Source organism: Anomaloglossus baeobatrachus (assembly GCF_048569485.1).
Source record: "Anomaloglossus baeobatrachus isolate aAnoBae1 chromosome 5 unlocalized genomic scaffold, aAnoBae1.hap1 SUPER_5_unloc_13, whole genome shotgun sequence".
NCBI classification, from domain to species: domain Eukaryota; kingdom Metazoa; phylum Chordata; class Amphibia; order Anura; family Aromobatidae; genus Anomaloglossus; species Anomaloglossus baeobatrachus.
This window is the reverse complement of record NW_027441788.1, coordinates 910,802-1,054,300: the sequence shown is the minus strand read 5'-3', so window position 1 is coordinate 1,054,300 and position 143,499 is coordinate 910,802. Positions and strand designations below refer to the sequence as shown.

General features: G+C 45.8%; 3 protein-coding genes across 4 annotated transcripts; 1 reads left to right on the top strand and 2 right to left on the bottom strand.

The window, feature by feature from the left end:
* Nucleotides 1–31,042: 31,042 nt before the first annotated feature.
* Nucleotides 31,043–36,054, top strand: LOC142258838 (uncharacterized). 2 transcript variants are annotated; one of them, XM_075331423.1, is made up of 5 exons: nt 31,043–31,176; nt 31,306–31,485; nt 31,567–31,690; nt 31,774–31,887; nt 34,691–36,054. In XM_075331423.1, the coding sequence occupies exons 1-5, from the start codon at nt 31,099–31,101 to the stop codon at nt 35,977–35,979; spliced, it is 1,785 nt and encodes a 594-aa protein (XP_075187538.1). In that variant the 5' UTR covers nt 31,043–31,098; the 3' UTR covers nt 35,980–36,054. The 2 variants fall into 2 exon arrangements, with proteins under 2 accessions (XP_075187538.1, XP_075187537.1); XM_075331422.1 differs by having other exon boundaries at nt 34,688–36,054.
* A 34,645-nt stretch (nt 36,055–70,699) lies between these two features.
* LOC142258834 (uncharacterized) lies at nt 70,700–136,429 on the bottom strand. Its single transcript, XM_075331417.1, has 3 exons — nt 136,183–136,429; nt 131,964–133,056; nt 70,700–72,032 (listed from the first exon to the last, which is right to left on the bottom strand). The coding sequence occupies exons 1-3, from the start codon at nt 136,427–136,429 to the stop codon at nt 71,021–71,023; spliced, it is 2,352 nt and encodes a 783-aa protein (XP_075187532.1). The 3' UTR covers nt 70,700–71,020.
* On the bottom strand, nt 87,324–88,122 carry LOC142258828 (gastrula zinc finger protein XlCGF66.1-like). Its single transcript, XM_075331412.1, has 4 exons — nt 88,043–88,122; nt 87,734–87,913; nt 87,529–87,652; nt 87,324–87,445 (listed from the first exon to the last, which is right to left on the bottom strand). Exons 1-4 carry the CDS (start codon nt 88,118–88,120, stop codon nt 87,324–87,326), a joined length of 504 nt encoding a protein of 167 aa, XP_075187527.1. The 5' UTR covers nt 88,121–88,122.
* Nucleotides 136,430–143,499: the final 7,070 nt, after the last annotated feature.

Genomic DNA, 143,499 nt, shown 5'->3' with positions numbered 1-143,499 from the left:
GGAGGTAGGTGCAGGGTATTATATATCTAGTGTGCGGCTCTGCAGGTGGAGGTAGGTGCAGGGTATTATATATCTAGTGTGCGGCTCTGCAGGTGGAGGTAGGTGCAGGGTATTATATATCTAGTGTGCGGCTCTGCAGGTGGAGGTAGGTGCAGGGTATTATATATCTAGTGTGCGGCTCTGCAGGTGGAGGTAGGTGCAGGGTATTATATATCTAGTGTGCGGCTCTGCAGGTGGAGGTAGGTGCAGGGTATTATATATCTAGTGTGCGGCTCTGCAGGTGGAGGTAGGTGCAGGGTATTATATATCTAGTGTGCGGCTCTGCAGGTGGAGGTAGGTGCAGGGTATTATATATCTAGTGTGCGGCTCTGCAGGTGGAGGTAGGTGCAGGGTATTATATATCTAGTGTGCGGCTCTGCAGGTGGAGGTAGGTGCAGGGTATTATATATCTAGTGTGCGGCTCTGCAGGTGGAGGTAGGTGCAGGGTATTATATATCTAGTGTGCGGCTCTGCAGGTGGAGGTAGGTGCAGGGTATTATATATCTAGTGTGCGGCTCTGCAGGTGGAGGTAGGTGCAGGGTATTATATATCTAGTGTGCGGCTCTGCAGGTGGAGGTAGGTGCAGGGTATTATATATCTAGTGTGCGGCTCTGCAGGTGGAGGTAGGTGCAGGGTATTTATATATCTAGTGTGCGGCTCTGCAGGTGGAGGTAGGTGCAGGGTATTATATATCTAGTGTGCGGCTCTGCAGGTGGAGGTAGGTGCAGGGTATTATATATCTAGTGTGCGGCTCTGCAGGTGGAGGTAGGTGCAGGGTATTATATATCTAGTGTGCGGCTCTGCAGGTGGAGGTAGGTGCAGGGTATTATATATCTAGTGTGCGGCTCTGCAGGTGGAGGTAGGTGCAGGGTATTATATATCTAGTGTGCGGCTCTGCAGGTGGAGGTAGGTGCAGGGTATTATATATCTAGTGTGCGGCTCTGCAGGTGGAGGTAGGTGCAGGGTATTATATATCTAGTGTGCGGCTCTGCAGGTGGAGGTAGGTGCAGGGTATTATATATCTAGTGTGCGGCTCTGCAGGTGGAGGTAGGTGCAGGGTATTATATATCTAGTGTGCGGCTCTGCAGGTGGAGGTAGGTGCAGGGTATTATATATCTAGTGTGCGGCTCTGCAGGTGGAGGTAGGTGCAGGGTATTATATATCTAGTGTGCGGCTCTGCAGGTGGAGGTAGGTGCAGGGTATTATATATCTAGTGTGCGGCTCTGCAGGTGGAGGTAGGTGCAGGGTATTATATATCTAGTGTGCGGCTCTGCAGGTGGAGGTAGGTGCAGGGTATTATATATCTAGTGTGCGGCTCTGCAGGTGGAGGTAGGTGCAGGGTATTATATATCTAGTGTGCGGCTCTGCAGGTGGAGGTAGGTGCAGGGTATTATATATCTAGTGTGCGGCTCTGCAGGTGGAGGTAGGTGCAGGGTATTATATATCTAGTGTGCGGCTCTGCAGGTGGAGGTAGGTGCAGGGTATTATATATCTAGTGTGCGGCTCTGCAGGTGGAGGTAGGTGCAGGGTATTATATATCTAGTGTGCGGCTCTGCAGGTGGAGGTAGGTGCAGGGTATTATATATCTAGTGTGCGGCTCTGCAGGTGGAGGTAGGTGCAGGTTATTATATATCTAGTGTGCGGCTCTGCAGGTGGAGGTAGGTGCAGGGTATTATATATCTAGTGTGCGGCTCTGCAGGTGGAGGTAGGTGCAGGGTATTATATATCTAGTGTGCGGCTCTGCAGGAGGAGGTAGGTGCAGGGTATTATATATCTAGTGTGCGGCTCTGCAGGTGGAGGTAGGTGCAGGGTATTATATATCTAGTGTGCGGCTCTGCAGGTGGAGGTAGGTGCAGGGTATTATATATCTAGTGTGCGGCTCTGCAGGTGGAGGTAGGTGCAGGGTATTATATATCTAGTGTGCGGCTCTGCAGGAGGAGGTAGGTGCAGGGTATTATATATCTAGTGTGCGGCTCTGCAGGTGGAGGTAGGTGCAGGGTATTATATATCTAGTGTGCGGCTCTGCAGGTGGAGGTAGGTGCAGGGTATTATATATCTAGTGTGCGGCTCTGCAGGAGGAGGTAGGTGCAGGGTATTATATATCTAGTGTGCGGCTCTGCAGGTGGAGGTAGGTGCAGGGTATTATATATCTAGTGTGCGGCTCTGCAGGAGGAGGTAGGTGCAGGGTATTATATATCTAGTGTGCGGCTCTGCAGGTGGAGGTAGGTGCAGGGTATTATATATCTAGTGTGCGGCTCTGCAGGAGGAGGTAGGTGCAGGGTATTATATATCTAGTGTGCGGCTCTGCAGGTGGAGGTAGGTGCAGGGTATTATATATCTAGTGTGCGGCTCTGCAGGTGGAGGTAGGTGCAGGGTATTATATATCTAGTGTGCGGCTCTGCAGGTGGAGGTAGGTGCAGGGTATTATATATCTAGTGTGCGGCTCTGCAGGAGGAGGTAGGTGCAGGGTATTATATATCTAGTGTGCGGCTCTGCAGGTGGAGGTAGGTGCAGGGTATTATATATCTAGTGTGCGGCTCTGCAGGTGGAGGTAGGTGCAGGGTATTATATATCTAGTGTGCGGCTCTGCAGGAGGAGGTAGGTGCAGGTTATTATATATCTAGTGTGCGGCTCTGCAGGTGGAGGTAGGTGCAGGGTATTATATATCTAGTGTGCGGCTCTGCAGGTGGAGGTAGGTGCAGGGTATTATATATCTAGTGTGCGGCTCTGCAGGTGGAGGTAGGTGCAGGCTATTATATATCTAGTGTGCGGCTCTGCAGGTGGAGGTAGGTGCAGGGTATTATATATCTAGTGTGCGGCTCTGCAGGTGGAGGTAGGTGCAGGGTATTATATATCTAGTGTGCGGCTCTGCAGGTGGAGGTAGGTGCAGGGTATTATATATCTAGTGTGTGGCTCTGCAGGTGGAGGTAGGTGCAGGGTATTATATATCTAGTGTGCGGCTCTGCAGGTGGAGGTAGGTGCAGGTTATTATATATCTAGTGTGCGGCTCTGCAGGTGGAGGTGTGTGCAGGGTATTATATATCTAGTGTGCGGCTCTGCAGGTGGAGGTAGGTGCAGGGTATTATATATCTAGTGTGCGGCTCTGCAGGAGGAGGTAGGTGCAGGGTATTATATATCTAGTGTGCGGCTCTGCAGGTGGAGGTAGGTGCAGGGTATTATATATCTAGTGTGCGGCTCTGCAGGTGGAGGTAGGTGCAGGTTATTATATATCTAGTGTGCGGCTCTGCAGGTGGAGGTAGGTGCAGGGTATTATATATCTAGTGTGCGGCTCTGCAGGTGGAGGTAGGTGCAGGGTATTATATATCTAGTGTGCGGCTCTGCAGGTGGAGGTAGGTGCAGGGTATTATATATCTAGTGTGCGGCTCTGCAGGTGGAGGTAGGTGCAGGGTATTATATATCTAGTGTGCGGCTCTGCAGGAGGAGGTAGGTGCAGGGTATTATATATCTGGTGTGCGGCTCTGCAGGTGGAGGTAGGTGCAGGGTATTATATATCTAGTGTGCGGCTCTGCAGGTGGAGGTAGGTGCAGGGTATTATATATCTAGTGTGCGGCTCTGCAGGTGGAGGTGGGTGCAGGGTATTATATATCTAGTGTGCGGCTCTGCAGGTGGAGGTGGGTGCAGGGTATTATATATCTAGTGTGCGGCTCTGCAGGTGGAGGTAGGTTATAAAATAAAAAGGACACACAGGAAGAAGAGTTGCATTTTCGTCACAGTATATATGATAATAAGAGTAAAATCCCTTATATAGTGCAACCAATGACTACATATCCATACTGGACAAATCGTATAATAATACATGGAGAAGGAGAGAAAAGACACGATCAACCGTCCATAAGGTGAAAAAGAATTCTTTATTGACCAGTGCTGAGTGGACACACAGATAAAATATTTAAAACACCAAACAAGAACCAACCGGCAGAAACAGGTCACAGTATATACCAAACGCCAGACCTTGGAAAAGCATTAGATACCAGATGGTAATTATACATCGGCATACGTGTAGATATATGAAACACGTAGACACATATATATCTCACACCTCATATATATCACAAATGTAACTTTATAACACTAGCCCATATTGGGAACAATAGTAACATCAAAAAAGTCAAGCAGACATGGAGTGCTTGATCATATATATAACGTGGGTGCAGTGCTACAATATTAGCCAATGTTGCAATTGTTACTGCCTTCCAAAGTCTGGCACAAGTCACGTGATTAAGATTATAGTGATGCACGCCACTATATGCTGAGGGCCAACACTTGTGTATTATATCTTCATCACTACATAGAAGAGTACAAGGGGGATGATGGCATACATCCCATAGAAATAACTGGCTCAAATGGGCCCATCATATGTAATAAAGGTAGTGATAAACGGTATATACACACACTTGTATAAGCCCAAAACGTTTTGTAGTGATGAAGATATAATACACAAGTGTTGGCCCTCAGCATATAGTGGCGTGCATCACTATAATCTTAATCACGTGACTTGTGCCAGACTTTGGAAGGCAGTAACAATTGCAACATTGGCTAATATTGTAGCACTGCACCCACGTTATATATATGATCAAGCACTCCATGTCTGCTTGACTTTTTTGATGTTACTATTGTTCCCAATATGGGCTAGTGTTATAAAGTTACATTTGTTATATATATGAGGTGTGAGATATATATGTGTCTACGTGTTTCATATATCTACACGTATGCCGATGTATAATTACCATCTGGTATCTAATGCTTTTCCAAGGTCTGGCGTTTGGTATATACTGTGACCTGTTTCTGCCGGTTGGTTCTTGTTTGGTGTTTTAAATATTTTATCTGTGTGTCCACTCAGCACTGGTCAATAAAGAATTCTTTTTCACCTTATGGACGGTTGATCGTGTCTTTTCTCTCCTTCTCCAGGTGGAGGTAGGTGCAGGGTCTCTATTATTTTCCTCTCCTTCATTATGATGCTGAAGTTGGTTTCTTATTCGTCAGTTTCTTATTTGGCAATTTAGTTTTTTTCAGTTTTTTATGCATTTATCAACAAAAATAACACATCACAATAATACAATACAATGCACTGAGGTGCCCTAATATAAATACACTCAAAATCAGCTTCGAAAATTATAAAACTGGCAAGAAAATGGGCATCAAAGTGGGCACTAAAGCATACCTCCCAACCTTTCAAGAAAGGAAAGAGGGACAAAGTATGCGTAACACGTTGTATAAATTCTGTTTCTTTTTGTTTCTGTCTGCACCAAGCTACACAATAACAATCTTCTCTGTTTTTTTCCATTTTTTCTGCCTTTTCTCCATTATTTAATGCGTTTTTGGTTCAGATGTGAATCTGTGTTTTTAAGTGTTTTTATTGTAGAGAAGCTTTTTTCTGCATTTTTTAAGCTCCACATAGAAACCTCCAGAGAACCCCCCCCACCCCACCCCGAAAACCGCAGAATTCAGCGGCGTCTTTTCATGGAACCACATACACTTTACTTGGACAATTAAACACAGCAGAATAAATGTGCAAAGAAACAGCAGAAAAAAATGCAGCATTTACACTACATGTGAATATGGACTAATTGTCCAAGCAAAGTGGATGAGACGTCCTGAAATCTCCGCCCCCGGTGCGTGGAAAGACGCCGCGGAACGGTGCGGATTTGGTGTTTCTTTCTTTATAAGCTTCAGGATTCACATCAGCAACAAACATGTATCAAATAAGGGGGACAATGCATAAAAAACACCGCAAACACGCAATAATCAGAGAACATTGTTATTGCACTCGTGGCGCAGACACCTGCAGAAAAAATGCCGCATTTACGCTATGTGTGAACACGGCCTCAGTGATCCATTCTTCTTACATTTTTTATGGGTTTTAATAAAGAAAAATAATAAATTGCGCCTTTTTTTTCCCGCCATTTACCGATCCCCATAAATAATCCTGATCACTGTGTTGTTCAGGTCATTACGATTACAGGGACACCAAATATGTCCATGTTATTTGCTGATTTGTGATGTTTATTTTATAAAAAAGTGCAATAAAATTACATTATTCTATTTTTTATTTATTATTTTTGGTAACTTTATTAGAAGAAAAAAAATCCTCTTTTCCTCTCCCTCTAGAATACAGGACATAGAGATGCTGCTCTGTACAATGGAGCTGTGTCCTGTGTAATCTGCTGTGTAAGAGGCTGCATTGTAGGTTCATTTATGTGCAATCCTCCCTCTGACATCATCAATCCTAGTGGCTCAACAGCTAGAGCAGCTAGGAAAGCCAGGAGGTTGCTGGTTTGAATCCAAGGTGGTGAAGATAAAAAAAAAAAAATTGTATTTGTATTTTTTTCCTCATTTCTTTAAAGTAGTTTTATGGGAACAAACGAATCTGACTCTTTCACCAACATTGAGATACAGTATTTATCTATCTATCTATCTCTATCCCTCTATCTATGATTCTATCTCTATCTATCTATTATCTGTCGTGTATCTATATATCCCTCTATCATCCATCCATCCCACTATCATCCATCCCTCCCTCTATCCCTCCATTCATCCCTCCATTCATCCCTCTATCCCTCCCTCTATCCCTCCATTCATCCATCCCTCCCTCTATCCCTCCATTCATCCCTCTATCATCCATCCATCCCTCCCTCTATCCCTCCCTCTATCCCTCCATTCATCCCTCTATCATCCATCCCTCCCTCTATCCCTCCATTCATCCCTCCATTCATCCCTCTATCAGCCATCCATCCCTCCCTCTATCCCTCCATTCATCCATCCCTCCATCCATCTTTGCAGCTGAATAATCTGCTTCTGGTGTCTCACCTGCAGTATATAGGTCAAGATCACAAAATCTTCCTATTGGTTTCAATAGAGGCAGTAGCTCACTGGTAAAGCTGCTGCCTTTGAAACAATGACTCACAGTTTCACGAGTTTGAGTCCCCGCCGCCCCGAAAATCCAGAGCCGATGATAATTTAATTTATTCACTTCACTGAGGGGAGGAGCCGGGACATCAGCTGTGAGCCGCGGGAGTGCGGGACAGCCCTGATAAATCGTGCAAGTCCCGCAGAATCCGGGACGGTTGGGAGGTATGCTAAAGTATGTTACTGAAAGGATTAAATGGCTTTGGGCCACTGATCTCACACCACAATTGCATACCTAGTGATGCCTCTAATCAAACTCAAGTGACTCCAGCCTGGCCCAAAGGGGTTCTGGGCATCAAAGTGGGCACACAGCCAATTTTCACAGATTTGAATAAGTAGCTGGTGTTTTTGAGGGGTTAAATGGCCTTGGGCCACTGATCTCACACCACATTTACATACCTAGTGATGCCCCACATCAAATTCAGATCACTCCAGCCTGGCCCAAACAGGTTCTGGGCTTCAGAACTGGCATCAAAGTGTGCAAAACCCCAGTTTTCACAGATTTGAATAAGTAACTGGTGTTTTTGAGGGGTTAAATGGCTTTGGGCCACTGATCTCACACCACATTTACATACCTAGTGATGCCACACATCAAATTCAGATCACTCCAGCCTGGCCCAAACAGGTTCTGGGCATCAGAGCTGGCTTGGCTGGTTTGGGCCAGGCTGGAGTGATCTGAGTTTGATGTGTGGCATCACTAGGTATGTAAATGTGGTGTGAGATCAGTGGCCCAAAGCCATTTAACCCCTCAAAAACACTAGTTACTTATTCAAATCTGTGAAAACTGGCAATTTGCCCACTTTGATGCCAGTTCTGATGCCCAGAACCTGTTTGGGCCAGGCTACAGTGATCTGAATTTGATGTGTAGCATCACTAGGTATGTAAATGTGGTGTGAGATCAGTGGCCCAAAGCCATTTAACCCCTCAAAAACACTAGTTACTTATTCAAATCTGTGAAAACTGGCCATTTGCCCACTTTGATGCCAGTTCTGATGCCCAGAACCTGTTTGGGCCAGGCTACAGTGATCTGAATTTGATGTGTAGCATCACTAGGTATGTAAATGTGGTGTGATATCAGTGGCCCAAAGCCATTTAACCCCTCAAAAACACCAGTTACTTATTCAAATCTGGGAAAACTGAGGCTTTGCCCAATTTGATGCCAGTTCTGATGCCCAGAACCTGTTTGGGCCAGGCTGGAGGGATCTGCATGTGATGTGTGTCATCACTAGGTATGTAAATGTGGTGTGAGATCAGTGGCCCAAACCCATTTAACCCCTCAAAAACACCAGTTACTTATTCAAATCTGTGAAAATTGGCTGTGTGCCCACTTTGATGCCAGTTTTGATGCCCAGAACCCCTTTGGGCCAGGCTGGAGTGACTTGAGTTTGATTAGAGGCATCACTAGATAGGCAATTTTGGTGTTCGATCAGTGGTCCAAAGCCATTTAACCCTTTCACTAACATACTTTGGTGCCCACTTTGATGCCCATTTTTTTGCCAGTTTTATAATTTTCGCAGCTGGTTTTGAGTGTATTTATATTAGGGCACCTCAGTGCATTGTATTTTATTATTGTGATGTGTTATTTTTGTTGTTAAACATCTAAAAAACTGAAAAAACTAAATTGCCGAATAAGAAACTGACGAATAAGAAACCAACTCCAGCCCCGAATAAGAAACTGGACGAATAAGAAACCAACTTCAGCATCGTTCCTTCATTTTCCTGTCGTTGTCTTTATTGTTTCTTTGCTTTTAACACGAGGCTGAAGTCGGTTTCTTATTCAGGTTTTTACGAGCGGCTGCTGATAAGTCTTCGGCTTTATCCAGAAAGAAATGAGATAGGATGATGAAACTTTCCATTTCTTCCACATACGCTCCACTGATGACAACCCACTTCTTACATCAGTATTCCAAGTTCTGTAAGCCTAGCAAAATGAAGGATTTCGGTTGTGCCTCAAACCAGGCATCCGAAGCAGCCATAGCATAAGAAATGGTGTGAAATTTGGTGCCTTGAGGTGTTTCTTCAGATTTGGAAACAGAGGATAGTCGGAGGGAGATAGATCTGGTGAATAAGGTTGGTGGTCACCATCTGGAAGCCCGGCTCTGCCAGTTTTGCCGTGGTCGCTTGTTCAGTGTGAGCGGAGGCGTTGTCTTGCAGGAACAAGATTCCTTTGGATAGTTTGCCACGCCTTTTGGCCTTCAGAGCTGCCTTCAATTGGTCCAAAAGTTCAACGTAATACCTTGGATTGATGGTGGAACCCTTTTTGAAGGTAGTCCACTAGCAGCACGCCCTCCTTATCCCAGAACACAGATGCCATCATCTTAGTGGCTGATTTTTGCACCTTGAACTTCTTTGGACGAGGAGAACCACTGTGCCTCCACTCTTTTGACTGCTCCTTGTTTTCAGGGTCATACAAATAAATCCAGTTCTCATCCATAGTGACCAGTGGATCCAGGAAGTTGTTATCAGTCTGGAAACGCTGACAAATGGACCGGGAGTTTTCACTCGCATGCTTCTCTGATCTGTTGTCAGACATTTGGAGACCCACTTTGCAGATCGCTTCCTCATGTCCAAATGTTCATGGATAATGACACAAACACATTCACGGGAATTCCCCATGATGTCTGCTATTGCTTTAGCTGAAATTCGTGGATTCTCAAGTATGAGGTTGTGCACAGCATCAATGATCTCAGAACAACAACCACTCTCGGTCATCCAGGACAATCCTCATCATTGGTGCTAAAGTGGCCCGTTTTACATTTGGCAACTGTAGTGTTAACATTTTAGTCGCCATCAGGAATCCATATTGGAAGTCTGTCCTTAAGAAACCCTTTAAGGCCTAAAACACACTTCCGCAAAAAAAACGTCCGTGTGACACGGTCCGTTTTTCGGTCCGTGTTCCGTTTTTTTGGGGCGTTTCTCCGGTATGTATGGCATCCGTGTGATGGCGTATGCGAGCCGTATGTACATGTAAAATATCCGTGTTTGTGTGTAAAATGCCCGTGTATGTGTACGTGGAATGTCCGTGAGGAATGTCCGTTTCTGTGTTGCACAATGTCGTTGATGCATGTCGGCTGACAGCAGACAGAGTTGCGCGATGAGAATGAACTCGGGTGAACTTCACCCGACTTCATTGTCATGCCGCGGCTCTGTCTGTGTGCCGCGTACTGATTAGCGGTCACCTGTGAAGGATTCACCAGTGACCGCTAATCCCCCGAGTGACTGAAGTTAGCAGCCCTCTCTCATACTTACTGCTCCCCGATCACCAGCGCTGCGAGGAACAGCTGTGCAGAGAATACGCGCCAACAATTACTTTGATTAATGAGCGGCCAGCATATTCAATCTCGTATTCCCTGCTTTCCCCACCCACCGGCGCCTATGATTGGTTGCAGTCACACGCCCCCCACGCTGAGTGACAGCTGTCTCACTGCACCCAATCACAGCAGCCGGTGGGCGTGTCTATAGTGTGCAGTAAAATAAATAAATAATTAAAAAAACTGGCGTGCGGTCCCCCCCAATTTTAATACCAGCCAGATAAAGCCATACGGCTGAAGGCTGGTATTCTCAGGATGGGGAGCCCCACGTTATGGGGAGCCCCCCAGCCTAACAATATCAGTCAGCAGCCGCCCAGAATTGCCGCATACATTAGATGCGACAGTTCTGGGACTGTACCCGGCTCTTCCCGATTTGCCCTTGTGCATTGGCAAATCGGGGTAATAAGGAGTTATTGGCAGTCCATAGCTGCCACTAAATCCTAGATTAATCGGGGGCGTGGCCTGAGCAGCATGTGAGGAAGACTTGTGTAGACAGAGCTCCTGCAAAAAACTCCTGTATAATCCTGTCCAGCTGGGGTTAAAGTTTGTTTTACTGCTTTCCTGGAGTGGTGACCTCTCCTAGACTGAGGGGGCTTCAAAGACCTGAGTGATATGACCAGAACTCGGGCTGATAAGAAGCGCGGGACACAGGCCACACTCATGGACGCTGGAGCTTCATGTGGTGGCAGGGCGTCTGATGCAATAGCTCGCCTCAGCAAGTTTGCACGAGATCAGCCTGAGATACCTGGAGCTGTTAAGCAGTGTGACCCCAGCGTGCAGGAGCTACAGATCCCAGGACAAGAACTGATGGAGGAGGAAGAGCAGCAGGGAGCTGTGAGTATGTTGGCTGCTGCCAGTAATGTGGAGAAGGGGGACAACCTTAGAGCTGCAGATGAAAACACAGATCCTGGGAGCGCAGAGCCCACCCTCAGTGATGTGCTTGCAGCAGTAAACACCTGCAACAATATGCTAGCCACTTTGAACATACAGATGGGAGGAATTAAAATGGACATTTCATCTATCAGGCACGAGTTGCAGGGGGTCAATGTACGGGTGGGGGCCCTGGAAGACCGGGTCAGTGCCACAGAGGATAAGCTTCCCCCTCTGACTCGGGACCTTGGCAGAGCAATCCACAATATCTCATTGCTTAGGGCTAAGGTGGACGATCTAGAAAACAGATCCCGCAGAAGCAATCTCCGACTGGTCGGGGTCCCAGAAAAGGCAGAAGGCAATAATCCAGTAGCTTTTTTTGAAATGTGGCTCCCCAAGACTTTGGGTATGGATCTGTTTTCTCCTTTCTTCACTATTGAGCGGGCACATAGGGTCCCCACTAGACCCCCACCACCAGGGGCACCCCCTCGTCCTATCCTCCTCAAGCTACTGCACTTCAGGGACAGGGACACTGCGCTCCGCAGAGCTCGGGAGATTAAGGATCTGGCTATTGACGGCCATAAGGTCTCACTGTACCCGGATTTTTCCACTGAAATCCAGCAGAGGAGAGCGCAATTTATTGATGTCAAAAAACGCCTGAGGCAGCTGCAGATCTCTTACTCAATGCTATACCCTACCAGGCTGCGAGTGGTGGCGGATGGTGGGACAAAGTTTTTTGACACTCCAAAGGATGCAGCCGCATGGCTCGATACCAATGAAAAAGGACTGCGCAGAAATCACCGCTGAGGATTATTGCGGATTCCTTGCTGTTGGACTTGCTGAGGTGACCTTGCTATGTTTCCCGGCTGGAACACTTATGGACGGTTGGCAGGAGCCACCCAGATAGGTTACTATGCAGTTGATGACTGTTCAGGAATTTAAACCGTTATGTGCTCTTACGGTTATGTTTAGCCCCACTTCCCTCTGTTTGAGAGGAATGTCCTGGTTTACTGTGTATGTTTTTATGTTGTTTGACCTTTTTGTTTTATGCACCTGTTTGGTCTATGCTCATCTATGGGAACTGCTGCAGATGGGTCCGGGGGTCCCCGCTTGCTGCCCCCTGCTGTTACATATGTGCACTCACCCTTATGGCGAAGGAGGTTAATATAGTGGCCTGGAATGTGCGAGGATTGGGTGAAGCCACTAAAAGATGTGCAGTTTTTCTGTTTCTACAGCAGCTTAAGCCAGACATAATATTCTTATCAGAAACGCACTTGGTGAAGGAGCGGCTCCACTTGCTCCACAAAAAATGGATAGCCCATGAGTACCACTCTGTATATACCACACATTCCAGGGGGGTGAGTGTCCTGATACACAGGACAGTGCCGTTTGAGTGTCTTAAAGCTTCTGTGGATCAGGAGGGTAGATTTGTATGTCTTTACTGTGTCCTTCATAATGTGCGCTGTGTTCTAGTTGCAATTTATATTCCGCCGCCATACACAGGGGAACCATTGAAACGTATCCTCAATTTTGTTGCTTCCCTCCCTGAGGTCCCCACCCTATTAGTAGGAGACTATAATAATTACTTGCACCCGTATTGGGATAAGTTACATACAGGGAATATCTCAGTGGGGGCGGCAGCTACATCCCTTGCCAGACTGATGGAGGAGGTGGGATATGTAGATATTTGGCGTATTAGAAACCCGCAGGTCCGGCAGTATTCATGCTATTCTAGTTCTCATCATTCACTGTCCCGGATTGACCTGGCCATTGGAAATGCTCAGCTGCTGCCTTGTGTAGCTTCAGTCACGTACCTGGCCAGGGGGGTGTCTGACCACTCCCCACTACAGGTCCGTCTAAGGCTTGGGGACCCAGACCGGCTGGCGGGGATACCTTGGCGGCTCAACCCTTTTTGGATACAACTGATAGGGGGCACTCTGACTGACACTATACGGGAATATTTTGTGACAAATGACGGTACGGCATCTAAACATATAGTGTGGGACGCAATGAAGGCGTATGTTCGTGGGACATATATTAGGGAAATTTGTACCCGAAAGGCGAAAACAAGAGAGCGCACTAAGTATCTGATGGACACTTTAGGTGATGCAGAACGACTTCTTATATCTAACCCTACAGATGATGCCAAGCGGGACTTAGAGAGGGCACAGAGAGCTCTGAGAGACCATATGACTTCCTTGGCCACTAACAAACGCTTTTTCCTTAAGCAGCGGTACTTTACAGAGGGGGAGAGTGTGGGACATCTCTTGGCTACAATTGCTAGGGCGCAGGAGGGATTGACCTATATCACCAAATTGAAACTTGACACTGGAGAGGAGGTGAGGGACAGCGGGAGGATTGTGGAGGTCATGCAACAGTATTACACCCAATTATACTCCTCTAAATCGCATTATGGGGATGAGGAACTGCGGGACTTTGTGGAGGAGATCACTCTCCCCAGTCTGTCAGATAGTGAGAGAGAATCCCTGAATAGAGATATAGACCTGGAGGAGCTGGAGGAGGCGCTCGGTCAAATCCAAAATGAAAAGGCCCCAGGTGCGGACGGACTCCCGGGTGAATTCTACAAATTATATACCCATCTGCTGCTGCCAAGACTCTTGGATGTGTTCAGAGATGCTGAGGAGAAGGGATCCCTCCCTGCATCCATGAGGGAGGCTATTATTGTTCTGATTTTAAAACCCGGGAAAGATCCGACCGCGCCTGACTCCTATCGCCCAATCTCGCTGCTTACATTAGATATTAAATTAATTGCTAAAATTCTAGCTAACAGATTGTCCCGGGTGATCACGTCAGTGATCCACGAGGATCAGACTGGATTCATCCCCAATAAATCTACTTCCATTAATTTGCGACGTTTATTCCTGGGGATACAGCTAAGTTCTGAGGGGAGAAACAAGGAGAGAGCAGTCCTGTCATTAGATGCAGCCAAAGCCTTTGACAGTATTGAATGGAATTTCCTATGGGTAGTTTTGGAGAAATTGGGTCTTGGCTCCAGATTTATTGGCTGGGTCAAATTGTTATATGCCTCTCCGCGGGCCAGGATTCGAGTTAATCGTTGTACCTCCTCGTCTTTTAATTTGGCCAGGGGCACGAGACAGGGCTGTCCTCTCTCTCCATTACTATTTGCAGCGGCAATTGAGCCATTGGCGGCTATGCTTCGTGCATCCGCTGGCGTAAAGGGGTTTGAGATAGGCGGTCTGGAGCATAAGGTTTCCCTCTATGCGGACGATTTGTTGCTGTATCTCAGGGAGGTGGGGACATCGGTGGGCCCAGCAATAAATATTATTATAGAATTTGGTAGGCGCTCGGGACTCCTAATAAACTGGAAGAAATCGGCCCTGCTCCCTATAGATCCACTCCCATCTAATTTTAGTACTCTGGGGCTGCCAATTCCGACGGTGGATAAATTTAAATACCTGGGGATTGTGGTTAGTGCCCGACCGCGTGATTACTACTCTCAAAATCTGGAACCAGTGTTGGCTCAGTTTAGGAACAAGATAGATGTCTGGTGTCGACTCCCACTGTCCCTTATTGGCCGTGCTAATCTACTAAAAATGGTACTGATGCCCAAACTTCTGTATCTTCTCCACAACGCCCCAATATGGATCCACTGGAAATTTTTCCGTAAAATCAACACTTTGTTTCGGGAACTCTTGTGGCAAAAGCAGCAGGCTAGAATCCGCCTTGAGACCCTGCAGAGAGGGAAGGAGGATGGGGGTCTGGCAGTCCCCAACCCGTGGGTTTATTATGTTGCGGCACAGATGCAGCACTTCAGGGGGTGGGGAAAGGATGAGGCATATGACGCTGGGGGCAAATTGGTGAGGGGCCTTGCAGAATGGGGACACCCAGTGGCTTTTTTGGATGCAGGATACTCACCCAGAGGAGGAACATTATATCCAACATTATCATTGATGTACAAGGTGTGGGATAGAGGGAAGCAGTTGCTGGGAATATCAGGAATGACTGAGTACTGGCCCTTATGGCATAATCGTGGACTGGCGGAGCTGCAGAGACTCCCGGGTTGGAGAATGTGGGTGAGCAGGGGGGTGCATCAGGTGTCTCAGATTCTTCAGAATAATATACTTAAAAGATTTGACCAGCTTCAAGCTGAGTTTGGGATACCGCACAGTTCCTTTTACCAATACCTGCAGCTCCGTCATGCCTATGAGACACAGACACGTCGTATGGACATTAGGATAGAGCGGAATCACACTCTTACTGAATTGTTGACATCTGATCGCTCCTATGGTATTATTTCTAGGTTGTATACAGTGATGCTATCTAGACACCTCGACAAATTCCCTTTGCAGGCTAGAGAGAAGTGGGAGAGGGACCTAGGCCCTATGACAGAGGAACAGTGGGGTGAGGTCCTGTCTCAGACTCCAAGCCTTGCTGTATCTGAAGGCCAACGACTGTCACAGCTATTCCTGTTACATAGAGTATATAGGACACCTAGTCTATTGCATAAGATGGGAGTTAGGATGGATGATCTGTGTCCTAGGTGCGGACAGGAAGGTGCGAATCTGATGCATATGATGTGGTCCTGTGGGAACATTGAAGATTACTGGAGGGCAGTACTAGATTTGGTTAGACAAGTTTTCAATATCCGTCTACAGCCAAGACCTATTATATGTATCCTGGGTCTACTGGAGGGGGGGGTGGACTTGAGTTCGCCGGTAATGGTCGGTATTACACGTCTCTTGTACCAGGCTAGGAAACTGTTGGCCTACCACTGGTTGGACCCAGCGCCTCCGGTCATCGGGGATTTTAGGGAAAGAGTAAACGCTATACTTCGACTGGAGAGAGGAGTATACCTTAAAAGAAATGCATTGAAAAAGTTCTATAAGATCTGGGGGGCATGGTTGGATACCCCAGGCCTTCCCTCCTCGGCGTTACTGCAGGACAGTGCGAGCGACCAGGTCCTTCTCCTTCTGACCGGTTAACAAATTTCCTCAAATAGGGTGATATGCGTACTGCTGGAATGTGTGTGTATGTATATGTGTGTGCATGTATATGTGTGTGCATGTATATGTGTGTGCATGTATATGTGTGTGCGTGCGTGTATGTATATGTGTATATATATATATATATATATATATATATATATATATAATGTCATAATGATGCTGGGTAAGCTATACTATGGAGAATATATTGGGAAATAATATGCACTTTGAGACCCATATTGAAATGAGACGTGGACTGCGGGTGCATTGTTTATTATGTTATTTGTGTGGTTTTTCTTATTGACTAAAGGTTTTTTCCCTTTCTGTGATATTTCTATGGAGGGAATTATTTTATGTGTTGTATAATTTTGATGTTAAATAAAAATGAACCTGATTTAAAAAAAAAAATCCTAGATTAATCATGTCAGGCGTCTCCCCGAGATACCTTCCATGATTAATCTGTAAATTACAGTAAATAAACACACACACACACACACCCGAAAAAAACCCTTTATTAGAAAAAAACCCACAAACATATACCCTGGTTCACTTTAATAAGCCCGAAAAAGCCCTCCATGTCCGGCGTACTCCAGGATGGTCCAGTGTCGCTTCCAGCTCTGCTGCATGGAGGTGACCTGAGCTGCTGAAGACACAGCCGCTCCTGTCACCTCCACGCAGCTAATGAAGGCAATAGCGCGATCAGCTGAGCTGTCACTGAGGTTACTCGCGGCCAACGCTGAATACAGGTGATCGCGCTATTGCCTTCATTTGCTGCGTGCAGCTGACAGGAGCGGCGGTGTCTGCTGCAGCTCCTGTCACCTCCATGCAGCAGAGCTGGAAGCGACGTTGGAGGTCCGTGGATTACGCCGGGCATGGAGGGCTTTTTTGGGCTGAATAAAGTGGTGAACCAGGGTATATGTTTGTGGGTTTTTTTATTTCTAATAAAGGATTTTTTCGGGTGTGTGTGTTTATTTACTGTAATTTACAGATTAATCATGGAAGGTTTCTCGGGGAGACGCCTGACATGATTAATCTAGGACTTATTGGCAGCTATGGGCTGCCAATAACTCCTTATTACCCCCATTTGCCAACGCACCAGGGCAAATCGGGAAGAGCCGGGTACAGTCCCAGAACTGTCGCATCTAATGTATGCGGCAATTCTGGGCGGCTGCTGACTGATATTGTTAGGCTGGGGGGCTCCCCATAACGTGGGGCCCCCATCCTGAGAATACCAGCCTTTAGCCGTATGGCTTTATCTGGCTGGTATTAAAATGGGGGGGAACCGCACGCCGGTTTTTTAATTTATTTATTTATTTTACTGCACAGTATAGACACGCTCACCGGCTGCTGTGATTGGGTGCAGTGAGACAGCTGTCACTCGGCGTGGGGGGCGTGTCTGACTGCAACCAATCATAGACGCTGGTGGGTGGGGAAAGCAGGGAATACGAGATTGATTAATGAGCGGCCGGCATATTCAAAGTAATTGTTGCCGCGTATTCTCTGCACAGCTGTTCCTCGCCGCGCTAGTGATCGGGGAGCGGTATGATCCGGGGGAAGAAAAAACCGAGCGCCAATGTAAGTATGACTGAGAACATCATGAAAAAGGTAAGTATACTGAATTTAATTTAAAAAAAAATAAAAATAAGATCGCTAGTGTAAAAATGCACACGCACGAAACGTGCTGAACACGGACCTACTCTGTGTGCGGTACGTGCAGGCACGGACACGTAGACTAAAGCGGGTCCGTGCCTGCGTGCTGCCTGCCAAAAACGGACATGTTGTCCGTGTACAAAAGCGCACACACGTACTTACCTCACGGACACACGTTCCGTGCGATTTTACGTGTGTGTGCCATCTACCATTGATTAACATGGGTCTCCGTGTGTACGTGTCTCCGGTACGTGCAAATACGTACCGCACACGTACAAATTACACGGATGTGTGTTGCGGGTCTAAGATATTAGACTGCAACAGTTATACAGTATTATTAATATACAGTTATGCAGTAGTTTCTATTAGCTTGTTTTTTTCTGTAATTTTCCCAGACACCTGGAATTATAGTTTTAGTGAGAAAATACCTGTTTATAGCATCACTCAGTAACACAGTTTTCTTATCAATGTTTACTGAGAATGTGCGTGTTTATAGTATGGTAAAACATCTAAAACAAGGAGCCTTTGGCATGTCTCATCCGGTGACGTATTTGTCCGGTGTAAGTTGACATTTGAAGAGTTGGCCACTCAGAAGAGGGATACTTTATTGGACAAATGGAACCTATTAGAGTTTGTGTAACATTTAGTTACGCAAGCAATTTGTTTTCAAGTGAGATATAGACTGGTGAAGATTACAGCAAAGTCGGAAGCCTGTTTACCTGTGGAGGGGACGCCCATTACACCACAGTGTGGATCCCAGGAGTTTCCCTGTCTTCGCTGCTTTGCTTCTCACAGTTGATGTTTCTGGGCAGATGATGCGTGTAGTTTTTTTTTTATGTAGTGTGCAATGTAAGTACTTTACCTTTGTGATTTATATTATGCAAGAGTGTACGCAATATCACACTATTTCCTTTTTTCTGTAATCATTTAATCATTACAAAATGAATCGCCTTCTTTACAGCTGTATCCAATCCCTTTAAATACGTGGTAAAACAGCAACCCAGTTCTTAACTGTGGAATACGAAGGGCATTGATCCCCCAATGTCTGCGACATATCACCATGAATATCCTTCGCTGACTTTCCTTGCAGAAACAAGAATTTTATCCCTGCTCTGCTCTCAGTTGCTGTGAATATCGCATTAGACTCCGCCATTGTTTTCCCACCTGCGTAGAACACTGTTGCCATAAGCAACAAACACAAAATTTTGAAATCATATATTAGACACATAAGGATTTCATTTGATGTAACATTCGTTACCATAGAAACAAAAAAAGATCAAAAAGCCAAAACCTTATCAGCAGCCCCTCATAGTTTTTTTTTTTTACAGGTTTTTATCAACAAAGTGACGCGAACTTTAAAAACACCAGTTACTTGTGTAAATCTGGGTGAATTGCCTATTTGCCCTCTTTGGTGTCAGTTCTGATGCCCAGAACCCATTTGGGCCCGGCTGGAGTGACCAGACTTTGATATGAGACATCACTATATAATGTTGGGGTGAAATCAGTCCCCCAAAGTCATGTAAGGCTCTATGCGCACGCTGCAGGTTTTTCTGCACACAAACTGCAACCAAAACTGCCCCTTGTCCCAGAGAGACTGGAAATGTAATAAAACGCTTGTAATGATGCTGCGATTCTGCTGCGTTTTTGCTGCATTTTTGTTAATGTTTTTTAAACGAGTAATAAAATATGATAGGACTAGGATAATTGATAGAAAGAATGGATAGAAAAATTAGAACATATATAATAGATTGAAAGAAATAACAGAATAGCTCGATAAAGGGATAGCTCGCTTAAACAGCTGTTGTTTTTTTTTAAATTTTGTGGGGGTAAAAAAATGAAGTGGGGTCCCCCCATTTTTCATATCCAGCACAGGAACAGCAGCAGCTGTGGGCTGCACCCTTAGCTGTTTGCTGTACCTTGGCTGGTTATGAAAAATAGAGAGGATCCTACACGTTTTTTAAACTATTTGATTTATTAAAAAAAAAAAAAAAATATGACGTGGAGCCCCCCCCCTCCAGTTTTCTCAAACCAGCCAAGGTACAGAAGACAACTGAGGGCTGATATTATTAGGGTGGGAAGGACCATCGTTATTTGGCCCTTTCCATCCTAACAATAACAGACCACAGCCGCCCCAGAAGTGGCGCATCCATAAGATGCTCCAATTCTTGTGCTGGACCCGGCTCTTCCGTTGCCCTGGTGCAGTGGCAATCAGGGTAATCAGGAGTTAATAGCAGCCCACAGGTGGCACTGAGCCCTAGATTAGAGATAGCAGGTGTCTGAGACACACTCATCAGTAATCTGTAAGTCAAAGTAAATAAACACAAACACCCAAAAAATCTTTTATTTGAAATAAAAGAAAAAAAAGCCCCCCTGTTTAAAAAAAAAAAAAAAAAAAAAATTAGATCCAAATAAGAAACCATCCTAAGCCCCAAATAAGAAACTGGACCAATATGAAACCAACTTCAGCATCAAGTTTTTTTATTGCTGATGTCGAGTGATACTGGTGGGAAAATAAGGGAAATGTCTGTTATTACCACATATATACCCTGCCCCCCGCAGTGACTGACAGCCGCTCAGCATTAGAACCTGCTGTCAGTCAGTGCTGAGAGCGCGTATAAAACCACTGATCACTGTATACTGAGCAATGACTAAAACCTTATCGGGGCCATCCCTATGACTGAAAGCCGGACACTGTCATATTATATGTCTATGACCACATGTAAATATTTCTTTGCTATTTAGTAACACTTATTATTATTTGGTATATATGGCTGATTTTTACCTGGTCGGGGCTAATGACAGTGATTTGGATTGACAGTGTCATTTTCCTTTATTTCACACATTGGGGGGCGGGGGGGTTAGTTTCGTATTTAAGTACTTTTATTTTCCTCTTCCTTCCCTTGTAACTGGGGCTGATATAACGACTCAGCAGTGACCAGATGACCTCTGTGTGTGGGGGAGAAATCATAAACAGCTCTTTCTACACTGTTTCTTTGAAACCCTGAAAATAAGCCCTAGTAGGATTTTTAGGGCTTTTTGACTAGACTAAAAATATAGCCCTACTCCAAAAATAAGCCCTAGTTGCGGTTTGTCTCTGCTTTATGTAGAGATGGACAGATTTCCTCTCCGTTGCTACATGTTTGTGTATAGATGTACTGCTATGTAATGACATTGTAGAACATCACTGCAGAGTAGGAGTCAGATGGCCCGAACGTGTAAAGTCTACAAGCTCTGAAACCAGTTTAGAATATCTAAACTTTTTTATTTACATAATTTTTCTAGTTTAGGAGTGAAATATAATGTGGGCACATTTTGTAATTTGGATAATTTTCACTATTTTGCTGCCTTCATACAAGAAATGGGTTGTAAATTGTGTGCGTCACAGATCCGTACGCCATGTGTGGGCTACTCTTCTTCCGTTAGAAACAAAAAAACATTGAATCCTTATTACATTGCCTTGGTCTTAACCGAAAAACTGGGAATTTTTTGTTTTCGCACTTTTGTACTTTCCTACTTGTATTCAAGGAGCAATTACTTTTTTATTTTTCTGTTCATATTGCCGTATTGTGTTTTTTATCATAAAGATAATGTGCTACTTTTACAGTTGTACTATTTACATAGCACATTTCATGATAAACATTTTTCCTACCCAAATGATATTGAGTCGCCCACCACAGCGCTGCAGCGTGACACTGCGGGCACAGCTCTTGGGGAATACCTTCTGGCCACAGGTCGGTCAGGTTTTCTTTATACGAAGTCGTAACACCACTCTCGATATTTGCGGTCAGGATGGATGACCGCCACTGCAGTTTAATGAGCGTCTGGGGCTGATGGTATTGCAGTCGGATGGTGCGGTCTCCCGAGAGTGAGGCTAGCCCCAGGGGCTCGGGTATATATGCCTGGAACCACAAGTTGCAGAATGACTCAGACACAGTCCAGAAAGTCTTTCAACTTGTTTACTCACTTTTTGGTTGTTTCCGTGAGATGCCCAGGCGACACTGTGATAACCAGGTGGAACCAGGAATTCCTGCAGGCCGTTCTGAGGGTAGCTATCAACTCGCCTTCCTTGCACTCCTTTTGTTTGGGAGGACCCCTCACTTGTAGTATGGTGGGATTCCTCCAGGGAAGCTGTCTCTCACTCCACTCCCCTCCCTGGCCCGTCTGCCGGCAGCGTAGACCATGGTGGGATGGCTCCTGGCCCTGTCCCCTTGTGGGTCCCCTTGTTGCTGCTTGAGCTCGGACTGTGTTTCTGGTGAGGTACCACAAGTACCCTCACCTGCAGGTTGAGCAGCTCCAGATGATTAGATTTCTGCTCTGGGGACCTGTATCCCCATGCATGCCGGAATACCAGCAGTCCCTGTACTCGGCCACCCACAGGTACTCGTTCTCCCCTGTTAACAGCTACCACACACTCCGCAGGGTCTGGCTAGCATGGGTGTACGTCTGCTCCCTTCCACACTCCTGAACACTCTGCTCCAGACTGCCGGCTCCTCCTCCTTTTTCTTGTCTCCCCTGCTTCTAGCCTCCAGCCCCTTCCTACACCCCCTTGCAGGGAATTGAAAGTTAACCTCTTCTGGGCTACTCAAGGGTCCCTTCTAGTGGTGTGGGAGACCTGGTTGCTAGGTGTTTGTATGTGCACACCTCATCCTGGCCTTTGGAGATTACCTGGAAGCACTGCCCCAGCATGGGTGCAATACTCTGTGTTGCCTGACCAAGTCAGGGACGACACACTCCCCCTTAGTTATCATCAGCACGTCCTCGGGCTGCAAAGACAAGAAGAGAATTATAAATACAACTTTTCCCACATAGGGGCAACTATTTACATTTAACCATATAAAACATACTAGGTACCAGTCCACCACCAATCACCCACAAGTCCGAAATCCACCCAAAAACCTTCAGGAGGTAGGTCATCGGTCCTTTTGGCAACCAGGTCTGGGCCATCCATTTCCCCAGACCTTTCCTCCAATCTTCCTCTCCTGAGGAGGGTGTTGTAAGGTAGGACCCTTCCGTCGAGCCGCCTCTTCGGCCTCTTCTGGCAGAACGTGTTTCCCCGAAAGTAAGACAGTGTCTTACATTCTTTTTCCCCCCAAAAGTGCCACTATGTCTTACTTTCGGGGTATGTCTTATATTGGAAAAAATCCCACAGCAATCGCAGCAAGTTTCCATGCAATGTACCGTATGGGGACTTGCCGCGATTGCGCCCTAAGTGTACCGCAAGTTAAGGAAACTTAACCACCAGCGGCTGCACATGAGGGCACTGAGGCTGCGTGATTTTGTATGTTGTCCGTGGTCCTGATGGACCACGGACAACATTACTGCAACATTTCAACATTTCTCGGTAGCCGAGCGTTCAGCTGAGCGCCCGACCGCCGACATGTGACAGCTCTCAGCTGAGCGCTCTGCCGCCGGCATGTCAGGACGCTCAGCTGAGCGCTCGGCCGCCGGCATGTCAGGGCGCTCAGCTGAGCGCTCGGCCGCCGGCATGTTAGGGCGCTCAGCTGAGCGCTTTGCCGCCGGCAAGTCAGGGCGCTCAGCTGAGCACTCTGCTGCCGGCATGTCAGGGCGCTCAGCTGAGCGCTCGGCCGCTGTAACTGTACTGTAAAGAAGAAAAAAAAAAAAAATTTTTACTACGCCTTACTTTCGGGGTACGTCTTACATTAGCCGACCCCCCAAAACCCCCACTACGTCTTACTATCGGGGGTGTCTTACTATCGGGGAAACACGGTAGAGGCGGCTTTCCCTGTCGGTGTTGTTGTTAACGGGTAAACCCCTGTTGTGGAGCCGCGCCTTCGGCCTCTTCCTGCAGGAATGTAGAGGTGGCATCCACAGTTGGTCAGACAGGGTATCCCCTTTGTGGTGGAGAGTCATGCCCCTCAACAGGCAGACTCTGAGGTTGGTACCATTGAGGCAACTTTTTACAATGCGAGAGTTTGTGGTTATTGCCAGTTCATAACCTGTGGTCTATTTTAGAAGTGCACGTAACCAGGTGTAACACATTTTAGCAGCAAAGTTCTCGCAATAGTCCTTGCGGGCAAATTTTTAAACGTTACTAAACCTTCAGAAAACATTTGTAAACATTCTTAAACTTAAATTTGCTATAAAAAAACATTTTAGACTGTACTTTCTCTGTACCGTAATGGGGGCTGGCCAAGTTTCTGCGGGTTGATCTACGCAGTACTGTACTGTCACCTGCCTGAGGTTGTGTCCTCCCATCCGGTGTATGTGTCTCAATGTGAATGATAGGTGTACTGATACCAGTGCATGGTCTTCTGATTCAGCTTCACTTGGCTCTTCAAGTTTCTGAACAGGTCCTTCTTGTTCTTTAACTTCTTCTCTGGGTTGAGGGAAGGTGATTACTGGAATTACAACTGCTCCATTGTATTGAGGCCAACTTGCTGGAAAATCTCCAAGTACAGTATGGATCATCTTTTCTCTTGGGTCTTCAACTGGCGAAGGTTGGAAGTTTCTTGAGTGATTCTTAGCTGTTCAGGACATCTCTTAAGATGATCTCTGGAAACTACAGCTGTTGTTTTTCCTCCATCTTTGCTAATGAGGCATGTCTTTTCACGGCTAAGTGTTGATGGTAACACAGTGTTGGGTTCTGCTTCCCAGTGATTGTCGAGTTTATGACGTCTTCTCTTTCTCTTGAGGGCTACTTCTCCAGGCATCAAAGGAACAGCAGGTGCATTTTGATTGTAGGCTCTTTCTTGTTTCTCCCGCTGCTGAGTCAAGCTCCACACACTCTTGTACTCTCTTGTATTGGGCTTGGCGGGTGGAATCCCAATCAGCATCTTGTAGAGGGTCTTCAGGGGTCTCAATTCCTATTTCCAGATCCACTGGCAATCTTCCAGGTCTGGCCATCATCAGATATGCCGGTGTGCAGTTTGTGGAACTCACAGGGATGTTGTTATACATGTCCACCAGGTCAGGCAGCTTTTCTGGCCACTGGCTCCTTTCTTCTAGTTGGAGAGTTTTCAGGAGGTCGAGAACAATGTGATTCATCTTTTCGCACATGCCATTGGTCTGAGGATGGTAAGGCGTGGTACGAATCTTCTTGCAGCCATAAAGGTTACAAAATTCCTTGAATACCTCAGCTTCAAAGGCCGGGCCTTGGTCAGTGAGCACTTGGTCTGGATAGCTATGTGGTCTACAGAAATGTGCTTGGAAAGCTCTGGCTGCAGTCTGGCCTGTCAAGTCCTTGACTGGTACTACCACCAGGAACCTGGAGTAATGATCAACCATAGTGAGAGCATAATTGTAGCCTTGTCTGCTGGGCGCCAACTTTACATGGTCCAGGGGTCGCTGGTTTGGATTGGCTGGAGCGGGGTTTTCTGGCTGTGATGATCTTTTCTTCTAAGATTGCAGGGCCCGCAGTTTCAACACCACTTCTCTAGGGCAGATCTCATGCCCACCCAGTAGAATCTTGCTTTAAGTAGTGCCTCCAGTTTTGTTCCAACCAAAGTGGCCTGCGCCATTGTGATAGGCTTCTAGCACCACCCGTGTATCCTTTTGCGGTACAATCACCTGCCACACCTTCTCATGCGTCTTCGGGTCAATAATGCTCCTGTAGAGTTTGTCTTGGTAGATGAATAATTGACCTCTCTCCTTCCATAGGTACTGTGTCTCAGGTGGAGCTCCTGGGTCAAGGCTGGCGCCAGGCTGGGTGATCAGCTTCTTTACCAAGCCTACCGCTGGGTCATTTTCCTGTGTCTTGTTCCAGTTTTAGTGAGGTAGTGGATTCAGGGTCACTTCTTGGTGGCTGGAACGTGACTGCCGACACTGTTTGGCTCCATGGCGATGGAACGCTAGCAGCTCAATCTCCTCAAGGTCATCCACATCTTCACCCTTGTCTGCTAGGTGAGGCATCCTGGACAGAGCATCTGCGTTGCCATTCTTGCGGCCAGCTCGATACTTTACAGTGAAATCATAGTTTGCTAGCCGGGCTACCCAACGTTGTTCCATGGCACCCAATTTAGCAGTATCCAAGTGGGTCAGGGGGTTGTTATCCGTGAAGACAGTGAATTTGGAGGCTGACAGGTACTGCTTGAATTGCTCTGTGATAGCCCAGACCATGGCCAGGAACTCTAGCTTAAATGAGCTATAATTTTCTGGGTTTCTTTCAGTAGGCCTGAGCTTCCTGCTTGCGTAAGCAATCACACGTTCCTTGCCTTTCTGTACTTGTGAAAGCACTGCTCCCAGTCCCACATTACTGGCATCTGCATACAGTACAAATGGTAGACTGTAATCGGGGTAGACTAGGATCTCTTCACCCGTCAAAGCCCCTTTCATTTGTCTGAAGGAGTGTTCTTCTGCTTCTACCCAGTGAAATGGTGGGCCGGAGGTCTTCCCCCTTCTTTGCTTGGCCTAGTAAGAGCTCTTGTAAAGGTGCCGCCATCTTCGTGTAGCCCTTGATGAACCTTCTGTAGTAGCCTACCAAGCCAAGGAACTGACGTACCTCCCGGACGGTAGTGAGTGTGGGCCATTCCTGGATGACTGTGACCTTCTCTGGGTCTGGCGCTACTCTTTCTGCACTGACCACATGACTTAGGTACTGGACCTTTGGCTTCAGTAAATGGCACTTGGATGGCTTCAGCTTCATCCCATATCGGGATAGTGCTTCAAAGACTTCAGACAGGTGTTTCAGGTGGTCCTGCTGTTGAACTCAGAAGCCCATGGAATGGTGAAGGCCGTCTTCTCCTGATCTTTCTCTGCTACAGATACTTACCAGTAGCCACTAGTGAGATCTAGGGTAGAAAAGTAGTTAGAAGCTTTTAAGGCAGCGAGCGATTCCTCTATCCGGGGTAAAGGGTAGGCATCCTTGTGTGTTATCTGATTTATCCGTCTGTAGTCCACACACATCCTCATTGTGCCATCCTTCTTTTTCACCAGGACCAGGGGAGCTGCCCAAGGGCTGCAACTGTCCCTGATGACTCCTGCCTCTTTCATGTCCTTCAGCATGTCCTTTGTGCGCTGGTAATGGGCTGATGGTATAGGCCTATGTCTTTCCTTAATGGGTGGATGACTGCCTGTGGGTATGTGATGTTGCACCCCTTTGATTCTACCAAAGTATAATGGGTTCTTACTAAAGACCTGCTTGTATTCCTGCATGATCCGGTGAACCCCGTGTTTCTGGTAGGCGGGTGTAGAGTCAGTCCCCACATGGTGTTTCTAGCACCAGTCCTCTACTCGCTTATGGGTGGTCTCGTTCTCTTTTCAGTTGGCTTGTGTCAGGGGACCTACAGGGTGTATTGTGTCATTTGGGCAAGTCAACAATTTGGCAATGGTAGCGTATCTTGGTAGTCTGGCTTTCTCCTCCCCACAGTTCAGCACTCGTACAGATACTCGTCCCTTGTGTACGTCAACTACCCCCCTGGCTGTTAGGATCGTGGGCTAGTGTTCTGAATGAGTGGGCTCTACTACAGCCTGGTAATCCCGTCCTCTGAGACCTACCGCTGCTCTACACTACATCATCATTTCACTCCGTGGGGGTATCACAATGGGGTTAGCATCCATCACCTGTACACTACCAATTTCACCGCCAGTCTGGTTTACCTGCTGCTTCCTCAGAATGAATCGGATCTCTTTTTGCAAGGCTCTCCGCGATCCGCCCTCAGCACCCTCAGCAATCTGGTGAAGCAACAACAACACTTCCCCTAGGCAATTTTCTATGACATTAGTGCCTAAAATCATTTCTGGGTTCCTTTCTCTAACATCATCATCCACAACAATCAGTCCTTGTCCCTTCATTTCCTGCCTTCCCACCTGTATGCAGGGCTGTGGAGTCGGTAAGCCAAACCTCCGACTCCAAAATTTCTCTTGCTCCGACTCCGACTCCAACTCCGACTCCTACATACATTGCTTATAGTTAGGTGAAAAATTTATTGTAGTACATGAACATGTGTATGTGAACATCAGACATTTAATAATTTTTATGATACAATAATCAAGATATTTGGATAGAACATAAAATATATTTAATGGATACAACTTTAGAACACAAAAAACTGTAATGAATTGTAAATATGTAATACACTATGTAATATACAGTAGATTACATAAATATCTTGTGTGTGTATTTATCGTGTGTGTGTGTGTGTGTGTGTGTGTGTGTATGTGTATATATATATATGTGTGTGTGTGTGTGTGTGTGTGTGTGTGTGTGTGTATATATATATATATATATATATATATATATATATATATTTTATATACTGTATTACATATTTACAATTTATTAGTTTTTTGTGTTCTAGAGTTGTATTCTAATAAGTATATTTTATGTTCTATCCAAATTAATTGATTATTGTATCATAAAAATAATTAAATGTCTGATGTTCACATTGTACTACAATACATTTTTCACTTAAATATAAGCATTATACTAAATGTTATTATTTAGTAAAATATTCAGCACATTCTGCATTGCACTACTGTCCACAATTTATTATATATTTTAGGAGTCGGTGCATTTTATACTGACTCCGACTCCACCAAAATGAGCTCCGACTCTACGACTCCGACTCCACAACCCTGCCTGTATGGTTACCTCTTTGACCCCAATCTGGTCTATAGGTTGTCCATTCGCTGCATAGATGGTGAGGTCAGGGTCCAGTGGTCGGAGATCGTTGTCCGACCAAAACCTACGATAAAGGACATACAGGATTGTGGTTACCTGAGAACCGGTGTCCAATAATGCCGGGGTAGGGATCCCATCCAGGACAATGGACAGGACCGGACGTCCACCCACATACTGATCACGGCAGTGAGCTGGGCCTAATCTTCTTAATCCTGGGGACTGGCCCTTGGCCCCAGGTTTGGCCCATTTAAAGGACAGGCCCTTGCATAGTGGCCTGCCTCCTGGCAACGACAGCAGAGAGGTTGTCCAGACGAGTCATAGCGATCACTACTCCTCCCTCGGGATGTAGGACCTCTTCTTCCCCGCATCCAAGGGATGTCCTCTGGGATGTCAGCTAGCAGGATCCAATGAGCGGCTTTGGGTTCTGAGGGGAGTTGCATTGCTTTCAGGATCCGGGCGACGTCCTTGCTGAGCTGGTGCACCTGGGAGGATAGGGTATCTATGGCCTCTGCTGGCGTGTTGACTCCTTTTGCAGCTACCAGGGCCTGCGAGGAGGATTCTGCTCCGGCAGCCGGGGTGCTGATAGACCATGCTGGTGACATGGGGTCTGTATCCATAGGGGGTTGAAGTGCATTCACTGCCCTGTCTTTCAGAATGGCAAAGTCCACATCAAGGTGTTCCAGCGACCACAGCTTCAGCTGTTTTCTATCCTCAGGAGAGTGCAGGCCCTGCAAGAATTGTTCTTTCATCATCCGGTTTCCTTCCTGATCACTGACAGGATCCACAATCTTGAGAGCCCGTAGTGCGGCTTGCAACCTGAGGGCATAGTCTCTTATGCTATCTTAGGGCTTCTGGCGGCAGTTATAGAAGTACTTTCTCAGCTCTCCCTCGGTGCGGTTTTCAAAAGCAGTTGTTAGTTTGGCAAAAATGGCTTCCACAGAGCTCCAGTCATCACTGGTCCAGGCCTCAGCCTCCAATTCTGCTGCTCCAGTCAATTGCCCCAGCACCACGGCAGCCCTCTTCTTACCGGTCATTGCGTACATGTCCAGCAGGGTGCTAATCTTCTTGAATCCGGTCAGTGTGTCTACTTTACCGGCATATTGGGGCAGCCAGTGCGCCCCTGGGACGTACGGTAAGGAAATTGGCATGATCGGGGAGACTTCGGCCGGCGCAGCAGCGACCGCGGCACTGAGACCATGCGCTGCTGTGTTCATGGCGCCAGGGCCTGGCATCGCTTGGACTGCATCGCCCTGGCTGGGGGCATTAGCTCTCACGGTGTCCATCCTCCCTCAGAGTCCTGCTTCTTCTTTTTCTGCAGGTCACTCCCTCTTCCGGGGTCAGAATGCTCTGGGGATTCTGGGGCGGCCACACCTCTTCGTGGGCGGTGCTCTTCTCTTTCGCGCAGGCTGCAGGTCTCAACTTCATGCGCTTTTGATGATGACAATATGGCAGCGGTTCAAATTTTGCAGTCGGACCTCTGAGGCGCACGGTCGCTTGCCTAACAGGTCTAGTCCTTATCCTGTTTGTGACACCAGAATGAGTCGCCCACCACAGCGCTGCAGCGTGACACTGCAGGGACGGCTCTTGGGGAATACCTTCTGGAAACAGGTCGGTCAGGTTTTCTTTATACGAAGTCGTGACACCACTCTCGGTATTTGCGGTCAGGATGGGTGACCGCCACTGCAGTTTAATATGAAGGGCTGATGGTATTGCAGTCGGATGGTGCGGCCTCCCGAGAGTGAGGCTAGCCCCAGGGGCTTGAGTGTATATGCGTGGAACCACAAGTCGCAGAATGACTCAGACACAGTCCAGAAAGTCTTTCAACTTGTTTACTCACTTTTTGGTTGTTTACGTGAGATGCCCGGGCGACACTGTGATAACCAGATGGAACCAGGAATTCCTGCAGGCCGTTCTGAGGGTAGCTATCAACTCGCCTTCCTTGCACTCCTTTTGTTTGGGAGGACCCCTCACTTGTAGTATGGTGGGATTCCTCCAGGGAAGCTGTCTCTCACTCCACTCCCCTCCCTGGCCCGTCTGCCGACAGCGTAGACCTTGGTAGGATGGCTCCTGGCCCTGTCCCCTTGTGGGTCTTTTTGTTGCTGCTTGAGCTCGGACTCTGTGTTTCTGGTGAGTTACCGCAAGTGCCCTCACCGGCAGGTTGAGCAGCTCCAGATGATTAGATTTCTGCTCTGGGGACCTGTATCCCCATGCGTGCCGGAATACCAGCGGTCCCTGTACTCGGCCACCTCTCTGTAGATGTCTTTCAGGCTGACCCACAGGTACCCGTTCTCCCCTGTTAACAGCTACCACACTCCGCAGGGTCTGGCTAGCATGGGTGTAAGTCTGCTCCCTTCCACACTCCTGAACACTCTGCTCCAGACTGCCGGCTCCTCCTCCTTTTTCCTGTCTCCCCTGCTTCTAGCCTCCAGCCCCTCCCTACACCCTGTTGCAGGGAATTGAAAGGTAACCTCTTCTGGGCTACCCAAGGATCCCTTCTAGTGGTGTGGGAGACCTGATTGCTAGGTGTTTGTATGTGCACACCTCATCCTGGCCTTTGGAGATTACCTGGAAGCACTGCCCCAGCATGGGTGCAATACTCTGTGGTGCCTGACCAGGTCAGGGGCGCCACAATATCTTCCCTCCATTATTATCTCCATTAATTTTACATATCGGCTCATCTCCTTCCCATTCAGGTCCTTATAATATCGGATCCTCTCAGTGATTGTATTCTGTTTAAGAAAACTTCCTGACCAGGATGGATAAAGACTGGAACAAGATAGCGGAGAGGATATTACACCTCACCCTAGAGATCCTCTTCCGGCTTACTGGAGAGGTGAGAGATTCTGATGACGTCACATTACATCATTCTTATCTATGGGAATAACAGATGGACAGAACTGGAGAGGTGAGGACTCTGGAAATGTCTGGAGTGAGATTTATTACTGTGTCTCTCCATAACTAGGATTACACAGTAGTGAAGAAGACCTCTAGTGAGCGCTGTCAGGCCCCTGTGTCTGAGGGATGGGGAAGACCCCTGAGCCCAATCACGGGGCCTCCACCTCACCCGCCGATACATGAGGACATCAATGAGCAGAAGATCCTAGAACTCACCTACAAGATGATTGAGCTGCTGACTGGAGAGGTGACACTGCTGGGAATGCTGGGACATTATACAGTAACGCTATGAAGGGATCGGGGGTGACGGTATCATTGTATGTGTCAGGTTCCTATAAGGTGTCAGGACGTCACCGTCTATTTCTCCATGGAGGAGTGGGAGTATTTAGAAGGACACAAAGATCTGTACAAGGACGTCATGATGGCGGTTCCCCAGCCCCTCACATCACCAGGTAATAGACAGGACTAAATACACACAGCCTATAATTATCTGTATGTAAGGAATGAATTCAGTCCCTGTATGTGTTTCCTCCAGGTCTATCCAGTAAGAGGACAACACCAGAGAGATGTCCCCGTCCTCTGCTCCCACAGGACTGTAAACAAGAAGACCCCGATGTTCCTCAGGATGTGTTTCCTCCAGTTCTATCCAGTAAGAGATATCTACTCATGTACTTTCTGCACTAATTTTGTGTTGACATTTTTAGGCTTTCTGCTCTGGTTTTTCAGCTGTATTTTCTTTGCTTCTGCTTCTTCTGCTTCTGCTGTTTGTTTCTAGTGTCTTCTCACTGTCATTATGAAGGCAACTTAAAGACCTGCAGAGGGTTCATGAATACCCTGTTTCCCAGAAAATACGACCTACACCGAAAATAAGCCATGGCATGATTTTATGGGATTTTTGGAGAATGTTTAAAATATAAGCCCTACTCCAAAAATAAGCCCTAGTTACAGTCAGGGCCAGCGTTGGGAAGAGTCAAACTGCGCAATTTTTCAGGAACCCCTCTCTCTTAGGGACTCCATCAGTTGTATTCTAAGATTGATTGTTTAAGGACCTTTGATGACTTCAAAGTCATGTGACATGATGCAACCAAAGGTCTTTTAATTGCAGGAGTCTAATAGAACTGAATAGAAGAGAGACTGGCATTAGGGGAAAGAGAGAGCAAACTAAGCAATTGCACCGGGCCCCCATTCTTCTAGGGCCCGGTGTTTATATGCCGATTATAGGACTACTTAAGAACCTTTTCAACATCACATCATGTGACCAAAGGTCTCTTAATTGCACGAGTCTAAAGCTGAAGAGCAGACAGGCTGGTGTGTAGGTGTTCACGCCAATTTTAACCAGCTTTAACAAAATTGGCAGAGCTTGGCCATAAGAAGGGTGTGATGCCACCGCTTCTCTACTTCGTAACAAACTACAGCGTTCCCTATGCCAGAAATCTCACTCCAGTCCCTGACATCATTTTTCAGTGTCCATCACCGGTCCTGATGATTTGGAGCCATAATGTTTATATGCACAGAATGCAAGACCCTGCTACCTGCTTTGGTTACAAAGACTAAGGGCGGCGTTACACGAGACGATATATCGTGCGATCGCATGAGCGATTGCACCCGCCCCCGTCGTTTGTGCGTCACAGGCAATTCATTGCCCGTGTCGCACAAAGTCGTTAAACTCCCGTCACCTCCCTAACGACGTCGCTGTGGGCGGCATCCGCTTCCTGAAGGGAGAGGGACGTTCGGCATCACAGCGACGTCACACAGCGGCCGCCCAATAGAAGTGGAGGGGCGGAGATGAGCGGGACGTAACATTCCGCCCACCTCCTTCCTTCCTCATTGCCGGCGGGACGAAGGTAAGTTGTTGTTCGTCATTCCCGGGGTGTCACACATAGCGATGTGTGCTGCCACGGGAACGACGAACAACCGGCGCGCAGAAGAAGGAATGACATTATGGAAATGAACGACATGTCAACGAGCAACGATAAGGTGAGTATTTTTGCTCGTTAAGTCGTTCGGAGGTGTCACACGGTACGACATCTCTACCGATGCCGGATGTGCGTCACGAATTCCGTGACCCCAACAACATATCGCGCGATAAATCGTACCGTGTAACGCCACCCTAAGGATAGGCCATTAACGTTACTGTCCCAGAAAACCCCGTTAAATATCCGGCATATGTCTCTAACAGAGGTGGCTCTTAGCTTTTTAAACTTGACTGTCAATTTTTGACAGCAACATCACAACTCCAGTCGGCACCTTGTGATTCGATTGCAGGATACTGAAGGGTTACTAAGTTTCCTATCACTGCTGTATTTTACTCCTTGGATGTTCAAAATATAACATTAGTTACAACAATCCATAAATGTTCGAGAAGAATTGATGATATAAGATGTGTTTTTTCACTACTCCTCCCTGATCAGTCGCGCAGCAGCAGGAACTACAGAATGGAGCGGATACAGATGAATTGTCACATATGAGTTAATATTTTTTTTATTACATGCGGCTTTAACTATTTTATTTTCGCCCTTAAAAAAATAAATCTCTTTGAAATTGTCTATGTTGTGGATCAACGTCACAAAGAGATTTTTTGCAGGCATCGTCAACTCTCATGGCGGCATCAGGATCTGTAGAAACTACAAATTCTGGTACTCTGCCTGTTAACTTCTTTGATGTCTGTGATCAACACACTGAGTCTATTAAATATAGCAAGGTCATTCTCTCCTGGGCTGCTTGTTAATGTCTTTGATCACATGCTATAGGGGAGCCAGTGTCATTCGCTTCTTTACTGTATATGCCATTAATGCCAGCTATAGTTTACCTATACAGGTGTGGTGAAGTGTTGTGATACAAACTAACTGGTGTTTGGTGTTTGTTGTTGTGCATTATTTTTGTGAGCAGTTGTGGTGTTAACCTTTGCTGTCTTTTTGTTGCTGCCTTCCTGCTCTTGCTTTTCTCCTTAGTCTCTCACTCTTTATTTCTGTGAGTTTGCAGTGTGTCTGAATTTTGTTTTTCCCGTCTGTTTTAATCTGTGTTTCAATCATACTCCAGCCCTTTCCTTCCCTAGGGGGATAACAGATTAGATCTGGTCCGGAGAATAGCAAGGCACAAGACTCTGGCATCTTCTCATTCAGGGGTAATCCAGAGGTTGGGGATAGCCTAGGGTCTTCTAGCATGAGGAACAGTATGGGAGCCCTCTGTCCCTTGTTATCCTGCAGTCACATTGTGACAATCACTCAGATTATTTATTGTAGCACATTTCAGAGAACTGGTATTACTGGAGAGATATCTTGGATACAGGAATGGAAGGTCTGAATTAACAAAGATGTAACTCTTAGATCTCAAAATTAGAAAACAGATTCAGAATATTTTTTTCCCTAATTTAATTTCTGCTGTTATGGTTTAAAAAAATGTACTTTCAAAATAATTTCATTAAATAATAACATTGTGTTTATTGTTAGCAGATGACTGTGTCGGGAGTTCAGTTGGACCTCTAATATCTTCAGAATTTAAAACAGATGATCAAAGTATCACACATGATACATATGAAGAGCCGGCTAGTTTCCTAGATATACCTCCAGTCCTTCCTAGGAAAGAACAATCATCTGATCTTTTCAAACAAGTCCAAAATTCCGATCATCAAAAAACTCACACTGGGGAGAAGCCATTTTCATGCTCAGAATGCAGTAAATGTTTTACTCAGAAATCAGATCTTGTTATACATTACAGAATTCACACAGGGGAGAAGCCATATTTGTGTTCAAAATGTGGGAAATGTTTTATTCAAAAATCAGATCTTTTAAAACATCTAAAAATTCATACATGGAAAAAGCCATTTTCAAGCTCAGAAGGTGAAAAATGTTTTACTCGGAGAATAACCCTTGCTAACCATCAAAAAATTAACTCTAGTAAGAGTAAATTTTCATGCTCAGAGTGTGGGAAATATTTTATTCACATATCACATCTTATTAGACATCAGAAAATTCACACAGGGGAGAAGCCATTTTCATGTTCAGAATGTGGGAAATGTTTTATTCAGATATCACATCTTGTTAGACATCAGAAAATTCACACAGGGGAGAAGCCATTTTCATGTTCAGAATGTGGGAAATGTTTTATTCAGAAATCAGAACTTGTTTGGCATCAAAGATCTCACACAGGGGAAAAGCCATTTTCATGTTCAAAATGTGGGAAATGTTTTATTCAGAGATCACATCTTGTTACACATCAGAAAATTCACACAGGGGAAAAGCCATTTTCATGTTCAGAATGTGGGAAATGTTTTATCCAGAAATCAGACCTTGTTAAACATCAGAAAAGTCACACAGGGGAAAAGCCATTTTCATGTTCAGAGTGTGGAAAATGTTATATTCAGAAATCAGACCTTGTTAAACATCAGAAAATTCACACAGGGGAGAAGCCATTTTCATGTTCAGAATGTGGGAAATGTTTTATTCAGATATCACATCTTGTTAAACATCAGAAAATTCACACAGGGGAGAAGCCATTTTCATGTTCAGAATGTGGGAAATGTTTTATCGATAAATCACATCTTGTTACACATCAGAAAATTCACACAGAGGAGAAACCATTTTCATGTTCAGAGTGTGGGAAAGGTTTTATTCAGAAATCGAAACTTGTTTTGCATCTAAGATCTCACACAGGAGAGAAGCCATTTTCATGCCCAGAATGTGGTAAATGTTATACTAGGAAGTCTGGTCTTGTTTACCATCAAAAAAATCACACAAAATAAACCATTTTTATGTTCTGAATGTGGAAAATGTAATTTTCAGAAATCAGATCTTGTTAGACATGTGAAGAAGCCACACAGGGAAGGATCCTTTTTCATGTTGTGAATAATTGAAATGTTAAGGCCCTGTGCGCACTTGCCGGTTTTTGCCGCGGATTTCCTGCGGTTTTGCAGCATGTTTCGCTGCATGTTATGTTCATAACATCTCTATAGTGATTTACCAGCAAAACCTATGGGAAAAAAAATGCTGTGCGCACTATGCAGATTTTGACAGCTGCATGTTTTTTATTTAGTTACAGCAGGGTATGTTTTCACAATTTTTCCCTTGGTTTCTCTTTGTCTAATGGCCAGTGTGAACATGGTCTCACAAGCTCCATGTATACCATCTCATACTCCGGCTCACTTTTTTGTTTTTATGTAGTTTTTTTGTATTCAGTACAAACAGGGAGTAGCCCCCTTTTCAGTGAGCTGGGCATTTCATTCTGTGCATCCCCGACTGTGTGTCCTGTTGGGACCCGGTCACTCTCAGCCCTTAGCCACATTGAGGCCTATTTTAGACCCATGGTAAGGTTTTAATATTAGAGAGTGTAGGTACTATCCCACCTGGGTACACCTTGACGTTTGGTGGGATAGCTTTATGCTTTTTTTGATCAAAAACAGTGTTTACTAAGTACCCTATGTTTAAATGCACTATGCTTTTATTTAGTTACAGCAGGGTATGTTTTCACAATTTTTTCCTTGGTTTCTCTTTGTCTTATGGCCAGTGTGAACATGGTCTCACAAGCTCCATGTATACCATCTCATACTCCGGCTCACTTTTTTGTTTTTATGCGGGATTCCTGCAGCAAAAACAATTGCATGTCACTTCTTTTCCGCAGGTAGCTGCGGCATTTCACTCCATTTACTGCAATGTTATCGTGAAATCCCGCAGGTAGCAATTTCTGTGCGGTTCATTGCGTTTTCCTGCGTTATTCCCTCCGGTATTTCGCGTTTTTGGAACATAATGTTTCATCACTGCCTGCGGTTTGCAGGGAAGTGATGTCATTGTAACAGGAAGAGGAAGCGGAGCAGAGAGTAAACACACAGAGATCACAGACACAGACATAGAATACACACACATCGCACTCACACACAGACACAGACATATAGAATACACATAGAAATCAAATGGACATATAAAAATAAACAAACGCGGGCTCCGCTGTATTTTTACCTTCCAGGCGAGGTAAACACACAGCGGCGGCCCGGTATTGTCAGGCTGGGGAGGGCGAGGGGCAGGGTTAATGCCCGTTCCCTCCCCTCCACCCCTCCCACAGCTGAGAATATCAGCCCGCAGCTGCCCCGGGGCTGTCGCATCCATTATGCGACAGTCCCGGAGTGTCCCCGGCTCTTCCAGATGCCGTGATGCGGTGGCTATCCCGGTGGTAAGGAGTTAAATGACAGCGGATCGCTGCCATTTAAGTCCCGGCTTTTAATCATGGCAGCGTCTATGAGAAAGCTTTCATGATTAAAACCTGTAATTAAAGTGAAAAAACACACACACCGAGAAATCCTTTATTTTAAATAAAACACAAAAAAGCCCATTTCACCCCTTTATTAACCCCTCCCAAACACACAGCTCTGGCGTAATCCACGTCCTACGATGCTTGCATCAAGCCGCGACTGACACTGTACATAATGCAGCCTCGCAACAAGCCTGCAGAGAGGTAACAACAGGTCATTTCCCATGGCCGGTAATGTGAACACACTACCGCTGGGGAGAACTAGAGTGATCTGTCATCTATCTATCTATCAAGAAAATTACTTTTTTTTTTTCTCAATGTGCTTTATTGCATTGAATGCATTAAAACATATGTACCAACCTGCGAAAAAACTGCACCAAAACTGCACGAAAAACGCAGCAAAACGCATGCGGATTTCGGTGTGTTTTTTTGTGGGGGGGGGTTTCCGCGGGTGCAGTAATCTTTCAGTGCCTGCGGAATTTTCTTTCTAAAATTCCATTTTCCATAGCGCACAGGGCCTTAACTGGTAAATCAAGCCTTGCCAACCTTCAGAAAACCAACAGAGCAGAGCAGCCATTCTTGCTTTCAGAATTTGGCAAATGTTTTATATCATTAATCAGGTCCTGTTGTCAGATGAGTCACACGGGAGAAGCCATCATGATGTACTATAATTCAAAGGGTTTTTATCCAAAAAGCAGCTGCAATTGTTCAAGTAAGAATTGGTGAGGGGAAAGAACCATTTTCTTTCCTTTTAAACTTACTGCATTTTTCAGACCATAATACACACCCAGGTTTTGAAGAAGGAAAATAGGGAAAAAGATTGAAGCAAAAAATGTGGTCATGACGCTCTGTTATGGGGGGGAATCTGCTGCTTACAATGTTATGTTACAGGGTTAATATCCCCCAATTTTGAACACGATGTGGTTTTTCTTTACTTTTCCTTTAAATGGTGCAAATCTGTGGCTGCCTTTTATATTTACTAAAGCAGTGGAGAGCTGCAGAGTAGTGAATTTTTTAAATACCAAAATTTTTAGAAGTCTCCCCAGAAAGGATTTTCCAGGTTGTGAGATCCCACAACCCTCAGTGATCACTCTCATAGTGAAAGAATGAGCTCTATAATCCCAGCACCCACGACTTTATTTTCTAAACAGCGCAGCCCCAGATTCAAGATAGGAACTCTTAAGTATATCACATGGTATATAATTGCATTTCCAAACTTGTTTTGTTAATAATGCTTGTAAAATATATATTCTTCATGCCTGTCTTTCTTTGTTGTTTAGATGTGATGATTTTGCCTCAGAACCTCTGGAGTTGAGGCAGAGCTATAGACATTTTGCACAAAAATAGTGACCGAGTGTTGGAAAATCCCAGAGATTGGCAGTGCGTGTTCTTATCTGACAGTTTTCCATTTCTGCAGCAGTGGACTCTATGACCCTGGCAAACTGTCAGTTTTTCCTCTCAGTTGTCAGCCTCTGACTTCCTTTATAAACCTCAGCCTGGGTTGCTTTGGGTGCTGTTTATAGTTGTTCCTGACTGTAGTCTGCAGTGTTCTTCTCCTTTTGTTGTTCCAGAGACTTCTGTGGTAGCTGCTAAGATAAGTGTTTGACTTTTGCTATCTCGGCTCAGGTGGTAGCATTTGTGTTTCCCCTGTATTGTTTTCTTTTGTCTCCTTTAGCATTAGTAGTGTTGACGAAGAGCTCATACCCACGATCCTTACTTTAGGCCTGAGCTCTTTCCCTGGAGTGAACTAAGTGACACCTCAAAACCCCATTGACTCCAGCCCTTACAAGGGCAGTACCAAACTGACCCTAAGTGAAATGGCTCTAAAAAAAGGGTGTCAGTTAGTCCACTCCAGGGAAAGAGCTCATGCCTGGTCGCGGACAGCCACCTGACTCACCTATGTTGATGACCCCCCTCCAACAACTGACCCGGATCTGGATATGGGTGAGACCAACCCTTATTATCAACTGTGTGACTGCACATTGTCTTTTTTCATTGATCTGGATGTATAACCCTTAGGCGAATATGAAATCATGAATATTGTTGTTATAATCATACCCACATAAATTTAGCCATAGGACACCGCTGTGACCTGGATTTTTTTTCTCTCATGTAATGATTAATGTTTCTGGGACAATATATATGGATATATGTCTTTTTTCTAGATGAAACACCAATTTTATATATTGTATCAGTAGGTCATAATGAGAGGTTTTTTGTTCCCACTGCAACATACCTATTTTGGATGTATAAACACACAAAACTGGCTGTTTGCCTATTATTTGGATCAAAGTAGCTTATCAATCTTGCAGTGTCTATCAACAAGAACTGAATCACACTGTGCATCCTAGATACGTGGAAGTTGTTAAGACACTCTTGTCCCAATTCATAAAAGCTTTTATGCCAAAAAATTGTCACACAAGCTTTGAAAAGTCTCAAAAATGTGGATCAATTCAGAGAATTTTGATGGCTTTTGGCAGTTTCACTTCAAAATTATAAAAGCCATGGGTGGGACGGGGGCGTAACATTACAGCTTTAATTCATGACGAGCTGTGGCATTCCCTATGCCAGAAATCTCACTCCAGTCCCTGATGAGAGTAATATTTCTATTATGGCACACGAAGGCACACCCCAGATTCATGAAGAGGCATGCACCACTTCATGAACCAGGAGTGTCCCCTGCATAAATTGGTTTTTTTATATTATAAAAACGATCCCTTTACAAAGGATAATTGTTGTAGTTAAAAAACCGACAGACAGAATTTTATATGTCTGATATCCAATTGGTTATTTTTTTCATGGGGCTCCCCACAAATAGTGATAAGTGTACCCGTTGAACTTCGGGTTCAGCTGTTTAATCCAGACTTTAGATAAAGTTCATTTCGGGACCCGGACTTGACCTGAATCCCATTGGAAGTTACTAATTGGGCAGTTCGAGTTTTCGCCCACATGCCACCAGCCAAAAAGCAAACATTTCCGCGGTAGGGAGAGCGGGAATTGTGCACACTACATCCAATAACAATGTTTTTACTTACTGTGAAAGCCATTCAAACACTGCTAGGAGCTTGCATCAGGCATACCCGAGCACAGCGATTCTAGGTCGAGTGGTTAGGATACGTAAAGCACCCCAACTCCAAACTCGGTCACTGATTTTTTTTTTTTTTATGAAGTCTGTTTTCGGTACAAACTTTACTGTTCGGGTTTCCTCTTCTCTGCCAGTGAAGCTTTATTGCAGTTTAGATTATGGGTGTAGAAGAGACCAGAACTGAAAGGGGTCTATCTCTTGGTGAAGAGCGAGTAACATTTATGATACCTATGCTGAGGTTTTTTGAATGTAATGGGAATCTATCACTAAAGGGGGCTTTACACGCTGCAATATCGTTAATGAATTATCGTCGGGGTCACGGTGTTTGTGACGCACATCCGGCGTCATTAACGATATCGCAGTGCGTGACAAGGAGGAGCAACCTTAAACGATCGCAAAAGCGGCCAAAATCATTTGCCGCGGAGAACGCGTCCTGAAACAAAAAATAGTTTTCAGGATGTTAGCGATGCTGTTCGTCGTTCCTGCGGCAGCACACATCGCTGTGTGTGACACCGCAGGAGCGACGAACATCTCCTTACCTGCCTCCACCGGCAATGCGGAAGTAAGGAGGTAGGCGAGATGTTACGTCCCACTTATCTCCGCCCCTCCGCTTCTATTGGACGCCTGCCGTGTGACGTCGCTATGACGCCGCACGAACCACCCCCTTAGAAAGGAGGCGGATCGCTGGCCTGAGTGACGTCGCAGGTCAGGTAAATCCGTGTGACGGGGGTAAGCGAGGTTGTGTGCCACGGGCAGTGATTAGCCCGTATTGCACAACCGATGGGGGCGGGTACGATCGCTTGCGATCTCGCTAGTGAGGTCGCAGCGTGTAAAGCCCGCTTTAGTGTTTACCACTTAATTAAAAATCAGAATATAAAAATATCCAATGACGTGTAATTTACTGGGCTGCTTGATGTAGTTTTCATAAAATAACTATTATCACTAAAGAACTAGTAAACCTGCTGCCATGTATCCTCTATCTCCATAAGCTCTGTATAATCCCGTCCCACCCCTGATTGGCAGCTTTCTGTCTATGCTCATTGTACACAGCCAGCTGCCAATCAGTGATGTGGGCGGGGTTATACACAACAGCATTTCTAGAACTGATAGATCTTCAGCAGATAAAACTAATTTTTAGCAAACACTTCAACAAGCAGCCAAATCACTGGAAATGGAGTCAATTGTGGTATCTAAAATACACTCGATTTGTCCCACAAATACAATGGATAAATTCTCCTTATTCATGGACCTTTACACAATCATATGTAAATTAACCCTTAAATTTCACAATGAATAAGGATAATCCCCCCAACACCAAAACATTTGATGCAGGATGTCACGAACAGCACGCTGCTGCCCCCAATTGTCAGGACATTTACGCAATTGACCAATGATTAATAGACGAAGCCATGACTGTTTCCACTATTAGGATGATTATTGAAAAGCTCACAGTGAAGGTATAGTGTATATATACAATCGTTTCTATCTCTGGAATATATCTATACCTCAGTACAGTCACTGCCAACTCCACAATAATGAAAGGAACTACTACTAGCTGCCACCACCAATCGCTCAATTGGACACACAATATAAGTAGGTTTGTTCCTCTTAGGGGCACTTTGCACACAACGACATTGCACGCCGATGCTTGCGATGCCGAGCACGATAGTCCCCGCCCCCATCGCAGGTGCGATATCTTGTGATAGCAGCCGTAGCGAACATCGCTACGGCAGCTTCACATGGACTCACCTGCCTTGCTACGTCGATCTGGCCTTATTAAGGGGGTGGGTCGTGTGGCGTCATAGTGACGTCACCCAAGGCAAGCGGCCAATAGAAGCGGAGGGGCGGAGATGAGCGGGATGTAAACATCCCGCCCACCTCTGTCCTTCTGCATAGCCGGCGTGAGCTGCAGGACGCAGGTAGATGTTCCTCGCTCCTGCGACTTCACACACAGCGATGTGTGCTGCCGCAGGAACAACATCGTACCTGTCGCAGTCACGTAATTATGGAATTCCCAGACACTACATTGATGATACGATTACGATTTTGCGATCGTTAATCGTATCATCTAGGATTTACACACTACGATATCGAGTGCGACGCCGGAAGTGCGTCACTTTCGACATGACCCCTCCGACATCGCACCTGCGATGTCGTAGTGTGCAAAGTGCCCCTTAATCTATAAACCACATTCCAACGCCATACGTTATTTTATATATTTAATCTGAAAAGTAGGCAGTATTTATAAAAATATACAAAAGATATTACAAAAGTGAACTGAATTGCTTCCTGCAGGTGCAGAACTAGCATCTCTGAGAGAGTTTTGTAGTAAAAATTCGTTAGGCCGTCTGGGCCTGGGGCTTTATTAACCGGAAGGAGGTTTATTGCGGTCGTTATTTCCGCACATATTAGTGGTGCATTGACAGGATCAAGCTGCTCCGGTGAGATGAAGAGGAGCTTTAGGCGGGCTTTGCACGTTGCGACATCGCAAGCCGATGGTGCGATGTCGCACGCAAGAGTCCCGCCCCCGTCGCAGATATGATATCGTGTTATAGGTGACGTAGCGAAAATTATCGCTACGCCAGCTTCACATGCACTCACCTGCCCTGCGACCATCGCTCTGGCCGGCGACCCGCCTCCTTCCTAAGGGGGCGGGTCGTGCGGCGTCAGAGCGACGTCACATGGCAGGCGGCCAATAGCGGCAGAGGGGCAGAGATGAGCAGGATGTAAACATCCCGCCCACCTCCGTCCTTCCGCATTGCAGCCGGCGGCAGGTAAGGAGATGTTCCTCGCTCCTGCGGCTTCATACACAGCGATGTGTGCTGCCGCAGGAACGAGGAACAACATCGTACCTGTCGCGGCACCGGCATTATGGAAATGCGCTTTTGCGCTCGTTCATCGTATCATCTAGCATTTACACAGTACGATGTCGAAAGTGACGCCGGATGTGCGTCACTTTCGATTTGACCCCACCGACATCGCACGTGCGATGTCGCAACGTGCAAAGCCGCCCTTAGGCTACATGCGCACGCTGCAGTTTTTTCTGCACACAAATTGCAACCAAAACTGCAGCTTGTCAGAGAGAGCCTGGAAATGTAAAAAAAAAAAACTGCTTGTAATGTAGCTGTGTTTTCTGGTGCATTTTTATGCCATTTTTATGACAAAAATGCACCAAAAACACATGAAAAATGCACCAAAAACGCACCAACTTGACAACATAGCATGTGTTTTTGATGCGTTTTTTGTGACAGATGTTGACAAAAACGCTAGAAGAATGAACATGCTGCTTCTTTTTTGTCACAAACTTTTGTCAAAGAAAACACTGACAAATAAACTGCAAGGTGTGTCGCGGGCTGGGAGGGGACGCTGCGCTCACTAACGTTCGGGTCCGGCGCTGCTGTTGCTGCTCGGTGGCTCGAGCGGTGGGCCGGATCCGGGGCCTCGAGCGGCGCTCCTCGCCCGTGAGTGAAAGGGGTGGCTTGGTTTGGGGATTTAGTCCGTGACGCCACCCACGGTTGTGGTGAGGTTGGGACACCACCGCTGCTCTGGACTGGGATCTCGGGAGCGATGACAGGGAGCAGCTGTTTTTCTCCCCTCCGTGGGTAGGGGGTTTTAGTGGTCCCGGGGCCCGGTGATGGGGACTGTAAGGTGGATGGCGGGGATTGGTGAGGTGCAGGGTCGCGGAGGCAGCGCAGTGCCAGACGGCACGGTGGTACTCACTCAGCCAATAACGTAGATGGAGTCTCTGGTAAAACAAACGGCTGGATGGACGGGACCTGCAGCCGGCCGCGGTGGTCACTCCCGGTAGGTTGGCGGTGACTGCCTCTCCCTGCACCTGTGATATGTTTTCGGCTCCGATGGCTTCCCACCAGTAACCCGCTCCCCAGCGGTGTATTTGCCAGAGGAGCCCCTTTTTGCCCGCAGGCTCTGGCCCCAGGAACTCTAGCTGTGGCGGTAGCTGTATTTCCCTTCACGGTTGAGCGGTTGCCTTCAGTCGGGTCTTTGCTGCTGAGAAACCCCGGAGGTTCCCGTCGCTGACGGATTTGACCGGTTTAACGGCGACTCCAAGCCTGGTCGGGGTCCGTAGGCCCTGCCGAATGGTGCTGGCTTCTCTTCGCTCCCCGGTTCGGTACCGGCGGGCCACCGCCCGTAACCAGTCCTCACGGTTGTGCGTCAATCGGCCTCGCCTGCAGACGGTCACCACCGTCTGCCAACCTTGCTCTTGAGTGCCCGGGCCACGTACCCGGACATTCTGCTCTCGCTCCTCCACTGCCACTTCACTCCTCCACTACCACTCTCCCTCACAGATCTCTCTTCCTTTCCCGACTCCAGGACTGTGAACTCCTCGGTGGGTGGGGCCAACCGCCTGGCCCCACCCCACCTGGTGTGGACATCAGCCCCTGGAGGGAGGCAACAAAGATTTGTGTGTGTGACTGATGTGCCTAACCGGGGTGTGGGCTGTGTTGTTGTAGTACCTGTGACGTCCTGGCTTGTCTAGGGCGCCACATTCCCCCTTGGTTAAACGCAGACTGTCCGCGGGCTGCCCGTCCATCACCGGTTTTATTTATTTTTTTCTGAAAAAGGTAAAAAACACAAACATTAAAACAAGCACTTTTATCAATCTTCCCTTAACGGGAGGCACTTTCTTAACGTTATTAACGGTAGTCAACATTATCAACGGTAACGGCTTCCGCTCTCTCCCGCCCAAGCAACCTGGCCCTGATGCTGCCCCTAAGAAGTGGGCAGCACCCCTTGCCCCACTCCATCACCAAGCTGCCCGAGCGGGTACGGTCTCTTTCAGGGGACCCACGTCCATGGGGGACCCCTGACCCCCGGAAGATGGCCACCGGTCCAGGTGGTGGCCGGGCCCCAGCCTACTCTGCTGCGGGCCCTTCCTCCAATCTGCCTCTCCGGAGGCGGTAACGGATTTATGCCAACAATTATTTACATGCCACAAGTTTGTGGTTGCCCTGCAAGTTCTCGGGCGTGTCCGTAAGCAGTTCCTTACGCAAACGGTGCAGACAGTCCCTACGGGGACTAGTTGCCGGCAACGGCCGGTTCAATCACGTTTGCAAATCAGATAACCTCTTTGGTTGATTTAATCTTATCATTCAAACTCTTATCGGTACTGGTGGTCCCAACGGGGACAACTTGCAGTGGAGGACCGCTGCCATCACTTCAGGTCCACCCCACCGACCGGGGGATGGGGCTGGGCTGGTGCTTGAGGCCCCTGGCCTCTTTTCAACCTACTGTCCAGGGCAAACCAGCCCCTCTCCCCGCAGTGCCGAGTATAGGTGACGAGGTCACCGGGGAGCAGGTTGCGGCCCGGGTGGTCCTCCGGCAGGTGGTCATTCACGTCCCTTCGGGCCACAAAAACTTCGGCCTCCAGGCCCGGCTCAAAGATGAAGCCGTATCCCCTACGGACATCGAATCTCCTCACTTGCCCCTCATATCTCGGGCCCCGTACTCGGAAGGTGGCTCTGCGGAGACTCTCCTCCTGGATGGTGCGGGCCACCAGCTCCGCTTTCCTCTTTTCCCTCTCCGCAATCTCTCGGCCCAGCGGGGTTGGTTTCCTGTGCCAGTAAGGGGCTGCTGCGGGCCCCTGTGCGTGGGTCGGGCCACGCGAGACTTCCTTTACGCTGCCCCTTACTGGCATTCTGGGTGGAAGGTCCCGCGGTGTCATGGCCAGGGGTGCTGCCTCACAGCGGCGACCCGGCGCAGCCTCAGCCGAGGCGTGGGGGATGGGTACAGGGGTCCTCTCCCACTTGACCTCCGCCTCCTCCTGCACGGGGCGAGCTGCCGGAGTGGCACGGGACCAGGCACGGTCACCACATGTGCCTCCGGTATATCTCCGCTGACGGGCTCGGTCTTCGGCAGCTTCCATGGAAGCGGTTCAGGGCGGCCACAGGCCTCGACTGCAGATCGGTCCGCTTAGGCGGATAGGCAGGGTGCTGCTACCGGTTGCGGTGGTAGCGGGCCTAGTGGCGGGGCAGCAGCAGCCAACACGGGCAGCGGGGGACGCAGCGGGCGCAGACCGGGCCCCTCAGCCGTGACGACCGACCCGGTAGGGATACAGGGGCGTGGGTCGCTTACCCGCTCCTCCAAAACTTCCTCCACCTCGCGTCTTCGTATGGCCGCCACCACATCCGCCATGTCGGCCTCCCACTCCTCCAAGAGGAGCTGCACTCGGATCTGCAGACGGCTACGTAGCTGGGCGGTCCAGACCTCCACCCACGCCGCGGTGCCGGGCACGGGGGCTACGGTGTTGCTGGTCGGATGGTGCATCGTTGCAGTGGCCTCTTCCAGGAACCAAAGATGGCCGCAGAGTCCTGGCGTCCCTGCTTTTATAGCCGCGGCTTACATGCAGCCAGACGCCATCCATCCCCCAAATGGTTTTCTTTCCGGCACCTCCTCTTCAGGGGCGGAGCTTCGGCTTTCGCGCCTCCACTGCTCGGGAAGACGCTCGAGCGGGGAACTTTTCGCGCCCAAGATGGCGGCTTCTGAAAATTTTCCGGCGGGACACAAGGCGCACTTCTACCAGGCGGTAGAACGGTAAGATCCTGTTCGTGACGCCAAATTGTCGCGGGCGGGGAGGGGACGTTGCGCTCGCTAACGCTCGGGTCCGGCGCTGCTGCTGCTCGGTGGCTTGAGCGGTGGGCCGGATCCGGGGCCTCGAGCGGCGCTCCTCGCCCGTGAGTGAAAGGGGTGGCTTGGTTTGGGGATTTAGTCCGTGACTCCACCCACGGTTGTGGTGAGGTTGGGACACCACCGCTGCTCTGGACGGGGATCCTGGGAGCGATGACAGGGAGCAGCTGAGATGTTTTTTTCCCTCCGTGGGTAGGGGGTTTTGGTGGTCCCGGGGCCCGGTGATGGGGACTGTAAGGTGGATGGCGGGGTTTGGTGAGGTGCAGGGTCACGGGGGCAGCGCGGTGCCAGACAGGCCGGTGGTACTCACTCAGTCAATAACGTAGACGGAGTCTCTGGTAAAACAAACGGCTGGATGGACGGGTCCCGCAGCCGGCCGCGGTGGTCACTCCCGGTAGGTTGGCGGTGACTGCCTCTCCCTGCACTTGTGATATGTTTTCAGCTCCAATGGCTTCCCACCGGTAACCCGCTCCTCAGCAGTGTATTTGCCAGAGGAGCCCCTTTTTGCCCGCAGGCTCTGGCCCTGGGAACTCTAGCTGTGGCGGTAGCTGTATTTCCCTTCACGGTTGAGCGGTTGCCTTCAGTCGGGTCTTTGCTGCTGAGAAACCCCGGAGGTTCCCGTCGCTGTTGGATTTGACTGGTTTAACGGCGACTCCAAGCCTGGTCGGGGTCCGTAGGCCCTGCCGAATGGTGCTGGCTTCTCTTCACTCCCCGATTCGGTACCGGCGGGCCACCGCCCGTCCCCGGTCCTCACGGTTGTGCGTCAATCGGCCTCGCCTCCAGACGGTCACCACCATCTGCCAACCTTGCTCTTGAGTGCCCGGGCCACGTACCCGGACACGGTCAGTCTGCTCTCGCTCCTCCACTACCACTTTCCCTCACAGATCTCTCTTCCTTTCCGCCTCCAGGACTGTGAACTCCTCGGTGGGTGGGGCCAACCGCCTGGCCCCGCCCCACCTGGTGTGGACATCAGCCCCTGGAGGGAGGCAACAAGGATTTGTGTGTGTGACTGATGTGCCTAACCGGGGTGTGGGGTGTGTTGTTGTAGTACCTGTGACGTCCTGGCTTGTCCAGGGCGCCACAGGTGCGCACAGCAAATCTGAATTCTCATAGACTTTGCTGGGAAGTCAAATGTCAGAAAGTTCTGACAACAAATCTACATCTTTGTCAGTGTATATTTCCATTGTTAAATCTCCGCTGCCCCCCTTCAGCCTACCTTCATAACTTGTTACAAACATTACTTATAAACACTATCCCTCCCATCCCCCCCTCCCCTCTCCATGCGACACAACCCCAAACTTAGCCAACTATACTTTCAGCTTGCCCAGGGACCCTGACAGATCTTCCTTCATATACCACTCTGTGGACACAAAGGACATTATTTGTAGTAATTCTTCTCTTGAACAGATCACGCTTATAAACTTTCTCCATTTACTAAAAAATTTTGCTGCCATCCTCTCTTTGCATCTCTCCAGCACCACCATCTCCAACATGAGCGTTTTTTTTCAATTGATTAACCAGTTCTTCTTTTGTTGGTATTTCCTTCACGAGCCACTTCTGAAGAATTGCCCTTTTACTTATCATTGCTATATCATGGAAAAGATTCGGTAACTTGTCCCCCCCTTCCTCTCCCTCCTCCTGATGCTGCTAGAGATGGGGGACACAAGGCGCAATAGAGTCTTACCCGGTAAAACATTTAGAAATGAAGAAAAGAGGTACACTCACCTAGTTTGGTTGTGCCAGTCACAACCCCTTATACACGCATGTGAGTGTCTGCGTGGTTCAGCAGCGGCCCCGTGGATAACGTAGTTTAGTGTAGATCACAGAAGGAAACGAGTTTATGCCGCGCTAAAAACCACTGATGCCGGTATATTAAAGAAGGAGACGGGTCATGTCTCTGAAACGCGTAGGATTGTGAAATAAAAAAGAAATTTTTTACATACCAGCATCAGTGGTTTTTAGCGCGGCATAAACCAGTTTCCCTCTGTGATCTACACTACACTTCCTTCTTCCTCCTGATGCTGATAGTGAAATAACCAAACTTTTAGATCCATCTCCACGTTTCTGTTCCAGATTTTCCTCACTACCCGCTGGACTTGTTTCCAAAATCTTTCAATCCTCCCGCACTGCCATAACCCATGAAATAGGTCTGTTTTTTCCGTACTACATTTTGGACAACTCATCATCTTATCTGGATGTCCAGCATACAATATATTAAATCCATAGATAGCTCTATGTATGATCCTGAATTGGGTATCCCTTAAGTTCTCATTCACAATCTTCTTCCTCAACCTTCTTCCAACCTTTCAAAAACTTCTCCTCCCCCCTCTTGATCTCCCAACTGCCTTGCCCACCCTTCCAAGATTCTTTTTGATATGTTAGGGACTAACACTTCTCTCATAATTCCGTATAAACTTGATATATTTGTAGCATGGATGTCCCTTAATATGATCGCATCCATCTGATTTGCCTCATATTCGTTATTTATGTTGTATAGTTTCTTCATTATCCCTTGTGTCACCTGTTCAAACTGGTGAATCTGGAATCGGCGCAAGTCATACTTTTCTCTCAACTCTTCACATGTAAACCATCTCCGTTCTGTATCATGCATCAGGTTTTTTAGAGTTCTAATCCCTTTTTCCCTCCACTCTTTAAAGAGATCATTTTCCCTTCCCTGTGGAAAGTTAGGACAAGCCCATATATTAAGGAATTTGGAGATATTCCAGGCTAACCCGAACGTTTTCCTAACCGCCTTCAAAGTTATCACTGTGTGTCTACAAATCAGTGAGTGTTTAATATTGGGCGGCAAATTTGGAATGGAGGTATTTAAAATTGAACTCAGGTCCCAAGGCTTACAAAATTCAGCCTCTATATCCCAGTCAGAGTACCTACTTGTTCGTCTAATCCAATCGACTACATGTCTCAAGATACAGGCCAGATGGAACCCCTAATGTTTGGTAGTCTGATCCCTCCTTTTTCGATTGACAACATTAACCTTTTAGCACTACCGTGTTTCCCCGAAAATAAGACGCCCCCCGAAAATAAGACATAGCAGGAGTTTTCAGGGATGCTTTAATATAAGACATCCCCTGAAAATAAGACATAGCTGCGGTCATTAATGAAGTGTCATGCAGCAATGAAAAAGTTAAAGACACTGCAGGACACTTCATCATAGACAACGGAGACCCACTAAAGAAAGAAGAGAGAAGACGCCCCGATCATACTCACCAGACGCCGACTGGGAGCAGGTGAGCACATCATGGTCCTGCAGCAGAACACACACACACACACATCAGATCTCACACACACACACACACAGACACACACACAGACTACAGATCGCTTACACACACTCACCCCATCCAGTGATATTGCTTGCTTCTCGGCGGCGATATTGTGCTGTGATCTTCCAGGACCTTGCTCACATGGCCGGAACCATGTGACATCTCCGGATGTTGTGTGTGCGCGAGCGCGATTGTAGCGGTACGTGTGATATCGTGAGTGTGTGTGCGCATGTATGCGATCGGATGTGTGCATGTATGCGATCGGATGTGTGCATGTTTCCCCATTGTGCTCCTGATTCGTGAATGTATAATCCACCCACCACTCTCTCAGAATTCTATGGAAGTTTTCGTCCAAAGTCAAGAATGAGGGGAAGCGCCATATATATTCCTGTCCTCTCTGAATTTTATCAGCTACACTGACTGCCACTGGGCTATGATCTGAGATTACCATATTCTCTATAGCTATCTCTTCTACCCTCTGCAATAAATTCTCAGTTGTCAGCTAGAGGTCAATCCGTGACCAAGAGTCGTGTGTAAATTCTCCCTCTTGCGGGTGATGTATTCTCCAGCAATCATGCAGTGTCGTTGTTTTTAGCATTGCTTCCAGCAGCCCCTCCGTACTCCTCCCCTGTTTCCCCTGACTCCTCCTATCTTCTTAATGAGAAACCACTGTGTTGAAATCTCCCCCCACCAGTTTACATACAGTATTTCCCCATCCATCAAAATCTTATTAGTTATATTTTCGAAAAAAGGCCTTTATTCCGTATTGGGTGCATATACTGTATATCGTGGATACTAAAAGTGCCTTGAGTACGTGAAATCTTTATATGTATGGATCTTCCTTCTTCATCTGAATCTTGTGCTTCCACCTCGTGTGCAAAGTTTTTATTGATCAAAATAAGGACCTCTGCTTTCCTACCTTTTGAGGCCGACCCATATACCCACATCTTGTTCATATGGAAGAACTCATCCTTTTGCAAGTGCGTCTCCTGTAATAAAGCAATATCAACCTTAAGCTTCTTGAGATGATGTAGTATCATATTTCGTTTGTGTGGCGATCTGAGTCCCTTAACATTCCACATAATGAGCTTAACCATATTTCCCAAAATCAACAATTCCTTTTTCTGGCCGTGTTGCATGGATTCCCCAACTCCGTTTCCCTCCCCTCTCCCCACCGAACTGTATATAACCCCTCCCATCCCCCCACCCAACTGTATATAACCCCTCCCATCCCCAACTTTACAAATACAATTAATGTCTTCCATTTTTTCTGAGATGATTTAAACTCCTTTCAAACCCCTGCTTCAGGTCAAGCTCTTTGTGAAGCCACCCCACTATGTCACCCCTCCCCCCTCTATCAGCTATTAGCTCTTTGTCCCTAAACAGCCTTTATACATTTTTCAAAATCCTAAAACAGCTTACACCGGTCATTAAGAGAAGAGAAGAAAAAAAAAAAAAGAGGGGGGGGGAGAGAGCCGGAAAAGGAAAGGTACAAAATAAGGGTAAGAATAAAAGCAGATGAAGGGATAAAAAGGAAGATGGAAAGAGGTGAGATATAAAAGAGGGACGAAGGAGAAAAGAAAGAGGAAAGGAAAATAAAAAAAAGAGCATTAGAGAGTGATAGAAGGGAAAAAGGAGTAGGCATGAAAAAGAGAGAGAGATAAAGGAAGAGAAAGAGAGAGGGAAGCTGGTGAGACTTTAGAGAGTTAAGGCACATTTATCACCATATGGCTCCCTTCAGCAGTCCCAAATTAAGTCGTCTTGTCCTGCTTTTTCACTAGCTGCTGCCTCTTCCTCCTCTTTCTCCAGCTGAAGTTGCCATCTGTCGCTTTTCCTTCGGACTGGCTGGTCTGGATATCAATTGACTCCAACACCATGAAAAAAATTCCTATATTAAAAATATCAATCTTTATTAGTCAATATCTAAAAAACTGTCAGTGCAGTCACAAAAAGAAAAGAATAGCCAAAAAAGTGGTTGGGCGGGTAAAACGGGGGAGACAAGTGCGCCAGATGACGATATTGAGGATGTAGGCAGGGGAGGGGGGGGCCTATCCTAGCCCTATGAATTTCCCCTACCTACCAGCGGAGTGAAAACACCCTACTTTACTCGGTGCCCCCGCTCCTCGGCGGCTGTCCCTTAATGTCCCTCCAACCATAAAACCACCATCACCAAAAGTGTACGTGAAAAAGTGCAAGTCAAAACACTAAAAAGTCTGGTATGCAGTTCAGTTAATACACATGCAATCAGGTAGTTCCCAATCAGGGTAAAACAATGATCACACTATTTCCCTTAGGGATGACCAACGGTGCTCTTGTTTCAGAGGACACAGGCCTAAATAGTCTGAGTAACCACCCTAATGTTCATACACATCAGGTCAACTGCACACCCATCTCAGTTGAAAAAATATTTTTGACATTTTAGAATGAAGTACTCATCAGGTCATATCATAATATCAAAGATGATTAAAGCACTTAACATGTCAAGCTGTATACTCTCTCAGCATCTCTCTCAAGTCTGGTGTGCAGTTCCATTCATGCAATTGCAATAAGGTAGTTCCCCTATCAGGGTAAAAAAACGACAATATTTCCCCTAAGGGTGACCGACAGTGTTCTTATTCCAGAGGATACAGGCATAAATAGTCTGGGTAGCCACTCTGTTGTTAATACACGTCGGGTCAACTACATACCAATCCCAGATGAAAAATTTGATAATTTAAAATGAAGTACTTATTATCAGGTTATATATCATACTCTCACAATAATAAAAGTACTTATCCATGTCATGTTGCATATCATCTCAGCATATCTCTCAGCATATCTCTCTCAACGCGTTTCTCCCTCAGGATGTCTGGGGGTTCATCAGGAGATTTTCAATCAATAAAGCCGATCTCACAATGGAGCGGTTGCTATGCCTAATAACGCCACTCAGGACCGCAAAAATATGGGTCCTGGCTCATTAGTGGTATCAGAGGTAATGCCTCATTTGGCCACACACCACCTCCACTTATATCAACTCGATAAGCGTCACTTAACCCCACCCCCATGCGACTTACTGTCCATGATAATTTCAAAAGGCCGCGCCATTCCGCCGGCGGTCACTTCCGGTTTGCAGTCTATGTGACGTAGGAACGGAAATCAATATTCCCCATCAGGCCTTGCACACAGTTCCAGGCCTCTGACGTCACACCGGAAGTTCCGGCCCATGGACCGCACATTGCGTTCCACTTATCAGGGACGCCCACATGGAGCACATGTTAGGGGAGGGTAATTGGCGGATCACATGACAATACACTGGCGGAACGCAAATTGCGCTCCACATGCAGTAAATGCCCTCATAGCAACAGGGGCGTCACCTGTAGTGAGGGCTAGTCACGTGACTACCGAGTAAAGATTGGGCTATTCATATGAATGGAGAAATGAAAAAAAAACGATAACATTATATCGCCAGGAAATAACCATGCTCGTCCTATAGGGACAATAAGCGCATAGGCATAAAAGTCAGCTCCGCTCAATAACTCATCCCATAGAGATGTAAAGGGGGTTCCCAAACCACCATAAACCTTTCACAGGGAGTTAGATGAAACTGGTGAAATTTAATTGTTCATTAATCCCATCTGGGGACATACTCCGCAGAAGGTAGATCCACCTCGTTTCCCTTTGGAGAATCGCCCTATTCCAGTCACCCAGCCTCTCATGTTTTTGAACGGTCTCAATCACCCTAAATAGGATATTTTTATCCCCATTATGGTATTGGACCATATGCCGGGCCAGTGCAGTATCCCTTTTGTGGAGAATATCCCCCATGTGCTCTCCAATCCTTACTCTCAGTTCCCTCTTAGTTTTCCCCACATAATTTTTGGGACACTGACAGGTGCACATATAAACTACTCCAGTGGTCTTGCAGTTCGCAAAATCCCTATTGGAGAATACTCTCCCTGTCGCTGCACTTGTGAAGGTTTTAGAGGGGTCAATATACCTACAGAAACTGCAGGTCCCACACCTAAAGGTCCCAATCGGTCTCCTGTCCAACCAGGTCCCTCCCGATTTTGGTTGCTCAAAGTGGCTATGGACCACGTGGTCCCTTATTGACCTCCCTCTCCTAAAAGTGACTGAAGGTTTTGTAGTTAGGGTATCTGCCAAATCTGGGTCTGCCCGAAGAATGTCCCAGTGCCGCCTTAGAATGTCCATAATCCTATCCGTATGGTCGTCAAAGGTCCCAATCAATCTTGTCAGCCCATCATTTTGTATTCTCTGGCGGGGCGCAATTAGCTCTGTTCTGTTTCTTCCCTTTGCGACTCTATATGCTTCCTCAATTACTCCCACTGGATAACCTCTATCTCTGAACCTGCGTCTAAGGTTATTAGATTGTGCCTGAAAATCACCCAAATTAGAACAGTTCCTCCGAAGTCGAAGGAACTGTCCCTTGGGGATCCCTCTCTTCAGGCTAGTGGGGTGACAGCTCTCCCATCGCAGCAAACTATTAGTTGCCGTCGGTTTTCTGTAGATGGTGGTATCCAGATAGCCGTCCTGGTTCCTCTTAATGTACAGATCCAAAAAGGAGATCCTGTCCCCCCCTATCTCCGAGGTAAACCTCAGGTTCAAATTGTTCAAGTTCAGATGTCCAACAAAGGCCCTGAAGGAGTTTTGGTCACCCGACCAAAGGATGAGGATGTCATCAATATATCTCCCCCAGAACAAAATCCTGGGGGTCCAGATGACATCCTCATCCCTAAAAACAACAGTGTCCTCCCACCAACCCAGGAGCAAGTTTGCGTATGTGGGAGCACAGGGGCTCCCCATCGCTGTGCCCCTGAGTTGATGGTAAAACTTCCCGTTAAACAGGAAGTAGTTGTGTCCCAGGACAAACCTCAGCAGTTCAATAATTAAGATGTTATGGGGTCCGAGATGACTCCCCCTACTCTTTAAAAAGTACTCGACTGCCTCAATGCCCTTCTCATGCGGGATACTGCTGTACAGGGCCTCCACGTCTATAGATGTTAGGATGGTGCCCTGTTCCACACAAATTCCATCCAACTTCCCAATAAGATCAGCAGTATCCCTAATGTACGATGGTAAAGATGTTACAAACGGGCGCAACAGTTTGTCCAGATATACACTCACATTCTGACACAGTGCTTCTATGCCCGAGACTATAGGTCGGCCTTTCAAGGGCACCACCCCTTTATGTATCTTAGGGAGTGAATAGAATGTTGCTATTCGTGGATGTTTAAGATACATAAAGTCAAACTCACTCTTAGAGATAAGCAGGTCCTCCAGTGCACGTGTCAATATCTCCAATAGTTTACAGGCATAGTCATTAGTCGGATCCCCCCTCAGTACCTCATACGTGGCAGAGTCATGGAGAATGGAAAAGCACATGTCCTTGTATTTACCCACATCAAGGATCACAGTATTCCCCCCCTTGTCGGAGGGCTTTATTACGATGTTTCTGTTTTTTTCTAGAGACAATAGTGCATCCTTCTCTAGTGGTCCAAGGTTGGTATCAGATCTCCCCTTTCTCGGATTAATTTTACTAATCTCGGCCGACACCAGTTTGGCAAATATGTCAATATTACTACATTCTCCCAAGGGTGGAAGTCGTAAGCTCTTAGGTTTAAGGTCCGAAAAAGGGCCTTCACCAATCTCACGGTCACTCTCCTCTGCAAGTCCGGCCAAAACCCTAACATCATTGAGCGATTCAAGAGGAATCCCCAATTGTTGGCATTTATTTCTATCGTTAATGACAAAATATTTCTTCCACTTAAGTTTCCTAAGAAACAAATTAATGTCCTTGATCCAAATAAACGGATCGCACCGTGTGGTCGGAACAAATGAAAGGCCCGCAGCCAGAACCCTCTCTTCATTAATAGATAGAGTATACGAGGACAGGTTAATAATTCGTTGCCTATCTTCCTCTACACCTGCCCCTACTATTTTTTCTGTACCCCCACTAATCGTGTGCGTAGTTGGTAGGACATACCGTCTGTCCCCTCTAAAAAAGAGGCCGGAACCGAGGATGAGGTAGAGGATGAAGATGGAGCAGAAGGTTCCCCCAGGGATGCTCCAACTACCGGGAATCTCTGATTCCCCCTTTTTTCTTCCCATTTTTTGTTCTTATTTTTGTACCTCCTGAATTGGCCTCTCCCTCTATTATTTCTAAATGGGCCCTCTCTCATCCGAAACTCAGTATCCGAATTCTCTGCGTCTGAGGAGGAGGGATCAACTGCGTGATCGTATGACTCCAAACTGGGATAAGCTTTGTTATCCTTAAAATCAGCCAGGTCCCGTACGTAGTGTCTGTGTTTTCTCTCTTTGAGTTCCTGCTGATATTTATCTACTGTAGTTTTGAGTGTAATTTCTTTATTACTAAAGTCTGAGTCAGATTTATATTCACGAGCTTTCTCGATTTGGCTCTCAAGTTTCTTAGACGATTCTTCTAAAGTCAATCTCTCCTCCTCTAGCAGGATTGTCATAAAACGAATTGATGACGCTATTGATTCCTTGCGCCACTTATCTAGCAGTGTCTGGGTTCTAGACCTCGGTGCTGGTGTAAGTGGGATCCTTAGGCCTCTTGGAACAATGCCACTCTTAATATAATGCTCTAACGATCTCACCTCCCACCAAGACTTCAGGTGGTTTTTGTAGCATGCAAGTAAATCCGAAAAAATATTTTTAATGCTAGGTTTGGCCAAGGTCCTGCTCAGTTCAGAGGCCTCAGAAAACACCTCCTCCACATCACTCAACCAATCAGACGTGTTAAGCGGAGCTGACAAGAAGCCAGCCATATCAATTTATACCTCAAAATCAAATTATAGGGAGGAACCCAATTTATCAAACACCATGAAAAAATTCCTATATTAAAAATATCAATCTTTATTAGTCAATATCTAAAAAACTGTCAGTGCAGTCACAAAAAGAAAAGAATAGCCAAAAAAGTGGTTGGGCGGGTAAAACGGTTCCTCCCTATAATTTGATTTTGAGGTATAAATTGATATGGCTGGCTTCTTGTCAGCTCCGCTTAACACGTCTGATTGGTTGAGTGATGTGGAGGAGGTGTTTTCTGAGGCCTCTGAACTGAGCAGGACCTTGGCCAAACCTAGCATTAAAAATATTTTTTCGGATTTACTTGCATGCTACAAAAACCACCTGAAGTCTTGGTGGGAGGTGAGATCGTTAGAGCATTATATTAAGAGTGGCATTGTTCCAAGAGGCCTAAGGATCCCACTTACACCAGCACCGAGGTCTAGAACCCAGACACTGCTAGATAAGTGGCGCAAGGAATCAATAGCGTCATCAATTCGTTTTATGACAATCCTGCTAGAGGAGGAGAGATTGACTTTAGAAGAATCGTCTAAGAAACTTGAGAGCCAAATCGAGAAAGCTCGTGAATATAAATCTGACTCAGACTTTAGTAATAAAGAAATTACACTCAAAACTACAGTAGATAAATATCAGCAGGAACTCAAAGAGAGAAAACACAGACACTACGTACGGGACCTGGCTGATTTTAAGGATAACAAAGCTTATCCCAGTTTGGAGTCATACGATCACGCAGTTGATCCCTCCTCCTCAGACGCAGAGAATTCGGATACTGAGTTTCGGATGAGAGAGGGCCCATTTAGAAATAATAGAGGGAGAGGCCAATTCAGGAGGTACAAAAATAAGAACAAAAAATGGGAAGAAAAAAGGGGGAATCAGAGATTCCCGGTAGTTGGAGCATCCCTGGGGGAACCTTCTGCTCCATCTTCATCCTCTACCTCATCCTCGGTTCCGGCCTCTTTTTTAGAGGGGACAGACGGTATGTCCTACCAACTACGCACACGATTAGTGGGGGTACAGAAAAAATAGTAGGGGCAGGTGTAGAGGAAGATAGGCAACGAATTATTAACCTGTCCTCGTATACTCTATCTATTAATGAAGAGAGGGTTCTGGCTGCGGGCCTTTCATTTGTTCCGACCACACGGTGCGATCCGTTTATTTGGATCAAGGACATTAATTTGTTTCTTAGGAAACTTAAGTGGAAGAAATATTTTGTCATTAACGATAGAAATAAATGCCAACAATTGGGGATTCCTCTTGAATCGCTCAATGATGTTAGGGTTTTGGCCGGACTTGCAGAGGAGAGTGACCGTGAGATTGGTGAAGGCCCTTTTTCGGACCTTAAACCTAAGAGCTTACGACTTCCACCCTTGGGAGAATGTAGTAATATTGACATATTTGCCAAACTGGTGTCGGCCGAGATTAGTAAAATTAATCCGAGAAAGGGGAGATCTGATACCAACCTTGGACCACTAGAGAAGGATGCACTATTGTCTCTAGAAAAAAACAGAAACATCGTAATAAAGCCCTCCGACAAGGGGGGGAATACTGTGATCCTTTATGTGGGTAAATACAAGGACATGTGCTTTTCCATTCTCCATGACTCTGCCACGTATGAGGTACTGAGGGGGGATCCGACTAATGACTATGCCTGTAAACTATTGGAGATATTGACACGTGCACTGGAGGACCTGCTTATCTCTAAGAGTGAGTTTGACTTTATGTATCTTAAACATCCACGAATAGCAACATTCTATTCACTCCCTAAGATACATAAAGGGGTGGTGCCCTTGAAAGGCCGACCTATAGTCTCGGGCATAGAAGCACTGTGTCAGAATGTGAGTGTATATCTGGACAAACTGTTGCGCCCGTTTGTAACATCTTTACCATCGTACATTAGGGATACTCCTGATCTTATTGGGAAGTTGGATGGAATTTGTGTGGAACAGGGCACCATCCTAACATCTATAGACGTGGAGGCCCTGTACAGCAGTATCCCGCATGAGAAGGGCATTGAGGCAGTCGAGTACTTTTTAAAGAGTAGGGGGAGTCATCTCGGACCCCATAACATCTTAATTATTGAACTGCTGAGGTTTGTCCTGGGACACAACTACTTCCTGTTTAACGGGAAGTTTTACCATCAACTCAGGGGCACAGCGATGGGGAGCCCCTGTGCTCCCACATACGCAAACTTGCTCCTGGGTTGGTGGGAGGACACTGTTGTTTTTAGGGATGAGGATGTCATCTGGACCCCCAGGATTTTGTTCTGGGGGAGATATATTGATGACATCCTCATCCTTTGGTCGGGTGACCAAAACTCCTTCAGGGCCTTTGTTGGACATCTGAACTTGAACAATTTGAACCTGAGGTTTACCTCGGAGATAGGGGGGGACAGGATCTCCTTTTTGGATCTGTACATTAAGAGGAACCAGGACGGCTATCTGGATACCACCATCTACAGAAAACCGACGGCAACTAATAGTTTGCTGCGATGGGAGAGCTGTCACCCCACTAGCCTGAAGAGAGGGATCCCCAAGGGACAGTTCCTTCGACTTCGGAGGAACTGTTCTAATTTGGGTGATTTTCAGGCACAATCTAATAACCTTAGACGCAGGTTCAGAGATAGAGGTTATCCAGTGGGAGTAATTGAGGAAGCATATAGAGTCGCAAAGGGAAGAAACAGAACAGAGCTAATTGCGCCCCGCCAGAGAATACAAAATGATGGGCTGACAAGATTGATTGGGACCTTTGACGACCATACGGATAGGATTATGGACATTCTAAGGCGGCACTGGGACATTCTTCGGGCAGACCCAGATTTGGCAGATACCCTAACTACAAAACCTTCAGTCACTTTTAGGAGAGGGAGGTCAATAAGGGACCACGTGGTCCATAGCCACTTTGAGCAACCAAAATCGGGAGGGACCTGGTTGGACAGGAGACCGATTGGGACCTTTAGGTGTGGGACCTGCAGTTTCTGTAGGTATATTGACCCCTCTAAAACCTTCACAAGTGCAGCGACAGGGAGAGTATTCTCCAATAGGGATTTTGCGAACTGCAAGACCACTGGAGTAGTTTATATGTGCACCTGTCAGTGTCCCAAAAATTATGTGGGGAAAACTAAGAGGGAACTGAGAGTAAGGATTGGAGAGCACATGGGGGATATTCTCCACAAAAGGGATACTGCACTGGCCCGGCATATGGTCCAATACCATAATGGGGATAAAAATATCCTATTTAGGGTGATTGAGACCGTTCAAAAACATGAGAGGCTGGGTGACTGGAATAGGGCGATTCTCCAAAGGGAAACGAGGTGGATCTACCTTCTGCGGAGTATGTCCCCAGATGGGATTAATGAACAATTAAATTTCACCAGTTTCATCTAACTCCCTGTGAAAGGTTTATGGTGGTTTGGGAACCCCCTTTACATCTCTATGGGATGAGTTATTGAGCGGAGCTGACTTTTATGCCTATGCGCTTATTGTCCCTATAGGACGAGCATGGTTATTTCCTGGCGATATAATGTTATCGTTTTTTTTTCATTTCTCCATTCATATGAATAGCCCAATCTTTACTCGGTAGTCACGTGACTAGCCCTCACTACAGGTGACGCCCCTGTTGCTATGAGGGCATTTACTGCATGTGGAGCGCAATTTGCGTTCCGCCAGTGTATTGTCATGTGATCCGCCAATTACCCTCCCCTAACATGTGCTCCATGTGGGCGTCCCTGATAAGTGGAACGCAATGTGCGGTCCATGGGCCGGAACTTCCGGTGTGACGTCAGAGGCCTGGAACTGTGTGCAAGGCCTGATGGGGAATATTGATTTCCGTTCCTACGTCACATAGACTGCAAACCGGAAGTGACCGCCGGCGGAATGGCGCGGCCTTTTGAAATTATCATGGACAGTAAGTCGCATGGGGGTGGGGTTAAGTGACGCTTATCGAGTTGATATAAGTGGAGGTGGTGTGTGGCCAAATGAGGCATTACCTCTGATACCACTAATGAGCCAGGACCCATATTTTTGCGGTCCTGAGTGGCGTTATTAGGCATAGCAACCGCTCCATTGTGAGATCGGCTTTATTGATTGAAAATCTCCTGATGAACCCCCAGACATCCTGAGGGAGAAACGCGTTGAGAGAGATATGCTGAGAGATATGCTGAGATGATATGCAACATGACATGGATAAGTACTTTTATTATTGTGAGAGTATGATATATAACCTGATAATAAGTACTTCATTTTAAATTATCAAATTTTTCATCTGGGATTGGTATGTAGTTGACCCGACGTGTATTAACAACAGAGTGGCTACCCAGACTATTTATGCCTGTATCCTCTGGAATAAGAACACTGTCGGTCACCCTTAGGGGAAATATTGTCGTTTTTTTACCCTGATAGGGGAACTACCTTATTGCAATTGCATGAATGGAACTGCACACCAGACTTGAGAGAGATGCTGAGAGAGTATACAGCTTGACATGTTAAGTGCTTTAATCATCTTTGATATTATGATATGACCTGATGAGTACTTCATTCTAAAATGTCAAAAATATTTTTTCAACTGAGATGGGTGTGCAGTTGACCTGATGTGTATGAACATTAGGGTGGTTACTCAGACTATTTAGGCCTGTGTCCTCTGAAACAAGAGCACCGTTGGTCATCCCTAAGGGAAATAGTGTGATCATTGTTTTACCCTGATTGGGAACTACCTGATTGCATGTGTATTAACTGAACTGCATACCAGACTTTTTAGTGTTTTGACTTGCACTTTTTCACGTACACTTTTGGTGATGGTGGTTTTATGGTTGGAGGGACATTAAGGGACAGCCGCCGAGGAGCGGGGGCACCGAGTAAAGTAGGGTGTTTTCACTCCGCTGGTAGGTAGGGGAAATTCATAGGGCTAGGATAGGCCCCCCCCTCCCCTGCCTACATCCTCAATATCGTCATCTGGCGCACTTGTCTCCCCCGTTTTACCCGCCCAACCACTTTTTTGGCTATTCTTTTCTTTTTGTGACTGCACTGACAGTTTTTTAGATATTGACTAATAAAGATTGATATTTTTAATATAGGAATTTTTTTCATGGTGTTTGATAAATTGGGTTCCTCCCTATAATTTGATTTTGAGGTATATATCAATTGACTCCACTCTGACTTTTTGTCGGGTCTACCTGCAGATGTTATGTTTGCAGGATTTGCATGTTTCAGATCAGTGGACGTCCCTTCTTTGCCATTCCTCTCCTGTCCCTGTGTGCTCCCCTCCTGTAGTATCCTCTTCTCCACTTCCGAAGGATCCCGGAAAGTCTTTGTGACCCAATCTGCTCCTTTTACTCTTAGTATTGCTTGGTATGAAAGCTGAAATTGAATGTTTTTGTGATAGAGCAGTGCAGATCTGGCTAAATGCTTTTCTTTTTCGTGTGACTTCTGCCGAATAGTCACCAAATAGTAGAATCTTGTGTCCCTAAATGCGTAGTGTCTGTCTCCTATTCCTGAAGGCCCGTAGAATTTCTTTTTTATCTTTGTATTCCAGGTATTTAATAATAACCTGTCTTGCTCTGGATATTTCACTTTGCCTGGAGGTATTGTCATTATTACTGTGTCGATCTCTTTGCTCCCATCTGGGTCCCACTCTGTGTGATCTTTCTACCCGGCAGCTGTGTGAAAAAACATAAAACTAACATGACGTTAGATGGACATCCAGAGCAGATAAAAAACATCTTACGCGTTTCAGGTCGATGTGGCTCTTAATCTTAGACATATGCTGTTTGAATAAGACACTATGTATAGAATATACCTGATCACTCCCTTGAACACCATATCCTGTTTGGACACACACAGGTTGTTCTAATCACTCTCCCAGAGTAGCAGCAGCAAAACTTGATGACCCATAGGTCTCTGCAAGTCATTTAACCCATCATAAGCCATTGAACATAGCAAATATGAGATAAAATCTTGGTTACCCACATGCAGTTCCTTCAAGTGCGACAAAAAACAATGTGGGATATGCGCCTATATGTATAATACCAAAGAAAGCGTTAATTCCATCACGGGAAAGCGCCACAGGATCAATTCTTTTATTACCTGTGGCACGGATTATTGTGTCTATGTTGTAATGTGAAAAATGCCAGAGACAATATATATGTTGCACGAGCCGCCCTTTGAGGAAACGCATAGGGGAGCATTTGTGTGACATCCTAAATCCTACTTCTAGGAGTTTGTCAGGAGCATCGAGGCATTTTTTTATATGACCACAGTGGTGATGTTCGTTCTTATCGGGTGAATGCCATAGAACAAATTCCACTCCCTAGAAGAGGGGGAGATCGCATTCACATGCTGCGAGATAAAGAGGCCAAATGGATTTTAACATACAATTCCTGCATGCCAATGGGTATGAATATTAGAAGCGACCTTATGTATATATACTAATTGCATTAGCTATAAGTCCATTAAATATATTAAAAAAAATTTTTTTTTTTCAAAAAAAATTTCAACTTTTTTTGGGATATTGAGAAAAGTAATATGTTATGTCATTTTTTGCTTCTCGAGTAATAAAGTTAATTGATGACTTCATGATTGTAAAGATTTTATCTCATAAGGATTTGCTATGTTTAATGGCTTATGATGGGTTAAATGACTTGCAGAGACCTCTGGGTCATAATGTTTTGCTGCTGCTACTCTGGGAGAGTGATTAGTACAACCTGTGGGTGTCCAAACCAGATATGATGTTCTAGGGAGTGATCAGGTATTTTCTATACATATTGTGTCTTATTCAAACAGCATATGTCTAAGATTAAGAGCCACATCGGCTTGAAACACGCGTAAGACGTTTTTTATCTGCTCTGGATGTCCATCTAACGTCATGTTAGTTTTATGTTTTTTTCTAAAATAAAATGAAATTTTAACTAAACCATCTCTGGACGTGTTGCTGGACAGGAAACACCTTTCCAAAACCTATTGCCATTCCACTCCTGAACAAAGAGCCCACCTCCTTGCACCGTCTTGGACAGAGGAACTAGTTCTACTGATTACCGGGTGAGCTGAAAAAAACCCTTTTTACCGGCAGCTGTGTGGTAGACCTAGGGACTGGGGTAATTATTTTTCACAGATTGAGTCCAGATATTTTGTCATCACTGACTCAGGCAGGCCCACCATCCTTAGTTATTCCTCCTAGACCTATTTTCAAGGTCTTCTATTTCATCCTTCATGAGCTGAGCATTAGTGTCTAGCTCCTTAAATCTTCCCTCCAGTCTTGTCAAATTGTCTTCGGCATCAGAGATTCTTTGTTCTACCTCTGTCAGCCTCATGTCATGATGTTCCACGTCCTCCTGCAGCACCGCCATAGCCTCCTTCACTGAGACTGCTAGTGACTCCCTAATGTCTGCAGTCAGATGGTCTGCCACTTCTTTTGCCAGCCTTGGGTAATTAATCTCACCCAGTGTCTCTGTACTGCTCTGATTTCTCTGGGTTCTTCTTTTATCCTAGCCTCCTGTATCGACATGCTGCTGCGGCTGCCGTTGGTCTTCCTCTCCCTCCTCACTGTCGGCGCCATCTTATCTCCGCACACCCCCTCCTCCTTCTGCTGTGATCCAGGCTTGTACAGCGTCCCTACGCTCCTCAGGAGATAATGATCCATGTACTGACAGTTGGTGAGTTTGCTGCCTCTCTAAGTCAGTCTTGGGTGTTGTTTGCTCCTTAAGGGTGCTTTACGTTTTAACCACTCGATCTTTAATTGGTGTACTCGGGTATGCTCAGTGCTCGGCACAGTGTGAGCCGCTTGCAGTGTCTGAATGGTTTTAACTGGGGGTAAAAACATTGCTAAAGGATGCATTGTGTACAAGAAAGAAATCCCACTCTCCCACCCCTGGAAATGCTCTGTTTATGACCGGTTGCATGTGGGCGGAGACCCAAATTGCCCAATCAGTGACTTCCAATGGGGTTCAGGTCAAGTCCGGTTCCCAAATTGAACTTTATCTAAAGTCCATCTGAAAAAGCCGAACCCGAACTCCAAACAGGTCCACTCATCTCTATTTGTGGGTAGCCCCATTAAAAAAAATAAGCACTTGGATATCAGACATATAAAATCCTTTCGTTTTTCAATTACAACAATTATACTTTGTAAAGGGATCATTTTTATAACATAAAGGGCCCAAATTATGCGGTGGCCACTCCTGATTCATGAAGTGGTGTATGCCTCTTCATGAATCTGGAGCGTTTGACAAGTGGCATGTGCCTCCTAGAAATATTACTCCCTTCAGGGACTGGAGTGAGATTTCTGTCATAGAGAACACCACAGCTTGTTATGTATTTAAGGAGCTGTGCTGTCATGCCCCATCCCACCTAAGCTCTGCAAATTTTGGAGTGAAAAAGCCAAAAGCCGCCAAAGTTTGGCACAACTCATTTATCTAAATTGTTGTGACTTTTCAAAGCTTTTGTGCCACTTTTTTGGCATAAAAGCTTTGATGAATTGGGACCAGAGTGTCTTAACAACTTCCACATATCTTGGATGCAGTCCAAATTGCAGTCAATTCTCCCCTGTCACGGCTGGGGATAGAAGGTATATTGGCCGTATAATAAAATATAAAGGGAAAGGGAAAAGAATGCCCTATTACTACGGAAAGGGGGAAGTGGTGACCCCTGATAATAACCTGCAGCTCACCCTCACTGTCCTCACCAACCCTACACAAGTTCTGCACCTGTCGCCGAGCAGGAATACCTCACCCTAGGCAAACCCTGATCTGGGCCCTAAGTAAAAACGACAGGTATGAGCTATTCGTCAACACCACTAACGCTAAGGGAGACAAAAGGACCCGATACAGGGGAAACACAAATTCTACCACCTGAGCCCAGGTAGATATCAAAGGTCAAACACTTATCTTAGGAGCAGCTACCACAGAAGTCTCTGGAACAACAAGAGGAGACAACCGCTGCAGATCACAACCAGGAACAACTATAAACCGCACCCAAAGCACCCCAGGGTGAGGGATCTCTGGGATTTTCTAACACTCGCTGCTACTGGATTGTCCACCGGCCATGACACCTCTGTGACATCCCCTCACTATTTTTGTGCGAAATGTCTACAGCTCTGCCTCAACTCCAGAGGTTCTGAGGCAAAATCATCACATCTAAACAATAGAGAAAGATAGGCATGAAGAATATATATTTTACAAGCATTTATTAACAAAACAAGTTTTGAAAGCAATTATATACACTCTGATATACTGCACTTTTTAGTACATAAAGCAGTGGGTAAACTGAGATTAGTGCATTATCTAAATATAATCCAGTATCAAAACGTTTCACAAATGTTCCTAAAGGCTCTACAAATACCCAGCTTACTAGCAGAGTTGAGCCCGAATTTCCATTTTGTGGGATCTCAGTATGCAGAGCGAATCCCACAAATCTCTGCAGCTGCTCTAAGCAAGAGACACTGATCTCTCAACTAATCCAGCGCGGTCACATACTCTTTAAGGCTGTGTGCGCACGTTACGTTTTTTCATGAGTTTCCGCAGCGTTTTGAGCTGCAGCGTTTTCATGCCAAATTTCATGCGTTTTGATTTCCAGGCAAAGTCTATGGAAATTTGGGCTTTCTTGTACGCACAATGCTTTTAAAAACGCAGCGTTTTAGGTGCGTAAAATTTGTCAAAATCTCTACGTTTGAACAAGCAACATGTCAATTGTTTTTGCCATTTTGGCAGCGTTTTACTAACATTGAAGTCAATGAGAATTATCAAAACGCATCCAAAATCAAAATTCAAGCATTTTACATGCTTTTGTGATGCTAAACGCATGCTTTAACAAAATTTAAAGCATGCATTTTTAGCATTATAGTGAGATCAAGAGGTTTCCTTTTTGCCCTCACATGCAGCCCGACTTTAAAAAAAAGAGTCAAACAATAAGAAATTTATTTTTAACATACCGTATTTTTCGGACCATAAGACGCACTTTTTTCCCCCCAAATGTTGGGGGAAAGTGGGGGGTGCGTCTTATGGTCTGACTATAAGGTTGCGGGTGCGGGGAATGAGGGTGCCGCGGTGGAGCGGGTCATCGGCGGCACCAGCAGGCTGTAGCAGCCTGCAGCAGCCTGCCGTGACCACGTGGGCCCGCTCATTACATATGCACGCCCATCCTCCCCCCCCATCATCTCTCAGCGAAACCGGCGCTGACAGGTGGGCGGGGTGATGGGCGGGAAGGGGGGGGTGTGCATAATTAGCAGCCGGCCGTGATCACCCCTGGCAACTACAGCCTGGAGTGATAATGTGCGGCTGTATTCACTGCCCCCCGTGCATCATTATCAGCGCGGGGTGCAGTGAATCAGTGTACTCACCCGTCACCATGTGTGGAGCCGCCCCCCTGCAGCATCGCGTCTTCCTGTCTGTGCCGGCGGTCAGCTGATCTGGACACTAGCGGCGCACACCGCGATAACGTCATCCACCAGAATCGATTAGCTTACCGCCGGCACAGACAGGAAGACGCGATGCTGCAGACAACGGTGACGGCTCCACACACGGTGACGGCTCCACACAGCGGCGCTGCAGCTAAGACAGAGATCGGTGCTTCAGGGAGTGAGGAAGGGTAAGTATAAACGTTTATTTTTTTTTTCCTGTGCCACATGATACACGCCATTTACCAGGATGGGGGTATATCATGAGCAGGATGGATGGGGGTATTTCATGAGCAGGATAGATGGGGGCATTTCATGAGCAGGATGGATGGGGGCATTTCATGAGCAGGATGGATGGGGGTATATCATGAGCAGGATGGATGGGGGTATTTCATGAGCAGGATAGATGGGGGCATTTCATGAGCAGGATAGATGGGGGCATTTCATGAGCAGGATGTATGGGGGCATTTCATGAGCAGGATGGATGGGGGCATTTCATGAGCAGGATGGATGGGGGCATATCATGAGCAGGATGGATGGGGGCATTTCATGAGCAGGATGGATGGGGGTATATCATGAGCAGGATGGATGGGGGTATATCATGAGCAGGATGGATGGGGGTATTTCATGAGCAGGATGGATGGGGGCATTTCATGAGCAGGATGGATGGGGGCATTTCATGAGCAGGATGGATGGGGGCATTTCATGAGCAGGATGGATGGGGGCATTTCATGAGCAGGATGGATGGGGGCATATCATGAGCAGGATGGATGGGGGCATATCATGAGCAGGATGGATGGGGGCATTTCATGAGCAGGATGGATGGGGGCATATCGTGAGCAGGATGGATGGGAGCATATCATGAGCAGGATGGATGGGGGCATATCATGAGCAGGATGGATGGGGGCATTTCATGAGCAGGATGGATGGGGGCATATCATGAGCAGGATGGATGGGGGAATATCATGAGCAGGATGGATGGAAGGTATATTATTAGCAGGATGGATGGGGGGTATATTATTAGCAGGATGGGGGGGTATATGAGCAGGATCATATACAAGGCAGGAGGATCCTTATCAGAATGGGGTACCTTAGTAGAGAATTTGGGGACATTACCCCCATAACAGTGTCAGCAGGACATTACCCCATAACAGTGTATCATGACCATATTTTTTGGTTAAAATTTTATTTTCCTATTTTCCGCCTCTAAAACCAGGGTGCGTCTTATGGTCAGGTGCGTCTTATAGTCCGAAAAATACGGTACATATTAAATCTCAATAATCTTTTTATGAAAATTATCATTATAATGTTTGTTTTAAAGGTTGTTTTTTTTTCCATTTTTTTCTTAGTGTTGGAATGTGCAAACTTTATTTAGTACTGTCTTTGTATTGAAAACGCATTCCATTTTAAGCACTGAAAAAGCATGTAAAACGCGGTCAAAACGCGGCAAAAACGCAAGAAAAATGCATGCATTTTTAATGTGTTTTTGTGATCACAAAGAAATTTGACATTGACAAATTCTGCCAGAGGATGCGTTTTTAACTGCAAGGTACAAAACGCAACGTGCGCACATGGCCTTAAGGTTTTACTGAACTGCTTAAGAAGGATGCTGCAGCGCTGGGGCCATAGAGCTCACTCTTTCACTGTGAGAGAGATCCATGAGGGTTATGGGATCTCGCAACCTGGAAGTTCATTTTGGGTGACATTAGGGACACTTCCAAAAGTTTTGGTACTGGATTACATTTAGAAAATTCACTAATCTGCGGCTCTCTTCTGCTTTAGTAAATAAAAAAAGAAGCCGCAGATTTGTGATAAGCACTATTTAAAGGGAAAGTCGTCAAACACATTGCGCTAACAATTGGGGGATATTACCCCTGTAACAGTGTCAGTAGCAGATCCCCCATAACAGTGCATCATGACCACATTTTTTGCTTCAATCTTTTTCCCTATTTTCCTACTTCAAAACCTAGGTGTGTCTAATGGTCCGAAAAATACGATAAGTTTAAAAAGAAAGAAAATGGTTCTTTCCCTCACCAATTCTTCCTTGAGCAATTGTAGCCAATTTTTGGATAAAACTCTTTGAATTATAGTACATCATGATGGCTTCTCTTTTGTGACCCATCTGACAACATAGAATAGAGAAACTTCGGCACACGTGAAAGAATAGAGGAAAATTTGCTTGAATTTAATGTCTTTATTTTGTGAAAAAAGGGGTAACAAAAGAACGTCCCTCATACCACCGACTTTTCGGCGTGTAGCCTTTATCTGGGTGATAGGGATCTAGCAAAGACCAATAGTGAATTACGCGCTTAATGGATAATATTAATCCAGGGAAAAGATGGGGAATCCTGTACTCTGGATCAAGGTGGAAGGAGCAAATGGCCTTGGGCAATGTGATACAGCGCCTGCAGTGGTGGCTGGAGTCAGGGTGAGAAGCGCCTTCTCACCCTCACTCCAGCCACCACTGCAGGCGCTGTATCACATTGCCCAAGGCCATTTGCTCCTTCCACCTTGATCCAGAGTACAGGATTCCCCATCTTTTCCCTGGATTAATACTATCCATTAAGCGCGTAATTCACTATTGGACATACAGGGACAGGGACATACCTCTGTACAACTTAGCAAATAAGGGACATAACGCATGCCAAAACCCTTTAGTGCTCCACAAAATATATACCACAAGGATTTACCATATCCTTATTCATTGTCCTACATACAGGGATATTATATCCTTTCATTTGGCATCTCACAAGAATAGTGATCCTGGTGGATCGATAGGGCCTTTCACACAGTCCCCCCCAGCGCAAAGGAGAGCCTCTTTGATTCAACACGAAACGTATTTTTCAGTGTTTTCTCTTCATCGTTATTGTCTTTGCTAGATCCCTATCACCCAGATAAAGGCTACACGCCGAAACGTCGGTGGTATGAGGGACGTTATGTTGTTACCCCTTTTTTCCACAACATAAAGACATTAAATTCAAGCAAATTTTCCTCTATTCTTTCACGTGTTCCGAAGTTTCTCTATTCTATATTGGCTAATTTTTACTTCAGAGCACCGTCCCACACGGTTGAGCCGGGCTTACTCTTTATCCATCTGACAACATGACCTGATTAATAAATAATAAATAAACATTTGGCAAATTCTGAAAGCAAGAATGGCTGCTCTACTCTGTTGGTTTTCTGATGGTCGGCAAAACTTGGTTTACCATTTAAACATTTCAATTATTCACAACATGAAAAAGGTTCCTTCCCTGTGCGGCTTCTTCAGATGTTTAACAAGATCTGATTTCTAAGATTTACAGTTTCCACATTCAGAACATAAAAATGATTTATTTGGTGTGATTTTTTTGATGGTAAACAAGTTGTGATTTCCTAATAAAACATTTACCACATTCTGGGCATGAAAATGACTTCTCCCCTGTGTGACATCTTTGATGCCTAACACAATGTGATTTCCTAATAAAACATTTACCACATTCTGGGCATGAAAATGGCTTCTCCCCTGTGTGAGATCTTTCATGCATAACACAATGTGATTTCCGAATAAAACATTTCCCACATTCTGAACATGAAAATGGCTTCTCCCCTGTGTGAATTTTCTGATGTGTAACGAGATGTGATCTCGCAATAAAACATTTCCCACACTCTGAACATGAATATGTCTTCTCCCCTGTGTGAGATCTTTGATGCGTAACACAATGTGATTTCCGATTAAAACATTTCCCACATTCTGAACATGAAAATGGCTTCTCCCCTGTGTGAATTTTCTGATGTGTAACAAAATTTGATCTCGCATTAAAACATTTCCCACACTCTGAACATGAAAATGTCTTCTCCCCTGTGTGAGATCTTTGATGGATATTAAGAAATGATTTCCGAGTAAAACATTTCCCACACTCTGAACATGAAAATGGCTTCTCTCCGGTGTGATTTTTCTGATGTGTAACAAGATATGATTTCTGAATAAAACATTTCCCACATTCTGAACATAAAAATGGCTTTTCCCCTGTGTGAATTCTTTGATGCGCAACAAGATCTGATTTCCGAATAAAACATTTCCCACACTCTGAACATGCAAATGGCTTCACACCTGTGTGAATTCTTTGATGCTCAACAAGATCCGATTTCCAAATAAAACCTTTCCCACACTCTGAACATGCAAATGGCTTCTCCCCTGTGTGAATTTTTTGATGATTAGCAAGGGTTATTTTCCGAGTAAAACATTTTCCACATTCTAGGCATGAAAATGGCTTCTCCCCTGTGTGAGTTTTTTGATGTCTAACAAGGTTTGATTTCCACATAAAACATTTCCCACATTTTGAACATGAAAATGGTTTCTTCCTTGCAAGAGCAGTTACATGTTCCACATCCTTTCTGTACCTTTCATTTTGCTTAAAATTCTGTGATAAACCGGACTTTTGGACTTGTTTGAAAGCATCAGATGATAAAGCTTTCCGAGGAAGGACTGGAGGTATATCTGTGACAACAGCATACTCTTTATATGTATCATGTGTGATACTTTGATCATCTGTTTTAAATTCTGAAGATAATAGATGTCCATCTGCACTCCCAATACAGTCATCTGCTAAAAATAAAGTTATTATTTCTTAATGATATTATCTTGAAATTACATTTATTTTTTTAAACCATGACATCAGAAATTAAATTAGGAAAAAATGTATTCTGAATCTGTTGTCCAATTTCGATATCTAAAGCGTGCTTTACACGCTACGATATATCTAACAAGATGTCGGCGGGGTCACGTCGTTAGTGACGCACATCCAGCCTCGTTAGTGATATCGTAGCGTGTGACAGCTATGAACGAGCAGAAATACTCACCTTCCCATTCATCGCTGAAACGTCACTCATTTTCTAAAAATCGCACGTCCTGTTGTTCATCATACCTGGGGCAGCACACATCACTCCGTGTGAAACCCCGGGAACAATGAACTGCAGCTTACCTGCGTCCCGCCGGCAATTCTGAAGGAAGGAGGTGGGCGGGATGTTTACGTCCCGCTCATCTCCGCCCCTCCGCTTCGATTGGCTGGCTGCTGTGTGACGCCGAACGTCCCTCTCCCTTCAGGAAGTGGATGTTCGCCACCCACAGTGAGGTCGTTTGGAAGGTAAGTACATGTAACGGGGGGTTACAACATTGTGCAAGACGGGCAAGAAATTGCCCGTGCCGCACAAATGATGGAGGCGGGTGCAATCGCAAATGCGATCGCACGACATATTGAAACGTGTAAAGCAGGATTTAAGCTGCTTTCACACTTGCATTGTGTCTCATCCGCCTTGTCCATTGCTGCGTCGAAACGATGCATCCGTCAATTTTTGTGTTGCTAAGAGACCCAAAGGATGCATTATTTTGCAGGCATCCGTCAGCGGCACTACCACCCCCATCATCACCGCACAAGGAGGTACTACCGCCCCCATCATCACTGCACACACCGGCACTACCGCCCCCATTATCACCACACACACGCAGGCACTACCACCATCATCGCCGCACACACACCAGCACTACCGTCCCCATCATCACCGCACACACCGGCACTACCGTCCCCATCATCACTGCACACACCGTCACTACCGCCTCCATCATCACCGCACACACACAGGCACAATTGCTCCCATCATCACCGCACACACGCAGGCACTACCACCATCATCGCCGCACACACACACTGGCACTACCGCCCCCATCATCACTGCACACACCGGCAGCACTACCGCCCCCATCATGACCACACACACATAGGCACTACAACCCCCATCATCACCGCACACACACAGGCACTACAACCCCCATCATTACCGCACACACACAGGCACTACCTCAATAACGTCCCCGCTGACCGCGCGATTCACTTCAGTTTCTGCGTGGAGCTCAGAGAGTGGCGGTGTTCTACTGCTGCTACTGTCAGCTTCTGATGTAGCAAAGCTGAAAGCGTCATGGGACCTCATGTGGATTAAGTCGGACCTTGGAGGGGTATTTGGGGGATTAATAAAGTGGTAAAAGAGGGTGTTTATTGTCTTTTATTCCAAATAAAGGATTTTATTCGGGTGTACGTGTTTATTACTTTCACTTACAGGTTAATAATGGGTGGTGTGGGGTGTGAACTGACCGCAGATGCGAGAGGAAGCTAAGAGGGAGAGCTCCTGGAACTGCCGATTATCCTAACTTCTACTGGGCCGTGGAGAGGACAAAAATCATCCGTGCAGCAACCAGAGACCACCCTGCACTTACTGCACAGCTTGGACGGTGGTTACATGGCCGGGGGAACGAGCAGGAGGCAGAAGGAGGCGGTGGCAGGAATGGAGGGTACTGCACAAAATGGTTGTGGGACACAGACACCAGCCTCCAAAGCAGGGAGAGCTGCAGCCATGCACGCTGCTGAAAAACTGTCTGAGTACGCCAGGGGCACAGAACGTGGGGCTCCTACGGTACACAGGGATGAAGGAGCTGAACGGGGGAGCTCCAGGCAGCACAGCCCTCACAATACAGTGGAGGAGGAACTAGTGCAGACTCATTATTATTACAGCAAGGTTTGCAAAACAAGCTGGAGCCCCCTGCATCCATGCATAATAAATGTCCCCCTGAGCCTGCCACAACTTTGCAGGGTGCTGAGTCCACTCTGAAAGACGTGCTTGCAGCTATAGCTCAAAATGGCTCCACGATGACATCCCTCAGCTTCCAGATGGGCCAAATCATGGAGGAGTTATCAGGTGTGAAACAGAGCCTCCAAAAAGTGAATGACCGCATGATGGCATCAGAGGGAAGAATCAGTGACAAAATGCCCCAGGTTACCCGTGACTCCCGCAGGCATGATCAGCAACTGGCATTTCTACTTAACAAGACAGATGATTTAGAAAATAGATTGAGGAGAAACAATGTGCGGCTGATAGAAGTTCCAGAAATAACGGAAGGCACAAATTCGTCAGAATTCATTGAGAGATGGCTACAAAACGTATTTGACGCAGAGGTCCTATTCCCCCCCTGTATGCTGTGGAGAGAGCCCAATGAGTGCCCACCAGACCCCTGTCTCCGGGAGCTACTCCAAGACCTGTCCTAGTGAAACTACTACATTATAGAGACCGGGATGCGATCCTAAGAGCGGCTAGAAACAAAGGGTCCATAATGGTGGACGGCCACAAAATATACTTCTTTCCTGATGATTCAGTTGAAATTTCAAAAAGAAGAGCTCAATTCACAGATGTCAAACGACGCCTGAGAAATGCACAAGTCTCGTACTCCATGCTGTACCCAGCGAGGCTCAGGGTGGCTGCACTGCAAGAGACATTCTTATTTTGAAAATCCTAAAGATGCTCTCAAATGGCTCGACATGAATGAGCAACAGCTCAGGCAAAGTCCACAACGTTGATATGTAACCCTTTAAGGACTTTATAGATGATGAATACTCGACTTTCTGCTGCGATTACATAGGATTGGCCCAGTGGATAAAATTATTATGATACCCATTGATTGGTTCCAGCAGAACTCCCTGGAAGAGGAGTTTGGGTTTCTTCTTCTTTCCCTTTTTCACTTCCAGAGACGGTTTTTGTTTTTCTCACTTCCGTGCAGTTTTCATTGTTCTCAGGCTTTTTTTTCTTGCCTTAAACCATTTTGGGAAGTGGGAATTTTATTGTCTCTCTTGTTCCGGCTTCAGGATTGACTGGTGCCTCAGTTTCAACGTTTATGTTGTGGGACAACTGTTAGATGTGGGGGGAGGGGAGAGGATGGAGGGGTGGGGGAATATTTTTGCAGCTTTAATGATGCTTTTATATTTATGTCTGCTAATGGTTCTCATGTGGTTCAGGAAGGTGGATGAGGGTTGAAACTCTTTGCCGTGTTTGACTGCCTGCACTACATACGCATACCACCAGGATGGCGGGTAGGATTAACATTCTTTCTTGGAATGTCCATGGCTTGGGGGACCCCACAAAAAGAATAGCAGTAATGGAACAGGTCAAATCCCACTTTCCAGCAATCATCTGCCTACAGGAGACACATTTGGAGGGCGACAAAATAGCATACATGAATCGCTCATGGGTGGGCCATTGTTTCCACTCAACCTACACAGCTCATTCCAGAGGTGTCAGTATCTTAGTCCACAGAGCAATCCCATTTGAGATCATTTCATCCACAGTAGATCAGGAAGGTAGATTCATTTGTGTGCACTGTAAAATATTTAACAAGGAGCTCCTTCCGATAACAGTTTATATACCGCCTCCATATAATAATACTGTTATGAACAAAATTACGGAAATGATTAGCAAGACCCCCAATGTACAGGTGGTGTGCACGGGGGATTTCAACATCATTCACCCATATTGGGACAAACACAATGCAGGTTCTCACTTAGAACACTATCCTAACTCCACATTTGGGGACACAGTGGCTGAACTGGCACTTTCAAATCTGTGGCGAATCAGAAACCCTGGAATCAAGCGATTCTCGTGCTATTCCAAAACACACAACTCTCTGTCCGGAATAGACCTGATCTTGGGCTCAGAGGGTATACTACCAATGGTGGAAAACACAGAACACCTTCCTAGAGGTTTATCAGACCATTCCCCATGGTTGACATGACTTAATATTTTACCCCGACTTGATCTTACCTGTAGCTTGTGGTCCTTTAATCCTTCTTGGCTACAGATTATAGATGTGGGCTAGTTCCGGCTACAGATTATAGATGTGGGCCCGGTTAAACTAGCCCTTGAATACTATTTTCAGGACAACTGTACTGGGGAGATGTCGCTTAACACTGTTTGGGATGCCATTAAGGCCTGTCTGAGGGGGTCACTGATACAGGGGGTCAGATCATCTAAAATTAAGTCGGCACAATTTGAAATTTTTCTTAAAGAACGGGTCCAGATGACAGAACAGAAGTACATTCTGTCAGGGGATACACGGGACTTACTGGAATGTAGGGGGCACAAGAAGCATATGATTCTCACATTAAGGAACGGGCCACTAACAAAAGACTTTTTTCACAACAGAGATTCTTTGAAGAGGGCAAAAAAGCGGGTCATTTATTAGCGGTGATTGCTAAAGCACAAAGGGGGAACACATTTGTGGGGGCGCTAAGGGACAAAACCGGGACCATAGTCAATCAACCTGACCAAATTTTGGCTACCTTCTCTGAATTCTACGAACAACTTTACAGTACTAAACTGCAATATGATATTAAACAGATAGCATCTTAACTGAAAGACATCCCCTTGCCCTCACTTTCAGATGAGGACCGGGTATACTTAAACAGTCCACTCACACTGGAAGAGTTGCATTTAGCAGTATCCTCCATGCCCAATAACAAGTCACCGGGTTCAGATGGGATCCCCACAGAGATTTACAAAAAGTTTGGAGACATCCTGCTCCCCCAGCTGCTGTTGACCTTCCAGCAAGCAGCCAAAAATGGCTCCTTGCCCCAATTGATGCAAGAAGCAGTGATAGTTGTCATACCTAAACCTGGCAAGGACCCCCTCATCCCTGACTTTTATAGACCTATCTCTCTGTTACCTACAGATATCAAAATAATAGCTAAAGTACTAGCTTCCAGACTTAATAACGTTATACTTTCACTAATCCATTCGGACCAGTCGGGGTTCATGCTTTCTAGATCAATGGCAGTGAATATACGACGGTTACACCTCAACCTACAATTGCCAGTTGATAACTCAGGGGATAGAGTAATTTGCTCCCTAGACACCGCTAAGGCTTTCGACTCTATTGAGTGGGAGTTTCTCTGGGCAGTACTTGACAGATTTGGACTGGGGAGGGATTTTATTTCCTGGGAAAGACTTCAATATAATAAACCTACTGCTAGGATCAAAGTTAATGGATGCCTTACTTCTCCTTTCTACCTAGGTAGGGGCACCCACCAGGGATGCCCGCTATCCCCCTTACTATTTGCTCTGGCCGTTGAGCCTATGGCGGCAATGGTTAGATCCAATTCAGACATAAAAGGGTTCAGGAGGAAAAAATAGCGTTGTACGCAGATGACACACTCCTTTTTCTGGCCAATGCAACATCACTGCCAAGGGCAATGGGGGTTATACAAGAATTTGGGAAGTACTCATGTCTATTAATCAACTGGGAAAAATCTGTATTACTTCCGGTGGGTGGAACCACAAAGTCACCTAACTACGTACACTCGGGCCTACAGGTTGTTGCCCAGTTTAAATATTTGGGGATAATGGTTACCACTCGTGTTGATGATTTTGAGAGTCTCAAGCTAACCCCTATTCTGTCAAAATTTAAGGATAAGAAGGAAGTCTGGTCTCGCCTGCCCTTCTCAGCAGTTGGCCGCACTAACCTTATCAAAATGATCTGGATGCCCCAACTACTATACAAGCTACACAACTCTCCACAATGGACCACACAAAGATTTTTCCATAAGGTAAACGCATTATTCCGGGAATTGATCTGGGGCGGACAGATGCCGCGCATTAGGCTCGAGACCCTGCAGAGGGATAAAAGTAGTGGAGGTCTGGCGGTACCCAATCCATGGGTTTACTATTTGGTGGCTCAGTTTCAGCACATTCGGGGATGGGAGGACCCTGGAGGGGGGGGGGGGGCACAGTATATGATTTTACAAAAATATTTTCACTCCACTAGTCTATACGAGGTTCTAGAGGCAGGAGGCTTCAGAGCTGCTGCTAATAGTTGCCCAGCCCCATTACTAATCCAAAAACTTTGGGATAAAACTAAAAAACTACAAGACATTCAGGGAATTTCACAATATACCTCTATATGGAGAACTCCATGGTTACCTAACATGCATCGTTTAGAGGGGTTTGGGAGCTGGGCTCTGAGAGGGATAAATAGATTCACACATATTGTGGAGGGGGCCAACTCAGAGGCTTCCCTCCGTTGCAAGCGGAGTTTGGGATCCAGAATTCGGAGTTTTATAAGTACTTGCAACTGAGACATGCCTATCAGGCAGAAATCTCTATTACGGGTAGAGCATTGGAGCAGAACAAAGTCATGCAATGCATAGCAACCTCTAGAGGCTCAGTGGGAGTGATCTCTCGTTTATATTGGGATCTATTATATCTGGTGCACCGGAGTTGTCCAGTAAACGCAAAAGAAAAATGGGAACGAGCTATAGGACCTATTGAGGACAACCAATGGGTAGAAATTTTAGAAAGAATTCCTAGTCTATCATTGGGGGAGGCATACAGACTGTCACACCTGTACGTTATTCACCAAGTATATCGCACTCCTAGATTCCTGTTTGATATTGGAGTTAGAACTGACCCCTTCTGCTCGCGATGCAAATTATGTTCCGCAGATCTATTACATATGATGTGGTCGTGTCCTGATATTGAACATTACTGGAGAGAGGTGACAGAAATAATCGATAGAGTATATACGATAGAGACGAGCTTAACTCCCTTTGTATGTATTCTGGGATACATGGAGGATTTACCTTTGAAGGAGGAGGGCAAAGTGGCCGTATCTAGACTATTATATATTGCCAGGAAACTAATCGCTCAACACTGGATCTCGGACCACAGTCCTACAATATCTGAATATGTCAAAAAAGTTAATTGGGTGATAAATGTATATACCGGAAAAGAAATGGCGTCATCAAATTTGAAAAAATATGGGCACGATGGATAGACGGGTCAGGGATGGCTTCGAGGGAACTGATTAGGTTTAGATTGGGCTTACTCTAAATTGATAAGGGAAAAGGGCGAGAAATTTCTTCAGAATGTATCTATAATGATGACGGAGGTTTGGGGAGAAGAGAGTAGCATGGGAACAGGTTAGATTCTTCATCAAAAATGACATTTAACTGTGTACAATGCCAAACAAAGCAAAAACTCAAAGAAAAACAAAAGTCTAATTGGATTAATTGATAAATGTAATAATGGTACTTAAGAACTTTTGTCCAGGAATGTGTGGAGCTGCAGATTTGACATTATCTCTCTCTACAAGACTGTTTGTTGGGGAGGGGAGGGTTGGGAGGGGGGTAGAGGCTGTGTAGCGGCTGGGTAGCCTCCAATGTTTATTTGGTTGTAACTTGTAAAACTTTAATAAAAACATTTAATTAAAAAAAAAAAGTCACATATCTGGTCTCAATCACAGGTTTGGCTCAGACCCTTAATGGAGTTTGAAAAACTTTAGATCAAAGAAGAAGCTCCTTCCCATTGTGTTTTTCTGCGGAGTAGGTTGTTGAGGGAAGCAGAACGCTTAAATTCCCTGGTTACATTTCAGGGGACATGGGAACAGGGCTCAATAGATCATTTTCTCCTGCCAAGTGGGATGATTCTACTTGCGTATGACTCGCGCGAATCTTGCATTGCATCACCCAGCATGGCCGCACACTCTCCTCAAGGAGCAGGTTGGTTGCATGTATTTCCATGCAGCTGCACGCTTGTGTCCAGAGAGCGTCAGGCCGTGTCGGGTGATACCGATGCGAGACTCGCAGGAGTCATACACAAGTGGAACTGTACCCTCAGCCTGCTTCTTGCTCTGTATAGACGCTTGTCTGTACAAAACGATGAAGCAGGCTGACGCTGACAGTGACAGTCAAAGTTCAGTCAAGTCCATGGCTGAGCCATGGACTCGGGTGAACCCTGACGTCACAGAACACAGCCAAAAAAAGCCGAAGACTGCTGAGTGACGAGCAGTGCAGTGAATACCGCCGGAAGTTAATGACCAAACCCGGAAGCAGTAGCAGCCTGTAGACAGCAGCTAAGCGGGTCAGCAGGACGCGTTGAGGGACCGGAAAGTGTAATCATAATGTTTATAATAATGTGCCCCTGGAGCTGAACTGTAATACGAGCTTCCCAGGAAAACTCATGTTCGGGACCTTGTGCCTGAACAGTATATGTTCAGTATGGACCCTGAACTGTAAAAGTTCACCCATCACTAGTCAAGAGTCACAATAAAACTACCTATAAAGCTGTTAGAGTGAAGATAATGAGCAGGTGACAGGTCAAACAATATTTATCACTGGCTGTAACAGGCTGGTAAGGTCTGAAACCTGCATTCAATCATGTCGGATGGTCAAAATATAATCTGCATTTGGATAAGACAAGACATATGTATCAATTAGTAAACAATAAAACCTCATAGATGACATGGGTTTTTCATTTCTATATGTACTGTGTTAGGAGCATTGTGTTTCTGTCATGATGAAGAGCTTTTCTTTGCTTGAACGCATTGACGTTTCATTGCTCTCTACATGCCCTAATATATTTTCATCATGGGCTTTTTAATTTTGTAATAATAAATTTCTACATTTTATATGCTGCTGCTGGATTTTTCATCTCTATTTTTTGCTATTTACCTGTGAGCCGGATCAGGTCATCCATGCACCGGTACTATTTTCTCCAGTGAGACGTTTTTCCTTTTTCATACATGACATCTGATAAGTGTTGGAGATGTGACTCAGCTGTGGGCAATATGACCAATATTTGGAGGGGCAATATGACCAATATTTGGAGGGGCAAGTTTTGGACTCAATCTTTGACCTCTTTAATAAACCCTTTGGAACGCTTTTTATGGCCAGAAAATTGATAGCTCAGTATTGTATTTCCGACCAAACCCCCACAATCGCAGAATATATAAATAAAATTGTCTGGTAAATCTGGAGAAAGGCATATATTGTAAAAGAAACTGTGTGCTTAAGTTTGAAAAAATATGGGCCCAATGGATCAAGGGTACGGGGCTAGCCTCGAGAGAGCTGGCTAGATTTCGTTTGGGTCTATTTTAATAGCTACTGTGGAGGTGTAAGGGTTCAACCTAAAAGAAATTAATGTATAAGGGAGTGATGTGGTGAACAGCACGGAAAGTTTAGATACTAAATTTACTGCTAAAATTCACTTTAATCTGAACTTGTAAATTATTAATGTATCTCGGACATTATCTGATGAGCAGTATTTACTGTAAAGAGCTGCATTATTCTGTATTTTTTTCCTTATGAAAAGGTTTGTTTGGGGTCTGTAAGTAGGGGGGAGGGTTGGGTTTAGGTAAGAGGCAAGTTAGCCTCTAATGTGGGTTTGTTTGTATATTGAAAATCTTAATAAAAACATTCTAGTTAAAAAAAATCACTTGGTACAACACTACGTACTCTCCAGAAGCCGCGTAGCTTTCAGTATTGCCAATGTCAGTTTCATCCATCAAGAAAGGTCTCTTCTGAATATCTCTGACAGCAATGAGGCAAGTCCTCCCTATACACTGGAGATCATCCTCTCCCCTCTAAGCTGGAATGGGCTGAATCTGTGGAATTTGTAATACCGATGGAAAATGTAATAATTTCATATGATTGGCTCCTTTCTGAGTCTTATGAATATCAGGACATGGTTACCCCGGTCTTCCTTCAGCTCTCCCGACTTTGGGACTTGGTAACCAATCCATGTTACATCTAGTAATGATATAAGGCTTTTTGTAATTGAATTGGGGCTTTTCTTCCCTTATTGTGCTCCCTAATGTGTTACCATATTTTATGTTTCATGGTGTGTGTTCTTCTTCCTACCCTGTTTCCCCGAAAATAAGACACTGTCTTATATTTTTTTTTGCCCTGAAAAAAGCACTATGTCTTATTTTCAGGGGGTGTCTTATTCTCAAGGAGACATGGTTGGGGGTACGTTTACCCCCCACAAAAAGCAGACCCCCCCCATCCCAGGATGGTCATACTTACCAGCCCAGGGCATCTGTATGGCTCCCAGATCCGTCTGTGATCTCCCAGCAGGTAAGCTGCACGCCTCCCCTGCGTCTGGCTGACATCAGATCTCACGCACACGCACACACACACACACACACACACACACACACACACACACTTCTCCCTGTGATCTCCCTGCAGCTGTGCTCCCCTGCGTCTGGCTGACATCAGATCTCACACACACATCAGATCTCACACACACATCAGATCTCACACACACATCAGATCTCACACACACATCAGATCACACTCACACACAAACACACACCCACCCCACGATCCCAGCAGCTCTGCTACACGCCGTGCTCCTCTGCCCCCTGCCGACACTCACAGATCCGATCGCTTACATTCACACACAGTCACACATCAGACAGTATACACGCACACACCTGATCGCATACACTCACACACACACCTCACTTCTCCCTGTGCCCTCCGGTGGGCGGTCCCAGCAGCTGTGCTGCACGCCGTGCTCCTCTGCCGACACTCACAGATCCGATCGCATACACTCACACACACACACATCAGAACACACGCACACATCCGATCGCATACACGCACACATCCGATCGCATACACTCACACATACACTGACGATATCGCACATGCGCGCTCAAACACTCACAACATCCGGAGATACCGCATGCTTCCGGCCATGTGATCCTCCGGCAGGTCCTGGAAGGTCACTGCACAGTGCACAGTATCGCCGCCGAGAAGCAAGCGATATCGCCGGAGGTTGTGAGTGTGTGGATACGATCTGATGTGTGTGTGAGGTGTGTGTGATCTGATGTGTGTGTCTGGTCTTATGTGTGTGTGTGTGTGTTCCGCCGCTGCAGGACCTTGATGCGCTCACCTGCTCCCGGTCGGCTTCTGGTAAGTATGATCGGGGGTCTTCTTTCTTCTGTCTTCTCTCTTCTGGGGGTGCCCGCTGCCTATAATGAAGTGTCCTGCAGTGTCTTTAACTCTTTCACCACTGCATGACACTTCATTATTGACCGCAGCTATGTCTTATTTTCAGGGGATGTCTTATATTAAAGCATCCCTGAAAACTCCTGCTATGTCTTATTTTCGGGGGACGTCTTATTTTCGGGGAAACACGGTACACCCTAGCACCATTTGCTATGACGTTCTGTTTTTTTATTCAAATAGGATTGTAAAAAGTATTTGATAATTATTGAATGAATAAATAAATAAATAAATAAAAACTTATTAAACTATAAACAATAAGAAATAATTGTAAAGTCTACTAATGTTCTCCTGTCTAAGAAAATGAGAAAGTTTTCAATTTCTGGTAATTCTTAGGTTACACCGTCCCCGGCCTTTATGCCCGAGATCGGAAATATTAAATCTTCTAATGGTCCCATGTGTAACTCAGAGGCTGCAGATCTATTTCACATGTATTGTGACTGCCCGGAAAGGAGGAATTTCACTGGGGTCTTGTCATAAAAGGGAAGTTTGGCAAGAAAGACTGGACCTTTGTAACGACCCGATCAGCACATTCAGCAGAAGGGAGAGAAGGAAGATTCATCAATAAGATGCCGAGATTCTAGGAAGTCACCAGCATCATTACCCTCCGCTTTCTCTTAGGGGTCCACCATACAGATTAGATTCTTCTTCCCAGGATTTTCTAAGTTGTCTGCACATTCTACGTACGCTGTCATTTGGCTTTGCAGATTAGAGATCTGGGCAGCTAAGGGTCAACATCTTCTAATTTCAGGGGATAGGATGGATCCTACCTGTAAGATCTGGCTGATACAGATCTCACTCCAACAGAAGGGCGTCCAATGCCCGAAATAATGGGGACAGTTTTGGGTGGAGGAGCATGTGGTGGTCTAGCAGCAGAATGGTGACCATTTGATATGGCCGGACTACAACCCTGATAAAGCAGCCACAGCCGGTGACTGAGAAGAATCTGTGACTTCTCTGCATTTAGCGGTCACTACTCACCTGGGCGGTTATCTGTAGGAATCTCCTCTTTACTCCGCTCATCACCCCTCACATATGTCTCTGTAGTATTAATATGGGTCAGATCTTCCCCCTGAAACAAATATTGTAAAAGTCACAGACAGATGGAGAAGTCCCATCTATGATCAGCTCTAATCCTGCCATCTCCACCGCTCTCATTACACAAGTATAACACATATAATACTGGAGGATAAAACAAGACTGAGCACAAGACCTTCACAGCCGTCTACACATCATAGGGGGATTTCATGGCACCTTCTCTCCATCTACCTGATGATCCTGAGGAACATCGGGATCTTCTTGTTTACAGTCCTGTGGGAGAAGAGGACGGGGACATCTCTCTGGTGTTGTCCTCTTACTGGATAGACCTGGAGGAGACACATACAGGGGCTGAATTCATTCCTTACATACAGATAATTATAGGCCGTGTGTATTTAGTCCTGTCTATTACCTGGTGATGTGAGGGGCTGGGGAACCTCCATCATGACATCCTTGTAGAGATCTTTGTGTCCTTCTAAATACTCCCACTCCTCCATGGAGAAATAGACGGTGACATCCTGACACCTTATAGGAACCTGACACATACAATGATACCGTCACCCCCGATCCCTTCATAGCGTTACTGTATAATGTCCCAGCATTCCCAGCAGTGTCACCTCTCCAGTCAGCAGCTCAATCATCTTGTAGGCGAGTTCTAGGATCTTCTGGTCACTGATGTCCTCATGTATCGGGGGGTGAGGTGGAGGCCCCGTAATTGGGCTCAGGGGTCTTCCCCATCCCTCAGACACAGGGGCCTGACAGCGCTCACTAGAGGTCTTCTTCACTACTGTGTAATCCTGGTTATGGAGAGACACAGTAATAAATCTCACTCCAGACATTTCCAGAGTCCTCACGTCTCCAGTTCTGTCCATCTGTTATTCCCATAGATAAGAATGATGTAATGTGACGTCATCAGAATCTCTCACCTCTCCAGTAAGCCGGAAGAGGATCTCTAGGGTGAGGTGTAATATCCTCTCCGCCATCTTGTCCCTGTCCATATCCATCCTTGATAGGTCAATCAGGAGAATTCTCTTATATAGAAGATCTCCACTGAGAGGATCCGATATTGTAGGGACCTGAATGGGGAGAAGATGGCGATGTGACATCATAAAGAATCCGCTGTAATAATACAATTACTGGAGATAACCGTTCACTAGATAGGGATGATTGCTGCGCTGCCATGAGGAGTCCAGTCTAAGGGGCACTTTGCACACTACGACATCGCAAGCCGATGCTGCGATGCTGTGCGCGATAGTCCCCGCCCCTGTCGCAGCTGCAATATCGTGTGATTGCTGGTGTAGCGAACATTATCGCTACTGCAGCTTCACATGCAGTCACCTGCCCTGCGACGTCACTCTGGCTGGAGAACCGCCTCCTTATTAAGGGGGCGGGTCGTGTGGCGTCACTGTGACGTCATACGGCAGGCGGCAAATAGTAGCGGAGGGGCAGAGCAGAGCGGGACTTAAACATCCCGCCCACCTCCTTCCTTCAGCATAGTCGGCATGAGCTGCAGGTAGCAGGTAAGGTGATGTTCCTCGCTCCAACGGCTTCACACAGCGATGTGTGCTGCCGCAGGAGCGAGGAACAACATCGTACCGTCGCAGCAGCGTAATTATGGAATTCCCCGACACTACACCGATGATACGATTACGACGATTTTGCGCTCGTTAAACGTATCATCTAGGATTTACACACTACGATGTCAAAAGCGACGCCGGAAGTGCGTCACTTTCAACATGACCCCACCGACATCGCACTTGCGATGTCGTAGTGTGCAAAGTGCCCCTAACTCTGCTGCCTCATTACAGTTAATAGATCTTTTGGGGGTTTCATCAGAATCATGTCATTTGAAGAATTACATGTAAACCGGTCATGCTAATAGGTTTAGGAGAAGGGTGTAGCCTCACTGTGTCCTGGACTGGGCTTACCTGGAGGGGCATGATTAAGTGCCTACCCAGTCATCACCAGAGCCTCTGAGGTTAGACTTTGCTGACAGTAGGCACCAGTTACCAATACAGGGCAGTCCCTGGTTGTTGTGTTCCACCAAGAGGCTGAGCGGTGTATCATGAGAATGATGGGGTGGGAACCACTGCCTCTAGGGAAGAACAGGAAGGATAAACCCTGTCACTTACTCTGAGCAACCCTGAGCTCCCCGATGTCCCAAGACAGGTTCTTTCCCCATGTGCGGCAATCACGTGTCTATCCCTGTCTTACCCTAATCATATCCGTGTCTAGGGAGCAGGGCAGGAGGAACACTAGTCCCGCTTTATGATAATGACACAAAAGGAAAACGACAGGTAAAAGAAAAAGGAACTGCATTCCCAAACAAGTAGTAAAAAAGGGGGATGGAAAGAGAAATGAATAAAAAGGGAGATGATCAATAGGAAGACACCAAAGAAAACTTCCTGGCAGCAATCTCCAGGATCAAATTCAAAACAATTTCTCTTTCCATGGCTCACACCTCCATGCCAGGACCATGGAAAAGCAAGTTATCACTGGCAACTACGGAGGTAAAGTTGTGAGTACTTATACCAGGGGGAGTGCAGAAATCAGAACAGCTGAGACAACTCAGGATGGTAAGCCAAGAAAGACACAAGGGTCTGCTTAACCCTGGCAGCGCCAGCACAAGGATAGTCTGCACAGCTAAGTGGAAGGCAAAGCAGATCCAACTAGTACTGGCTTGCGCTGCAACCTTCTGGCCCATTGGATAGGAGCGACCTCTCTCTGTCTGATAACTTGGTGTCAAAACTCTGATGTAAGTGTTCAGCATAGAGAACGAGATAAATGTGATCCAAAAGTCACAGACAGATGGAGAAGTCCCATCTATGATCAGCTCTAATCCTGCCATCTCCACCGCTCTCATTACACAAGTATAACACATATAATACTGGAGGATAAAACAAGACTGAGCACAAGACCTTCACAGCCGTCTACACATCATAGGGGGATTTCATGGCACCTTCTCTCCATCTACCTGATGATCCTGAGGAACTTCGGGGTCTTCTTGTTTACAGTCCTGTGGGAAAAGAGGACGGGGACATCTCTCTGGTGTTGTCCTCTTACTGGATAGACCTGAAGGAGACACATACAGGGACTGAATTCATTCCTTACATACAGATAATTATAGGCCGTGTGTATTTAGTCCTGTCTATTACCTGGTGATGTGAGGGGCTGGGGAACCTCCATCATGACGTCCTTGTACAGATCTGTGTGTCCTTCTAAATACTCCCACTCCTCCATGGAGAAATAGACGGTGACGTCCTGACACCTTATAGGAACCTGACACATACAATGATACCGTCACCCCCGATCCCTTCATAGCGTTACTGTATAATGTCCCAGCATTCCCAGCAGTGTCACCTCTCCAGTCAGCAGCTCAATCATCTTGTAGGTGAGTTCTAGGATCTTCTGGTCATTGATGTCCTCATGTATCGGGGGGTGAGGTGGAGGCCCCGTGATTGGGCTCAGGGGTCTTCCCCATCCCTCAGACACAGGGGCCTGACAGCGCTCACTAGAGGTCTTCTTCACTACTGTGTAATCCTGGTTATGGAGAGACACAGTAATAAATCTCACTCCAGACATTTCCAGAGTCCTCACCTCTCCAGTTCTGTCCATCTGTTATTCCCATAGATAAGAATGATGTAATGTGACGTCATCAGAATCTCTCACCTCTCCAGTAAGCCGGAAGAGGATCTCTAGGGTGAGGTGTAATATCCTCTCCACCATCTTGTCCCTGTCCATATCCATCCTTCACGGGGCAATCAGGAGAATTCTCTTCTATAGAAGATCTCCACTGACAGGATACGATATTATAAGGACCTGAATGGGAAGGAGATGAGCCGATATGTAAAATTAATGGAGATAAGGGAGGTGAGATATAATTTGGGAACTAAAAAATATTCAAACATGAAATGTGCTATGTAAATAGTACAACTGTAAAAGTAGCACATTATCTGAACGGAAAAATAACATAGTAATTGCTCCCGGAATAAGAGTAGGAAAATACAAAAGAGCAAAAACAAAACATTTTTTTCGCGTTTTTCGGTTAAGAACAGGGCAATGGAATTAGGATTCGATGTATTCTTGTTTCTAACGGAAGAAGAGGGGCCACACATGGTGTACGGATCTGTGCACTCGCTGACGCACAATTTACCACCCATTTCTTGTATGAAGGCAACAAAATGGGAAAATTAACCCCATTATAAAATATGCCCACATTATATTTCACTCCTAAACTGGAAAAATTATGTAAATAATTTTTTTTTAGATATTCTAAACTGGTTTCAGAGCTTGTAGACTTTAACCCCTTAATGACCGCTGGCAGTAAAATAATGTCCTAGCGATCATACTGTTAATCCCCTCCCGCTGCTGCCGGCAAGCAATAAAGAAATAAAGTGTATACCGGCCCCCAGCATCGCAAAATGTCCATGGTTTTAGCTACCGAGGGTAGCTTAGACCCTGGAGAGCAAGATTCGGGCTGAGAAAAATGATTTATCTCCCATCTGGCATGATCAGTCATGTCAGATGGGAGATAAGTCGCCTCCCCCCGGTCCCCCGATGTGGCCAGAATGCCCCCCCAGTCCCACGCCCCACCCGATCATCTAAAATGGCCGGCACACACGCTGCGTTCATCCTCCTTCTCTGAGTTTTGTCGTATCTGACATGTCAGATGCGACATCAAAGTTCTCCCCAGGTCCAGCCAGGTCACCCCGTCAATCCCCGGTCTCCCGTTGCCTCCTGCAGTGACGATCCCCCACGATCCCTCCTCTGCCTTCTCAGAAGATGCTGGCCACTTGTGCAGTGAGGCACTCAGATGGCTCCCTGCTAGTAGTGACACTGAGCTACTGCAGCTCACACTGCCATACTGTGGACCCGGGGAGTGTGAGTGTAGCAGCATCACTGCAACCACACTCCTCACATGGAGGGTTTGCACTTCCAGAAAATGGGGGATACATTCTCTTAGCATGCCCCCCATATTCTGGAAGGGCCATAGTCATCGTAGGACCTCCAAAATGGATTACGGCGGATCAGATTTTTTTTTTCTTTTCAATAAATTGGTGAAAGAGGGAATGTGTTAGGGAGTGTTTTTCCAAATACATTTTTATTGTCTTTTTTTTATTACTGACTGGATTAGTGATGTCGGGTATCTGATAGACGCCGTAAACCCTAACCCCAACCATCCCATTTATTACCCCATTTGCCACCGCACCAGGGCAATGGGAAGAGCCGGAGCGAAGCACCAGAATTTGCGCATCTAACGGATGCGCCACTTCTGGGCGGCTGCGGCCTGCTATGTTTAGGCTGGGAAGGGCCAAATAACCATTGTTCTTTCCACCCAGAGAATAAAAGACCACAGCTGTCCACTTTACCTTGGCTGGAAATCCAATTTTGGGGGGAACCCACTTTTTTTTTAATTACTTATAAATTAAAAAAAAAACAACATTGGGAGACCTTCATATTGGAATACCAGCCAAGGGGAAGCTGCCAGCTGTGGTCTGCAGCCGTCTGCTTTACCCTAGCTCGTTTTTTTTGTTTTGATGGGTTTTTTTTAATTATTTATTTAATTTATTCTTTTTTTGGGCTAAATACAAGGTTAAACACCCTTTAGTGCCACATGAAAGTTACTAAATGGTGCCAGCTTAGAATATGCAAAGGGGTGGGACATTATATATGTGCATTACATCTATTTATCTAGCCATCTATCTATCCTAGCTTATTAGGCTGTGTGCCTATGATCAGGATTTGCCGTGGTTTGGACGCAGAGTGTTTTGACTGCAATGTTGTGCAGTACAAGCGCAGTAGCAGGATGTTTAGAAATCTCATGCCCACTGTGCTATTTTTCTCTGCAGCATACTGTATTTTTCGGATTATAAGACGCACTTTTTTCCCCCAAATGTTGGGGGAAATTGGGGGGTGATGCGTCTTATAGTCTGAATGTGGCTGCGGGGAATGAGGGTGCTGCGTTGGAGCGGGTCATCGGGGGCACAAGCAGGCCGTAGCAGCGCCTGCCGTGACCATGTGGGCCCACTCATTTCATATGTACCCTCCCGGCCATCATCTCTCAGCGCTGAAGCCAGCGCTGGCAGGTGGGCGGGATGATGGGCGGGGGGTGCGCGCATAATTAACAGCCGGCCGTGATCACCCTTGGCAACTACAGCCTGGAGTGATCACGTGCGGCTGTATTCACTGCCCCCCGTGCATCATTATCAGCGCGGGGTGCAGTGAATCAGTACACTCACCCATCACCGTGTGCGGAGCCGTCCCCCTGCAGTATCGCAATGTCTTCCTGTCTGTGCCGGTCAGCTGATCTGTGTAGAGAGCGGTGAGCACAGCGATGACGTCATCACTGTGTGCGCCGCTAGTGTCCACACAGATCAGCTGACCGGCACAGACAGGAAGACATCGCGAACCTGCAGATAACGGTGACGGCTCCACACATGGTGATGGCTCCACTCAGAGGCGCTGCTGCTAAGACAGAAAGGAAGATGATCGATGCTGCAGGGTGTGAGGAAAGGTGAGTATAAACGTTTATTTGTTTTTCTGTGCCATAGGATACAGGCCATATACCAGGATGGGGGTATTTTTTGAGCAGGATGGGGGTATATAGCAGGATGGATGGGGGTTATATGAGCAGGATGGATGGGGATTATATGAGCAGGATGGATGGGGGTTATATGAGCAGGATGGATGGGGGTATATGACCAGGATGGATGGGGGTTATATGAGCAGGATGGATGGGGGAATATGAGCAAGATGGCTGGGGGAATATGAGCAGGATGGATGGGAGTATATGAGCAGGATGGATGGGGGTATATTATGAGCAGGATGGATGGGGGTATATTATGAGCAGGATGGATGGGGGTATATTATGAGCAGGATGGATGGGGGTATATTATGAGCAGGATGGATGGGGGTATATGAGCAGGATAGGGGTATATGAGCAGGATCATATACAAGGCAGGAGGATCGTTACCAGAATGGGGTACCTTAGTAGAGAATTTGGGGACATTACCCCCATAACAGTGTCAGCAGCAGATCCTCGCCCCACAAGTGTGTCATAACCACATTTTTTGGTTAAAATTTTATTTTCCTATTTTCTTCCTCTAAAACCTGGGTGCGTCTTATGGTACGCACAGTCTTATGGTCCGAAAAATACAGTAAAATGACCTACGGCGCGGCTTCCTGAGACGCAGGATGTCAGTTTATGCTGTGGAGAGGAGTGTGTTCTTCGCAGGGAGAATAAAGTCCGCAGCGGCCTGAAACCGGATCATGGGTACGGGCAGTTGCATTCTCTTGTGGACACCGGCATCTGCACAGAAGGGCTGACACTGAGTCCTAGACGCAGTGTCGCCGGATTGTGGGCACATAGCCTAAAAGTGAGAAGTTTGGCACTACAGCAACATTTTTTTGAACTACCTGTGAAGTCAAAATGCTCACTGTAACCCTGAATAAAATTCTTGAGTGGTGTAGTGTCCAAAATGGGGTCACTTGTGGGGGGTTTCTGCTGTATAGGTACCTTAGGAGCCCTGCAAATGCGACATGGTGCCCGCCATTTATTTCAACTTTTCCAAAATTTACATGGTGCTCCTTTTGTTCTGAGCCCTCCCGCTTGTCCAAACAAAGGTTTTTGGCCACATGTGGGGTATCACTGAGCTCAAAAAAATTTGGTTAAACTGTGGAGTCCACTTTTTGGTGTTTCCTCTTGAAAAAGTGAGAAATTTGGTGGTAAAGCAACCTAAGGTTATCAAATTTTGTTAAGTACCTGTGGGTTCAAAATGCTCAATATACCCCTGGGTAAAATTCATGAGTGTTATAATTTCCAAAATGGGATCACTTGTGGGGGAGCTTCACTGTTTAGGCACCTTACGGGCTCTCTAAGCACGACATGGCATTCGCTAATGATTCCTGGTAATTTTACAGTCAAATGGCGCGCCTTCCCTTCTGAACCCTTCCGTGTGCCCAAACAGTTGATTTCCACCACATATGAGGTATCTGTGTACTCAGGAGAATCTGCACAATACATTTTATGGTGTATTTTTTTCTGTTACCCTTGTGAATAAAAGCTATCTGGTTAAAGTAACAATTTTGTGGTAAAAGAATTTTTTTTTTTTTATTTTCACGGCTCAATGTTATAAAATCCTGTGAAGCCTCCGGGGGTTCCATGTGCTCACCAAACATCTAGAGAAATTCATTGAGGGGTCTAGTTTCTAAACTGGGGTCACTTGTGAGGGGTTTCTGCTGTTTAGGTACCTTAAGGACCCTACAAATGCGACATGGGGCCCGCAATCTATTTCAGACAAATTTGTGTTCCAAGATTCAAATATTGCTCCTTCTGTTCCGGCTCCTCCCATTTGTCCAAACAGAGGTATCTGACCACATGTGGGGTATCACCGCGCTCATAAGAAAGTGGGGAACAAACCGTGGGGTTCACTTTTTGGCGTTACCTCTCGAAACCTGTCAAAGTGACACTGGTCAGAATTGTAGAAAATGGCTGAGTCATGAAGTACAAAACTGGCTCCGTCCTTAAGGGGTTAAACTGAATGTAAATGAGCCGGTCAGGAATAGCGGGAAACTGGTCCTGAACTGGTTAAAGTTGAAAATAGTTGAGAAATGAAGGGGTTAATGATGACCCCAAATAATAGAGACCCTGCACCTACCTCCACCTGCAGAGCCGCACACTAGATATATAATACCTTGCACCTACCTCCACCTGCAGAGCCGCACACTAGATATATAATACCCTGCACCTACCTCCACCTGCAGAGCCGCACACTAGATATATAATACCCTGCACCTACCTCCACCTGCAGAGCCGCACACTAGATATATAATACCCTGCACCTACCTCCACCTGCAGAGCCGCACACTAGATATATAATACCCTGCACCTACCTCCACCTGCAGAGCCGCACACTAGATATATAATACCCTGCACCTACCTCCACCTGCAGAGCCGCACACTAGATATATAATACCCTGCACCTACCTCCTCCTGCAGAGCCGCACACTAGATATATAATACCCTGCACCTACCTCCACCTGCAGAGCCGCACACTAGATATATAATACCCTGCACCTACCTCCACCTGCAGAGCCGCACACTAGATATATAATACCCTGCACCTACCTCCACCTGCAGAGCCGCACACTAGATATATAATACCCTGCACCTACCTCCACCTGCAGAGCCGCACACTAGATATATAATACCCTGCACCTACCTCCACCTGCAGAGCCGCACACTAGATATATAATACCCTGCACCTACCTCCACCTGCAGAGCCGCACACTAGATATATAATACCCTGCACCTACCTCCACCTGCAGAGCCGCACACTAGATATATAATACCCTGCACCTACCTCCACCTGCAGAGCCGCACACTAGATATATAATACCCTGCACCTACCTCCACCTGCAGAGCCGCACACTAGATATATAATACCCTGCACCTACCTCCACCTGCAGAGCCGCACACTAGATATATAATACCCTGCACCTACCTCCACCTGCAGAGCCGCACACTAGATATATAATACCCTGCACCTACCTCCTCCTGCAGAGCCGCACACTAGATATATAATACCCTGCACCTACCTCCACCTGCAGAGCCGCACACTAGATATATAATACCCTGCACCTACCTCCACCTGCAGAGCCGCACACTAGATATATAATACCCTGCACCTACCTCCACCTGCAGAACCGCACACTAGATATATAATACCCTGCACCTACCTCCACCTGCAGAGCCGCACACTAGATATATAATAACCTGCACCTACCTCCACCTGCAGAGCCGCACACTAGATATATAATACCCTGCACCTACCTCCACCTGCAGAGCCGCACACTAGATATATAATACCCTGCACCTACCTCCTCCTGCAGAGCCGCACACTAGATATATAATACCCTGCACCTACCTCCACCTGCAGAGCCGCACACTAGATATATAATACCCTGCACCTACCTCCACCTGCAGAGCCGCACACTAGATATATAATACCCTGCACCTACCTCCACCTGCAGAGCCGCACACTAGATATATAATACCCTGCACCTACCTCCACCTGCAGAGCCGCACACTAGATATATAATATCCTGCACCTACCTCCACCTGCAGAGCCGCACACTAGATATATAATACCCTGCACCTACCTCCACCTGCAGAGCCGCACACTAGATATATAATACCCTGCACCTACCTCCACCTGCAGAGCCGCACACTAGATATATAATACCCTGCACCTACCTCCACCTGCAGAGCCGCACACTAGATATATAATATCCTGCACCTACCTCCACCTGCAGAGCCGCACACTAGATATATAATACCCTGCACCTACCTCCACCTGCAGAGCCGCACACTAGATATATAATACCCTGCACCTACCTCCACCTGCAGAGCCGCACACTAGATATATAATACCCTGCACCTACCTCCACCTGCAGAGCCGCACACTAGATATATAATACCCTGCACCTACCTCCTCCTGCAGAGCCGCACACTAGATATATAATACCCTGCACCTACCTCCTCCTGCAGAGCCGCACACTAGATATATAATACCCTGCACCTACCTCCACCTGCAGAGCCGCACACTAGATATATAATACCCTGCACCTACCTCCACCTGCAGAGCCGCACACTAGATATATAATACCCTGCACCTACCTCCACCTGCAGAGCCGCACACTAGATATATGGCTGCTCTGTGCTTACAGGGCCTGTGATGATGTCACATGGAGGGGAGGAGTCAGGGTCACATGGTCAGCTCCTCAGTGTATGCAGGACTCTGCTGTGCTGGTTGTCATGGTGCTGGATGAGGGGAAGTTTATGTGTGGGGTCAGGAGGGGTTTACAGTGTGGATGTAGCAGAGGCGTGTGTGTACGAGGTGTACGGAGCAGAGCCGTGTGTGTACGAGGTGTACGGAGCGGAGCCGTGTGTGTACGAGGTGTACGGAGCGGAGCCGTGTGTGTACGAGGTGTACGGAGCGGAGCCGTGTGTGTACGAGGTGTACGGAGCGGAGCCGTGTGTGTACGAGGTGTACGGAGCGGAGCCGTGTGTGTACGAGGTGTACGGAGCAGGGCCGCGTGTGTACGAGGTGTACGGAGCAGAGCCGCGTGTGTACGAGGTGTACGGAGCGTAGCCGTGTGTGTACGAGGTGTACGGAGCGTAGCCGTGTGTGTACGAGGTGTACGGAGCGGAGCCGTGTGTGTACGAGGTGTACGGAGCTGGGCCGTGTGTGTACGAGGTGTACGGAGCAGAGCCGCGTGTGTAAAAGGTGTACGGAGCAGAGCCGCGTGTGTACGAGGTGTACGGAGCACAGCCGCGTGTGTACGAGGTGTACGGAGCACAGCCGCGTGTGTACGAGGTGTACGGAGCACAGCCGCGTGTGTACGAGGTGTACGGAGCAGAGCCGCGTGTGTACGAGGTGTACGGAGCAGAGCCGCGTGTGTACGAGGTGTACGGAGCAGAGCCGCGTGTGTACGAGGTGTACGGAACAGAGCCGCGTGTGTACGAGGTGTACGGAGCACAGCCGCGTGTGTACGATGTGTACGGAGCAGAGCCGCGTGTGTACGATGTGTACGGAGCAGAGCCGCGTGTGTACGAGGTGTACGGAGCAGAGCCGCGTGTGTACGAGGTGTACAGAGCAGAGCCGCGTGTGTACGAGGTGTACAGAGCAGAGCCGCGTGTGTACGAGGTGTACAGAGCAGAGCCGCGTGTGTACGAGGTGTACAGAGCAGAGCCGCGTGTGTACGAGGTGTACAGAGCAGAGCCGCGTGTGTACGAGGTGTACAGAGCAGAGGCGCGTGTGTACGAGGTGTACGGAGCGGAGCCATGTGTGTACGAGGTACCGGAGCGGAGCCGTGTGTGTACGAGGTGTACGGAGCGGAGCCGTGTGTGTGCGAGGTGTACGGAGCGGAGCCGTGTGTGTACAATGTGTTCCCATTTTTATTTGTACATATAAGCGGAGCCGTGTGTGTACGAGGTGTACGGAGCAGAGCCGTGTGTGTACGAGGTGTACGGAGCAGAGCCGCATGTGTAAAAGGTGTACAGAGCAGAGCCGCGTGTGTACGAGGTGTACGGAGCACAGCCGCGTGTGTACGAGGTGTACGGAGCAGAGCCGCGTGTGTACGAGGTGTATGGAGCAGAGCCGCGTGTGTACGAGGTGAACAGAGCAGAGCCGCGTGTGTACGAGGTGTACGGAGCAGAGCCACGTGTGTACGAGGTGTACGTAGCACAGCCGCGTGTGTACAAGGTGTACGGAGCGGAGCCATGTGTGTACGAGGTGTACGGAGCGGAGCCGAGTGTGTACGAGGTGTACGGAGCGGAGCTGTGTGTGTACAAGGTGTACGGAGCGGAGCCGTGTGTGTACGAGGTGTACGTAGCAGAGCCGTGTGTGTACAAGGTGTACGGAGTGGAGCCATGTGTGTACGAGGTGTACGGAGCGGAGCCGTGTGTGTACGAGGTGTACAGAGCGGAGCCATGTGTGTACGAGGTGTACAGAGCGGAGCCGTGTGTGTACGACGTGTACGGAGCGGAGCCGTGTGTGTACAGAGGGGAGCCGCGTGTGTACGCAGCAGAGCCGTTTATGTACGAGGTGTACGGAGCGGAGCCTTGTGTGTACGAGATGTACGGAGTGGAGCCGTGTGTGTACGAGGTGTACGGAGCGGAGCCGTGTGTGTACGAGGTGTACGGAGCGGAGCCGTGTGTGTACGAGGTGTACGGAGCGGAGCCATGTGTGTACGAGGTGTACGGAGCGCAGCCGTGTGTGTACGGAGCGGAGCCATGTGTGTATGATGTGTACGGAGCAGAGCCGTGTGTGTACGAGGTGTACGGAGCAGAGCCGCGTGTGTACGAGGTGTACAGAGCAGAGCAGCGTGTGTACGAGGTGTACGGAGCGGAGCCATGTGTGTACGAGGTACCGGAGCGGAGCCGTGTGTGTACAATGTGTTCCCATTTTTATTTGTACATATAAGCGGAGCCGTGTGTGTATGAGGTACCAGAGCGGAGCCGTGTGTGTACGAGGTGTACGGAGCGGAGCCGTGTGTGTACGAGGTGTATGGAGCGGAGCCGTGTGTGTACAATGTGTTCCCATTTTTATTTGTACATATAAGTGTTGTCAGGGGCTCATAAAGTGCGGCACTGGAAGCTGAAAACAGACATGTAGCAGAGGTCTTGGAAGATCGGGGACGAACAGCAGAAGTACAGAAGCCGCAGGCAGGAGACGTTCTGGAGACCACAGACAGGTCGCTGTGCACATACAATCAGTCTTACTACCAAGGAACAGGTTTATGTCTTGATAGGCTTTATATAGGCCTAGGAAGCTCCACACATGGAGCACGCTGGGATACTCGCAAAGCCCAATGTGGAGCACAAGAGTTTGTAACTGCGCCATTGGGAGCCATGGTCTTGGATACTGTCAGTGGCTCACAAAGTGAGGTAATGGAGGCTGTAGGCAGACAGGAGACTGAAAGCCGTGGACGGACATGGAGCAGATATCCTGGAAAACCTGGGACGAGTAGCAGAGGCACTACCAGTCACAGGCATACAGCAGAAGTCCTGAAGACTGCAGACAGGCTGCAAGAGGTACTGACACCCACAGGCAGACAGGTAACTGAGGTATTGGAAGCCGCAGACGTCCTGGAGACCTCAGACAGGTGCAGACATACTGGAAGCCACAGGCAGATTGGTAGCTGAGGTGCTGGAGGCCACAGATAATTTTTGATATCAAATTCTGTGAAGTACCTGTGGGTTCAAAATGCTCAATATACCCCTGGATAAAATCCTTGAGGGGTCTAGTTTCCAAAATGGGATTACTTGTGGGGGAGCTTCACTATTTAGGCACCTCAGGGCCTCTCTAAACGCGACATGGCATTTGCTAATGATTCCAGCTAATTTTACAGTCAAATGGCGCTCCTCTTTCGAGCCCTGCCGTGTGCCCAAACAGTTGATTTCCACCACATATGAGGTATCTGCATACTCAGGAGAATCTGCACAATAAATTGTATGGTGCATTTTTTCCAGTTACCCTTGTCAATAAAAGCTACCTGGTTAAAGTAACAATTTTGTGGTAACAATGTATTTTTTTATTTTCTCGGTTCAATATTATAAAATTCCGTTGGATTCCAGGTGCTCACCAAACTTCTAGAGAAATTCCTTGAGGGGTCTAGTCTCTAAACTGGGGTCACTTGTGGGGGGTTTCTGCTGTTTAGATACCTTAGGGGCTCTACAAATGCTACATGGTGCCCGCAATCTATTTCAGCCAAATTTCCTTTCCAAAATTCAAATATTGCTCCTTCTGTTCCTGCTCCTCCCATTTGTCCAAACAAAGGTTTCTGATCACATGTGGGGTATCACCGCGCTCATAAGAAAGTGGGTAATAAACCGTAGGGTCCACTTTTTGGCGTTACCTCTCAAAACCTGTCAAAGTGACACCGGTCAGATTGGTAGCTGAGGTGCTGGAGGCCACAGATAGTCTGGAGATGTTCTGGAGACTGCAGACAGGTCGCTGTGCACACACAAACTAATAGTCTTAATATCAGGACACAGGTGTGTATCTTGGTAGCCTTATATAGGCCAGTTAAGCTCAACACATGGAGCGTGTCCGGTTACTTGCAAAGTCCAATGTGGAGCAGAAGAAAGTTTAACAGACCGGGGGAAGGGAGCAGATCCCAGAGACGGGACAGGCGTGTAACAAGTGGATGATGTCAGCTAAATATCCAACAATGATCCATAAAATTGTGACAACTCTGAATTTTTCTTCCCCTTACATCTATTGATTAATTTTCTATTGATCTATTCTCCCCTTTATCAGTGAATACCATTTATTTTTATCCTTTATCAAGTAAAATAATAATTGCAGATAGTGAAAGTCATTCTTCTGTTACCCAAATCTTTGCTGAACATTACACAATGTACATATCACATTCCTCTAAATAATGGGGACAATCTAGTTATACCTTTATCAATCCATTCTGTGACATTCCCAAAGTGCGCACAACATAAGTAATAACCTATACTAAAATGGAGTTTATTTCTGTCCAACACTGAGCAAACATTTTTCCAACTCCAAATTTGTCCCCTGGTTGTCCCAGGAGTCCCACTTCTAGGTGGAGAGCGATTGCCGCCTTTCTCTGCACCATGATAGACATTTGGCTCATAGCACAATGTCGGGCAAACACCTTCTTTCACAAAAGTAAATCTTAAAGAAAATCTCTCTCAATAACTATTGCACGGACGCTGCAAAATCTACAGATCTGGAATCTTCAGACTGTAATCCTGATAATTTAAGTGATTATCAAAGGGAAAATGTTCATTCTAATACACCATTCAGAGAATTTTGGAATTCAGAAAATAAAGAGGAGGAAGGAGAATCAATAAGAAGGATATGAAAAGATCTCCAATACGGAACAAGAAAAAATGAACTTGAATATGAATGAATTTGTGGATAATATGTCATGAGTGTGTCCCGCTCTGGGGAGACCTCTGATGAGTCTGGGATCAGAAGGTCACACCACCTTATTGTTCACAGGTCTACAACTTGATTTGAGTGAATCTACTTTTTTTTTTTTAGTGCTGTAGGAGTTAAGGACTCTTTCCATTCTGGCTGTCCTTTGTAGCCTTAATCTCAGATTCATTTTTTTTGTGACCACTCCCCTTTGTTAGAAAAATTCATGTATCTTACCATCTGACAGCGGTTATAGAGTCTCATTTTATGCTGACCTTTATGGAAGGAGCCTGTCTCTGGACGAAGCTGAGGAGTTGTGACTATTGCAGCTGTGATGTTTAGCTGCATTGGAAGAGTTTGAAGTGTTTTTCCTTTTTGTGTCTATTTTCCCTTTGTCTCCTTTACCTTGTGTTGTATTAGTGCAGTGGTGAGACTACTGTTTTCGTCGGCCTTCTCACTTGCCATGGTAAGGCACGTGATGACGTCGGGTGGGGGAGGACCCGTATAAAGATGTTAGGGAGCGTAGGGTACAGACTCATGCGAGTTGCAGAAGGTCCCCTCTCATCATCAGGGCCTTCCTTTTTTACCATTTCCATTGTTACCTTTTTGTTATGCTGCACAATGAGCATCTGTAGGCTTTGACGTGACGTAATATTTTGGTTTTGACACCCACAGTTTTATCAGTTGGGCAGATTAATGTCCTGGCCAGGGGCTTAAATTTTGTCCCTGGCATTTTTTTGATAAGGATAGAAATCTTTCAGGTCATAATTACTCTAATATATTTACAATGTTTAATGGATCTGAAGGATTCTTCTCTGAACAGAAGGCCATTGCAATGTTAAGCTAAATGGATAAGGATCGTAATTTCGAAGACGAGACTCAAGAGCATGGAGCTAGGCAGACCTAGAAAAAAGACAAGTTTGGAAGCACAAGAAAGTGGATCTTCTCCGAATGTTTATCTCCAATGCATAATTACACTTGCTGAGGAATGAAGCATCTGGGTTCGGATAGGAGCATTCCATCCACGCATGACACCAACAAGGCCTTCAGAAGGTGTCGAATTGGTATCTGCTAACGCTCCACCACAGTTCGCTGAACAAAACCCCCAATAGAACTGGAGTCCAGATGAGCCGTCTAAGGGAGCTAAACGTCTCCAAACGATGCAGACATGGAATGGAACGAGGAATAGGAAGAAGGCTTGCTTTTGCGGAGGGTAATCCCTCCTTCCAATTCCAGGTAATAGGTTTCCGGCTTCAAAGAACAGGTTTGGACAAGGTGCTCTGCTCCTAAACACAGTACCACGATTTGGAGATTTTCACAATGTAGATCAGATGTTTTGATACTGATTACTTTTGTAGGCTCAGGAACAGGAGCAGAAACAGGAACCTGAGAATCAAATGGCCTTTGGAAGGATGGAGCCAGGTGGATAGCTTTCTTCACACAGAAGACTTCCTTGGAACATTCCTATAACGTATGGCAAAGGAGATAAGATCATCCAGGGTAGTAGGTATATCAAGACCAGCCAGTACATCATTGGTTCTCTTAGATAAAACCTTCCCAAAAGGTGTTCGCCAGTGCCTGATCATTCCGTCTTAATTCAAAAGGGTGGAGACTAGATGACCTGCGTCAGTTCCTCAAAAACGCTCCAGAAATTCTATGAGGTCATTAGTAGTTGGCTCATTTTTTCCCCACAAGGTACAGACCCAGGAGACAGCTTCTCCACCGAGGTGCGAAATCAGAAACACCACTTTGGACTGGTCTGAAGAAAACGATTGACTCAACAGCTTAAAATGCACTGTGCATTGGTTAATGAACCCTGGGCATTGCTTGGGATACAGCATCCTAGTGCCAGTATGGTACTGCCTTTACTTCATATAGCAAAATCCTGAATGGGGCGTAGCCTGCGGCCATTCAAATGGACGCTAGGTGAATGAGCTCTATGAGTCAGTAAGTTCAAGCGACAAATAAATCTACCCAAAGAAGAAAACACTGATCAAATTCTTTTTCATCAGACATAGGAATATCCTGTGATCATTTAGAGACTAGCCTCATCAATTTCCTGAGGTAGATAAGAAAGATATAGGGAGTTATTCCCGGCAGGTCTGTGACACAATTCTAGGCCTGGGAGTCCTCTGAAAGCGAAAGCACTGAAGAATAGTGATTCCCCCAATGAATTGGTCCTCAGGGACCTTATAAGAGAATTTCACTACTGCTAATCTATGATTCACTGTTGGGGGATATGAAAACCCTAAGGGTATGTGCGCACGTTGCTTTTTACCTGCTTTTTACCTGCTTTTTTGCTGCTTTTTCTTCTGCGCTGTTTAATGCCAAAATGGATGTGTTCTTCTATTCAAGCAAAGTCTATGGGAATTTGGGTTTCTTGTTCACACTATGTTGTTCAAAATGCTGCCTTTTTGTGGCAGAACTTTGGTCAAAAACTCAGCTTTTCAAAGAAGCAACATGTCAATTGTTTTTGCCATTTGGGTTTTGCACTGCAAAGCTGAGTTTTTGACCAAAGTTCTGCCACAAAAAGGCAGCATTTTGAACAACATAGTGTGAACAAGAAACCCAAATTCCCATAGACTTTGCTTGAATAGAAGAACACATCCATTTTGGCATTAAACAGCGCAGAAGAAAAAGCAGCAAAAAAGCAGGTAAAAAGCAGGTAAAAAGCAACGTGCGCACATACCCTAAAACCAACTGTTTCTGATAAGGAATAGATTAGATATCAATCATCTTTCCAGGCAGTGAGGGAAGCTGCAGCACCGCTGATATCCCTGGACTCCTGTCATCACAGATTATGTGAGGGCTGTAACACCAAATAAATCACTCGGTCACCAAGCTCAAGCACATAAAAGTTCTATTAATTTCACACCAAAAGAATAAGAAGCTCCTAATGAATTGTCATTAAAGAATTTATGACTTAACAGCATCCAGGGTGTGAGGAAGAGGCCGGGCTGCTGTGCTGAGGTTGCCATGGTTACTCCTCACATACTATATCTGCTGCTGTAACATGGCAGTGGAGCTGTGGTGCCGTACTTATACGATCCTCAGTGGAGGCTGTTCTGATTGAGACAACTGAAGAAATCCTCTTATCTACAGGAGGCTCCTTACCTGTAAGGAACCGGAGCAGACCTTTATCTTCTGAACGCCTGCGCTACCCCCAAATAAGTTATATAGATAACTATATTACCTCTCTACTAACCAAAATACCACAATGTTTGTCTGCTATTTCATCCTTCTTCTCTGCGCGATTCCTAAAACTTAACATGGACAAAACAGAGTTTATTGTCTTTCCTCCTCCTCACTCATCTCCTCCAACAAGCCTTTCCATCAAACTTGATGGTTGCTCACTCACCCCAGTCTCACAAGCTCGTTGCCTTGGAGTGACCCTCGACTCTGCTCTATCCTTCAAGCCACACATCCAAGCCCTCTTCAACTCATGCCGATTACAACTCAAAAATATCTCCCGGATCCGTGCTTTTCTTAACCAAGAATCTGCAAAAACATTAGTGCATGCCCTCATCATCTCCCGCCTCGACTACTGCAACCTCCTGCTCTCTGGCCTCCCTTCCAACACTCTTGCACCCCTCCAATCTATCCTAAACTCTGCAGCCCGCTTAATCCACCTCTCCCCTCGCTACTCCCCTCGCTACTCCCCAGCCTCGCCACTCTGCCAATCCCTTCACTGGCTTCCCATCGCCCAACGACTCCAGTTCAAAACATTAACCATGACATACAAAGCCATGCACAACCTGTCTCCTCCCTACATCTGTGACCTAGTCTCCCAGTACCTACCTGCACGCGACCTTAGATCCTCACAAGATCTCCTTCTCTGCTCCTCTCTTATCTCCTCTTCCCACAATCGTGTACAAGATTTCTCCCGTGCATCCCCCATACTCTGGAACGCTCTACCTCAGCACATCAGACTCTCCCCTACCGTGGAAAGCTTCAAGAGGAACCTCAAGACCCACCTCTTCCAACAAGCCTACAACCTACAATAGCCCTCAGCCCAGTAGACCACTGCGCAACCAGCTCTGTCCTCACCTATTGTACCATCACCCATTCCCTGTAGACTGTGAGCCCTCGCGGGCAGGGTCCTCTCTCCTCCTATACCAGTCTGTTTTGTACTGTTAATGATTGTTGTACGTATACCCTCTCTCACTTGTAAAGCGCCATGGAATAAATGGCGCTATAATAATAAATAATAATAATAATAATAACTAAAGAGTACTACATTAACATATGTGGTACTGAACAAATTAAAGAAAATGCCTGGGGTTTCGAAAAATAATAAAACCACCTTAAATAGAAGAAACACTACACATAAAACAAATACCCCTCTTGTACCTCATCAAAATGACAAAAGCAGGCAGTTACAGGCATCAAATTTTTTAGGGCATAACCCTTCGGACCCTCCTGCACTTGCAAAAATTGGGCTCTCATCTAAGACCTGTAAGGAAGTCTTGAACTCTTGATCCACGTCCACAGCATGTAACACAGATACTAAATCGATGACATTGGAACAAAAGTGCAGTCAACGCAAAACAAAAAAACCTGCGGTACTTACCCAAAACCAGGATTATAAGATACCCTGGAGACAAAATCCACCAAGAGGCTCAATACTATCTCCTTCCAAGCCTACAACACCCCTGCCTCAGGAAATAGATATACAAAAACACAAGTCAGTGGCTGCAGATATAAAAAGCTGTGGAGATCAAAATAGCTTCACCCTCCCATGAGGAAAATAATGATAGTGTTCAAATACAAGGAGAGGACCAATGGATGGGCTGTCATCTACAGGAGATAGCTCCTTTTCTTCCTGCAAGGGTAACTTCAGAAGAAGACGACAAATATACAAAACTAGTTTACCACACTAATATATCTGATGCAGCTAACATAGAGGAACCCAAGACTAATGGGGAAATTTCCACCCCTTCACCAGTTGATGAATCTGAAGGAAATGCAACTGCATCTAATAGCTCTGAGAATCTTCAATTCACAAGAGACGGCTTTATGAGTTCAAAGGATTCCTTATGGGAAAAAGACTCTATCATTAAGTAATATCCCTGCTACTAACTCTCTAATCACCAGATCATATTTAATAAATTTATGTAAAGCCTTTCAGGACAATATAGATAAACATCTCAAAAACATGAGCGATACAATTAAACGTACCATCAACCCAGACAAAGACTCCATTACGGATGACTCTAAAATACTAGATTGTGATGATGCCTACAGCCCAGATACCCATATTTCTGAATTGTCTGGTAAGGATTTTAATTCCACTTCAAGCAATAGTACAAAAGACTGTAAATTATTGGATTGTGATGATACCTACTGCACAGACACACATGTTTTAGAACTGTCTGCTGAAAATCATAATTACCCCTCAAGCAATTGTACAGAAGACGATGTCAACTCTCCGGACACTTATATAACAGGATTGTCTGCTGTGGATGGTCATTACCCTCCAAGCGATTGTACTGTGGATTCAATAATACTGGACTGTGATGATGCCGACTGCTCAGACACCCACATCACAGAATTATCTGCTAAGAAAATATTCAATGAAATGCTGGCCTCTATCAAACAAATATTTGCCCTACAGATTACAGGTTTATCTACGGAAATCAATAATATCCAAAGGAAAACTGAAAATATGGATAATGGAATTCTGGTTATACAACAAGAAAAAGAAGATTTAAATAATTCCATCAATTTAATACATAAAGACATTTCAACTTTAAAAATGCAAAAGACAAATTCTGAGGATTATGCTTGAAGAAAAAATCTAAAAATAAGAGGCGTTCATCAATCGGTAATCCCAACTGACTTAAAATATTACCTTAAGACAATGACAAGCACACTGATACCAGATCTTTCAAATAACGAACTTGTGTCTGATGCCTATAGAAGTCCAAAACCTTCTTACTTCCCCAAGGAGACCCCAAGGGATATAATCGTCACCTTCTCCTCTCTCTATGAAAGGAATAAATTGCTGTCACTAACAAGACACTCAATGAAGCTCCCAAGACCTTTCGACTCTATTTCATTATTCAAAGGCCTTTGTAAGTCAACTTTACAAGCTAGGAAACTTTCTAAGGCTATGTGCGCACGCTGCGTTTTTTTGACGCTGCGTCTTTGGCCGCTAAAAACGCATAAAAACGCATTCGCTGCAACAACGCGCAAAAAACGCAACGGTAAAAACGCATGCGTTTTTATCGCGTTTTGCTGCGTTTTTGGCTGCGTTTTGCTGCGTTTTTCCAATGCATTGCATGGGGGGAAAACGCTGGAAAAAATTGACATGTCCATTTTTTTTAAGCTCAAAAACACAGCTTAAAAAAAACGTTGTGTGTGGACAGCAAAAATGAAAACTCATAGGCTTTGCTGGGGAAGCAAAGTCATGCAGTTTTGAGCCCAAAAACACACCCGAAAAACACCGCGAAAAATGCACTGTGCGCACATAGCCTTAGGGCTTCACAAAAGAACTTATCAACAGTGGAATAAAATATAAATGGTCACAGTCCGCAATTATCAAGCTATGTTTAAACAACAAGTCGTTTGTTTCATCACAGGAGGAAGGATTTCAGATACTTCAATACTTTAACATAAACATTGATCAGAATGGCCATCATATCTGCTCCACTTGATTAAGAATTCTTTTTACATGGTCTCTGATCAGTTGTAGTCTGAAAATATGGATCTTGATCTTAGGAGTTTTTAACTGAAAAGAATACTAAATCTTTCAGCCCTACTGGATCTACCAGTTATAAGGCTACTGTAGCATTACAATGGATACTCCACCACTAACTTTATACTTTGGAACTACTACTCTTTCCTGGAATATCCTTTAGTACTTCTTCATTTAATGGTGGACTAAGGACCTTAATTCAGGAACTGTTCGTTTCACCTAAAGGCCGGACTCTCTTCCCCCATAGTTGAGGTTTAATCTCGACCTGGGCAAGCGTAATAAACATTGTGAGCTAAATATTGCTTGATATGTATTACTAACATGACTTTTTATCCTCTTCTAGCTGTTGACCTTTCTCCAAGGAATATATTATACCGTACTCTACCTTTAGAAAGTTATATTCAAGACTTACTTACTTACTCTACGCATTAATATTTAGCACGACTTATCCAAGAACTGAATTATAATGTTATTGTAGATGTTTAAATGCTTGTCATCTTTCCCTTTTTAAGGGATTTCCCTCTCCTTCCTGCTCTTTACCTCTTCCTTAATAAATATTTCCTTCCCTACCTTTCTTTTTCCCTTCCTCACCTCCCTTATGTTTCAGATTCCTATGTGTTAAATGTTTATGTACAATATGAGTAAGTAACTAAGTTATTGGAAGCTTTTAATTGTTTTTTTATGGTAATGTACTGTATTGTACTGTATTGTATTGTATATACCCTTATGTTCAAATTATCCTATAAAAATATTTTAAACACATATAGCAAAATCCTGGTGGTTGGTTCTCTTTAAGATTCCTTTCTCAAAAGCTTTTGTTATGAGGAGAGCCTATTTTGTTTTAAATGCTGAAAAAGGATCCATAGTTGTAATCCCTTAAGCCAGCTTTACACGTTGCAATGTCACATACGATATCGTATGCGATTTGCAACGCCCCCATCGTATGTGCGGCACGTTCAATTTTGTTGAATGTGCCGCACAAACGATTAACCCCCGTCACACGTACTTACCTTCCATACGACCTCGATGTGCGAACATCCACTTCCTGGAGTGGGAGGGACGTTCAGCGTCACATCAACGTCACACGGCAGCCGGCCAATAGAAGCGGAGGGGCGGAGCTGAGTGGGACGTAAACATCCCGTCCATCTCCTTCCTTCTGCATTGCCGGCTGGGAGCCGTAGGACGTAGGTTAGATCTATTCATCGTTCCCGGGGTGTCACACACTGCGATGTGCGCTACCCCGGGTACGATGAACAACCCGACGTGCAATACATGAGGAATAAACGACGTGTGTGCGATGAACGTTTAAACGTTCAATCGCAATCGCACGTAGCTGTCACACCCTGCAATGTACCTTACAATGCCGGATGTGCATCACTTACGACGTGACCGCGCCGACACATTGTAAGATACATTGCAGCGTGTAAAGCGGGCTTTAGTGTATGGGGTTGGAGAGATTAATCTGAGCTTCCTTAAAGTCATCCCTGTTTTGCATGACTATTCCATCCCCCTTGTCTGCTAATAGTTTCATAATGATTTTAGGGCAACTTTTTGCTTTTTATTTAGGTTATTTGGGGTATATGGGAGTGTAAATTTGATGCTACCACCAGGGGGAGCCAGTACTGAGGCAGAATGTAGTGCTTCTAAGTGTAGTTAGGCGCAAGCCCACTAGAGGTCACTAGCATCTGCAGAATGATGCAATAGAATGGTCGATCAAGCCGAAAATCAGTGCCAGGAAGTCACGTAGGTACAGAGGGATAAGCGGAGCTGGAGTCAAGTGAAAGCCGAGGGTCGGAAAGCCAGGAGGTATCGTCAGGAGCTGGAGGGGAGCAGAGCCATAGTCAGATAGCAAGCCAGGGTCGTAAACCGAGAGGACAAGTTAGTATAGAGGGAGTGGAGACAATAACAAAGCAGAGAGCGGGTTAGGGAAACAGGTAGGTAAGACAAGACGGGAAGGACAAATGTCAGGGAAAGGAGTACTGGGTAGTGGGCAGGATCAGAACAGACTCACAGGAACCAAAAGCGCACACTGCAGAGCAGGAACTATCAAGGTAAGCGTACCAAGGAAAACAGTTCCAAGATAAGGAAGAATGACCCCCGGAATGAGGCACAACAGAATAAGTTCCTCCCATCAGACCAAACCCTGGAGAATAAAGACAGCAGCAAAACAGACACACATAATTGCTTTCCACAAGCAGAGTCATACGTGAATCATGATAGTAATTTTTACGATTTTATTGAACTCTTCAAGCACCAAGTCGAGGAAAGTGTCCAAAAAAATGACCTTGGCTTTCAAGAGGTAAAAGCTTGATTTTGGAAAAACATCAATATGTAGTCCAGTGTCATATAGAAATTAGAAAATCCATAAAGACTCAACAAGACCCCTATGCAACTGACCCCCTCCTTTGAAAACAGGTAACTAAAAAGAATCCTCTAGCAGATGTAAGGCCAATCTCATCTTGAATGCACAAGAATGTAGAAAAGGACAGATTTATGACCGGTAGAGATAAGAGCAGCAGTTGAACAGAAAAATAGCAGAGAAATTCAAATCCTTTGTTTCTCCTTATAGAAAATATGAATTGAGGTTTTATGAACTGCATCAATATAATAGATAGGAAAGTCATATTTTGAAATTTGTGATATAGTGGAGAACACAAAGCATCGTTCCGCATCTATGGGTGATGGCCGGGGTCCCGCCAATTGGATATCGGCCAGATAGGAGATATTGCATAGATATTTTTATCTATCTATAAACAGATAGAATCGTGATAGGAAAGATGATTGTAATATCTCCCGAATGGGACCTCCAGGGGCAAAGATATCAGAAAGTTGGGACCCTCATAATTTTCTAAGACTTAGATACATCCTATAGTTATCTGAAGTCCAGCCCTGTTATGAGTCACCAGTATGTGAGTGTAACTTGTGTTAATAAAAAGCTAATGCCAATTATGATCCTCATTCAATGAAAGGAATATTGTCATGTAGGATTGCTCCACGTTCCATTGGAGTCCTTACCTCCATAAATCTGAAGCCAATTTTTGTGACCCAGATTCAATAATTTTCTTTTGTTATTCCCTTTTATTTTATGTAATTGTATATACCATATTGTTTTGTTCCCCCTTGTAATATCTTTTGTATATTTTATTAACACTGCTTAGTTTTCAGATTAATTATCTAAAATTAATAGAATTATTCCACTTACTCTATATATTGCATCCTGAAGCCATACGCTACTTGTAATGTGTGTCCAATTGGCCTGTATATTGGTGGTGGCAGCTAGTAGTAGTTTCTTTCATTTTTGTGGAGTTGGCAGTGACTGTATCGAGATGTAGATATATTCCATCAGATAGAAAATGTTGTATATATACTATACCCTCACTGTGAGCTCCCCAATAATCGGCCTAGAAGTGGAAACAGTCATGGCCTCTTCCGTTAAGCGTCTGTCAATTAAATAATTATCCTGACAATTAGGGGCAGCAGTGTGCTGTTTTGTGACATCTTGTATCAAACGTTTTTCTGTTTGGGGGACTATCGTTATCCATTGTGAAATTTAAGGGCTAATTTACATATGATTGTGTGAAGGTCCATGAATAAGGAGTATTTATCTATGGTATTTGTGGGACAAATCAAGAGTATTATAGATAGTACAATAGACTACATTTCCAAAAGTTTATAGGAAAATAAATAAAAAATTAGCACGAATATTTTTGTCATTTAGTTGACATTTTTTCCTTAGTTTAGCTAAATAGATGTTTATCTGACCGTCCTTTAAATGGAATTTGTCACTGGGTTTTGCTATCTGATCTCAGAACAGCATGATATAGGGGCAGAGACCCTGGTTTCAGCGATGTGTCACTTCCTTGGTGTCTTGCTAAATTCTACTAAAAAGGGGGCTGAAAGCCCGTACTTACGAAGCGCTCACTGATATCCTAATCAGGCACGAATACTAATATTCTTTATAGCAAGATACTATTTATTTTAATAGCACATGAATATATATAGTCAATGGTACATAGGCATAAGAACTATAGTCATAGAAACTTATACAATAACAGAAATATGCATCAACATTACCGTTATGTTGTAGCAATCCTTTCACATCGGAGGGAACTCGAGTTAATGATAAGGAATCAACATGGCATCTTGCATCACAGGAACAGTGCGTACGTACACTTCAATGTCCTGGAAGGTTTCCCTAACATTAAGCGAGTCTGGTGTATTTTTATAGGAAAACATTGTAGGTTGTGTTTAAATGGTCACCAGCATGTGACAGCTGAGTCATGTTCATGTAACTTGACCACAAAATGCTGTGGGCACCGGCAGCTTCCTGCACATTTCCTGCACATCCTGCCAGTTGACAACTGACCGACCACAGTTTGACCATAGTGTTAGTGAAATATTGCAATGAGCCGTAAATTTCATATGCAAGCTTCCTTAAACCTGTCTTTAAGCTAACCACAAGTTTCCGGCAAGTGGAACTGTAAATGTTACTTCCTTATTATCTAAAAACTGCTTCAAAACCTGGATGACATGTATTCCTTGGTCATCATTAGTGAAATATTATCCAAAGGACATCTCTTTGATACTGAATTATTGATAGGTCAAATAATATCTGGGATCACTCCTATCTTTTGATTATGATTCCTATCTAATCACACATTCTTTCAGTCATATCACATTGGTATCACACTTGGCTGCTTGCTGAAGTTTTGATAAATATCAGTTTTATCTGCTTAAGATCTACCAGTTCTTGAAATGCTGCTCTGTGTATAATCCCACCCACACCACCAATTGGCAGCTGTGTACAATAAGCAAAGACAGAAAGCTGCCAATCATGGGTGGGGCAGGTCTATACAGAGCTAATGGAGATCGACGATACATGGTAGAAGTTTACTAGTTCTCTAGTGATAATCCCCTAGTGGTAATACAGTGATTTTATTAAAACTACAGCAAGCAGCCCAGTAAATGACACTTCAGAGTCCCTCTCTGTCACAGCGTTTGGCTGCGTAAAATGTTCCCTGACTTTCTATTTTTCCTGCTATCAGTATTCATTGTACTAGGTATCGCCTCTGTTGGGATTTCATCCTTTTACCGTTAGGACCTAAGGGAACTCTTCTTCCCTTCAGTTGCTAATAATCTGTATTTTCCCTTGGGTTTAAATACTCTCATGTTCCCTGGACTTGTGCTGGTGATATTCAGTTCATTCACAAGTTCTGGATGCAAGCAGGTGGCTTGCACGCATCAGTAATATCATTGTTGCTCTTTACTGAACTTTTTACTGAGTCGTCTAGAGATAAGTTGTTTGTTGTTTTCCCTTGTTTGTTATCTCTGTGTGTCCTTTAGTGCTTAGTGGGGTTGACGAAGAGCTCATCCCATCCGTTCCCTATTTAGGGCTCAGATCAGGGTCAGGCTAGAGTCAGGTATCCGACTCGGCGCATAGGTGTGGAATCTATCTAGGGTTGTGAGGGAACTCAGATCACAGCGGTAGACTAAAGGTGGCCTTACACGCTACGATTTCGCTACAGCGATTTCGTTGGGGTCAAGGAATTTGTGTCGCACATCCGGCCACTGTAGCAATCTCGTTGTATGTGACTCCTATGAGCGATTTTGAATCATCACAAAAATGTTCAAAATCGCTCATCAGTGACATGCCCCCCTATTCCCAATTATCGTTGCTGCTGCTTGGACGATGTAGTTCCTCATTCCTGCGGCAGCACACATCGCTATGTGTGACACCGCAGGAACGCGGAACCTCACCTTACCTGCGTCCCGGCAGCAATGGGGAAGGAAGGAGGTGGGCGGGATGTTACGTCCCGCTCATCTCCGCCCCTCCGCTTTGATTGGGCGGACGCTTAGTGATGTCGGGCAAAAACAATTGACATGTCAATTGTTTTTGCCATTTGGGTTTTGCATTGCAAAGCTGAGTTTTTGCCCAAATTTCTGCCACAAAAGGCTGCAGTTTGAACTGCATAGTGGGGTTTAGAAACCCAAATTCCCATAGACTAAGCTTGAAAAGCAGAACACATCCATTTTGGCATTAAACGCTGCAGTTGAAAAAGCAGCAAAAAAGCAGGTAAAAAGCAGGTAAGAAGCAGGTAAAAAGCAAAGTGGGGCCCTAGCCTTAGAGTTCGGAGTTCGGGTGCTTTATGTATCCTAACCACTCGATCTAGCATCGGTATGCTCGGGTACACTCAGTGCTCAGCCCAGTGCGAGCCGCTTGCAGTGTGTGAATGGCTTTCACAGGGAGGTAAAAACATTGTTATGGGTGTATTGTGTACAAGGAAAAAACTCCGTCATCCCTCCCCCTGTAATAAATACTCTGTTAATGGCCGGTTACATGTGGGCGGAGACCCGAACTGCCCAATCAGTGGCTTCCAACGGGATTCAGGTCAAGTCCGGTTTCCGAACTAAACTTTATTTAAAGTCCGACTGAAAAAGCCGAACCCGAACTTCAACGGGTCCGCTCATCTCTATTTGTGGGTAGCCCCACAAAAAAAACAATCCCTTTGGATATTAGACATATAAAATCCTTCCATTTTTTTTTATTACAACAATTATCTTTTGCAAAAGGGATTGTTTTTATAACATAAAGAGCCCAGTATATGCGGGGACTACTCTTGATGGATGAAGTTGTGCATGCCTCTTCATGAATCTGGAGCGTTTGACGAGTAGCATGTGCCTTCTTGTGCTATACTAGAAATATTACTCCCATCAGGGATTGGAGTGATATTTCTGGCATAGGGAACACCACAACTCATCGTGAATTTAAAGAGCTGTGGTGTCACGCCCCTGTCCCACCCAAAGTCTGCCAATTTTGGAGTGAAATGGCAAAATCTGCCAAAATTTGAGAACTATGAATTGATCCAAATTTTTGGGATTTTTCACAGCTTCTGTAACTTTTTTTGGCATAAGAGCTTTGATAAACTGGGACTAGAGTGTCTTAACAACTTCGACACATCTAGGATGCATAGTGCGATTCACTTCTGCACTGTCACGGCTGGGGACAGAAGCTATACCAGCCGTATATTACAATACAAAGGGATGGAGAAAAGAATGCCCTATCACTAAGGAAAGAGTGAAGTGGAGACCCCTGACAATACAGCTCACCCTCACTGCCCTCACCAACCCTATACAGGTTCTGCACCTATCGCCGAGCAGGAATACCTCACCCTAGGCAAACCCTGATCTGGGCCTAAGTAAGAATGGCAGGTATGAGCTCTTCATCAAATTAACGCTAAGGGAGACAAAAGGAAACAATACAGGGGAGACAGAAATGCTGCCACCTGAGCCCAGGTACATAGCAAAATTCAAACACTTATCTTAGGAGTAGTTACCACAGAAGTCTGTAGAACAAAAAGAGGAGACAACCGCTGCAAACCATAGCCAGGATCAACTATAAATCTCACCCAAAGCACCCAAGGGTGAGGTTTATAAAGGAAGTCAGAGGCTCACAACTGAGAGAAAAAAAACCTGACAGTTTTCCAGAGTCATAGAGTCCGCTGCTGCAGAAACAGAACTGTCAGTTAACAACACGTTCTGCAAATCTCTGGGATTTTCCAACACTTCTGCCATTGGATTCTCTGCCGGCCGTGACAACTCTGTGACATCCCCTTACTATTTTTGTGCTAAATGCCTACAGCTCTGCCTCAACTCCAGAGGTTCTCAGGCAAAATCATCACATCTAAACAATAGAGAAAGACAGGCATGAAGAATATACATTTACAAGCATTTATTAACAAAGTCAAGTTTTGAAATGCAATTAGATACAATATGATATACTTCAGAGTTCCTATCTCCAATCTGGGGCTGCACTTTTTAGTAAATAAATCAGTGGGCAACCTGAGATTAGTGAATTATCTAAATATAATCCAGTATCAAAACCTTTCACAAATGTTCATAAAGCTCTCAAAATACCCAACTTACTAGCAAAGTGGAGCTTGAATTTCCACTTTGTGGGATCTTAGTATGTAGAGCGGGATCCCACAAATCTCTGCGGCTGCTCTAAGCACAAGAAGTAGCTCTTTCAACTAATCCAGGGCTGTCACAAACTTTTTTTTAAGGTTTTACTGAACTGCTTAAGAAGGATGCCGCAGGGGGGCGTGGCCTGGACATGGAGCCGACAGGACGCATACTGTAAGAGCTCCTCATTAACGGCTGCTAACACTGCCATCCATTAGCAATCACAGGCGACCACCGAGGTCAGATGAGAGGGAAAGCAGGTCTCCGGTCACAGACGCCTGTCAGAGGGACTTCCAGCCGCGGGAGGCAAGGTATTGTGCCATATCTGACTGAGCCTCAGCGTCCTCCCAGGCCTGTAATGGCGACCGGGACGCGTGCTGCTGCGACCCGGCTGTCACAACCTGAGCGCTCTCCTACTTCCCCCGCTCGCTCTGCACAACACCCGGGTGAGAAGCTACGGACCGACCTATCACCGCGGGCTCCTGGACGGATGGCTCCTGAAGAGACCGGCCTGTGGTGGATGATGGGGGAGGGGTGAGCAGTGGGGAACTGGCTGCAGGGCGCGCTTCTCCCCCTGAGTCATCACAAAGCAGAGGATCTCTTGCCTCCCTTCCTGACTGCTCCAGCTCACCAGGTACCCAGCGGTCGTCCCCTGCCCCACAATACTCATATACCTCGTCAGCTGGCTCAGGAGAGGCTGTGACACAAAACAACAGCTTGCTCACCCTCCCCTGCCATGGAGGGGAGAATACAGCTACTCCCTTGAAAAACTATGGGGAAGACCAAGGCTCAGAAATGTCAGCTTTAAGGCTTCAAATCAATGCAATGCCAACCAAACTGGATATGGAGGGGTACATTGCCCGCCTAGAGTCTGTTTGTAAGACTGAAATTCGCTCTTTGAAGGAGGGAATGATCTCACTGACTAACTCCGTGCGGGCCCTTGAATCATCCACCCAGGATTTATACTCTCAGCAAAGCTCACAACAACAGCTTATAGATCAGCAGTCTCAACAGATCCACCTCTTGTTTGACATGATAGAAGATGCTGAAAACCGCAACAGACGAAATAATGTGCGAATTCGTGGTTTGCCAGAGTCAGTTGGGCCTCAGGATCTGATCTCTACACTGCAGAGGATGTTTAACTCCTTGCTGGAAAGTCCCCTTGAAACACGCATTGAGATAGACAGAGCACATCGTGCACTGGGTCCTAGAAACCCGGATCCAGAGAGGCCAAGGGACATTATCTGCAGGGTACACTTCTTCCAGATCAAGGAGAATATTATGAGAAAAGCAAGAGATAAAGGTACCCTTGATTTTAAAGGAACTCCCATACAACTCCTGGCGGATCTTTCCCGATCAACACTTGCAAAAAGGAGGGCCCTGAGACCCCTACTGGAGGTTCTACGCAACAAAAACATTGCTTATTCCTATGGCTATCCTTTTCAACTACAAGTCAGGAAGGGCCCCAATCTGATCATATTGAGATCTCCAGCTGACCTGTCAGACTTTCTTTCGGCTCTGGATCTTCCTGGGATAAAGCTGTTGGACTGGCCATATACTGCCCCTCCGCCCCAGAGAGGGGTCCATCGTGGAGGTTCCTTCCCCTCTGATCAACAACGTACTCAGCGACAAAGGCCTCAGAGGTCGCCGAGAATCTCATCGGCGAAGACTTGAACTCTCGGGACTTCTAGGGTATAAGCGTTGTTTGAGGAGAGGAATGAAGTTCGTTATTGCCTAGTCTGATGCCTAACCAATGTTGCCCTTTGTCCGTTCCCCCCCTCCCCCCCCTTTTTTCCCCTCCCCCCCCCTTTCCCCCCCTTCCACCCCTCCCCTCCTCCCCCCCCTCTTTTCCTCCTCCCCTCCCCCCCCTCCCCTGGTCATTACCATTTCTAATAATGCTGGGATTCTCTGCCTCCCCTCTCGGCATTCCCCAATGCTGAGATGGGATAGCTGAACCTCCATGGATATGTATGCCTCTCATAAAAACCTCACGAGTTGTGAGTTAGAGGCGGGAGTATATTACTACCCCGCCCTTGTTATTGTAATTAATCACACTGAGCCTGAGCTGCTATATGTGTTACTTCCATTCTGGTCGGGTGGGTGACCGCCTGTGGTTTTCTTTTCTTTTACCCTTTTTCGGTATTAACTAGTTAGGTAGTGCGGCAGCCGTCCTCCAGGCGACATAGTTTTCAGTCACCTCCCACATTAGGGTGTGTTCCTAGAACACTGGTTACGATTATTCTCTCAGTTTTGATTGCCCTCTGAGCTAGGACTCAGGAGGCTAAGTAAAGACAAGTTTTGATATTATTTTTTATTATTCTGGTCTCTTTTTCCGTCTTACTACTTTCTCTGCTCTCTTTTCCTTAATCTTGGTTTCTTTCTTTTCCCTCCCCATCTTCCTACGCTTCCCTTGGGTGCCCGGGAGATAGTGCTTCTAAGATGGCGAATCTTAATTTATGCTCTCTAAATGTTAGAGGATTTAATGTACCAGAGAAGAGATCCAGGATCCTCTATAATATGCATAAAAAAAGAATCCATATTTTATTACTACAGGAGACTCATTTTAAAACAGATCACATTCCCACACATAAGCATAGATATTATAATTCTTGGTTCCATAGTACCAATCCGGCTGCAAAATCCAAGGGAGTTAGCATCGCTCTACATAAATCTCTTCCAGCTCAGGTGTTATCAGTCAAGGCAGACCCAGCGGGACGATTTATTTTTATCAAACTTAAGATCTGTACCAAATTATTTACTGTTGCCAATCTTTATCTCCCCAACCAGGACCCGGTCAGAACTTGCCAAAAATACCTGAACACCCTCTCTGATTTTGCTGAAGGCTCCTTAATTCTCTGAGGAGATTTCAATCTTATCTTTGATCGGACTGTTGACTCTTCCTCGGGTAGGTCTTCTGTTCCTGCAGTGAGACTGCGGGGTCTCAGGAGTAAATTACTTGATTTGAGGCTCATTGATGTCTGGCGTACCCTACACCCTAAAACACGGGACTACACTTTCTATTCTCCTGTCCATAATATGTACAGTAGAATAGACCTTTTTTTATTAGTCACCACCTACTCTCGCATGACCCTGCCTGTACTATAGACCCTATGGTGTGGTCCGATCATGCTTCGGTGTCACTGTCTTTCATTTTGACAGATTTACGCCCCGGGGAATGGCTATGGTCATTGAACCCGAACTTATTAAAAGATCAGACATGTCAGTCAGCCATTAGGAAGACCATCACGGACTTCTTCGAATTTCATGCCAATGATCCAACCCCCTTACCTCTTCAGTGGGAGACTCTGAAGGGGATGATCCGGGGGGCCTTTATTCAACAGGGAACCAGACTCAAAAGGGATAGAGCTTGCGAAATAGACAGATTACTGACTTCCATTCAACACCTAGAACAGACCCATAAACGGACTCATGACCCTCAGATTTTGGCAGCCTTGCTCAAGGCTAGACTGGATCTGGGGTCCCTCTTGGATGCAGCGTCCGCCCATCATCAAGATAGAGGTAGGAGATTTATGTACGAATTCTCCAACAAGCCAGGCAGAGCTCTGGCTAGGTTTCTTAATCCTCGCCTTCCCTCTACATTTATCCCCAACATTAAATCACCTTCTGGCCATTCAGCACATAAACCTCATGAAATAGCAGATGTATTTCGAGACTATTATGACGGTTTATATAACCTAGGTGGCCCAGTGGCGGACATGTCCCCAACAAATTTCCAAGCAAAAGTTGACGATTATGTTGATGGTACCCCTCTCCCCCCACTGAACCATACGGACTCTCTCATGCTAGATGATCCTTTTAGCGAACAGGAGGTCACTGCGGTTATTAAGGGTCTGGCCAATGGTAGGAGTCCTGGTCCAGATGGATTTCTGGCCAATTTCTATAAGCAGTTTGCCTTGGAGCTGACGCCCTTCCTGACTAGGACCTTTAACTCCATATCTTCAGCTTGCCCCTTTGCCCCAAAAACCCTTGCGGCTACCATAACGGTGATTCCCAAGCCTGGGAAGGACCCATCTTTATGCTCCAATTACAGCCCTATCTCTCTCATAGGGGTAGATGTCAAGATTTTCGCCAAACTAATAGCCAACCGGTTGTCCCCGCTATTGCCTGCCTCAATCCATACTGACCAAACAGGGTTTGTCCAGGGTATAGAGGCGCGCGACAACACTATTAAAACTCTGCTTCTGACCTCCCATATGTACAGACAAGGAACTCCAGCCTGCCTCCTATCGATCGATGCCGAGAAGGCATTCGATCGTCTTAATTGGACCTTTTTACGCTCATCCTTGAGGCAGCTGGGAATCGGTCAAACCATGTTAGAGAAAATTTTTGCCCTGTATCATAAGCCCTCAGCACGAGTCTGAGCCAACAATACTCTTTCCTCTCCCCTGCAAATATCTAATGGCACTAGACAGGGGTGCCCTCTTTCACCCCTTCTATATGTTATAGCCATGGAGCATTTGGCTATATCTCTCCGAAACTCCCCCGATATAAAGGGCTTTGACGTAGGTCAGAAATATTATAAACTTGCCTTATACGCTGATGACCTTCTTCTGTATCTAACGAACCCGGAAACCGCTTTCCCAATTCTTATTCAAGAATTCCAACGCTTTGGCATAGTTTCTAACTTTAAAGTGAACTACTCAAAGACAGAGGCCCTTAATATTTCTCTCCCTACCACATAAGTCAATAGACTAAAATCCGCCTTCCCATTCAAATGGGAGATCCAATCTATCAAGTATCTTGGGATATCTGTTTCGGCCAATCCGGATGAGTTGTTTATGGCTAATTATTCCCCATTACTTAATAGAACTCTTGCTGATCTTAATAGATATAACCGGGGCCGACTTTCCTGGTTTGGCCGAATCAATGCCCTCAAGATGGACATACTCCCGAGGTTCCTCTATTTATTCCAAACAGTCCCGATAAAGGTTACCAAACAGTATTTCAGACAACTCCAAAGAGCATGTAGCAGGTTTGTCTGGGGTTCGGGGAGACCTCGGATTAGATACACCACACTGGTGAGACCGAAATCCAGGGGAGGCGCTGGTCTACCTGATTTTGAAACGTACTACCAGAGTGTCCTCCTCACGAGGGTCTTGGATTGGAGATTTAACGATCTCAATAAACAATGGGTGGGTATTGAGTCCCATCTCTCCCCCTTCCCTCTGACACAACTCCTATGGGCCCCCCTTCAGCAGAGGCCGGCGGTTTCGGGGTTTCAACCTCTGACTCAGGCACTCATGCTTTTCTGAGACAGACATCTGGAGACGTAAAACGTATCCCACAGACCGGGGAGTATGAGTTCACTTTTTAATAACTTAGACTTTCCCCCTGCAATGGAGAGATCTTTCTTCTTGTGTTGGGACTCCGCGGATGGAGTTACACTAGGACAGGTTGCCAGGAGACTGTCTGGAACGGCGTCTTTTGGGGCTCTGCAGGAGGCTTGCCCCGAGAGGAGGCTATCCTGGTTGGAATATATTCAATTGACCACATTCCTAAAAAAAAATTCCCGGGGAATGCTCTATTATCCAAACCTACACACTTTGAGACCCTAATCTCATTAAATGCCGCCCCAAAACATGCCATTGCATTGATATACAACCTCTTGTGTACAGCCCAGTATAAAGGTACCCCAACGTATTTGGAGGCATGGCAAAGAGAGCTCCAGATCACGCTGTCGGAACAGGACCATCTCAAAATCTTTACACTCTCTCATAAAATGTCCATTTCTTGTAGTGCACAGGAGAAAAAAATTTAAAATTCTTACACGCTGGTATAGATGCCCTGACGTACTGCATAAGATCTTCCCCACAGTACCAGATACCTGCTGGAGATGCGGAGTCGAAATTGGTACTATGAAACACATATGGTGGGATTGCTCCTTGGTAAGGACATTCTGGGATTCAATTTTTGAAGTATACTTTCAGATGTCGGGTATTCGGGTAGCCCCTACACCTCAAATAGCTTTGTTGTCCCTACTTCCTGGGTCTCTCTCTGTGACCAAAAGAGGTATCCTGCGCTTCTTTCTCATCGCTGCTCGTATGATTATCCCAAGACATTGGAGAACAACTACAACCCCCTCTGTGAGGGAATTTTTGGAGGAGATGAATAGACTGGAACGTATGGAGTCCCTGAAGGCAGACGATAGTGACAAATGGGATAAACATGCTGGCACCTGGTCTTCCTGGTTCCTCTTCCGAGATACTCCGGGCTATACGTCTTGGCTCAGATAGGGGGCTTTACATGGGTCTTTCCTCCTGCAGGTTCCTGTAGCGGATATTTGCAACATACAAGAGGATGCGTATATCTGTGCGGCGGAGCTCTCTGGACACCCGATCCACCCCTATCTATCCCTGTCTTCCCCCCCCCTCCTCTCATACCCTCTTCTCTTTCTTGTATCTATCTTTTTCTTCTTTCTTATCTCTTACTGACCTTCACTCAATCTTTATAGTTAATATAGTTATCCATAATATTGTTATAAGATGCCATACCATAATAAGGTTTAACCTAAGTTGATATGTTTTATCTGCTTTGTTTTCTTATTTGACTATTCTTATCCTTGTGAAAATATTCTTATAGTACAGTATTATCTGACTGATCCAAATGTTTGGATTAATTTCAACTTCTGTACTACTACATCCTATATGTGTTATAAGCAGTACTCTGTTCATTTTACCTTTAAGCTCAATAAAATTATTTACTGAAAAAAAAAAGAAGGATGCCGCAGAGCTGGGGTCGTAGAGCTCACTCTTTCACTGTGAGGGTGATCACTGAGGGTTGTGAGATCTCACAATCTGAAGTTCCTTTTGGGGGACATTAGGGACACTTCAAAAAGTTTTGGTACTGGATTATATTTAAAAAATTCACTAATCTGCGACTTTTCACTGTTTTAGTAAATAATAAAGGCAGCCACAGATTTATTATAAGCACTATTTAGAGGGAAAGTCATCTAACACATTGCACTAGAAACTGGGGGCTATTACCCTTGTAACAGAGTCAGCAGCAGATCCCCCTATAAAGCTGGAATCACACTTATGCGAGTAAAATCGGTCCGAGTCTCATGCTAGAAAGTAGCATGAGCTCTGTTCACGTTATGATCAGTGTGCAATGCAACTGCAATGCGATTCTGTGATTTTTCAATTGATTGTAGTCCGTGTGCAATCCGTGTTTGATGCGTATGTGATCCGTTTTTATTCTCAGCAGCTATGTCATCTGCCATTCAGCTCTGCTACATGGCCGCTGACAGCAGACACAGACATAGCCGCGCGATCAGAATGAAGTCAGATGAACTTCACCCGACTAAACTGTCATCCCGCGGCTCTGTCTTTGTGTCATGGCCAGATTTTCGGTCACCGGTGAAGGTATCACCGGTGACCGCAGTTTCCCTGAGTGACTGCAGTGATCTCCGCTATCAGCGGTGCCATCACTGAGGTTACCCGCGGCCACAGCAGAAATCCTCTCGCTGAGATCTGTGGCCGCGGGTAACCTGAGTGACGTCATCGCTGATAGCGCGACTCACTTCAGTCGCTGCGGGGAGCTCACAGAGAGCGGTCGTGGTCTGTGACCGCTCTCTGTCAGCTTCCGATGTAGCAGAGCTGAAATCGTTGTGGGACCTCTGTGGATTATGTCGGACATGGAGGGGTATTTGGGGACTTTAATAAAATGGTGAAAGAGGTTGTTGTTTTTTGTCATTTATTACAAATAAAGGATTTTTGGATGTGTGTGTTTATTTTCTTTAACTAACAGGTTAATCATAGAAGTTATCTTGGGGAGACGCCTGCCATGATTAATCTAGGACTTAGTGGCAGCTATGGGCTGCTGCCATTAACTCCTTATTACCTCGATTGCCACCTCACCAGGGCAATTCGGGATGGCCGGGTACAGTCCCGGGACAGTCGCATCTAATGGATGCGGCTATTCCGGGCGGCTGCTGGCTGATATTGTTAGGGTGGGGGGCTCCCCATAACGTGGAGCTCTCCATCCTGAGAATACCAGCCTTCAGCCATGTGGCTTTACCCTGGCTGGTATCAAAATTGGGGGGACCGCACGCCGTTTTTTTTTAATTATTTATTTATTTATTTTACTTCATGATATAGACCCGCCCACTGGCAGCTGTGATTGGTTGCAGTGAGACAGCTGTCACTCATCGTGGGGGCGTGTCTGACTGTAACCAATCATAGGCGCAGGTGGGTGGGGAAAGCAGGGAGTACGAGGAGCGGCCTTTTTCAAAAGAGGAGAATCCGCCAGTGTGAACGCTGTGCAGCGCCGCGCCGGTGATCGTGGATCGGTGAGTATGAGAGAGGGGGTGGGAGGGAGAGACCGACATGGACAGAGAGAGAGATAGAGCCAGAGAGAGAGACCGACCGACCGACAGAGAGAGAATAGAGACCGAGAGGGAGACACCGACTGACAGAGATAGATTGGCCGACATTGTCAGACCTCACTCATTTACCAGTGTTTTCTGAAACATGCGATAAATGTATTTAGAAAAACGGATGTCACTAGGATGGTGTGTGTGCCATCCCTGTGACATCCGCTTATTTACCCGCTCCCATAGAGTTGCATTGGAGAGACTCGCGCGAGAAACTCACCAAAACGCAGCATGCTGCGATTTTTTTCTCAGTCCGATTTGGACTGACAAAAAAATAGAAGATGAGAGCTGCCTCATTGATTAACATGGGTCCGAGTGCAGTGCGAGAATTTCTCGCATTGCACTCGTGCGAATTAATCGCAAGTGTGAAGCCGGCCTAACAGTGCGTCATGACCACATTGTTATGGTTTGAAAAATACGATAAGTTTAAAAAGAGAGAAAATAGTTCTATCCCTCACCAATTTTTACTTGAGCAATTGTAGCCAATTTTTAAATAAAACCCCTTGAATTATAGTACATCATGATGGCTTCTCCCATGTGACTCATCTGACAAAAGAAAGCTGAAGTGGAAACTATTCTTTGAGCATAACACACGGGATCAGTGTAGGGCTTTGGGCATTCAGGAGGAGGATTTTGAGTGCTTTCAATCCCTCACTGATCTCCTCAAGGATAGCGCTAAAGGAAGGGGAGACGGTCCCTTCACTTGCCTGAAGAGGCCGAGTAAGAAATCTCCACCAGCCAACAACTGTACAAGTGTTGACATCTTTCTTAAGCTTGTGCAGGATGACTTGTTGAAAATTCCTCAATCATTCCTTGGTCATTCGAATCTTACGGAAGGGGAATCCCTGGCACTTGATCGGCTATCAAAAAACGATGGTCTCATTATAAAAAAGTCCGACAAAGGTGGGAATCTTGTGGTCCTAAGTCATTCAAAATATCTTGACATGTGCTACTCTCTATTGAAGGATAGGAAGACGTATGAAAGGTTACCTAGTGACCCAGCAAAGATGTATGTAGATCTCCTTCTCCCCATACTTGATCGAGCTAAGGGTTCTGGCTTGATTTCAGATAATGAATATGAGTTTTTATCACCACAGAGTCCAGTGATCCCCGTCTTCTATGCACTTCCTAAAGTGCACAAGGGCCTAGAGCCACTTAAGGGCAGGCGTATTGTGGCAGGGATTAGCTCCTTGTCCCAAAATGTCGGGATCTATGTGGATAAAGTTCTACGCCCATTTGTTACTGCCCTCCCGTCATACGTCCGGGATACTCCTCATCTATTACAAATTCTTGAAGATGTAAGTGTGAGCCCAGACACTATCTTGGCCTCCATCGACGTTGAGGCACTTTATAGCTCGATCCCCCATGAGCTAGGTATACAGGCGGTTAATTTTTTTCTGAGGACTAGAGCCGTCGAGTGTGCAAGGCACAGTAGATTCATTGAAGAATTGCTGTCCTTCACATTATATCATAATTATTTTTTATTTGATACCAAGTACTTCCACCAACTCAGGGGTACAGCTATGGGGAGCCCTTGTGCCCCCAGTTATGCTAATTTATTCCTGGGTTGGTGGGAGGAAACGGTAGTTTTTGGGGGGGGAGGATGGGGAATCTCATCAATGTATCGGACTTTGGGTCCGATACATTGATGACATCCTCATCCTCTGGACAGGGTCCATTTTTGATTTTGAGGAATTTGTTGGGGGCCTCAACAATAATTCCTTAGGGCTTAGATTTACCTATACATGTGACCATAATTCAATTACCTTCCTGGATTTGGTAATAGTGAAGGATGGAAAGGGCAAGATCCAGACTCTTACACATCGAAAGCCTACGGCGACTAATTCTCTACTAAAATGGGATAGCCACCATCCTCTTTCTCTTAGAAGAGGTATACCAAAGGGGCAATTCCTGCGTATACGCAGGAATTGTTCCAGAGAGGATGATTTTGAAAAACAGGCAGCAGATCTCTTTGATCGCTTTCTGGAGCGTGGTTACCCTAGACGTATTTTACAGCAGTCTTATGCTTATGCCCAAAGTACCAAGAGACACTCGCTTATGACTCCGAGGATACGTGAGAATAACTCTAATATCACACGTATAATTGGTACTTTCGACACCCAATCTGATAGAGTGTTTTCGATAATTAAAAAACACTGGGGGATTTTAAGGGCTGACCCTGACCTTTCTAAACATATTTCAAAATTACCGTGTATTACATATAGGCGGGGACGTTCTTTGGGTGATAGGCTTACTCACAGCATGTACCAGGCACCTAGACCAGAAGGAACCTGGCTGGATAGAAAAATTGTCGGTATGTTCCGTTGTGGTAATTGCAAGTATTGCGGATCAATGGAACAATGTAAGGGAATAAAGAGTGCGGCTACTGGCAAAACATTCTATCTGCGTGATTTCAGCAACTGTAGGACCTCCGGAGTTGTCTATAGGGCATCTTGCACGTGTCCTATGGACTACGTCGGCAAGACCCTGAGAGAACTCCGGAGGAGAGTGGGGGAACATCTTTCCGATATTCGGAATAGACGAGATACACCAATCTCCCGCCACATGAATACGATCCATCGGGGTGATATAACTCATATTCATTTCTCTGTATTAGAGCTGGTAAAACCTAATCCTAGGGGTGGAGATTTTGATAGGCTTCTTCTGCAGAAGGAGTCAGCATGGATATTTAAATTGAGCTCCCTTACACCAGGGGGGCTTAATGAGCAGCTTATTTTTAGTTGCTTCCTCCCCACTTAGTATAGACAGGGTTTATACTGTTTTAAAAGTCCTATTATGCCTTATTCTGGAAGAATACTCACTTATTCTGTAAGGGGTTTTTCTATATTGATGGATATTATTATTATTATCTTTGTAATGTGCTTGCCCTAAGGGTTGCTGTGGAGAATATGCAATGTTTATTTATGTAAGCGATATAAGCCATATGTATGTTTTTCATACTCTATGACATCTTATTTAATCTAAGTTAATGTACTATCTTTCTTATACCTGGAGGCCTGTGGTGGTAGTTTTAATGGATGCGGTGCTTAATAATATATTCTTACACCGCTGCTTGAGTGATCTCCATCAGCGGCTGTGTAATTTATCTAAGTCCAAATTCTATGGCATTGCGCATGCGTGCCTATATTCCTTCTATTGGATCATGAGATATGGCTCTCTAAGGACGCTAGCGCTGCATCTATGGAGACCGCGCGCATGCGCGGTAGCTCCTGTTTCTCTTCAGTATTTCTGACCCCTGTGAGTTTCCGTCCGGCGCGGGCGCAGAGCGCGCACGATACTGGGCATGCGCGGCCTGATCTTGGAGCGTATTAGCCTAGCTGGCCGACGGGTTTATTGGTCCTTATGGGCCCCCGTATGGCGCGTGCATGAAGCGCGCGTCATGTCGGGGGTGCGCACCGGATATTCCGATAGCGTCCGCCCTGCTGTGCCCCAGGTGTATTGAATGATGTATGGTATATATATACCACATATGGTAGTGCAGCTCCATGGCGATCACTTGGACTGTGGTGGTCATCTGCACAGTATTACCTGTACCACTGCTGATCCTGTTACCTGACGCCATGGACCTGCACACCTAATCTCCATATCATTCTGGGCAAGTACTAATCATCACTGTCTTCTTATTTTTTCATGCCACTGTGATAATGTTTTCAAACTGTGCACCTATATGTATCTCTATGCTGATTAAATGTATTTAACCTCATAGCCTCCTGATGAACCACACTCTCCGTGTGGGGAAACGCGTCGAGGTGGAGTTACTGAGGTGGAATTTATGCATGACATGAAGGTGGATGGTTCACCTATAATATAAGGACTTCTGAAGAGCGACAGCATATAATTGCTTGGACCTTATGGACTGACATGCCCCAAACCTTTGGTGCTGAACAAATATTCTATTTACAGCCTATAAGATAAGTCCTATGCTCTAAGTTGACTGTGAACCATTTCTACCTTCTACACTGAATTGTCATTGGAAATTAATTATATGTACATGATCCTATGATCATATGTTTGATTTACACTGTGGTGTGGATTTTTTACTGTAATAAAAATTGTTTATATTGGGAATATTTGGTTACCTTGTTAAATTATAATATTCCCGGGACTTATTGATCCAATTTTCTATACTAACTGAATTTCCAGAGTATGGCAGGATTTTTATCAGGGCCTGTTAATACGGCACCCTGGGTTGAGGAAGCGAACCAAGTATTCTCCACGAGTGAATTCTCTGCAGCGAATACAGGTTCAACCCTCAAAGATTCCTTTAAAGAATTATTAGCTAATTATAAAAATAACATACGATCGTGGTGGGAAATAAAGGGTTTGGAAAGCTATATTAAGCATCAGATTGTCCCTAGGGGATTAAGGATTAATATCCATCCCTCTCCTAGGACTGCTTCTGAAACCTTTTTGACCTTGTGGCGAAAATAATCTATAGCCTCTTCCATAAGATTAATGACCCTCCTCTTAGAGGAGGAGAAAAAACTATTTGCTGAATCTACTACTGTCCTTAATACAGGTATTGATAACATCTTACGCCTTAAAAACGATCCTGACTTTGTCAGAAGGGAAGGATTATTACAAACCTCTATAGAAAGGTTTCAGAATAATTTGAAGGAGAGGAAACACTCCCAATTTATTAGGGATTTAGCAGAATTTAGGGAGGACAAGGTTTTCCAACCCCCCCCCCAGACAACCATCGTCAGTATCTTCTTCTGATCTTGATACATCGGATTCTGAAAGATCAAGGATAAGTACTAACCCCCCTGAGATAGCCAGTCGACCCCTATGGCCAGCTCCAAAAAAATAAAAAAAAAGGAGAGACGGACAGTTTGGTTATCATGGGCCACCTCGTGGGTCTTCTGGTCCATCTGGGTCTTTTTTGGAGCAGAGACACCTAGGAGGCTATTACCCACGTACAAGAGCGCATCAGGCCAGGGGAGGATTTTAAATCTTTCGGATGTCCCCCTTTCCAGTAATGATTACGCGATTCTATCAAAGGGTCTGGGATTTATTCCCTCAAACCGATATGATTGCTTCAGCTGGATAAAGGATCTGGAGTTATTTGGGCGAAAGCTGAAGTGGAAACTATTCTTTGAGCATAACACACGGGATCAGTGTAGGGCTTTGGGCATTCAGGAGGAGGATTTTGAGTGCTTTCAATCCCTCACTGATCTCCTCAAGGATAGCGCTAAAGGAAGGGGAGACGGTCCCTTCACTTGCCTGAAGAGGCCGAGTAAGAAATCTCCACCAGCCAACAACTGTACAAGTGTTGACATCTTTCTTAAGCTTGTGCAGGATGACTTGTTGAAAATTCCTCAATCATTCCTTGGTCATTCGAATCTTACGGAAGGGGAATCCCTGGCACTTGATCGGCTATCAAAAAACGATGGTCTCATTATAAAAAAGTCCGACAAAGGTGGGAATCTTGTGGTCCTAAGTCATTCAAAATATCTTGACATGTGCTACTCTCTATTGAAGGATAGGAAGACGTATGAAAGGTTACCTAGTGACCCAACAAAGATGTATGTAGATCTCCTTCTCCCCATACTTGATCGAGCTAAGGGTTCTGGCTTGATTTCAGATAATGAATATGAGTTTTTATCACCACAGAGTCCAGTGATCCCCGTCTTCTATGCACTTCCTAAAGTGCACAAGGGCCTAGAGCCACTTAAGGGCAGGCCTATTGTGGCAGGGATTAGCTCCTTGTCCCAAAATGTCGGGATCTATGTGGATAAAGTTCTACGCCCATTTGTTACTGCCCTCCCGTCATACGTCCGGGATACTCCTCATCTATTACAAATTCTTGAAGATGTAAGTGTGAGCCCAGAGACTATCTTGGCCTCCATCGACGTTGAGGCACTTTATAGCTCGATCCCCCATGAGCTAGGTATACAGGCGGTTAATTTTTTTCTGAGGACTAGAGCCGTCGAGTGTGCAAGGCACAGTAGATTCATTGAAGAATTGCTGTCCTTCACATTATATCATAATTATTTTTTATTTGATACCAAGTACTTCCACCAACTCAGGGGTACAGCTATGGGGAGCCCTTGTGCCCCCAGTTATGCTAATTTATTCCTGGGTTGGTGGGAGGAAATGGTAGTTTTTGGGGGGGAGGATGGGGAATCTCATCAATGTATCGGACTTTGGGTCCGATACATTGATGACATCCTCATCCTCTGGACAGGGTCCATTTTTGATTTTGAGGAATTTGTTGGGGGCCTCAACAATAATTCCTTAGGGCTTAGATTTACCTATACATGTGACCATAATTCAATTACCTTCCTGGATTTGGTAATAGTGAAGGATGGAAAGGGCAAGATCCAGACTCTTACACATCGAAAGCCTACGGCGACTAATTCTCTACTAAAATGGGATAGCCACCATCCTCTTTCTCTTAGAAGAGGTATACCAAAGGGGCAATTCCTGCGTATACGCAGGAATTGTTCCAGAGAGGATGATTTTGAAAAACAGGCAGCAGATCTCTTTGATCGCTTTCTGGAGCGTGGTTACCCTAGACGTATTTTACAGCAGTCTTATGCTTATGCCCAAAGTACCAAGAGACACTCGCTTATGACTCCGAGGATACGTGAGAATAACTCTAATATCACACGTATAATTGGTACTTTCGACACCCAATCTGATAGAGTGTTTTCGATAATTAAAAAACACTGGGGGATTTTAAGGGCTGACCCTGACCTTTCTAAACATATTTCAAAATTACCGTGTATTACATATAGGCGGGGACGTTCTTTGGGTGATAGGCTTACTCACAGCATGTACCAGGCACCTAGACCAGAAGGAACCTGGCTGGATAGAAAAATTGTCGGTATGTTCCATTGTGGTAATTGCAAGTATTGCGGATCAATGGAACAATGTAAGGGAATAAAGATTGCGGCTACTGGCAAAACATTCTATCTGCGTGATTTCAGTAACTGTAGGACCTCCGGAGTTGTCTATAGGGCATCTTGCACGTGTCCTATGGACTACGTCGGCAAGACCCTGAGAGAACTCCGGAGGAGAGTGGGGGAACATCTTTCCGATATTCGGAATAGACGAGATACACCAATCTCCCGCCACATGAATACGATCCATCGGGGTGATATAACTCATATTCATTTCTCTGTATTAGAGCTGGTAAAACCTAATCCTAGTGGTGGAGATTTTGATAGGCTTCTTCTGCAGAAGGAGTCAGCATGGATATTTAAATTGGGCTCCCTTACACCAGGGGGGCTTAATGAGCAGCTTATTTTTAGTTGCTTCCTCCCCACTTAGTATAGACAGGGTTTATACTGTTTTAAAAGTCCTATTATGCCTTATTCTGGAAGAATACTCACTTATTCTGTAAGGGGTTTTTCTATATTGATGGATATTATTATTATTATCTTTGTAATGTGCTTGCCCTAAGGGTTGCTGTGGAGAATATGCAATGTTTATTTATGTAAGCGATATAAGCCATATGTATGTTTTTCATACTCTATGACATCTTATTTAATCTAAGTTAATGTACTATCTTTCTTATACCTGGAGGCCTGTGGTGGTAGTTTTAATGGATGCGGTGCTTAATAATATATTCTTACACCGCTGCTTGAGTGATCTCCATCAGCGGCTGTGTAATTTATCTAAGTCCAAATTCTATGGCATTGCGCATGCGTGCCTATATTCCTTCTATTGGATCATGAGATATGGCTCTCTAAGGACGCTAGCGCTGCATCTATGGAGACCGCGCGCATGCGCGGTAGCTTCTGTTTCTCTTCCAGTATTTCTGACCCCTGTGAGTTTCCGTCCGGCGCGGGCGCAGAGCGCGCACGATACTGGGCATGCGCGGCCTGATCTTGGAGCGTATTAGCCTAGCTGGCCGACGGGTTTATTGGTCCTTATGGGCCCCCGTATGGCGCGTGCATGAAGCGCGCGTCATGTCGGGGGTGCGCACCGGATATTCCGATAGCGTCCGCCCTGCTGTGCCCCAGGTGTATTGAATGATGTATGGTATATATATACCACATATGGTAGTGCAGCTCCATGGCGATCACTTGGACTGTGGTGGTCATCTGCACAGTATTACCTGTACCACTGCTGATCCTGTTACCTGACGCCATGGACCTGCACACCTAATCTCCATATCATTCTGGGCAAGTACTAATCATCACTGTCTTCTTATTTTTTCAAGCCACTGTGATAATGTTTTCAAACTGTGCACCTATATGTATCTCTATGCTGATTAAATGTATTTAACCTCATAGCCTCCTGATGAACCACACTCTCCGTGTGGGGAAACGCGTCGAGGTGGAGTTACTGAGGTGGAATTTATGCATGACATGAAGGTGGATGGTTCACCTATAATATAAGGACTTCTGAAGAGCGACAGCATATAATTGCTTGGACCTTATGGACTGACATGCCCCAAACCTTTGGTGCTGAACAAATATTCTATTTACAGCCTATAAGATAAGTCCTATGCTCTAAGTTGACTGTGAACCATTTCTACCTTCTACACTGAATTGTCATTGGAAATGAATTATATGTACATGATCCTATGATCATATGTTTGATTTACACTGTGGTGTGGATTTTTTACTGTAATAAAAATTGTTTATATTGGGAATATTTGGTTACCTTGTTAAATTATAATATTCCCGGGACTTATTGATCCAATTTTCTATACTCATCTGACAAAAGAACCTGATTAATGATAAGAAAACATTTGCCACATTCTGAAAACAAGAATGGTTGCTCCGTTCTGTTGGTTTTCTGATGGTCGGCAAGACTTGATTTACCAGTTAAACATTTAAATTATTTACAGCATGAAAAAGGTTCCTTCCCTGTGCGGCTTCTTCACATGTTTAACAAGATCTGATTTCTAAGAAATACATTTTCCACATTCAGAACATAAAAATGGTTTATTTTGTGTGATGTTTTTGATGGTAAACAAGACCTGATTTCCTAGTAAAACATTTACCACATTCTAAGCATGAAAATGGCTTCTCCCTTGTGTGAGATCTTTGATGAACAACAAGGTGTGATTTCTGAATAAAACATTTCCCACACTCTGAACATGAATACGGCTTCTCCCTTGTGTGATTTTTCTGATGTCTAACAAGGTCTACTTTCTGAATAAAACATTTCCCACACTCTGAACATGAAAATGGCTTCTCCCCTGTGTGATTTTTCTGATGTCTAACAAGGTGTGATTTCTGAATAAAACATTTCCCACACTCTGAACATGAAAATGGCTTCTCCCCGGTGTGATTTTTCTGATGTCTAACAAGGTCTGATTTCTGAATAAAACATTTCCCACATTCTGAACATGAAAATGGCTTCTCTCCTGTGTGAGATCTATGATGCCAAACAAGATCTGATTTCCGAATAAAACATTTCCCACACTCTGAACATGAAAATGGCTTCTCCCCTGTGTGAATTTTCTGATGTTTAACAAGGTTTATTTTCTGAATAAAACATTTCCCACACTCTGAACATGAAAATGGCTTCTCCCCTGTGTGAATTTTCTGATGTCTAACAAGGTCTGCTGTCCGAATAAAACATTTCCCACACTCTGAACATGAAAATAGCTTCTCCCCTGTGTGAATTTTCTGATGTGTAACAAGGTTTATTTTCTGAATAAAACATTTCCCACATTCTGAACATGAAAATGGCTTCTCCCCTGTGTGAGATCTATGATGCCAAACAAGATCTGATTTCCAAATAAAACATTTCCCACACTCTGAACATGAAAATGGCTTCTCCCCTGTGTGAATTTTCTGATGTGTAACAAGGTTTATTTTCTGAATAAAACATTTCCCACACTCTGAACATGAAAATGGCTTCTCCCCTGTGTGAATTTTCTGATGTCTAACAAGGTCTGATTTACGTATAAAATATTTCCCACACTCTGAACATGAAAATGATTTCTCCCTTGTAGGGGCCGTTTCATGTTCCACATCCCTTCTGTAACTTTTATTTTGCATACAATTCTGTGATAAATCAGAATATTGGACTTGTTTGAAAAGATCAGATGATAGAGCTTTCCAAGGAAGGACTGGAGGTATATCTCGGACAGCAGCATGCTCTTCATATGTATCATGTGTGATACTTTCATCATCTGTTTTAAATTCTGAAGATATTAGAGGTCCACCTGAACTCCTGATACAGTCATCGGCTAAAAATAAACACAACATTATTTTTTATTATATAATTTTGAAAGTAGATTTGTTTTTTTTTAAATCAGAACATACGAAATTAAATTAGGAAACAAATTATTCTGAATCTGTTTTCCAATTTTGAAATCTTAAGCGGGCTTTACACGCTACAATATATCTAACGATGTCTCGGCAGGGTCACGTCGTAAGTGCCACACATCCGGCATCGTTAATGACGTAGTTGCGTGTGACACCTACGTGCGAAAAACCGTTGATCGCATACACGTCGTTCAATAGCTAAAAATTGAACGTCCGGTTGTTCAATGTTCCTGAGGCAGCACACATCGCTGTGTGTGACACCCCAGGAACGATGAACACATCTTACCTGCGGAAGGAAGGAGGTGGGCAGGATGTTTACGTCCCTCTCATCTCCGCCCCTCCGCTTCTATTGGCCGGCCGCTGTGTGACGTCGCTGTGCCGCCGAACATCCATCCCCCTTCAGGAAGTGGATGTTCGCCACCCACAGCGAGGTCGTATGGAAGGTAAGTATGTGTGATGGCGTTTAATCGTTTGTGCGACACCGGCAACATATTGCCCGTGCCGCACATACGATGGGGCATGTGCGATCGCATACGAGATCGCATATGTGATTGCAATGTGTAAAGGAGCCTTAAGAGTTACATCTTCGTTAACTCGGATCTCCCATTCCTAGCACCAGTTCTATGGAATGTGCTACAGTAAATAATCTAATTGATTGTTGCAATGTGACTGTAGGATAATGAGGGACAGGGGGCTCCTATACTTTCCCTCATGCTAGGAGACCTTAGGCTATCCCTACCCTCTGGATTCCCCCTGAACATGGAAGTATGGCAGGACTATGATGGAAATACAGATTAAGAGACAGATGGGAAAACCAAAATTCAGACACACTACAAACTCACAGAAATAAACAGTGAGAGACTAAGGAGAAAAGCAAGAGCAGAAAAGCAGAAACAAAAAAACAACAAGGGTTAACATCACAACTGCTCACAGCAATAATGCACGACAACCATCAGTTTGTATCACAACACCTCACCAGACCTGTATAGGTAAACTATAGCTGGCATTAATGGAATAGTCAAGCCAGCATATACAGAAGGGGAGCGAATGATACTGACTCCCCTACAGCATGTGATGAAAGACATTAACAAGGAGCCCAGCAGAGAATAAGTCTTGCTAGTCTAAAGCGGGCTTTACATGCTACAACAAATCTAACAATGTGTCGGCGGGGTCACGTCGTAAGTGATGCACACCCGGCATCATTAGTGTTGTTGCAGCATGTGACAGCTACGTGCGATTGTGATTGAATGTAAAACCGTTCATCACATACACGTCATTCATTTCCTTAAAATTGCACGTCGGGTTGTTCAATGTTCCCGAGGTACCACACATCGCAGTGTGTGACACCCCGGGAACGATGAACAGATCTTACCTGCGTCCCACGGCTCCCGCCGGCAATGCAGAAGGAAGAAGGTGGGCGGGATGTTTACATCCTGCTCATCTCCGCCCCTCCACTTCTATTGGCCGGCTTCCGCGTGACGTCGATGTGACGCCGAACGTCCCTCCAGTTCCAGGAAGTGGATGTTCGCCGCCCACATCGAGGTCGTATGGAAGGGTAAGTACGTGTGACGGCAAATAATCGTTTGTGCGACACGGTCAACAAACTGAACGTGACGCACATACGATGGGGGCGGGTACGATCGCATACGATATCGTATGTGATATCGTAAGGTGTAAAGCAGGCTTTACTAAGTATGTGGCATCTCCCTGCGCTGCTCACAGACATCAGAGAAGTTAGCAAGCAGAGTGCCAGAATCTGTAATTTCCACAGATCCTGATGCCGCCATGACAGTTGGCGATGCCTGCAAGCATCTCGTTGTGACATTGATCCACAACATAGACAATTTCAAAAAGGTTTTTTTTTCGAAGACGAAAATATAATAGAGACAAATGCCAAATATTTAATGGGCTTGTCCGGGACTATAACGCTGATGGCCTATCCTTAGGCTTTGTAACCAAAAAGGTAGCAGGGTCTTGCTGTCTGTGCAGATAAACATTAGGGCTCCAATTCATCAACACCGGTGATGTACAATGAAAATTGATGTCAGGGACTGAAGTGAGATTTCTGGCATAGGGAACATCGCAGTTTGTTATGAATTAGAGAAGCGGTGGTGTTAAAAAATATACTCTTAAATATATTTTTCTTCAAATACGTAAAGGCGCATGAATGAAAAGACCTCAAAAATGTAAAAATAAATGTATTTTATCTATTTAAAAATGGTTGCCAGGGTTCAGTTACAGAAAGGAAAAATAATATACTTTGATAGCTTACGCAAAGAGTTCATTTAGTCCATAATGATCAATGGGAAGTCTTTACCCATCTTTCTTTGATTCCTGAATGGCAAAGCAAGGGATGTCATCTCTTAGGCCGGACAACGTGTCTTCATCTTGCACAGGAGTCTTCTGACAGCAGGCAATGTGGAGGAGCGAGCCAGTAGCCCCCTCCATCGTGTATTATATACCAGCTGTTTAGTCCATATAGGGTGTTCTAGTGGAACATAGTTGAATATAGTTCCATATTACGTAACCTTCTGGAAGCTTCGGGAAGGATTTATATATATCCCTCCATGTCAGTACTCAAACATACTCAATATAAATATTTTAATACTTATTCCTTATAAAAACTTAATTAATAAACTATGCCCTCCAACATAAACAGAACTGTGAACTTATATATCCTTCTATAAAATATTTGATAACTAGATGTATTAATTTTAATGTTTTTACAGGTGGCATCACACCCTTCTTCTGGCCTAGCTCTGCCCATTTTTGCAAAGCTGGTTAAAATTGGTGTGAAACCTCCAAAATGTGCACAATTTATTTTTTGTACATTCATTTATTATTGACTGCAGAATGGCTATGATGTATCAATGTTTGGAATCAGCGGTACAAAAGGATGTAGATGAAATAGAGAATCATGACTGTAAGGCACTAGAGTGTTAATAAGTGCTGAGAAAACCGTGCAATGTAAAAAAAACCAACGGTTATCGTAATCAAAACAAACAAGAGACTATAACAATATAGCTCTGGAGTGCAGCCAGGCCAACCATCTTCGTCTTTATAAAATCCTTCCCCGGTCTTCTTTCCAAGCTTATTGAGCAATTCACTAGGGGCAAAAAGGGGGTTTTCAGGTTCCATCTGGTACCAAACATCAATGATGTATTTACTAGTGTCAAGACCAACATAATCCAAAAGCTCAAAAGGACCCATTGGGTAACAGGCTTCCAATTTCATTGCAACATCCATGTCTTCCTTAGATGCATGACCTCTTTCATGAAGATGCACGGATTCCATTAGGTATGGTACGAGAAGACGGTTAACAATGAACCCTGGGATGTTCTTATGTACCGCCCCAGCGCCAGCAGCCGGGCTGCTGCTCAGATCCGGATCTGCGGTGGCTCGAGCGGTCTTCGGACCTGAGAGAGGTTGCGCGGACACTCGAAATAAAAAGGGGGGTATTTACAGGGGATTTTGTGGTTAGAGTTCGTGACGCCACCCACGGTGTGTGGTAAGGTGGAGTACCACCACTGCTGTTGGGAGCGCAAAACCGAAATTCTGAGCACCGCTGCAGCAAGAAGGGAGCACGCTTGGATCCCATGCCCGATGGTGTTGCTTGTTAGCCTGTGACCTTTCCCTTGGCACCTTCTTTACTTGTTGGCCCCTGTAGTTTAAAACTAGTCGGGTCCCGCTCACCTGTATGGCTAACGGAGTGAGCTTGGTCTCAGGGTTCACGCATGGTATTTTCTGGACTGTGTATTGGGAAAGTCCTATCCCCCTCGTTGCGCTAGTAACCCGATTTTGGAGCGGGTGGAGAACGAATCATGAAGTCTTCGCCCTCGTTGGATAAATTACAAGGACGCTTGAAGCTACTTCCCGGCCTAGGGTCCAAGTACCCTGTCGTGCCCTGGCCCCTGCCCGGAGACGGTTCAAGGCCGCTGGCTGCCCTCCTCGGCAGTTCCGTGCCCCTTGACATGATCCCTTGCGACTGGGGTTCCAGCTCGTACCAGGCCCAGACCAACGTCTGCCACCTAGTACCGAGGAGCCCAGCTCCTAACCTGTGACCTCTCCTCTCAAGAGTCACTTCACAACTCCCCTCTCTTCACACTCCTGACCCTCCCAAACCAACCCCCCCCCCCAAGTAGGCAGCCTTATTCTCTTCAGGCTACCCAATGGCGTGTCTGGTGGGTGTGGTGGAGCGTGTTTCTAGGATTTTTGATTGGCTTGGCTCTTAGCAACACGAAAAGGTCAGGGACCCGTAACCAAGGAGGTGGATACTGTGCATAAGGGCAGACTGCACAATACCCTGTGACGACCTGATAGGCCAGGGCGTCACACTTACATGAAACAGGCATCTTTCCTAGTGTTTAACTGAAGTCCATGAGAGAGTCAGAAGTCGTTTGGCTATTCATTGGTGTTTTAATGAACTCCACCAGCTTCATCATTGGTACTGGATTAAAGAAATGCAGCCCTCCGAACTGATCCTGCCTAGTTGTGGAGTTGGCTATATCAGTTATTGCCAATAAGAATGTGTTGCTGGCAAATATGGTGTGTTCTGGTGCAAATCTGTCCAGTGTCTTGATTAGTGCATTTTTCACTTCCAAGTTTTCTATTATGGCTTCCACCACCAGATCATTGCTGTGCACCACGGCCGCTGGGTCTGTGCTTGTGCTGAAGTTTGAGAGGGTTTTGCTGATGAACTGTGAAGCAGCCTCAGGTTTGTCTGCAAACATCTTCTTAAGGCTGCTTTACACGTTACAATTTCACATGCGATCTCGTGTGCGATGTGACACGCCCCCATCGTATGTGCGGAACGTTCAATTTGTTGCCCGTGTCGCACAAACAATTAAACCCCGTCACACGTACCGTATTTTTCGCTTTATAAGACGCACTTTTGTTCCCCCAAATTTTGGGGGAAAGTAGGGGGTGCATCTTATAAGCCGAATATACGGGGGGGTGTATATATATATGTACACTGCAGGGTCCAGGGGAGGTGGGGGCGCTGTGCTGGGGGCAGGTGAACGCTGTGGCGGCAGCGTTTGATCTCCTGCTCCCGCTCATATAATATGCACAGCCGCTGTCCATCTCCGGTGGTGCTGAAATCGCACCGCAGTGTGGGGCTGGGGCAGCGGTGCATATTATATGTCTCTGCGCGCCCCTGTGATGGTACATGCCCCCCCTGTGTTAGATTTGGCCCCCAGGCTGCTGCTCATTCTAAAATAAAAAAGCTTTACTTACCTACTGCAGCGTTTCTCCCCATGTCCCTGCTTCCACTGTGATCAGGCACGCAGAGATCTCAGTCTGCTGTGCCGATCACATGACCGCACTGAGAACCAGGAAGTAAGGAAGAGAACCACGGAGGGAGACAGGAGGGAGATAAACGCTGCAGGAGGTAAGGAAAGAGGGTTTTATTTTACTATGGGCAGCAGCCTGGGGGCGATATCTAACACAGGGGGACTTGTGCGATCTATATAGGGGCCATGGGCAGCATTATGGGGGCGATATCTAACACAGGGGGACTTGTGCGATCTATATAGGGGCCATGGGCAGCACTATGGGGGCGATATCTAACACAGGGGGACTTGTGCGATCTATAGGGGCCATGGGCAGCAGCATGGGGGCGCTATCTAACACAGGGGAACGTGTGCAATTCATAGGGGACCATAGGCAGCACAGGGGAATGTATGCAATCCATAGGGGGCCATAGGCAGCACAGGGGAACGTGTGCAATCCATAGGGGACCATAGGCAGCACAGGGGAATGTATGCAATCCATAGGGGGCCATAGGCAGCACAGGGGAATGTATGCAATCCATAGGGGGCCATAGGCAGCACAGGGGAACGTGTGCCATCACAAGGGGGCTATATTCAATATAAGGGGGCCATATCCAGATTAAGGGGGCTAATTTTAGGATGGGTGGCTATGAGGGACATATACCCTATATGATTTGTTAGAGGGACACTGGCATTATAAGATAGACCCCATTTAACATTAAAAAAAAAATTCTCTTTTCCTTCACCAAATTTGGGGGTGCGTCTTATAATCAGGTGCGTCTTATAAAGCAAAAAATACGGTACTTACATTCCATACGACCTCGCTGTGGGTGGCGAAATCCACTTCCTGAAGGGGGATGGACGTTCGGCGTCACAGCGACGTCACACAGCGGCCGGCCAATAGAAGCAGAGGGGCGGAGATGAGCGGGACGTAAACATCCCGTCCACCTCCTTCCTTCCGCATTGCCGGCGGGATGCAGGTAAGATGTGTTCATCGTTCCTGAGGTGTCACACACAGCGATGTGTGCTGCCTCGGGAACATTGAACAACCGGACGTTCAATTTTTAGCTAATGAACGACGTGTATGCGATCAATGTTTTTTTGTACAATCCGAATCGCACATCGGTGTCACACGCAACAACGTCACTAACGATGCCGCATGTGCGTCACTTACGACGTGATCCCGCCAAAACATTATTAGATATATTGTAGCGTGTAAAGCCCGCTTAACCCCTTAACGACCGCGGGCCGTAAAATTACGTCCTAAATGACATAATCTTACTGCCCGCGGTCCTCCGGCGGCAGCATGCCGCGATCGGCACACATCTCAGCTGATTTTCACAGCTGAGATGTGTGCCTGCTAGGCACGAGCAGAATCGTTATCTGCTCGTGCCGATTAACCCCTTATAATGGCGCTGTCAATACATGACAGCGCCATTATAAGCGCAATCGCGGTAAAGTTTTACTTACCGCCGAAACCGGAAGTCACGTGACGCGATCACGTGACTCCCGATAGTTGCCATGGTAGTACAGGGTCATGTGATGACTCCTGTACTACACATGAATTGGTTTCACTTTCGCTGTGCCCGGAGCACAGCAAAAGAGAAAGACAGCGTATCTGCTGTTTACAGCCTTCCAGCTGTGATCAGCAGATACTGCAGAGCGATCGGAATGCTGATCGCAATAGCCCCCTAGGGGGACTAGTAAAATAAAAAAAAAAAGTAAAAAAATAAGTTTTAAAAAATTAAAAAAAAACAAAAAAACCTAAAAGTTCAAATCACCCCCCATTCGCCCCATTAAAAATTAAAGGGTTAAAAAAATAAAAAATATACACACATTTGGTATCGCCGCGTTCAGAAACGCCCGATCTATCAAAATATAAAATCAATTAATCTGATCAGTAAACGGCGTAGCGGCAAAAAAATTCCAAACGCCAAAACGACGTTTTTTTGTCGCCACAACTTTTGCGCAAAATGCAATAAGAGGCGATCAAAACGTAGCCTCTGCGCAAAAATGGTACCGTTAAAAACGTCAGCTCGAGACGGAAAAAATAAGCCGTCATTGAGCCTAAGATCCCGAAAAATGAGAACGCTACGGGTCACGGAATATGGCGTAAAACGTGCGCCACTTTTTTCGGACAAACTTCCGATTTTTTTTTAACCCCTTATATAAAAGTAAACCTATACATGTTTGGTGTCTACGAACTCGCACTGACCTGAGGCATCACACCCACACATCAGTTTTACCATATAGTGAACACAGTGAATAAAATATCTCAAAAACCATAGTGCTATCGCACTTTTTTTGCAATTTTTCAGCATTTGGAATTTTTTTGCCATTTTCTAGTACATAATATGGTAAAACTGATGGTTTCATTTAAAAGTACAGCTCGTTCCGCAAAAAATGAGCCCTCACATGACCATATTGACTGAAAAATAAAAAAGTTACGTCTCTCAGAAAAAGAATGGCGAAAAAAAAAAACGGAAAGCGAAAAATCGGCCGGTCGTGAAAGGGTTAAAGCAATCATTTCATTAGATAATTTTTGGTAGTTTAAAAATTTGGTATTTCAGTGTGCGGTTGTAACTTTATTTTTTCTATTATCTAACTATCTACACACACACACACACACACACACACACACACACCAGCCTGTCTCCTCTTCAGCTTTAGACTCCTGCAATTAAGAGACCTTTGGTCACATGACATGATGTGAAAAAGGTTCTTAAGCAGTCCTATAATCGGTATATAAACACTGGGGTCGCTAGAAAAATGGGGGCCCTGTGAAATTGCCCAGTTTGCTCTCCCTTTCCCCTAATACAAGTCCTGCATTACAGCCTGTCTTCTGTTCAATTCTTTGAGACTCCTGCAATTAAGAGACTGAATAGGATAACTGAAGTGAGCACTAACATATATATATGAGTGCAAGCCAAAAAATACATACTATATAAGAATAAGGCTGCACATCAAACTTTGATGTGCAGCCTTATTCCTGCAATTAAGAGACCTTTGGTTACATCATGTCACATGACTTCATCAAAGGTCTTTAAACAATCAACCTTAGAATACAACTGATGGGGTCCCTAAAGGCCCCGTCACACGCTACGATATAGCTTAACGATATGTCGGCGGGGTCACGGAATTTGTGACGCACATCCGGCATTGTTAGAGATGTCGTAGCGTGTGACATCTCCGAACGACTGTTAACGAGCAAAAGTACTCACCTTATCGTTGCTCGTTGACACATCGTTCATTTCCATAATGTCGTTCCTCCTTCTGTGCGCCGGTTGTTCATCGTTCCCGAGGCAGCACACATCACTACATGTGACACCTTGGGAACGACGAACACAGCTTACCTGCGTCCCGCCGGCAATGCGGGTGGAAGGAGGTGGGCGGGATGTTACGTCCCACTCATCTCCGCCCCTCCGATTCTATTGGGCGGTCGCTGTGTGACGTCGCTGTGACGCCGAACGTCCCTCCCCCTTCAGGAAGAGGATGTTCGCCGCCCACAGCGACGTCGTCCGGGAGGTAAGTACGTATGACAGGGGTTCACGACATTGTGCTCCACGGGCAACGAATTGTCCGTGACGCACAAACGACGGGGGCGGGTGCGATCACTCATGCAATCGCACGATATATCGACACGTGTGACGGGGCCTTAAGAGCGTGGGGTTCCTGAGAAATTGCACAGTTGCAACGTTGGCCCTTACTGTAACTAGGGCTTATTTTTAGGGTAAGGCTATGTGCGCACGTTGCGTACTAGCCCTGCAGAAATTTCTGCAGCGATCTGAAGAGCACACGTGCGCTTCAAATCGCTGCAGAAAATGTCCGTAGAGAATAAAAAAAAAAGCCGATTCCATGCGCTCTGCCTGCAGCTCCTGCCATAGACAGAGCAGGGGCTGCCGGCAAAGCGCACGGAAGAAGTGACATGTCACTTCTTAGAACGCAGCGCTTCGGGCAGCAGCCGAAGCGCTGCGCTCTAAGACGCCACGTGCGCACGGCCCCTGCACAATCTCCATAGACTGTGCAGGGGACGCAGGACGCATGCAGTTACGCTGCGCTACAAAGGGCAGCATAACTGCATGTTTTTACGCAACGTGCGCACATAGCCTAATGGCGTATTCGTGAACCCTCTGCAGGTCTTTGAGTTGCCATCATAATGACATAGAGAAGACACTAGAAACAAACAGCAGAAGAAGCAGAAGCAAAGAAAATACAGCTGAAAAAACCAGAGCAGAAAGTCTAAAAATGTAAACACAAAATTAGTGCAGAAAATACATGAGTAGATATCTCTTACTGGATAGAGCTGGAGGAAACACATCCTGAGGAACATCGGGAGCTTCTTGTTTACAGTCCTGTGGGAGAAGAGGACGGGGACATCTCTCTGGTGTTGTCCTCTTACTGGATAGACCTGGAGGAGACACATACAGGGACTGAATTCATTCCTTACATACAGATAATTATAGGCCGTGTGTATTTAGTCCTGTCTATTACCTGGTGATGTGAGGGGCTCGGGAACCTCCATCATGATGTCCTTGTACAGATCTTTGTGTCCTTCTAAATACTCCCACTCCTCCATGGAGAAATAGACGGTGACGTCCTGACACCTTATAAGAACCTGACACATACAATGATACCGTCACCCCCGATCCCTTCATAGCGTTACTGTATAATGTCCCAGCATTCCCAGCAGTGTCACCTCTCCAGTCAGCAGCTCAATCATCTTGTAGGTGAGTTCTAGGATCTTCTGGTCATTGATGTCCTCATATATTGGGGGGTGACGTGGAGGCCCCGTGATTGGGCTCAGGGGTCTTCCCCATCCCTCAGACACAGGGGCCTGACAGCGCTCACTAGAGATCTTCTTCACTACTGTGTAATCCTGGTTATGGAGAGACACAGTAATAAATCTCACTCCAGACATTTCCAGAGTCCTCACCTCTCCAGTTCTGTCCATCTGTTATTCCCATAGATAAGAATGATGTAATGTGACGTCATCAGAATCTCTCACCTCTCCAGTAAGCCGGAAGAGGATCTCTAGGGTGAGGTGTAATATCCTCTCCGCCATCTTGTCCCTGTCCATATCCATCCTTGATGGGG

Coding starts and splice junctions, on each gene's coding strand:
- LOC142258834 (XM_075331417.1), bottom strand. CDS start 136,429: ATGGAATCCGTGCATCTTCATGAAAGAGGTCATGCATCTAAGGAAGAC. Junction 133,057..136,182: donor ATTTTATAAAGACGAAGATG/GTTGGCCTGGCT, acceptor GTTTATTTTTAG/CCGATGACTGTATCAGGAGT. Junction 72,033..131,963: donor AATCACACAAGGGAGAAGCC/GTATTCATGTTC, acceptor TGCTCTTGCAAG/GAAGAAACCATTTTCATGTT.
- LOC142258838 (XM_075331422.1), top strand. CDS start 31,099: ATGGATAAAGACTGGAACAAGATAGCGGAGAGGATATTACACCTCACC. Junction 31,486..31,566: donor TTGAGCTGCTGACTGGAGAG/GTGACACTGCTG, acceptor TGTATGTGTCAG/GTTCCTATAAGGTGTCAGGA. Junction 31,691..31,773: donor CCAGCCCCTCACATCACCAG/GTAATAGACAGG, acceptor TGTTTCCTCCAG/GTCTATCCAGTAAGAGGACA.
- LOC142258828 (XM_075331412.1), bottom strand. CDS start 88,120: ATGGATATGGACAGGGACAAGATGGTGGAGAGGATATTACACCTCACC. Junction 87,914..88,042: donor TCTTCCGGCTTACTGGAGAG/GTGAGAGATTCT, acceptor CTCCATAACCAG/GATTACACAGTAGTGAAGAA. Junction 87,446..87,528: donor CCAGCCCCTCACATCACCAG/GTAATAGACAGG, acceptor TGTCTCCTTCAG/GTCTATCCAGTAAGAGGACA.